This window comes from Phyllobates terribilis, unplaced genomic scaffold (genome assembly GCF_046119375.1).
Source record: "Phyllobates terribilis strain yellow unplaced genomic scaffold, ASM4611937v1 Scaffold_1__5_contigs__length_1240528914, whole genome shotgun sequence".
Lineage (NCBI taxonomy): Eukaryota > Metazoa > Chordata > Amphibia > Anura > Dendrobatidae > Phyllobates > Phyllobates terribilis.
The window spans coordinates 245744762-245888940 of record NW_027362761.1 but is presented as its reverse complement, the minus strand read 5'-3'; the positions used below and the strand labels follow the sequence as shown (position 1 = coordinate 245888940).

The window sequence follows — 144179 nt, the reverse complement described above, 5'->3', positions numbered from 1 at the left end:
GGTTGAGCTGGTGCCTTTTAGGAGGTCCATCAGTGGCGCGGCCATCATGGAAAAATTTGGGATAAACCGCCGGTAGTATCCCACCATTCCCAGGAACGCTCTCACTTGCTTCTTGGAGAGCGGTTTCGGCCAGGTCTGGATTGCCTCCACTTTATTTACTTTCGGCTTTATTTCGCCTCTTCCGACGACATAGCCCAAGTACTTGGCCTCCTCTTTTCTGATGGCACATTTTTTCGGATTTATAGTAAATCCCGCCTTCCTTAAAGCATCCAAAACAGCCTGTAACTTAGGTAGATGACTAGCCCAGTCTGGGCTAAAGACTACAATGTCGCCAAGATAGGCTGCGGCATACTTCTTATGTGGGGCTAGGGTCTGATCCATAGCCCTCTGGAAGGTGGCTGGGGCACCCTGTAGTCCAAACAGCATCCGAGTATATTGAAAGCACCCATCAGGTGTCGAGAAAGCCTCTTCTCCTTGGTCGTCTGGAACATGGGGATCTGCCAGTAGCCCTTCGTCAGGTCCAGAGTGGTGATGTACCTTGGCAGTCCAAGCCTCTCGATGAGTTCGTTGACGCGGGGCATCGGGTACGCATCACACTTGGACACCTCATTCAGCTGGCGATAGTCATTAAAAAACTTCCACTCTCTGTTGGGTTTTGGCACGAGGACGATTGGGTTCGACCACCCACTCTTTGACTCCTCTATCACCCCGAGGTTTAGCATCCTCTTTACCTCGTTGGAGATCACCTTCTGGCGTGCTTCCGGAATCCGATACGGCTTCAGATTCACTGTTACATGTGGCTCTGTCAGTATGTCATGCTTTACCACCTAAGTATGCCCCGGCAACTCTGAGAACAACTCCCGATTTCACTGTAGTAGCTCTCGACATTGTTGCTTCTGGGCCAGCGATAGAGTCTCTGATATAGTGACCTCTTCCACTTGCCTTCAAGAGCGGCTCCCAGGCAAGGGGTTTCCACCAGTTCCCGGTCCTGCCACGGATTGAGCAAGTTCACATGGTATACTTGGTGCGGCTTTCTTCGGCCAGGCTGGTGGACTCGGTAGCTCACTTCACTGAGTTTCTCCACCACCTCATACGGGCCTTGCCACTTCGCCAGGAATTTACAGTGGGAATGAGAACCAGAACATGATCCCCAGGCTGGAACTGTCTCAGCCTTGCCGACCGGTTATACACCCTCGCCTGGGCTTCCTGCGCCCGGAGGAGATGTTCCTTCATGATCGGCATCACTTTCGTCATTCTCTCCTGTAACTGGGCGACATGTTCGATGATGCTCCGGTGGGGGGAGACCTCGGCCTCCCAGGTTTCCTTGGCGATATCTAGGAAACCCCTTGGATGCCGGCCATACAGAAGCTCAAATGGAGAGAAGCCAGTAGAGGCTTGGGGAACTTCCCTGACTTAAAACAGTAGAAACGGAAGCAGGTAGTCCCAGTCTCGACCATCCTTATGGACGACCTTTTTGAGAATTGCTTTCAGTGTCTTATTGAAGCACTCCACAAGGCCATCGGTCTGCAGATGGTAAAGGGAGGTTCACACCTGGGTAATTCAAAGTACTTTACACAGCTTCTTCATCATCTTGCTCATGTATGGGGTTCCTTGGTCCATCAGGATTTCCTTCGGTAGGCCGGTGCTGGCAAAGATGTGGACAAGTGTGGCGCCCCTGCGGGTTCAGTCGCCACAGAGGTACTGCATCTCACCCAGAGGTGTGGTACCCCACTCTCAGGTGAGGAGGGCGTATTACCCGGGACCCTCCCGCCTACATGCAACACTACACCACTCCAGACCAGCAGGAGGGGCAAAATGCACTTATCCACTGCTGAGCCCTGTCCCTGGTTGGATGGGGGGAACCAAGAGAGGGGGAACCATGTAGTGGGTGTGGGTGGAGGAAGTAGATGAGGGGAGAACCGTCAGTAAGAGTATAAGAAGAAGGGGAACCATCTAGAAGCGGTGAGTTCAGTCAGAGTGAGAGCTGGGAGCAGGAGCTCTGGAGGAGCTCTGCTCAGGAGGAGAGAGAGAGGAGTCGGGCCTAGTCTGAGAGGCCCAGGAGAGAGTGAGAGAGGATGGGAGCAGAGTGAAGGCTCCAGAGACAGAGGGGATCCCAGGGGCAATGTGAGTGCAGGAATCCACCCGTGCGCCTGAATCTACACGGACGTAGAGGGATCAGGCTGCAGAGGGGACCGGCCCCTAACTAGTGGAGAACAACCAGGCTCAGCTAGATAACTGGAGGCTGCAGCATTTTCAAGGTGTTGCAGCCAAAATCCACAATTACATTGCCGAAAAGGTGGCTGCATAGGGTCCAGGGGATTGCAAGTCGCCCGACAAGACCCGAGGCTACTGGCTTGGGATACTGATTGTGAGGCACAGGGCAGGAGGGTGAGAGCCAGCGCAGGGAAGACGACTGGGAAAGGCACATAGAACGGGGTCCCATTTAAGTACTTCTGAGAGACTTGAGAGATTGCTGAACCCCTTCCCTGGAGGACACAGGACGACGTGGAAGGTTACACTCTGGCCCTTGTGACCTGGAGTCTTGAACAACTGTGAGTAAAACCTGAAGACTGCACCCCACTGTGTCATGGAATTATTGCTGCGCCATCACCAGCCCTGCATTATACAGCACCAGCAACATCTACGTCATACCATTCTACATATACTGCCCTTGAGCTTAGCTCTGCCTGTGGAGAGCTGAGCCAACTCTGCTGCGTCACCATCAGCTCCAGAGGATCTGCACCGTAGCGGCGGCTCCATATAGCCGCATACCACAGGTGGCATCACGAACATTATTATCTCTAAAAACTTTATTCCCCTTTTAATTTTGCCCTTTAATTGACCACCCTGGCTCACGGACCGGGTCACTGCCACCGTGACATCCCCCAGCACCGACCGGCCCCGCTACCCAGTACCCCAGTACCCGCAGTTATCTGGCAGGTGGGACAGGACCTACAATAGTTTAAGATCTCCAAGTAACATCCTGGCAAATAAAACCTCCTCACTATTCTCTCCTGAGTTTTTTCCACCCCTAGGTGTCCCCCCAGAATATGTGTGTGCCATATCCAGTACCCTCCGTCGGTATGGTCCCAGCACTAACAGCTGTTCCACTGTCTCACCGCCCCTTAGTTTAGCCACCCGATATAGCAACTCCCCCTGCACTGCAAAGTGGGGGAACCTGGTATCGGCCCCCGGCTTTTGGGCAACCCCATTACATACAGTAACCTGGTCAAACGCCCCCTTTAAGGTAAGGTCCCGGACTTACGCAGTCCCAAAGTTTTTTCCCGACACATCTAACTCAGGGAGGTCGGACTCCTCGGTCACCGTTTCGCCCTCATCGCCAGCAAGGATGCACAGTGGGAGCTCATCCACTTGAGACTTCGTCGGGGGTTCTTCTCCAGGGACCTGGCTTTTTCCCATGCTACTTAGTCTGGTTCCCTTCCCCCACAAGTCCCAAAATAAAGAAAAATCATGGCCCAGTATGACGGAATGTATCAGGTCCTTAACCACCCCAACCTCATGGGACTGGGCACCACAGTTTGTTCTTGCTGTCACTGTGGCCACGGAATAGTCCTTGGCGTTGCCATGGATGCACCGCACGCCCACAGTTTTGGAAGGGATCAACTGGATGGGAAGGGTAGCTCTGATTAAGGTCACAAGACTCCCAGAGTCCAACAGTCCAAGCACTTTTACCCCATCAATGGATATGACGCGCTCCCTAGGACTGTGGCGTACCCGCCACCGGGTGGGTTGGTTCCTTGGGATAGTCACGGGGGTGTGACCCGGTCCGGAGCCCTGGGCGGTCAATAAAAAGGACAGTTTATTTAGGGGAAAAGTTTTGTGACGCCACGAGAGGTATGCGACTATAGGTGGCTGCCGCTGCTGAAAGAGACTGCTGGGGCCATTGGTGACGCAGCTGGGATGGATTTGCTCCCCACGGGTAGAGCGGGGCCCCAGGGCTACCGGTACAGTTTATGTAGGGGATTGTGGATGTTGGGGTGCAGGACAGAGGGTGCAGATAATGAACAGACAACACAGGAATGGTGGTTTCCTCTACCTTTACTTGATGTTTGATGGTGCAGACCGGGGCACTGGTAACAGAAGGTAATGGAGATCCGGGCAGCCTAGAAGCAATTAGGGATCCACCTCACCAGGTGGGGTTGTAGACTTTCCTTCTGCGCTGTCCTCTTTGGCCACGCTGCCTAAAGCTATGCTGCGGCCCTCTTTCCTGAGTGATCATTAAATCCTAGCCCGTATGGCAGGCAGCTCGAGCCTTTTACAGGTGTCGCTCCTTTGTGGTGGCTCCAGGCTCTATTAGCCTCCTGAGCCACCGGGTGTTTGGTGGGGCCAGGAGACCTGCAGTCTCCTGCCGTCCGGATTTAGCTTCCGGGACTTCAGTACCCGAGCAACCACGGACTCCAGTGTCCGGTTTCTGGTGCTTTTCTCGGGGGCGAGCTTGGTCACAGCTCCCCTCCCCAGGTTCTCCCTCATCTCTCACTCTCCTCCGTCCCCAACTGACTCTCATCCGTCTCCAACTGACTCTACTCCGTCTCCAACTGACTCCCCTAACCCCCGCCTCCGGGTCCCAATTTAAAGGGGAAGCTCCCCTGAAACCGGGTTACAGCTCCCCCTTCTGGTCTGGAGCCAGGAAAAGTGTTGGATGCTGGTGTTACCTGATAAGGGGACCCCTCCTTGCTTCCAGGCATGGCATCACCCCCTGTGAGGGAGACAATGCTAATGTGGCAACCGGACTCCTGGGGTGCCACATTCCCCCCTAGTTAAATTCTGTACTCCCGGACTGAGGACACCTTTAGAGTTAAACAATTAACAACAATAAAGATTTATATTATCAAAAATGTACAAAGTCTTAAAAAGGCAAAAATTACAGAACAAAAAAAAAATTGGGAGCAGTCATTGCAGCACTTATTCTTTATGCCGCTATTCGGAAATTGTCTTTTTCTGGGTACCTGAAGGTTGGTTGGTGGGAACCACTTTAACCCACTTAGTGTATTGTTCCTGGGCGTGGCTTCAGGGCACTCTGTCGGTGGGCCTGGTTTTAGGCCACACCTGCGGTTTATTTTCAAGGCTAACAATTAACTTTACTCAATATTGTTCTGACCACATCTAGTCCTGTGGTCCATTTGTCCATAAATATAACTATATGCACTCACGATTGCTTAAAACTTCTTACAGGAAGTCTCTGTAGGCTCTCATGCTTAACGTTTGCAATTATTTACTAGACACTATTATCTTATTTCACCTTAGCCCCTATAATGGGCAGGGAGCTGACCTCTGGTACTATGGGTTGATCTACACAGTACAGTTATTGGTAATTACCTACCCGGGTCTCCAGTGTCTCTCGCTGGTGTGGTGGGTGCACTATTCAATATGCTATTTGTGGACCTACATAGTACTGGTATACCAGATTGCCTTCTGCGAACTCCTAAATTCACCATGGGACTGACAGATTCACTGCTAGCAGGGGGTAGATTCACTCGTTCAACTGCGATTGTGGCATCTGTTGCTGGGGCCGTCTGGTCTCCCAGCTGTTCTAGAGTCTCTGCGGCTTTTGGTAAGGCTACTTGGGGAAAGGTCAGGACAGCTTCCACGATTGCTTGGTTCACCTGCGTCCAAGACGGGGGAAATTCTCCAAGGATGGTTTGGACCATCTCTTCCACCTTTTCTGTGTGCTGGGGGCTGTTTTGGTCTTCCTCTTGGTCTCAATTGATCAGGGTATATCTTTAGGTGGTCCCTTGAGACTGCCGCCGAAGTCTCTCCTCCATCTTTACTGATGAGGCATACCTTGGTGTTGTCTAAATTTGAAGGTAAGACGGTGTATGGCTCAACCTCCCACTGATCGTCTAATTTGTGAACTCGTCTCTTCCTTTTGAGTACCTGTTCTCCAGGTGACAAGGGAACTGCAGGTGTGTGCTGATTATAAGTTCTTTCCTGCCTCTGTCTCGCCTGGGACAAACTTCTCTCTACACATTCTTGCACCTTGCGGTATTGTTGCTGCCGCTCCGTATCCCAGTCTGCATCTGGTGATGTTGTCTCAGGTGTTAAAACTCCCATGTCTAAGTCAATGGGTAACTTTCCAGGTCTTGCCCTCATCAGGTGGACGGGTGTACAGTTGGTGGAGTTCACTGGGATGTGGTTATATAGGTCTACCAAATGCGGTAACTTCTCTGGCCTCAGGCTATGCTCTTCAAGGTGCAGTGTCTTCAACAGGTCTATTACTACCTGGTTCATTTTCTCGCATAACCCATTGGTCTGGGGATGATACGGCGTCATCCTTATTTTCTTGTAGCCATACAAGTTACAGAACTCCTGAAACATTTCTGCTTCAAAGGCTGTGCCTTGGACAAAAGTGTTGTTGAAACGCTTTGGCTGCCATCTTATCCGTCTGATCCCAGGCACTACTACCAGGAACCGGGTGTAGTGGTCTACTATGGTGAGAGCGTAGACATAGCCTGACCGGCTTGGGGCTAGCTTCACGTGGTCCAAGGCTACCAGTTCAAGTGGTTGTTTGGTGACTATGTGCTGCAGGGGAGCCCTCTGGCTATCACGGTCTTTCCGTCTCAGGTTGCATGGACCACATTCTTGACACCATCTCTCGATTGCTTGCCTCATGCCAATCCAGTAGAATCGCTCACGTAGCAGGACTTCCAACTTCTTCCACCCGAAGTGTCCTGCTCCATCGTGGTACGCCTCTAAGACCATTGGCACATTCCGCTTTGGGACTACCACCTGCCAGACCGGTTTGTGTGTACGGGAGTTGATGCTTCTCCGACACAGCTTTCCCTCGTTGATGAACAGCTTGCCCTTCTCCTTCCACAACTGTTGAGTCTCCTGTGGAGCATCTGGACCAGGGTGTGAGTCAGCTTGTGTCAGCAACTCCTTTACTAGGCGGACAGCCGGGTCGCTATCCTGCATCTCTGCCCATCCATGGTGGGGCAATGGGTTAAACGTGGCCTCTCTGTTGGCGGAGCCCTTGTCCCTCACACAGTGGGAGCACTGGGTCACCCCGTGACGATGGAAAGCTGGTAGCTCTATCTCTTTCAGCTCTTCCGGGTCTTCTCCCCCATCTGGCAAGTCGGGCATCCTGGACAGCGCATCAGCATTAGCGTTTTTATGCCCCGCCCGATACTTGATGGTAAACTCGTAGTTGGACAGCTGGGTCAGCCATCGCTGCTCCAGCGCACCTAGCTTCGCCGTTTCAAGGTGGGTCAGCGGATTATTGTCTGTGAAAATGGTAAACTTCACTGATGCCAGGTAGTGTTTGAAGCACTCCGTTACAGCCCAGACTATGTCTAGTAACTCCAACTTAAAGGAACTATAGTTGTCGGGGTTCCTTTCTGTGGGACGGAGCTTCCTGCTGGCGTAGGCAATCACTCTCTCTCTGCCTTGCTGTACCTGGGACATGACCACTCCCAATCCCACGTTACTGGCATCTGTATAGAGTATAAAGGGTTGGCCATAGTCAGGGTAGGACAGGACTTTGTCTCCCGTAAGAGCCACCTTCAGCCGAGTGAAGGATTCTTCTTCTTTTTTACCCCACTTGAACGGAGGATTCGGGTTCTTGGCCTTCTTGGACTTGCCCACTAAGAGGTCCTGCATGGGTGCCGCTTTCTTGGTGAAACCCTTGATGAATCTCCTGTAGTAGCCTACCAGCCCGAGGAACTGCCGCACTTCCTTGATAGTGAAGGGTCTTGGCCAGTCATTGATCACAGTGACTTTTTCAGGGTCTGGTGCTGCACCTTCGGCTCTTACAACATGGCCTAGGTACTGCACCTTGGGCTTCAACAGGTGGCACTTGGACGGCTTTATTTTCAGGCCAAAACCGGATGAGGCCTCGAACACCTTGGCCAGGTGCTCCAGGCGGTCTTCGTACATCTTTGAGTAGACTATTACTTCGTCCAGGTACAGCAGAACGGTTTCAAAGTTTTGTGTCCTAGGCAACACTCCATTAACCACTGGAATGTTCCCGGGGTGTTGCAGAGCCCGAATGGCATGCAGTTGAACTCGCAGAGGCCCATTGGTGTCGAAAACGCGGTCTTCTCTCTGTACGCCTCTGCCACGAGAACCTGCCAATACCCACTGGTGAGATCTAAAGTGGAGAAATAGTTAGCGGAACTCAGTGCAGCTAATGATTCCTCAATTCTGGGTAATGGGTAGGCGTCCTAATGTGTAATGCGGTTAATCTGCCTATAATCAACACTAGTGATGAGAGAGCACTAAAATGCACGGGTGCTCGATGCTCGGGTCGAGCACATTGGAATACTCGGGTGCTCGACCCGAGCAACAAGCTCAATGTAAGTCTATGGGGAACTCGAGCATTTTTCATGCGGCTCCCCCCTGGCGGTCTGCAGAGGGCCTAAAAATTGCCCAAATCGATGGGAACAGTGCTCAAACGACATGGGAACAGCATGGGGAAGACCCCTGGAAGCATTTCTGACTCCCAGGTCACTTCTGTCAACAACGTTGTCAGAGGTATTACGCCACTTTTACGGACTCACAATAAAACATACCAAAACGAAACCAAACTGGAATTTCCTGGGAAATATATTAAGGAACATCCTTTCCAGGGTAATGACTTGAATATAAAGCAAAATAAATAACCAAAAACAAAAATGCTCCTCCACACCTTGGTCTATGTTCACACGTAGCGTTTTTGATGCGTTTTTTCACTTTTGCATTGCTTTCAACCATGACAAATGCATTCACCAGGAAATGTCTGTAACGGGTCTGGGAGGCGGAACCTCTGAGCTGCTATACAACAGGGCGGTCCTTGTAAGGGAGCGGGTGGCGACCAGGGAAGATGGGCAGGAAGTCACAGCAGGTGACCGGGACAGTCTCTGAGTGAACGGGCTGGAGGTCACGGCAAGTGACCGGGGCAGTCTCTGAATGTACGGGCAGATGGTCACGGCAAGTGACCGGGGCAGTCTCTGAATGAACGGGCAGATGATCACGGCAAGTGACCGGGGCAGTCTCTGGGTAAAGGATTGGTACGACCTGTGGCGGCTGATGATAGACGTGGGCTCCCAGGTGAGCAGGCGAGAGTCTCTGGATGAACGGGTGGTCACAGCATGTGACGGCGGAGCCTCCAGGAAGACCAACAGACAGGCGGCAGATGAGCGCTCCCAGGTGAGCGGGCAGAAGTCTCTGGACAGGCGGGTGGTCACAGCACGTGATGGCAGAGCCTCCAGGTAGGCTAGCAGACAGGCAGCAGATGAGCGCTCCCAGGTGAGCGGGCAGGAGTCACTGGACAGGCAGGTGGTCACAGCACGTGACGGCAGAGCCTCCAGGTAGGCTAGCAGGTAGGTAGCAGATGTGTGCTCCCAGGTGAGCAGGCGAGCTGGTCCATAGACAGACTGACAGGAGTTGGAAGGCAGACCGTCGGACCTCAGGCAAGCAGGCAGGTGGCTGAAGTGCGCTCCCAGGTGAGCGGACAGGCTGGTCCTTAGACAGACTGACAGGAGTAGTAAGGCAGACCGTCGGACCTCAGACTAGCAGGCAGGTAGCAGGTAATCAGGCAGGAATCTGGCAGGTATCTGGCAGGTAACTGGCAGGTAACTGGTAACGGGACCTGAGGGCTGAAGCAGAGTAGTGAACAGTGCAACAACATTGCTCGGGCACCTCCATTTTGGAGGAGGTGCCTTATATATGGTGAAGTCCTCCGGCCATTGGCCGGGGACTCCTTAGGACGGCGCGCGCGGCCCCTTTAAGAGGGAGGGAGAGCGCGCGCGCCCTAAGCACAGTGGCCGGGAAGGAGCGCGCGCTGCCAGCAGGGCGGGAGGAGGACGCCGGGCACGGAGCAGAGAGGTGAGGGGAACAGCGTTCCTGCCTAGCAGAGGGCAGGGACGCCGGCGCTACAGTACCCCCCCCTTTAGGCCCCCCTTTTTTAGGCCAGACAGAAATTTAGCAAGGATAAGAGGGGCATGGATGTTCTCCCGGGGCTCCCACGTTCTCTCCTCAGGACCAAACCCCTTCCAATCTACTAGAAAAAAGGTCTTTCCTCTTACCCTTTTGGTGGCAAGAATGTTCTCTACCTCAAACTCGTCCTCAGCAGAAACCGGAGCAGGAGGCGTACCTGTAGACTTGGAAAAAGAGTTAAGAACCACAGGTTTGAGGAGAGATACATGGAAGGAGTTAGGGATCCGTAAGTTGGCCGGGAGTTTCAATTTATAGGCCACCGGGTTGATCTGACTGATGACCTCCAGAGGACCGATGAACCGAGGCCCTAACTTGTAAGAAGGTATCTTGAGTCGGACATATTTAGATGAGAGCCAGACTTTATCTCCAGGACGAAATTGTGGAGGATCCAGGCGTTTTTTGTCAGCGTGTCTTTTCATCCGTTCGGACGACTGAAGGAGTGCGGATCGGGTACTCTCCCAAATGGAGGAAAATTTGCTAACGAGAGATTCCGCAGCCGGGTTGTCCACAGAGGTGGAGACAGGAAAAGGAATCCGAGGATGCTGACCGAAGACTACAAAAAACGGGGATTTGGAGGAGGATTCGCTCTGGTGATTATTATAAGAGAACTCGGCCCATGGTAGGAGATCCACCCAGTCAGAATGATGGGCATTAACGAAGTGCCGGAGGTAACTGGTCAGGTTCTGATTGATCCGCTCCACTTGACCATTGGACTGTGGGTGGTAAGCGGAAGAGAAGTCCAGGGTGACGTCAAGCAGTTTACAAGTGGCTCTACAGAAACGTGAGGTGAACTGTACCCCACGATCCGACACGATGTGGAGGGGCAGGCCATGAAGACGGAAGATGTGGCGGATAAAGTCTTTAGCCAGCTCGGGTGCAGACGGGAGGCCTGGCAGGGGAATAAAGTGAGCCATCTTGGAAAAGCGGTCAGCGACCACCCAAATGACCGTACAACCGGCAGAGATGGGGAGATCAGTTATGAAGTCCATAGCAATATGCTGCCAGGGGGCAGCAGGCACAGGAAGCGGAAGGAGGCGACCGGCTGGCAGGTGTCTCGGGACTTTGTTGCAGGCGCAGGACACACAGGTAGAAACAAAGTCTATTACGTCCTTGTGCAGGGTAGGCCACCAGTAGTGCCGGGCAATAAGCTGGAGGGTCTTTTTCTGACCGGCGTGGCCAGCTAGTTTAGACGAATGGCCCCAGTGTAGGATCTTCTCCCGATCAGGTACTGAAACAAACGTCTTACCGGGAGGGAGACGATTTAGACTCACGGGAGCCACCTGCATTACTCTGGCGGGATCGATGATATGTTTAGGTTCTTCCTCGAGATCGGACACCAGAAAGGATCGGGACAAGGCGTCTGCTTTGACGTTTTTGTCAGCCGGGCGAAAATGAAGAACAAAATCAAAGCGAGCAAAAAACAAGGACCACCGGGCTTGGCGCGGGTTAAGTCTCTGGGCATGCTGGAGGTAAGCCAAGTTCTTGTGGTCAGTGTAAATTATTACCGGGTGAAGAGCCCCCTCGAGTAGGTAACGCCACTCCTCCAATGCCAGCTTGATGGCCAATAACTCTCGGTCTCCTATGGAATAGTTGCGCTCAGAAGAGGAGAAGAGTTTGGAGAAGAAGCCACAAGTTACCATTCTCCCGGAAGATGATTTTTGAGTAAGTACCGCTCCAGCTCCAGAGGAGGAGGCGTCAACTTCCAGGAAGAACTGCTTGTTGCCATCTGGGCGATGCAGCACCGGGGCGGAAGAGAAGGCCTGTTTTAGGGAAAGAAAGGCCTCCTCTGCTTCGGGCGGCCACTCTTTGGGATTAGTACCCTTACGGGTGAGCGCGGAAATTGGGGCAGTCCGGGAAGAGAAGTGTGGTATGAAGAGGCGGTAGTAGTTGGCGAAGCCCAGGAATCGCTGAATGGCCTTCAACCCCTCCGGTCGAGGCCATTTCTCGATGGCAGACAGTTTCTCTGGATCCATTCGTAGGCCGGTCTGAGAAATAATGTAGCCCAAAAACGGAAGCGAGGTCTGCTCAAAGAGGCACTTCTCGTATTTAGCGAAGAGGTGATTCTGCCTGAGCCTGAGCAGGACCTGACGAACGTCCCTCCGGTGAGTCTGGAGATCCGGAGAGAAGACCAAGATGTCGTCCAGGTACACCACTACGCAGGAGTAGAGAAGGTCCCGGAAGATGTCATTGACCAACTCTTGAAAGACGGCAGGAGCGTTACAGAGACCAAAGGGCATTACCAGATATTCATAGTGGCCGTCCCGGGTGTTGAATGCCGTCTTCCATTCATCCCCCTGACGGATACGAACCAGGTTGTACGCCCCACGGAGGTCCAGTTTGGTGAAGATTCTAGCCCCCCTCAGACGATCAAATAACTCCGGAATGAGCGGAAGGGGGTACTTATTCTTCACCGTGATCTGGTTAAGGCCTCTATAGTCTATACAAGGACGGAGAGAGCCGTCCTTCTTTTTGACGAAAAAGAAGCCTGCTCCCGCCGGGGAGGTAGATTTCCGGATGAATCCCCTGGCCAGATTCTCCTCAATATATTCGGACATCGACCGGGTCTCAGCAGCGGATAATGGATAAATACGCCCACGGGGAGGAGTAGTACCAGGTAACAGGTCGATAGGGCAGTCGTATGGTCTATGAGGGGGTAGTGTCTCTGCCTCCTTTTTATTAAAGACATCAGCATAAGACCAATAAGGAATCGGAAGTCCAGGTAGATTAGCTGGAGTAGGAGAAGGACGGACGGGATGGACGGGAACCAGACAGGTCTTATGGCAGTCCTGACCCCAGCGAAGGACTTCTCCGGTCTGCCAGTCAAGCACGGGTGCATGTCTCTGGAGCCAAGGTAGGCCTAGCAAGAGGGCGTGAGAGAGTCCAGGCAGAACATGAAAGGAGATACTCTCAGAATGCAGCATTCCCACCTGCAGAGTAATGGATTCGGTGATGAGTTGGATGGGGCGTGGTAAGAGACCCCCATCCACGGCAGCAACAGACAAGGGTACAGCCAGAGGTTTGGTGGGGATGCGGTATTTCTCTACCAGGGACTGTGAAATAAGATTCCCGGCTGCTCCAGAGTCAAGTTGGGCTAGTTCGAAATAACGGTTCTCCCCGCAGACGATTGAGACTGACAACAGCAGAGATGGAGAGGATTTATTCTTGTCTAGGTCGACCTCTCTGAGCGAACCTAGACACAGGCGTTTCCCGACCTCTCCGGGCAGGCACGGATCCGGTGCTCCTTACTGCCACAGTAGAAGCAGCTCCCCTCGGCACGGCGTAAGTCCTGACGGGTTTTGAGCATCTTGGTCTGGTCGACCTGCATAGGCTCAGGAGAGTGTACCTGGGTAGAGACGGAGGGAGTGACGGGTTTCTGAAAAGTAGGAGCTAGACGTGGTAACCTCCTCTCACGGGTGACCTCTTTGGCACGCTCCTGGAACCGTAGGTCAATCCGGGTGGCAAGAGTTATTAGGTCATCGAGAGTGGTAGGAATGTCCCGACCGGCAAGTTCATCTTTAATACGGCCGGACAGACCCTCCCAGAAGACGGATACCAGAGCGTCGTTATCCCAGGCCAGCTCCGAGGCAAGGGTACGGAACCGTATGGCATATTGGCCCACGGTGAGACTTCCCTGACGGAGGCGTAGCAGTGATGATGCGGATGAGGTCTTCCGTCCGGGTTCGTCGAAGACTTTCCGGAAAGCCGTGAGAAAAGCAGGCAAGTTGGATACCAGGGGGTCTCCTCTCTCCCATAAAAGATTTAGCCAGGCCAGGGCCTCCCCGGTGAGATGGGACATGATGAATGCAATTTTGGCCCGGTCGGAGTTAAACTGGTGAGACAATAGTTCAAAGTGCAAGGTGCACTGATTTATGAAGCCCCGAGCCTGGGCGGAGTCGCCTCCGAAGCGAGGAGGTGCAGAAAGCCGGGGTCCGGGGTAAGATACCATGGTATTAGTGGGCAGCGGAGCTGCCGGATTGCGAGACATGGCACTGGCGGAGGTTGCTGGTGGAGCAGTCAGAGTGTCCAGGCGAGTATTGACATTCCGCAGGTGACCCAGGATGGACTCCTGTTGGGACCTTTGACGGGACAGTTCATGACACAGGTCCGAGAGCGAGGGAGCTTGGGTGCCACCGGGTTCCATGGCCCGAGCAAACTGTAACGGGTCTGGGAGGCGGAACCTCTGAGCTACTATACAAGGGGGCGGTCCTTGTAAGGGAGCGGGTGGCGACCAGGGAAGACGGGCAGGAAGTCACAGCAGGTGACCGGGACAGTCTCTGAGTGAACGGGCTGGAGGTCACGGCAAGTGACCGGGGCAGTCTCTGAATGTACGGGCAGATGGTCACGGCAAGTGACCGGGGCAGTCTCTGAATGAACGGGCAGATGATCACGGCAAGTGACCGGGGCAGTCTCTGGGTAAAGGATTGGTACGACCTGTGGCGGCTGATGATAGACGTGGGCTCCCAGATGAGCAGGCGAGAGTCTCTGGATGAACGGGTGGTCACAGCATGTGACGGCGGAGCCTCCAGGAAGACCAACAGACAGGCGGCAGATGAGCGCTCCCAGGTGAGCGGGCAGAAGTCTCTGGACAGGCGGATGGTCACAGCACGTGACGGCAGAGCCTCCAGGTAGGCTAGCAGACAGGCAGCAGATGAGCGCTCCCAGGTGAGCGGGCAGGAGTCACTGGACAGGCAGGTGGTCACAGCACGTGACGGCGGAGCCTCCAGGTAGGCTAGCAGGTAGGTAGCAGATGTGTGCTCCCAGGTGAGCAGGCGAGCTGGTCCATAGACAGACTGACAGGAGTTGGAAGGCAGACCGTCGGACCTCAGGCAAGCAGGCAGGTGGCTGAAGTGCGCTCCCAGGTGAGCGGACAGGCTGGTCCTTAGACAGACTGACAGGAGTAGTAAGGCAGACCGTCGGACCTCAGACTAGCAGGCAGGTAGCAGGTAATCAGGCAGGAATCAGGCAGATATCTGGCAGGTAACTGGTAACGGGACCTGAGGGCTGAAGCAGAGTAGTGAACAGTGCAACAACATTGCTCGGGCACCTCCATTTTGGAGGAGGTGCCTTATATATGGTGAAGTCCTCCGGCCATTGGCCGGGGACTCCTTAGGACGGCGCGCGCGGCCCCTTTAAGAGGGAGGGAGAGCGCGCGCGCGCGCCCTAAGCACAGTGGCCGGGAAGGAGCGTGCGCTGCCAGCAGGGCGGGAGGAGGACGCCGGGCACGGAGCAGAGAGGTGAGGGGAACAGCATCCCTGCCTAGCAGAGGGCAGGGACGCCGGCGCTACAATGTCATTTTAACATTTTAAACCTTATCTGGCCATGTGGTGTGTGAGATATCATCAGACACATCGTGTTTCATTCATGAAGGAGGGACTCTGAGAGTCACAAAGCCTATTTTTATAGGGCCATCAGGCGGCCTTTACTATTCTTAAAGGGCCAGCAGTCGGCCCTCACTATTCTTAGAGAGCCATCAGCCGGCTATGTTTTATTGTTCCCATTACTAAAGAGTGGATCTCCTATACTGTTATTGAATATGCAGTGAGTGCCAGGGCTGCCCAAAATTTGGACGCACCCCAATACCACTTTGAAAATTTGGATGCACCCCAATACCCCTTTGAAGAGACTTAGAGGAGGGCCTCCTGAAAACAATATTCACATTATTAGGAAGTAGGTCTCCCATTGTGTTTGCCTATGCAGTGAATGCAAGGGTTGCCAAAAATTTGGAGGCACTCCAATGCCCCTTGGTAGAGACATGGAGGTCAGAGGGCATCCTGAAAACAATGTTCCCATTATTAGGAAGTGGGTCTCCCATTGTGTTTGCCTATGCAGTGAATGCAATGGTTGCCAAAAATTTGGAGGCACTCCAATGCCTCTTGGAAGAGACGTGGAGGTCAGAGGGCTTCTTGAAAACAATGTTCCCATTATTAGAATGTGGGTTTCCCATTTTGTTTGCGTATGCAGTGAATGCAAGGGTTGCCAAAAATTTGGAGGCACTCCAATGTCCCTTGGAAGAGACGTGCAGGTCAGAGGACCTCCTGAAAACAATGCTCCTATTATTAGGAAGTGGGTATCCCATTGTGTCTGCCTATGCAGTGAATGCAAGGGTTGCCAAAAATTTGGAGGCACTCCAATGCCCCTTGGAAGAGACGTGGAGGTCAGAGGACGTCCTGAAAACAATGTTCCCATTATTAGGAAGTGGGTTTCCCATTGTGTTTGCCTATGCAGTGAATGCAAGGGTTGCCAAAAATTTGGAGGCACTCCAATGTCCTTTGGAAGAGACGTGGAGATCAGAGGACCTCCTGAAAACAATGTTCCCATTATTAGGAAGTGGGTATCCCATTGTGTCTGCCTATACAGTGAATGCAAGGGTTGCCAAAAATTTGGAGGCACGCCAATGTCCCTTGGAAGAGACGTGGAGGTCAGAGGACCTCCTGAAAACAATGTTCCCATTATTAAGAAGTGGGTATCCCATTGTGTCTGCCTATGCAGTGAATGCAAGGGTTGCCAAAAATTTGGAGGCACTCCAATGCCCCTTGGAAGAGACATGGAGGTCAGAGGACATCCTGAAAACAATGTTTCCATTATAAGGAAGTGGGTATCCCCTTGTGTCTGCCTATGCAGTGAATGCAAGGGTTGCCAAAAATTTGGATGCACTCCAATGCCTCTTGGAAGAGACGTAGAGGGCCTCATAAAAAAATGTTCCCATTATTGGGACGTGGGTCTCCCATAGTGTTGGCTTATGCAGTGAATACAAGGGCTGCCAAAAATTGTTCCCATTAGAAAGGAGCGGGCCTCCTATACTTGTAATGCCCATGCACTAAGTGTATGGGCTGACAAACATTTACCCCTGGGGGGTATACATGAGCATACTGTATAAAACATTTTTTTTACGGGCATCATAAACACCCTTTACAAAAATTATGTGGGTGTTGCATCACGGACCACGGTCACCCTGGTGATATGGTGGTGGAAGATGAAGAAAAGGAGGAGGACAAGAGCAAATAGCCAAAATCAGGAAGCGTATACCCATGTCTGGGTGTGAAAAGGTGCATGGGAATACACCTCCCAAGAAAAGACACTGGATTTGAGTTTAAGTTACGCTGCTATCATTCGGTGGTGTTGAGAAGTCTGGCCCAATCCAGCCCTTGTTCATTTTTATAAGAGTCAGCCTGTCAGCATTTTCAGTTGACAGGCGGATGCACTTATCAGTTATAATTCCACCAGCGGCACTAAAAAAACTCTGATAAAATGCTGGTGGCAGGGCAGGCCAGGACCTCCAAGGCATAGAGAGCCAGTTCATTCCACGTATCCAGCTTGGATACCCAATAATTATAAGGCACAGAGGAATCACGGAGGACATTGGTACGGTCGGCAAGGTACTCCCTCAGCATCTTCCCAAACTTTGCACTCCTTGTGATAGTACCCCACGCCTCAGGGCCTGTGTGATGGGAGGGGCTGAGAAAACTCTCCCAGAACTTTGACAGTGTTCCCCTGCCTCTGCTGGATTGAAGTTGTGTCTCTCTCGCCTGTACTCCTTGGTTGTCCAACGAAGTGTGCCCTCTGCTGCCAGCGTTTTCAGATGGGAATTTAATTAATAGTTCCGCAACAAGGGCCTTCTGGTACAGCCCCATTTTTGTAGACCTGTCAGCCTCAGGAATAAGAGATATAAAGTTCTCTATTGTAGCGTGGGTCTAGAAGTGTCACCAACCAGTAATGACTGTCACCCAAAATTTTGAGAACGCGAGGGTCATGGGAAAGGCAGCGTAACATAAAATCAACCATGCGTGCCAGACTACTAACAGGCAAGACTTCCGTGTCCTCACCAAGAGGATGACTGACCATGCTCTCTTCCTCCTCTCTGTCCTCTGGCCATCCACGCTGAACAGACGGTATGACAGCTGTGCAGGTAGTACCGTCTATAGCGCATGAAACTAGCTCCTGTCCTTCCTCCTCCTCCTCCTCTTCCTCATTGTCACCCAATCCACATTGGGATGAGATGAGGCTGGGCTGTGTGTAATCACCCTGTATGGTTCCTTGCTCCATCTCATCGTGCTCCGCCTGCAATGCATCCTCTTTGATTGTGAGCAGAGAGCGTTTCAGAAAACAGAGAAGCGGGATGGTGACGCTAATTATGGCGTCATCACCGCTCACCATCTTGGTGGAGTCCTCAAAGTTTTGGAGGATGGTACATATGTCTGACATCCATGTCCACTCCTGAGGTCTTATGTGTGGAGTCTGAACTGAATACCGACAGCCTTGTTGATGCTGGTACTCAACAACTGCCCTCTTCTGCTCACAAATCCTTTCCAACATCTGCAGTGTAGAGTTCCAACACGTGGGGAAATCACACACCAGGCTATGAGCCGGAAGCTGCAAACGCTGCTGAAAGACGGCAAGGGCGGTGGAAGCTGTAGGTGACTTTCTAAAATGGGCACACAGGCGGCATTCTTTAACAAGCAGATCTGGCAGCTCCTTGTAGGATGTGAGAAACCGCTGAACCACTAGGTTAAGCACACGGGTCAGGCATGGTACGTGTGTGAGCTCGCCTCGCCTCAGAGCCGCCACCATGTTCCGGCCATTGTCACACACGACCATGCCTGGCTGTAGGTTCAGCGGTGTGAGCAACAGATCTGCCTGCTCTTTCAGAGCTGTCCACAACTCTTCAGCATTGTGCTGTTTGTCACCTAAGCATATTAGCTTCAGCACAGCCTGTTTCCGCTTGGCCGGGGCAGTACTGCAGTACTTCCAGCTTGTGACTGATGTGGTAATTTCGGAGATGGAGGCTGAAGAGGAGGAGGAAGCTGAGGAGGATCAGGTGCAGGAGCTGTAGACCGTGGGGGCAACCCTGATTGACCTAGGGCCCGCAATCCTTGGCGTCGGGAGGACGTGTTCCGTTCCAAGGTCCGACTGGGTCCCGGCTTCCACTATGTTAATTCAGTGTGCCGTCAGCAAGATGTAACGTCCCTGCCCACCACCATTTGTCCACGTGTCTGTGGTTAGGTGTACTTTCCCAGTAACTGCTTTGTTGAGGGCACGGCTAATGTTTTGGGATTGTGCTTGTGTAATGCGGGGACGGCACACAGGGAGAAATAGTGGCGGCTGGGGACCGAGTACTGAGGGACGGCCGCCGCCATCAGATTACAGAATGCTTCCGTCTTCACGAGCCTAAAAGGCAACAATTTGAGCGCAAGCAGTCGTGAAATGTGAGAATTTAGTAGTGTGGCCTGTGGGGTGTTGGCTGCGTATTTGCGCTTGCGTTCCAAGGACTGGGGTATGGACAACTGAATGCTACGCTGGGACAAGGACATGGACATGCTTCCTGATGCTGGTACTTGAGAGTGTGCAATAACAGGTGCAGGGCAGGAGTCATCTTCGCATGCACCATGGACAGGGAATTGGCTTGCATGCACGACATCGGAAGAAGCAATGGTGCCACCCGCAGACACTGTTCCTGGACCCTGGGGTTCGGCCAACAAAGTCGGGTGCTTTGCTGCCATGTGCCTGATCATGCTGGTTGTGGTCAGGCTGGTCGTTTTGAACACCCCTGCTGATTCTGGCCTGGCACGTGGTGCAAATGGCATTTTTGGGCTTATTGGCAGAGTCTTTAAAAAACAGCCAGACTCGGGAAGACCTAATAGTTGTACTGGCACCTTCTTTTGTGTTGGTGCTACAGGGAACGGTAGCCTTCCTTCTGTCTGCAGCCACCACACTGCTTCTTCCTGCCTGTTGGGGTGCTCTGCCTCCCTCCCCCTGTGTGCTGCTCTCCTCCCTCTGCATGTCCTCCTGCCAGGTTGGGTCAGTCACTATATCATCCACCACCTCATTTTCCACTTCCGCACCCTGGTCCTCCTCTTGACTTTCTGGCAATTGTGTCTCATCATCGTCCACCTCTTGTGGCACTTTCCCACCGTCGCCTTCGTGTGACCATGGCTGCTCAAATATTTGGGCATCGCTACATGCGATCTCCTCTTGCCCCGCTTCAAGTGGACCGGGCGAGAGGCCCGAATCTATAAATGGAAAAGTGAACAGCTCTTCTGAGTGTCCAAGTGTGGGATCAGTTGGTGGGACTTTGCATGGTGGGAGGAAGGAGGATCAGGGTGAGGAATATGCGGTCCAGACTCACAGCTACTGAGACTTGACCGTGTGGAAGACAGGGTGGTGGTGGTGGCTAAGTGACTGGAAGCATTATCTGCTATCCAACCAACAACCTTTTGACACTGCTATGGGTTCAATGGTGGTGTGCTGCTTGTCCCCTAGGAATTGGGACAGGAAGGTCGGGCAGGAAGATGTGGGTGTTTGGCACAATTTCAGCTTGCCCACGGCCTTGTCCTCGGCCTCTGCATGCACCATCACCATCACGTCCAGTTCCCCGTCCATTGCCATGTGCCTTGCCCATTTTAAATGGAGGACAGTATCTTCCACGCTCACTACAAATTACTGAGTTTGGAGCGAACCTATATGTGATCCGTGTGACGGAGAAAACAGAGTTTTAAATACCTGGCCCGTAGGTAGCTAGTTTGAACAGCAAACTGTTGTGAATTGCTTCACTTACACACTGAAAGAAATTTTTAATGGAGGCCAGAAATGGCAGTATTTTCTGACAACGTATATGTGATCCGTGTGACGGAGAAAACACAGTTTTAAAAAGCTGGATTTCTAGCGCTGTAATATGGAAAGGACCTGGCTATATTCTGCAGCGCCAAAAAGCAAATGGTGCAGAAAAATGGTGTTCTCTGGATTGCTTTTTAAGCAAATAATGAGGATTAAGATCCAAAAAAAAGTATTCCTGGCCCCTGAGACCAGGACCTTTGTATAGAAATATCTAACAGCAGCAGAAGGCAGAATTGGAATGGAGCCTCTTGTGCTATATGCACTGCAGTCTGCTATATACACTGCCTGCCTATATACCCTACCTCCCTGATATCTCTGCAGATGGATTAGTCCTCAGAAGGACAGTTTGTTAAGATGGATATGTGTAATGTACTTTTTTTCTCCCTACACTACCTAATACACAAGCAAATCTCTCCCTGACGCAGCAGCACCTCTCCCTAGTCTGCCTGATTCCGGAGTGACTGTGACAACCACCATGGCTGCGGCATTACAATGAGTGGCAGGCAATCCCTGCATGTTGATTGGCGCTCTAAAGATCGCGAAAGTACTCGGCGAGCTCCGAGCATCTTGAGTACTGAGATGCTCGGGCAAGTACCGAGTACTTGTGAGTATGCTCACTCATCACTAATCAACTTACATCCTCATTGTACCATCTTTCTTTCTAACGAGGACTAATGGAGCTGCCCAGGGGCTACAACTATCTCTGATCACCCCAGCCTCCTTCATCTCCCGTAACATTCCCTTGGCACATTGATAGTGAGCTGGGGGTACAGGCCGGTACCTCTCTTTAATAGGCATATGATCTCCTGTGGGGATATGATATTGGACCCCTTTTACCTGCCCAAAGTCTAGTGGGTGTTTGCTAAAGACTCGTTCATATTCTTGGACCACCTGGTACACCCCATGCTTTTGGTGCGAAAGAGGGGAGTCAGTGCCTACTTGTAGCTTCTGACACCAATCCTCCATCTGCCCCTTAGAGCCATTGTCCTCCGCCTGTTCGGGCGGAGGCGAGGATTCCACTGCCTTTATTGCGTTGTTACTGACAGTGAAAAGCTTAGCAAGGGTGGTATACCTGGGTAAATGGCCCTCTTTCTCCCCACAATTCAGGATGCGCATCGGTACTCTCCCCTTGCGGACATCGACTACCCCCCTGGCCGTCAAGATGGTGGGCCTCCTATCAGAGTACACGGGTTCTACCATGGCCTGATAATCTTGACCCCTGAGACCTATTGCTGCCCGACACCATATTACCATTTCACTCCTAGGGGGTATTGCAATGGGGAATGGATCACTCATCCTGACACTACCGACTTCTCCACCAAACAGCTCTACCTGTTGTCTCTGCATCAGGGTTTTGATCTCCTTCTGCAGAACTCGCTGCTGACTAAAACTGGCAGTCTCTGTGACCTGTTGCAACAAAACAGTAATTTCCCCAAGACAATTCTCTATCACATTGGTGCCTAAGATGGCTTTCTCGGTGATCAAGATCTACAATAATGAACCCTTGTGATGGCAATTCTACTCGACCAACCTTTATGGTCACCTCTTTATACCCCACCTGAGGCAAGGGCTGACCATTGCTGGCAAATATGTTAAAGTGTTCATCTGGACTGTGGGTAATGTCCGAATCAGTCCAGTACCGTTTAAAAAGGATATATGGTATCGTTCTTACCTGGGAACCGGTGTCCAGTAACGCGTTCACTGGGATGCCATCAAGCACGACAGGCAGGACTGGTCATCCTCCCATGTACTTGTCTCGCCAGCTTTGTGGGCCTGGTCGTCTTACTCCTGGGGGTTGACCCTCTGCCCCAGGGGTTGCTCGTTTAAATCTCAGAATCTTGCAATGTGCTCCACCTTTTGACAGCGGCGGCAGATAGGTTGTCGTTCTGGTCATAGCAATTGCTGTCTCTCCCTCTGGTCGGTGGAATTATTCTCTGCTGTCACCACGGGATGTCATCTGGACTGCAAGCCAGCTGGATCCTTTCCTTTGGAGACACTTGCATGGCCTGCACTGTTTTGGTTAGTGTAGCCACACTTTTGGTCAGCTCCTGGACCTGAAGGCGTAGGTCTGCAGAGGGGTCATTATCTAAGGTCTGCGCATCAGCCTCCACAGGTGCCGGGGAAAAGGACTGGGGGTACGCGATAGCTGAGCGCCGGAGGGGTGCAGTGCCACTTGGGGTTGATTCTCGCAGAACCCAGATGGCCTGGTCTTTAAATTGCGCAAAGTCTAGATCAGGGTTTTGCAGAGCCATAATGCGCAGCTGTGTCCAGTGAGCATTAGACAGGAGCCCCTCAATAAACTGTTCAGTTAGCAATCTGTACTCGTCTTGCACACTGTCGGGGTCTACCTGTTTAATGGCCCGCAGCGCCTCCTGCAGGTTTAGAGCATAGTCCCGTACACTTTCCTGCACCCTTTGTTTGCACCCATAGAATTTCATTTTAATCTCTGCTGCTGTGTGGGTCTCAAAGGTATCCTTCAACCTGGCCAGAATTTGCTTAACAGTTCTATTGTCCCTGTCCAGTCAGGACTTCACCTCCCTCTGGGCTGCACCGATTAGCTGGCCTATAAGAATGCTGACTTTTTGCTTCTCAGACAGGGGGTACACTTCGAACAAACTATGCAGTCTCTCTTCAAATTCGCTCAGGGTGTGCGACTCCCCTGAGTACTGAGGCAACCACGCCACTCCTAGGATATACGGTAGGGATAAAGGCATTACAGTTGCTGCGGCTGCGCTCACAGCTGGACCCTCTTCTAGGTTGGGCATCTTCCTCCCCCCCTAGTGAACCTCAGCCAGGTCCTGGGTTTCTGCTGGCGTACCAGTCTGCTGCTCCGCAGGCGAGAGGGATCGCTTACCCAGCGGTTCCAGATCGGGGCCTCCTGCTTCCCCCCGGCTGACGTCAAATGACGCGATTATACAGTTTAACAAAGTCTATGGCACACAGTACCCGGCTATACCGGGCTACGACAATCCTGTTCGTGACACCAAAAATGACGCGCCCCCTAGGAACGTGGGGTACTCGCCACCGGGTCGGTTGGTTCCTTGGGATAGTCATGCGGGCGTGACCCGGTCCGGGGCCCTGAGCGGTCAATAAAAAGGACAGTTTATTTAAGAGAAAAGTTTTGTGACGCCACCAGTGGTATGCGGCTATAGGTGTCTGCAGCTGCTGAAAGAGACTGCTGGGGCCATTCGTGACGCAGCTGGGATGGATTTGCTCCCCACGGGGAGAGCGGGGCCCCAGAGCTACCGGTACGGTTTATGTAGGGGATTGTGGATGTTGGGGTACAGGACTGAGGGTGCAGATAATGACCAGACGACACAGGAATGGTGGTTTCCTCTACTTTTCTTTGATGTTTGATGGTGCAGACCGGGACACTGGTAGCAGAAGGTAATGGAGATCCGGGCAGCCTAGAAGCAATTTGGGATCCACCTTGCCAGGTGCGGTTGTAGGCCTTCCTTCTGCGCTGTCCTCTTTGGCCCTGCTGCCTAAAGCTATGCTGCGGCCCTCTTTCCTGAGTGATCATTAAATCCTAGCCCATATGGCAGGCAGCTTGAGCCTTTTACAGATGTCGCTCCTTCGTGGTGGCTCCGGGCTCTAGTATGCTGCTGAGCCATCGGGTGTTTGGTGGGGCCAGGAGACCTGCAGTCAACTGCCCTCTGGATTTAGCTGCCGGGACTTCAGTACCCGAGCAACCACAGACTCCGTTGTCTGGTTTCTGGTGCTTTTCTCAGGGGCGAGCTTGGTCACAGCTCCCCTCCCAGGTTCTCCCTCGTCTCTCTCTCTCCTCCATCTGCAACTGACTCTCCTCCGTCTCCAACTGACTCTCCTCCGTCTCCAACTGACTCCCCTAACCCCCGCCTCCGGGCCCCAATTTAAAGGGGAAGCTCCCCTTAAACCGGGTTACAGCTCCCCCTTCTGGTCTGGAGCCAGGAAAAGTGTTGGATGCTGGTGGGACGCCTCCTAGCTTCCAGGCATGGCATCACCCCCTGTGAGGGAGGCAATGCCCATGTGGCAACCGGACTCCTGGGGTGCCACAGATACGGCACATGCCTGCGGCCCCTTGCCAGGTCGACAGTCTGCATTGCAGGCTAGATTAGCATAATAGGAACCCCGTCTTCGTAGGCTGTAGTCCATGGGCTCAGGGGACATATGACACCGGTCGACTACGTGTCCAGGGTCGTGACACCGCCAACAGGCTATATTTTTAACAACAGTCCTTGTGGAACCTTCAGTAGGAGTACAAAACCCCCCAGTGGTGGCTCTAGACCCCTTCCGTGGTGAACCCGCCCCCTTTTGGGTATCCCAGTAAGAAGAAGTGACTATATCCGATTTCGCAAGGGATTTCTCAACCACCTGATACCTCTCTACCAAGCCGATGAACTCATCTGCATTCTGTACCAACTTACAGTGGTGGCCAAAAGTATTGGCACCCCTGCAATTCTGTCAGATAATACTCAGTTTCTTCCTGAAAATGATTGCAATCACACATTCTTTGGTATTATTATCTTCATTTAATTTGCTTGCAAGGAAAAAACACAAAAGAGAATGAAGCAAAAATCAAATCATTGATCATTTCACACAAAACTCCAAAAATGGGCCAGACAAAAGTATTGACACCCTCAGCCTAATACTTGGTTGCACAACCTTTAGCCAAAATAACTGCGAACAACCGATTCTGGTAACCATCAATGAGTTTCTTACAATGCTCTGCTAGTATAGTAGACCATTCTTCTTTGGCAAACTGCTCCAGGTCCCTGATATTTGAAGGGTGCCTTCTCCAAACTGCCATTTTGAGATCTCTCCACAGGTGTTTTATGGGATTCAGGTCTGGACTCATTGCTGGCCACCTTAGAAGTCTCCAGTGCTTTCTCTATAACCATTTATAGTGCTTTTGGAAGTGTGTTTTGGGTCATTGTCCTGCTGGAAGACCCATGACCTCTGAGGGAGACCCAGCTTTCTCACACTGGGCCCTACATTATGCTGCAAAATTTGTTGGTAGTCTTCAGACTTCATAACGCCATGCACACGGTCAAGCAGTCCAGTGCCAGAGGCAGCAAAGCAACCCCAAAACATGAGGGAACCTCCGCCATGTTTGACTGTAGGGACCGTGTTCTTTTCTTTGAATGCCTCTTTTTTTTTCCTGTACACTCTATGTTAATGCTTTTTCCCCAAAAGCTCTACTTTTGCCTCATCTGACCAGAGAACATTCTTCCAAAACGTTTTAGGCTTTCTCAGGTAAGTTTTGGCACACTCCAGCCTGGCTTTTTTATGTCTCGGGGTAAGAAGTGGGGTCTTCCTGGGTATCCTACCATACAGTCCCTTTTCATTCAGATGCCGACGGATAGTACGGGTTGACACTGTTGTACCCTCGGACTGCAGGGCAGCTTGAACTTGTTTGGATGTTAGTCGAGGTTCTTTATCCACCATCCACACAATCTTGCGTTGAAATCTCTGGTCAATTTTTCTTTTCCCTCCACATCTAGGGAGGTTAGCCACAGTGCCATGGGCTTTAAACTTCTTGATGACACTGCGCACGGAAGATACAGGAACATTCAGGTCTTTGGAGAGGGACTTGTAGCCTTGAGATTGCTCATGCTTCCTCACAATTTGGTTTCTCAAGTCCTCAGACAGTTCTTTGGTCTTCTTTCTTTTCTCCATGCTCAATATGGTACACACAAGGACACAGGACAGAGGTTGAGTCAACTTTAATCCATGTTAACTGGCTGCAAGTGTGATTTAGTTATTGCCAACACCTGTTAGGTGCCACAGGTAAGTTACAGGTGCTGTTAATTACACGAATTAGAGAAGCATCACATGATTTTTCAAACAGTGCCAATACTATTGTCCACCCCCTTTTTTAGGTTTGGTGTGGAATTATATCTAATTTGGCTTTAGGACAATTCTTTTTGTGTTTTTTCATTGAAGACAAATTAAAAGAAGATAATAATACCAAAGAATTTGTGATTGCAATCATTTTCAGGAAGAAACTGAGTATTATCTGACAGAATTGCAGGGGTGCCAATACTTTTGGCCACCACTGTAGGAAGAGAGTGCACAAATCTATCAATCACCACCCGCTCAACCATCTGGGCCGGAGTGGAGGACTTTTGGCTGCAACCACTTCTGAACGAGATGCAGTAGGTCAAACAGCTGTGAGCGAGGGGATTTGTCGCTGGCATACGCCCAGTGGTGGACTCGTTGGGCTCTCACTGCCATATTCACGCTCAGGCATGCTAAGATCTCTGTCTTTAGCTTGGCGTATTCCTTGGCATCCTGCAGTGCCAAGTCGTAATATGCCTTTTGGGATTCACCTGACAAATATGGCGCCAGAACCTCTGCACACTGTTCTGGTGGAAGTCTCTCCCGATCAGCCACCTTCTCAAAAACTGTCAGAAAGGCTTCTACATTATCCCCGGGGGTCACCTTCTGCATGGCCCGTCTTACCGCCTTCCTGACGTGGGAGTCATCAGTCGGCCCTGGGGGATGGGGCGGTTTCTCTGCCCTGGATGGCATTCGCCAGAAGCTGTATCTGCTGTTGCTGCTCCAGCTGGTACTTTTGTTTCTCCTGCCGGTGCTGCTGCTGCGAATTTTGCTGCAACTGGATCTGTTGTAGCAACAGTTTGGTTGTCTTCTGGTGCTGCTGCTGGCTCTGCAAGTGCTGCTGGTGCATTTGTTGATGGCTCTGCACCAGGTGATTAATGAGCTAATCCATGCTGTCTGACTTCTGGGGCTGGAAGGCGGCCTTCACCCAGGACATCCACCGGTCTCTGTGGCAGGTACACGTGTTCCTGGAATCACTCTCACACCAACTGTGGTAGGATGACTCACTCGGCCACTTCCGGAAGTAGACTCAGGAACCTGGGTTTTCTTTGCAGGCTTTATTAATAGCATAAAGCTCAGCACTACAGCAAAATAAACACAGCTTTACTTGGCAAAACAACAAAACAAAAGATAAATTGTAGCACAGTCCATATATGTGTATGCGGGTCGCTCACACAGGTTATGCTGCTCAGCCACACCCTGAGGTGGTGGTATGGGGAATGAAGTCCCTCCCATCTCAAAGTCATTCCCCTAAAACCACACCGTTTAAGTGAGTTAACCCAGCAGCATATAACATGCTGGCAAAAAGTTTTGGTTTCAGTTCACACAGGCTAGCAACCTCTGCGACACATACCTTCCCTCATAAATCATACCAGTGTCTCTGTCACTATATATATACATACATATATATCCATTTGAACAAACAGTCCTTCTGAGGACTAATCCAGCTGCATATAATCAGTGCTAGGCAGGCAGTTTATGTGGCAGACTGCAGTGTATGATACAGCACAAGAGGGTCCATTGAACGTCCTGTCTGCTGCTGTGTAATAATTACAGATATTTCTAGACATAGAAAGGCAATTTTTTCTTTTTATCTTAATCCTGGTTATTTGCTTAAAAATTAATCCAGAGTACACCATTTGCTTGTTCTCACTGAAGAATAAAGCCAGATCTGTTTCGTATTTCAGAGATAAAAATACAGAAATTTGAACTGAACGTGGAAAATATTGACCTCGTTTTCCATTCTGTTGCAGTGTGTTGGTGAAGCTAGGTCTCTGTGTAGAATAATATTAGTAAATTACAGGCCTACTATTTAAAACCATGGTTCTCTGCCAGACATATCACCTATAAGACTGTTCAAAAATCATACATTTCTTCCATTTTCATTCCGTTGCAGTGTGTCGGTCAAGCTATTCACACTAGGATTCTGTGTAGAATAATATTAGTAAATTACAGGCTTACTATTTAAAACCGTGGTTCTCTGTCAGACATATCACCTATAAGACTGTTCAAAAATCAGACATTTCTTCCATTTTCATTTCGTTGCAGTGTGTCGGTGAAGCTATTCACACTAGGATTCTGTGTAGAATAATATTAGTAAATTACAGGCTTACTATTTAAAACCGTGGTTCTCTGTCAGACATATCACCTATAAGACTGTTCAAAAATCAGACATTTCTTCCATTTTTATTCAGTTGCAGTGTGTCGGTGAAGCTATTTACACTAGGTTTCTGTGTAGAATAATATTAGTAAATTACAGGCTTAATATTTAAAACCGTGGTTCTCTGTCAGACATATCATCTATAAGACTGTTCAAAAATCATACATTTCTTCCATTTTCATTCCGTTGCAGTGTGTGAGTGAAGCTATTCACACTAGGTCTCTGTGTAGAATATTATTAGTAAATTACAGGCCTACTATTTAAAACCGTGGTTCTCTGTCAGACATATCACCTATAAGACTCTATATTGCAGATGTTGGGAAGGGTTTGTGAGCAAAAGAGGGCAGTTGTTGTCTACTAGCATCAACAAGGCTATCGGTATTCAATTCAGACTCCACACATAAAACCTCAGGAGTGGACATGGATGTCAGACATATGTACCATCCTCCAAAACTTTGAGGACTCCAACAAGATGGTGAGCGGCGATGACGCCATTTTTAGCATCACCATCCCGCTTCTCTGTCTTCTGAAATGCTCTCTGCTCACAATCAAAGAGGATGCATTGCAGGCGGGGCACGATGAGATGGATCAAGGAACCATACAGAGTGATTACACACAGCCCAGCCTCATCTCATTGCAACGTGGATTGGGTGACAATGAAAAAGAGGAGGAGTAGGAGAAAGAACAGGAGCTAGTTTCCTGCGCTATAGATGGTACTACCTGCACAACTATCATACCGTCTGTTCAGCGTGGATGGCCTGAGAAGAGGGAGGAGGAGGGAGAGGAGGAGGATGAGGAGGAAAGCTTGGTCAGTCGTCCTCTTGGTGAGGACACGGAAGTCTTGCCTCTTTGCAGTCTGGCACACATGGCTGAGTTTATGTTATGCTGCCTTTCCCGTTTCCCTCGCGTTGTCCAAATTTTGTGTCATTATTGGTTGGTGACACTTCTAGACCCACGCTACAAGGAGAACTTTCTGTCTCTTATTCCCTTGCAGGACAGGCCTAATAAAATGGTGCAGTACAAGAAGGCCCTTGTTGCGGAATTGTTAAAAAATTCCCATCTGAAAACGCTGGCGGCAGAGGTCACAGTTCGTTGCACAAACAAGGAGTACAGGCGAGAGAGACACAAATGTAATCGAGCAGAGGCAGAGGAACACTGTCAAAGTTCTGGGACAGTTTTCTCAGACCCTCCCATCTCACAATCCCTGATGCGCGGGGTACTCTCTTAAAGAATGAATAGTTTCGGAAGATGGTGAGGGAGTACCTTGCCGACCATACCAACGTCCTCCATGATTCCTCTGTGCCTTTAATTATTGGGCATCCAAGCTGGCCTGTCTTGCCGCTAGCGTTTTGTCAGAGCTGGTTTTTAGTGGAATTATAACCGATAGGCGCATCTGCCTGTCAACTGAAAATGCTGACAGGCTTACTCTTATAAAAATGAGCTGGATTGGGCCAGACTTCTCAACACCACCGAATGATACCAGCGTAACATAAACTCAAATACAGTGTCTTTTTTTTGGAAGGCTTAACTCTATTCCCATGCACCTCTGTCTTCACATCCAAACATGGGTATACGCTTCCTGATTTTGTCTATTTGGTCTTGTCCTCCTCCTTCTCTGCATCCTCATCCTCCACCACCATATCACCACCATATGTACCATATCAAGATATCTACGTCTCTTGCAAGGGACATTGGATTTCCTCCAAATTTTTGGCAGCCGTTGCTTCATTGCATAGGCAAACAGTATGGTATACACACTTCCTAATAATGGGAGCATCTTTTGCAGGAGGCCCTCTGACCTCTACTTCTCTTGCAAGGGACATTGGAGTTCCTCCAAATTTTTGGCAGCTGTTGCAGTCAGTGCATAAGCAATAACAGTATAGGAGACCCATTCGTTAATAAAGGGAACAACAAAGCATAGCAGGCTGATAGCTCTCTAACAATAGTGAGGGCAGACTGCTGGCCCTTTAAGAATAGTAAGGGCCGCCTGATGGCCCTATAAAAATGGACTTTGTGACTTTCAGAGTCCCTCCATCATAAATGAAACAGAATGTGTCTGATGATGTGTCACACATCACATGGCCAGAGAAGGTTGTAAAATGTTAAAGTGACATTTCCCAGTGAATGCATTTGTCTTGGTTGGAAGCAATGCAAAAGTGCAAAAACACTACATGTGAACATAGCATATGGTGTGGAGGAGCATTTTTGTTTTTCTATATTTATTTTGCCTTATATGCAAGTCATTACCCTGGAAAGGATGTTCCTTAACATATTTCCCAGGAAAATTATGTTTTATTGTGAGTCTGTAAAAGTGGCATAATGCCTCTGACAATGTTGTTGACAGCATTGACCTGGGAGTCAGAAATGCTTCTGTGGCGCCCCTGCGGGTTCAGTTGCCAGAGAGGTACTGCATCTCACCCAGAGGTGTGGTATCTCACTCTCAGGCAAGGACAGAGTGCTGTCCGGGACCATAACACCTGCATCCAACATTACACTACTCCAGACCGGAGGAGGGGCAATGTAACATACCTGGCGGCGTCCTTGCATGGTGGTCCATCTCCCACTGTGCAAGAGGGCGCACTTGATCTCCTGTCCAGAATGTCTCTCTGGCTTCCCTCCATGCTGTCTGTTTGTGTCTGTTTCTGCTGCTTAAGGGCGGCGCCCGATCACTTCCTGCCTTTTGTACCTGCTGTGGGTCACACCCCTTGTGCGTCCTCAGCCTATTGCTGTCTGTCACTTGGTATATAGCTCAGCAGCTCCCTTCTATCCCTGCCTGAGCATAGTGTTTCCTTCAGTGTGTGCTTGCACTCTGAAGGTGCCAGGTCCCGTTCTTTGTTTCCTTGTCTGCCTTTCCTGGAGGCTGTATTTCCAGGCCTGTCTGAACTGAGTCCTGTATGTCTTCTGCTTTGCGGTATCAGCTCCCGTGTCTGAACTGAGTCCTGTATGTCTCCTGCTTTGCGGTATCAGCTCCCGTGTCTGAACTGAGTCCTGTATGTCTCCTGCTTTTCGGTATTAGTTCCCGTGTCTGAACGGAGTCCTTTCTGTGTTCTCTTGTCTGTCCTGTCTGAACACGCTCCTAGCCTGTTCCTCCTGCCTTCTAGGGGCCGATTACCTAGACCCGCTCCTGTATCTTGTCTGTCCAGTCTGAACACGCTCCTTGCCTGTTCGTCCCGCCTCTCTGGGGGCAGTATTCCCAGACCCGCTCCTGTATCCCGCTGCAGTGTCGGTCTCCTCCGTACACTCAGTTCCAGTCTGAACTCTCTCCTATCCTTTACCTGTTTTTGCCTCTATGTCCGTTCCCTTCCTTTTTCTGCAGAGTCTGAACTCGTACCTAACTCCTGCCAGTTGTCTCTGTACTCCCGTTTGTGAGTTTGTGGTCCACTCGCTACTTCACTGCAAGTACCCTGTGGGTGTCTGGCTCTGCCTTTCCCTTCCTGTCTGTTCCGTGTGTACAGAGCCCTGTCCTCCCTGCTCAGCCTTGTCTGCACTCTAGCTGTGCTTGCCTGTAACCCTCTGCCTGTATTGTTCCTGAGTCCCGGTGTGTACTGGGTCCTATCCCGCCTGTGTTCCTACCTGCTAGTGCCTCCCTGTCTGCACTCTAGCTGTGCTTGCCTTTACCCCCCTGCCTGCATACCCGCCTGCCTGCATACCAGTCGTGCCTGCCTATACCCACCAGTCTGTGTGCCAGCCTACCAGCCTGTTCCTGTATTCCCTTGTGTGGGTCAACAGCCGTGTCCGGGGTCTGTCCTGGAGTAGCACCTGGTCCCTCTGCTCGGTTCCTCCTTGGTGCACTGGCGTCGTATGCCGTCGTGCGACCCTGGTCGGATCGGGTGAATACTTAGTCACGCCCCTCCAGGCATTCACTCTCCGGCACGGTCCAGTGGAATCACTACCAATCACTCGCACACGCCGCTCAGCCCGGGCGTGTGCATAACAGGCAAGATGCGCTGCTCCTCTGCTGAGCCCTGTCCCTGTCTGGAGTGGGGGGAACCAAAGTAGGGGGAACCATGTAGTGGGTGTGGGTGGAGGAAGTAGTTCAGGGGAGCTCAGTAAGAAGCGATATAAAAGAGAGGGTGGAACATTCTAGAGGGAGTCTGAGTCTGAGGAGATTGAGTCAGAGGAAGAGTTGAGAGCAGGAGCTCTGCTCAGGGAAGCGCGTGCCTGAGTGAGAGAGGCCCAGGAGAAGGAGAGAAGGAAAGAATGGGAGCAGAGGGAAGGCTCCAGGAGTGAAGAAGGGATCCCAGGGGTACGGGCAGTGCTGGAGGCCACCCGTACACCCAAACCTACCAGGTGGTGGAGGGATTGAGCCGCAGAAGGGGACCGGCCCCTAACTAGTGAGAATTACAACGTTCAACTAGAAACCGGAGGCTTCTACTCTTTCAGGGAACCAGACAATGTGAACTGAGGTCTAAGATGGCAGACATACAAGAAACAGAGGCATGTTCACACTAGCAAAAAAGAAGCAAGACAAAAATATATCTCATACCCTACCATAATTATATATAAATGTAAAGCAAAGTTGCATAATAAATATAGGGTACTTAGTGAACTATTTTTGATCAAAAAAAGTATACAAGCCGTCCCACCAGCGGCAAGGTGACCCTAAATTGGGACGGTACCTATACTGCCTATATTAAAAACCTTACTGTATATCAAAGTTGAAGTAATGCATATAAAAGGGTAGACAAATAGGACCGGGTCCCAACTCCAGACCACCTAGGCCCGTGGTAAGCTACATATATACCAATCAGCTCAACAAAGGGCATGCCACACCCTTAAATTGCACAGAATGCAAACAAGTCAAAAAACCAGACAATGTGAACTGAGGTCTAAGATGGCAGACATACAAGAAACAGAGGCATGTTCACACTAGCAAAAAAGAAGCAAGACAAAAATATATCTCATACCCTACCATAATTATATATAAATGTAAAGCAAAGTTGCATAATAAATATAGGGTACTTAGTGAACTATTTTTGATCAAAAAAAGTATACAAGCCGTCCCACCAGCGGCAAGGTGACCCTAAATTGGGACGGTACCTATACTGCCTATATTAAAAACCTTACTGTATATCAAAGTTGAAGTAATGCATATAAAAGGCTAGACAAATAGGACCGGGTCCCAACTCCAGACCACCTAGGCCCGTGGTAAGCTACATATATACCAATCAGCTCAACAAAGGGCATGCCACACCCTTAAATTGCACAGAATGCAAACAAGTCAAAAAACCAGACAATGTGAACTGAGGTCTAAGATGGCAGACATACAAGAAACAGAGGCATGTTCACACTAGCAAAAAAGAAGCAAGACAAAAATATATCTCATACCCTACCATAATTATATATAAATGTAAAGCAAAGTTGCATAATAAATATAGGGTACTTAGTGAACTATTTTTGATCAAAAAAAGTATACAAGCCGTCCCACCAGCGGCAAGGTGACCCTAAATTGGGACGGTACCTATACTGCCTATATTAAAAACCTTACTGTATATCAAAGTTGAAGTAATGCATATAAAAGGGTAGACAAATAGGACCGGGTCCCAACTCCAGACCACCTAGGCCCGTGGTAAGCTACATATATACCAATCAGCTCAACAAAGGGCATGCCACACCCTTAAATTGCACAGAATGCAAACAAGTCAAAAAACCAGACAATGTGAACTGAGGTCTAAGATGGCAGACATACAAGAAACAGAGGCATGTTCACACTAGCAAAAAAGAAGCAAGACAAAAATATATCTCATACCCTACCATAATTATATATAAATGTAAAGCAAAGTTGCATAATAAATATAGGGTACTTAGTGAACTATTTTTGATCAAAAAAAGTATACAAGCCGTCCCACCAGCGGCAAGGTGACCCTAAATTGGGACGGTACCTATACTGCCTATATTAAAAACCTTACTGTATATCAAAGTTGAAGTAATGCATATAAAAGGGTAGACAAATAGGACCGGGTCCCAACTCCAGACCACCTAGGCCCGTGGTAAGCTACATATATACCAATCAGCTCAACAAAGGGCATGCCACACCCTTAAATTGCACAGAATGCAAACAAGTCAAAAAACCAGACAATGTGAACTGACGTCTAAGATGGCAGACATACAAGAAACAGAGGCATGTTCACACTAGCAAAAAAGAAGCAAGACAAAAATATATCTCATACCCTACCATAATTATATATAAATGTAAAGCAAAGTTGCATAATAAATATAGGGTACTTAGTGAACTATTTTTGATCAAAAAAAGTATACAAGCCGTCCCACCAGCGGCAAGGTGACCCTAAATTGGGACGGTACCTATACTGCCTATATTAAAAACCTTACTGTATATCAAAGTTGAAGTAATGCATATAAAAGGGTAGACAAATAGGACCGGGTCCCAACTCCAGACCACCTAGGCCCGTGGTAAGCTACATATATACCAATCAGCTCAACAAAGGGCATGCCACACCCTTAAATTGCACAGAATGCAAACAAGTCAAAAAACCAGACAATGTGAACTGAGGTCTAAGATGGCAGACATACAAGAAACAGAGGCATGTTCACACTAGCAAAAAAGAAGCAAGACAAAAATATATCTCATACCCTACCATAATTATATATAAATGTAAAGCAAAGTTGCATAATAAATATAGGGTACTTAGTGAACTATTTTTGATCAAAAAAAGTATACAAGCCGTCCCACCAGCGGCAAGGTGACCCTAAATTGGGACGGTACCTATACTGCCTATATTAAAAACCTTACTGTATATCAAAGTTGAAGTAATGCATATAAAAGGGTAGACAAATAGGACCGGGTCCCAACTCCAGACCACCTAGGCCCGTGGTAAGCTACATATATACCAATCAGCTCAACAAAGGGCATGCCACACCCTTAAATTGCACAGAATGCAAACAAGTCAAAAAACCAGACAATGTGAACTGACGTCTAAGATGGCAGACATACAAGAAACAGAGGCATGTTCACACTAGCAAAAAAGAAGCAAGACAAAAATATATCTCATACCCTACCATAATTATATATAAATGTAAAGCAAAGTTGCATAATAAATATAGGGTACTTAGTGAACTATTTTTGATCAAAAAAAGTATACAAGCCGTCCCACCAGCGGCAAGGTGACCCTAAATTGGGACGGTACCTATACTGCCTATATTAAAAACCTTACTGTATATCAAAGTTGAAGTAATGCATATAAAAGGGTAGACAAATAGGACCGGGTCCCAACTCCAGACCACCTAGGCCCGTGGTAAGCTACATATATACCAATCAGCTCAACAAAGGGCATGCCACACCCTTAAATTGCACAGAATGCAAACAAGTCAAAAAACCAGACAATGTGAACTGAGGTCTAAGATGGCAGACATGCAAGAAACAGAGGCATGTTCACACTAGCAAAAAAGAAGCAAGACAAAAATATATCTCATACCCTACCATAATTATATATAAATGTAAAGCAAAGTTGCATAATAAATATAGGGTACTTAGTGAACTATTTTTGATCAAAAAAAGTATACAAGCCGTCCCACCAGCGGCAAGGTGACCCTAAATTGGGACGGTACCTATACTGCCTATATTAAAAACCTTACTGTATATCAAAGTTGAAGTAATGCATATAAAAGGGTAGACAAATAGGACCGGGTCCCAACTCCAGACCACCTAGGCCCGTGGTAAGCTACATATATACCAATCAGCTCAACAAAGGGCATGCCACACCCTTAAATTGCACAGAATGCAAACAAGTCAAAAAACCAGACAATGTGAACTGAGGTCTAAGATGGCAGACATACAAGAAACAGAGGCATGTTCACACTAGCAAAAAAGAAGCAAGACAAAAATATATCTCATACCCTACCATAATTATATATAAATGTAAAGCAAAGTTGCATAATAAATATAGGGTACTTAGTGAACTATTTTTGATCAAAAAAAGTATACAAGCCGTCCCACCAGCGGCAAGGTGACCCTAAATTGGGACGGTACCTATACTGCCTATATTAAAAACCTTACTGTATATCAAAGTTGAAGTAATGCATATAAAAGGGTAGACAAATAGGACCGGGTCCCAACTCCAGACCACCTAGGCCCGTGGTAAGCTACATATATACCAATCAGCTCAACAAAGGGCATGCCACACCCTTAAATTGCACAGAATGCAAACAAGTCAAAAAACCAGACAATGTGAACTGAGGTCTAAGATGGCAGACATACAAGAAACAGAGGCATGTTCACACTAGCAAAAAAGAAGCAAGACAAAAATATATCTCATACCCTACCATAATTATATATAAATGTAAAGCAAAGTTGCATAATAAATATAGGGTACTTAGTGAACTATTTTTGATCAAAAAAAGTATACAAGCCGTCCCACCAGCGGCAAGGTGACCCTAAATTGGGACGGTACCTATACTGCCTATATTAAAAACCTTACTGTATATCAAAGTTGAAGTAATGCATATAAAAGGGTAGACAAATAGGACCGGGTCCCAACTCCAGACCACCTAGGCCCGTGGTAAGCTACATATATACCAATCAGCTCAACAAAGGGCATGCCACACCCTTAAATTGCACAGAATGCAAACAAGTCAAAAAACCAGACAATGTGAACTGAGGTCTAAGATGGCAGACATACAAGAAACAGAGGCATGTTCACACTAGCAAAAAAGAAGCAAGACAAAAATATATCTCATACCCTGCCATAATTATATATAAATGTAAAGCAAAGTTGCATAATAAATATAGGGTACTTAGTGAACTATTTTTGATCAAAAAAAGTATACAAGCCGTCCCACCAGCGGCAAGGTGACCCTAAATTGGGACGGTACCTATACTGCCTATATTAAAAACCTTACTGTATATCAAAGTTGAAGTAATGCATATAAAAGGGTAGACAAATAGGACCGGGTCCCAACTCCAGACCACCTAGGCCCGTGGTAAGCTACATATATACCAATCAGCTCAACAAAGGGCATGCCACACCCTTAAATTGCACAGAATGCAAACAAGTCAAAAAACCAGACAATGTGAACTGAGGTCTAAGATGGCAGACATACAAGAAACAGAGGCATGTTCACACTAGCAAAAAAGAAGCAAGACAAAAATATATCTCATACCCTACCATAATTATATATAAATGTAAAGCAAAGTTGCATAATAAATATAGGGTACTTAGTGAACTATTTTTGATCAAAAAAAGTATACAAGCCGTCCCACCAGCGGCAAGGTGACCCTAAATTGGGACGGTACCTATACTGCCTATATTAAAAACCTTACTGTATATCAAAGTTGAAGTAATGCATATAAAAGGGTAGACAAATAGGACCGAGTCCCAACTCCAGACCACCTAGGCCCGTGGTAAGCTACATATATACCAATCAGCTCAACAAAGGGCATGCCACACCCTTAAATTGCACAGAATGCAAACAAGTCAAAAAACCAGACAATGTGAACTGAGGTCTAAGATGGCAGACATACAAGAAACAGAGGCATGTTCACACTAGCAAAAAAGAAGCAAGACAAAAATATATCTCATACCCTACCATAATTATATATAAATGTAAAGCAAAGTTGCATAATAAATATAGGGTACTTAGTGAACTATTTTTGATCAAAAAAAGTATACAAGCCGTCCCACCAGCGGCAAGGTGACCCTAAATTGGGACGGTACCTATACTGCCTATATTAAAAACCTTACTGTATATCAAAGTTGAAGTAATGCATATAAAAGGCTAGACAAATAGGACCGGGTCCCAACTCCAGACCACCTAGGCCCGTGGTAAGCTACATATATACCAATCAGCTCAACAAAGGGCATGCCACACCCTTAAATTGCACAGAATGCAAACAAGTCAAAAAACCAGACAATGTGAACTGAGGTCTAAGATGGCAGACATACAAGAAACAGAGGCATGTTCACACTAGCAAAAAAGAAGCAAGACAAAAATATATCTCATACCCTACCATAATTATATATAAATGTAAAGCAAAGTTGCATAATAAATATAGGGTACTTAGTGAACTATTTTTGATCAAAAAAAGTATACAAGCCGTCCCACCAGCGGCAAGGTGACCCTAAATTGGGACGGTACCTATACTGCCTATATTAAAAACCTTACTGTATATCAAAGTTGAAGTAATGCATATAAAAGGCTAGACAAATAGGACCGGGTCCCAACTCCAGACCACCTAGGCCCGTGGTAAGCTACATATATACCAATCAGCTCAACAAAGGGCATGCCACACCCTTAAATTGCACAGAATGCAAACAAGTCAAAAAACCAGACAATGTGAACTGAGGTCTAAGATGGCAGACATACAAGAAACAGAGGCATGTTCACACTAGCAAAAAAGAAGCAAGACAAAAATATATCTCATACCCTACCATAATTATATATAAATGTAAAGCAAAGTTGCATAATAAATATAGGGTACTTAGTGAACTATTTTTGATCAAAAAAAGTATACAAGCCGTCCCACCAGCGGCAAGGTGACCCTAAATTGGGACGGTACCTATACTGCCTATATTAAAAACCTTACTGTATATCAAAGTTGAAGTAATGCATGTAAAAGGGTAGACAAATAGGACCGGGTCCCAACTCCAGACCACCTAGGCCCGTGGTAAGCTACATATATACCAATCAGCTCAACAAAGGGCATGCCACACCCTTAAATTGCACAGAATGCAAACAAGTCAAAAAACCAGACAATGTGAACTGACGTCTAAGATGGCAGACATACAAGAAACAGAGGCATGTTCACACTAGCAAAAAAGAAGCAAGACAAAAATATATCTCATACCCTACCATAATTATATATAAATGTAAAGCAAAGTTGCATAATAAATATAGGGTACTTAGTGAACTATTTTTGATCAAAAAAAGTATACAAGCCGTCCCACCAGCGGCAAGGTGACCCTAAATTGGGACGGTACCTATACTGCCTATATTAAAAACCTTACTGTATATCAAAGTTGAAGTAATGCATATAAAAGGCTAGACAAATAGGACCGGGTCCCAACTCCAGACCACCTAGGCCCGTGGTAAGCTACATATATACCAATCAGCTCAACAAAGGGCATGCCACACCCTTAAATTGCACAGAATGCAAACAAGTCAAAAAACCAGACAATGTGAACTGAGGTCTAAGATGGCAGACATACAAGAAACAGAGGCATGTTCACACTAGCAAAAAAGAAGCAAGACAAAAATATATCTCATACCCTACCATAATTATATATAAATGTAAAGCAAAGTTGCATAATAAATATAGGGTACTTAGTGAACTATTTTTGATCCAAAAAAGTATACAAGCCGTCCCACCAGCGGCAAGGTGACCCTAAATTGGGACGGTACCTATACTGCCTATATTAAAAACCTTACTGTATATCAAAGTTGAAGTAATGCATATAAAAGGGTAGACAAATAGGACCGGGTCCCAACTCCAGACCACCTAGGCCCGTGGTAAGCTACATATATACCAATCAGCTCAACAAAGGGCATGCCACACCCTTAAATTGCACAGAATGCAAACAAGTCAAAAAACCAGACAATGTGAACTGAGGTCTAAGATGGCAGACATGCAAGAAACAGAGGCATGTTCACACTAGCAAAAAAGAAGCAAGACAAAAATATATCTCATACCCTACCATAATTATATATAAATGTAAAGCAAAGTTGCATAATAAATATAGGGTACTTAGTGAACTATTTTTGATCCAAAAAAGTATACAAGCCGTCCCACCAGCGGCAAGGTGACCCTAAATTGGGACGGTACCTATACTGCCTATATTAAAAACCTTACTGTATATCAAAGTTGAAGTAATGCATATAAAAGGGTAGACAAATAGGACCGGGTCCCAACTCCAGACCACCTAGGCCCGTGGTAAGCTACATATATACCAATCAGCTCAACAAAGGGCATGCCACACCCTTAAATTGCACAGAATGCAAACAAGTCAAAAAACCAGACAATGTGAACTGAGGTCTAAGATGGCAGACATACAAGAAACAGAGGCATGTTCACACTAGCAAAAAAGAAGCAAGACAAAAATATATCTCATACCCTACCATAATTATATATAAATGTAAAGCAAAGTTGCATAATAAATATAGGGTACTTAGTGAACTATTTTTGATCAAAAAAAGTATACAAGCCGTCCCACCAGCGGCAAGGTGACCCTAAATTGGGACGGTACCTATACTGCCTATATTAAAAACCTTACTGTATATCAAAGTTGAAGTAATGCATATAAAAGGGTAGACAAATAGGACCGGGTCCCAACTCCAGACCACCTAGGCCCGTGGTAAGCTACATATATACCAATCAGCTCAACAAAGGGCATGCCACACCCTTAAATTGCACAGAATGCAAACAAGTCAAAAAACCAGACAATGTGAACTGAGGTCTAAGATGGCAGACATACAAGAAACAGAGGCATGTTCACACTAGCAAAAAAGAAGCAAGACAAAAATATATCTCATACCCTACCATAATTATATATAAATGTAAAGCAAAGTTGCATAATAAATATAGGGTACTTAGTGAACTATTTTTGATCAAAAAAAGTATACAAGCCGTCCCACCAGCGGCAAGGTGACCCTAAATTGGGACGGTACCTATACTGCCTATATTAAAAACCTTACTGTATATCAAAGTTGAAGTAATGCATATAAAAGGGTAGACAAATAGGACCGGGTCCCAACTCCAGACCACCTAGGCCCGTGGTAAGCTACATATATACCAATCAGCTCAACAAAGGGCATGCCACACCCTTAAATTGCACAGAATGCAAACAAGTCAAAAAACCAGACAATGTGAACTGAGGTCTAAGATGGCAGACATACAAGAAACAGAGGCATGTTCACACTAGCAAAAAAGAAGCAAGACAAAAATATATCTCATACCCTGCCATAATTATATATAAATGTAAAGCAAAGTTGCATAATAAATATAGGGTACTTAGTGAACTATTTTTGATCAAAAAAAGTATACAAGCCGTCCCACCAGCGGCAAGGTGACCCTAAATTGGGACGGTACCTATACTGCCTATATTAAAAACCTTACTGTATATCAAAGTTGAAGTAATGCATATAAAAGGGTAGACAAATAGGACCGGGTCCCAACTCCAGACCACCTAGGCCCGTGGTAAGCTACATATATACCAATCAGCTCAACAAAGGGCATGCCACACCCTTAAATTGCACAGAATGCAAACAAGTCAAAAAACCAGACAATGTGAACTGAGGTCTAAGATGGCAGACATACAAGAAACAGAGGCATGTTCACACTAGCAAAAAAGAAGCAAGACAAAAATATATCTCATACCCTACCATAATTATATATAAATGTAAAGCAAAGTTGCATAATAAATATAGGGTACTTAGTGAACTATTTTTGATCAAAAAAAGTATACAAGCCGTCCCACCAGCGGCAAGGTGACCCTAAATTGGGACGGTACCTATACTGCCTATATTAAAAACCTTACTGTATATCAAAGTTGAAGTAATGCATATAAAAGGGTAGACAAATAGGACCGGGTCCCAACTCCAGACCACCTAGGCCCGTGGTAAGCTACATATATACCAATCAGCTCAACAAAGGGCATGCCACACCCTTAAATTGCACAGAATGCAAACAAGTCAAAAAACCAGACAATGTGAACTGAGGTCTAAGATGGCAGACATACAAGAAACAGAGGCATGTTCACACTAGCAAAAAAGAAGCAAGACAAAAATATATCTCATACCCTACCATAATTATATATAAATGTAAAGCAAAGTTGCATAATAAATATAGGGTACTTAGTGAACTATTTTTGATCAAAAAAAGTATACAAGCCGTCCCACCAGCGGCAAGGTGACCCTAAATTGGGACGGTACCTATACTGCCTATATTAAAAACCTTACTGTATATCAAAGTTGAAGTAATGCATATAAAAGGCTAGACAAATAGGACCGGGTCCCAACTCCAGACCACCTAGGCCCGTGGTAAGCTACATATATACCAATCAGCTCAACAAAGGGCATGCCACACCCTTAAATTGCACAGAATGCAAACAAGTCAAAAAACCAGACAATGTGAACTGAGGTCTAAGATGGCAGACATACAAGAAACAGAGGCATGTTCACACTAGCAAAAAAGAAGCAAGACAAAAATATATCTCATACCCTACCATAATTATATATAAATGTAAAGCAAAGTTGCATAATAAATATAGGGTACTTAGTGAACTATTTTTGATCAAAAAAAGTATACAAGCCGTCCCACCAGCGGCAAGGTGACCCTAAATTGGGACGGTACCTATACTGCCTATATTAAAAACCTTACTGTATATCAAAGTTGAAGTAATGCATATAAAAGGGTAGACAAATAGGACCGGGTCCCAACTCCAGACCACCTAGGCCCGTGGTAAGCTACATATATACCAATCAGCTCAACAAAGGGCATGCCACACCCTTAAATTGCACAGAATGCAAACAAGTCAAAAAACCAGACAATGTGAACTGACGTCTAAGATGGCAGACATACAAGAAACAGAGGCATGTTCACACTAGCAAAAAAGAAGCAAGACAAAAATATATCTCATACCCTACCATAATTATATATAAATGTAAAGCAAAGTTGCATAATAAATATAGGGTACTTAGTGAACTATTTTTGATCAAAAAAAGTATACAAGCCGTCCCACCAGCGGCAAGGTGACCCTAAATTGGGACGGTACCTATACTGCCTATATTAAAAACCTTACTGTATATCAAAGTTGAAGTAATGCATATAAAAGGGTAGACAAATAGGACCGGGTCCCAACTCCAGACCACCTAGGCCCGTGGTAAGCTACATATATACCAATCAGCTCAACAAAGGGCATGCCACACCCTTAAATTGCACAGAATGCAAACAAGTCAAAAAACCAGACAATGTGAACTGAGGTCTAAGATGGCAGACATACAAGAAACAGAGGCATGTTCACACTAGCAAAAAAGAAGCAAGACAAAAATATATCTCATACCCTACCATAATTATATATAAATGTAAAGCAAAGTTGCATAATAAATATAGGGTACTTAGTGAACTATTTTTGATCAAAAAAAGTATACAAGCCGTCCCACCAGCGGCAAGGTGACCCTAAATTGGGACGGTACCTATACTGCCTATATTAAAAACCTTACTGTATATCAAAGTTGAAGTAATGCATATAAAAGGGTAGACAAATAGGACCGGGTCCCAACTCCAGACCACCTAGGCCCGTGGTAAGCTACATATATACCAATCAGCTCAACAAAGGGCATGCCACACCCTTAAATTGCACAGAATGCAAACAAGTCAAAAAACCAGACAATGTGAACTGAGGTCTAAGATGGCAGACATGCAAGAAACAGAGGCATGTTCACACTAGCAAAAAAGAAGCAAGACAAAAATATATCTCATACCCTACCATAATTATATATAAATGTAAAGCAAAGTTGCATAATAAATATAGGGTACTTAGTGAACTATTTTTGATCAAAAAAAGTATACAAGCCGTCCCACCAGCGGCAAGGTGACCCTAAATTGGGACGGTACCTATACTGCCTATATTAAAAACCTTACTGTATATCAAAGTTGAAGTAATGCATATAAAAGGGTAGACAAATAGGACCGGGTCCCAACTCCAGACCACCTAGGCCCGTGGTAAGCTACATATATACCAATCAGCTCAACAAAGGGCATGCCACACCCTTAAATTGCACAGAATGCAAACAAGTCAAAAAACCAGACAATGTGAACTGAGGTCTAAGATGGCAGACATGCAAGAAACAGAGGCATGTTCACACTAGCAAAAAAGAAGCAAGACAAAAATATATCTCATACCCTACCATAATTATATATAAATGTAAAGCAAAGTTGCATAATAAATATAGGGTACTTAGTGAACTATTTTTGATCAAAAAAAGTATACAAGCCGTCCCACCAGCGGCAAGGTGACCCTAAATTGGGACGGTACCTATACTGCCTATATTAAAAACCTTACTGTATATCAAAGTTGAAGTAATGCATATAAAAGGGTAGACAAATAGGACCGGGTCCCAACTCCAGACCACCTAGGCCCGTGGTAAGCTACATATATACCAATCAGCTCAACAAAGGGCATGCCACACCCTTAAATTGCACAGAATGCAAACAAGTCAAAAAACCAGACAATGTGAACTGAGGTCTAAGATGGCAGACATACAAGAAACAGAGGCATGTTCACACTAGCAAAAAAGAAGCAAGACAAAAATATATCTCATACCCTACCATAATTATATATAAATGTAAAGCAAAGTTGCATAATAAATATAGGGTACTTAGTGAACTATTTTTGATCAAAAAAAGTATACAAGCCGTCCCACCAGCGGCAAGGTGACCCTAAATTGGGACGGTACCTATACTGCCTATATTAAAAACCTTACTGTATATCAAAGTTGAAGTAATGCATATAAAAGGGTAGACAAATAGGACTGGGTCCCAACTCCAGACCACCTAGGCCCGTGGTAAGCTACATATATACCAATCAGCTCAACAAAGGGCATGCCACACCCTTAAATTGCACAGAATGCAAACAAGTCAAAAAACCAGACAATGTGAACTGAGGTCTAAGATGGCAGACATACAAGAAACAGAGGCATGTTCACACTAGCAAAAAAGAAGCAAGACAAAAATATATCTCATACCCTACCATAATTATATATAAATGTAAAGCAAAGTTGCATAATAAATATAGGGTACTTAGTGAACTATTTTTGATCAAAAAAAGTATACAAGCTGTCCCACCAGCGGCAAGGTGACCCTAAATTGGGACGGTACCTATACTGCCTATATTAAAAACCTTACTGTATATCAAAGTTGAAGTAATGCATATAAAAGGGTAGACAAATAGGACCGGGTCCCAACTCCAGACCACCTAGGCCCGTGGTAAGCTACATATATACCAATCAGCTCAACAAAGGGCATGCCACACCCTTAAATTGCACAGAATGCAAACAAGTCAAAAAAACAGACAATGTGAACTGAGGTCTAAGATGGCAGACATACAAGAAACAGAGGCATGTTCACACTAGCAAAAAAGAAGCAAGACAAAAATATATCTCATACCCTACCATAATTATATATAAATGTAAAGCAAAGTTGCATAATAAATATAGGGTACTTAGTGAACTATTTTTGATCAAAAAAAGTATACAAGCCGTCCCACCAGCGGCAAGGTGACCCTAAATTGGGACGGTACCTATACTGCCTATATTAAAAACCTTACTGTATATCAAAGTTGAAGTAATGCATATAAAAGGGTAGACAAATAGGACCGGGTCCCAACTCCAGACCACCTAGGCCCGTGGTAAGCTACATATATACCAATCAGCTCAACAAAGGGCATGCCACACCCTTAAATTGCACAGAATGCAAACAAGTCAAAAAACCAGACAATGTGAACTGAGGTCTAAGATGGCAGACATACAAGAAACAGAGGCATGTTCACACTAGCAAAAAAGAAGCAAGACAAAAATATATCTCATACCCTACCATAATTATATATAAATGTAAGGCAAAGTTGCATAATAAATATAGGGTACTTAGTGAACTATTTTTGATCAAAAAAAGTATACAAGCCGTCCCACCAGCGGCAAGGTGACCCTAAATTGGGACGGTACCTATACTGCCTATATTAAAAACCTTACTGTATATCAAAGTTGAAGTAATGCATATAAAAGGGTAGACAAATAAGACCGGGTCCCAACTCCAGACCACCTAGGCCCGTGGTAAGCTACATATATACCAATCAGCTCAACAAAGGGCATGCCACACCCTTAAATTGCACAGAATGCAAACAAGTCAAAAAACCAGACAATGTGAACTGAGGTCTAAGATGGCAGACATACAAGAAACAGAGGCATGTTCACACTAGCAAAAAAGAAGCAAGACAAAAATATATCTCATACCCTACCATAATTATATATAAATGTAAAGCAAAGTTGCATAATAAATATAGGGTACTTAGTGAACTATTTTTGATCAAAAAAAGTATACAAGCCGTCCCACCAGCGGCAAGGTGACCCTAAATTGGGACGGTACCTATACTGCCTATATTAAAAACCTTACTGTATATCAAAGTTGAAGTAATGCATATAAAAGGGTAGACAAATAGGACCGGGTCCCAACTCCAGACCACCTAGGCCCGTGGTAAGCTACATATATACCAATCAGCTCAACAAAGGGCATGCCACACCCTTAAATTGCACAGAATGCAAACAAGTCAAAAAACCAGACAATGTGAACTGAGGTCTAAGATGGCAGACATACAAGAAACAGAGGCATGTTCACACTAGCAAAAAAGAAGCAAGACAAAAATATATCTCATACCCTACCATAATTATATATAAATGTAAAGCAAAGTTGCATAATAAATATAGGGTACTTAGTGAACTATTTTTGATCAAAAAAAGTATACAAGCCGTCCCACCAGCGGCAAGGTGACCCTAAATTGGGACGGTACCTATACTGCCTATATTAAAAACCTTACTGTATATCAAAGTTGAAGTAATGCATATAAAAGGGTAGACAAATAGGACCGGGTCCCAACTCCAGACCACCTAGGCCCGTGGTAAGCTACATATATACCAATCAGCTCAACAAAGGGCATGCCACACCCTTAAATTGCACAGAATGCAAACAAGTCAAAAAACCAGACAATGTGAACTGAGGTCTAAGATGGCAGACATACAAGAAACAGAGGCATGTTCACACTAGCAAAAAAGAAGCAAGACAAAAATATATCTCATACCCTACCATAATTATATATAAATGTAAAGCAAAGTTGCATAATAAATATAGGGTACTTAGTGAACTATTTTTGATCAAAAAAAGTATACAAGCCGTCCCACCAGCGGCAAGGTGACCCTAAATTGGGACGGTACCTATACTGCCTATATTAAAAACCTTACTGTATATCAAAGTTGAAGTAATGCATATAAAAGGGTAGACAAATAGGACCGGGTCCCAACTCCAGACCACCTAGGCCCGTGGTAAGCTACATATATACCAATCAGCTCAACAAAGGGCATGCCACACCCTTAAATTGCACAGAATGCAAACAAGTCAAAAAACCAGACAATGTGAACTGAGGTCTAAGATGGCAGACATACAAGAAACAGAGGCATGTTCACACTAGCAAAAAAGAAGCAAGACAAAAATATATCTCATACCCTACCATAATTATATATAAATGTAAAGCAAAGTTGCATAATAAATATAGGGTACTTAGTGAACTATTTTTGATCAAAAAAAGTATACAAGCCGTCCCACCAGCGGCAAGGTGACCCTAAATTGGGACGGTACCTATACTGCCTATATTAAAAACCTTACTGTATATCAAAGTTGAAGTAATGCATATAAAAGGGTAGACAAATAGGACCGGGTCCCAACTCCAGACCACCTAGGCCCGTGGTAAGCTACATATATACCAATCAGCTCAACAAAGGGCATGCCACACCCTTAAATTGCACAGAATGCAAACAAGTCAAAAAACCAGACAATGTGAACTGAGGTCTAAGATGGCAGACATACAAGAAACAGAGGCATGTTCACACTAGCAAAAAAGAAGCAAGACAAAAATATATCTCATACCTTACCATAATTATATATAAATGTAAAGCAAAGTTGCACAATAAATATAGGGTACTTAGTGAACTATTTTTGATCAAAAAAAGTATACAAGCCGTCCCACCAGCGGCAAGGTGACCCTAAATTGGGACGGTACCTATACTGCCTATATTAAAAACCTTACCGTATATCAAAGTTGAAGTAATGCATATAAAAGGGTAGACAAATAGGACCGGGTCCCAACTCCAGACCACCTAGGCCCGTGGTAAGCTACATATATACCAATCAGCTCAACAAAGGGCATGCCACACCCTTAAATTGCACAGAATGCAAACAAGTCAAAAAACCAGACAATGTGAACTGAGGTCTAAGATGGCAGACATACAAGAAACAGAGGCATGTTCACACTAGCAAAAAAGAAGCAAGACAAAAATATATCTCATACCCTACCATAATTATATATAAATGTAAAGCAAAGTTGCATAATAAATATAGGGTACTTAGTGAACTATTTTTGATCAAAAAAAGTATACAAGCCGTCCCACCAGCGGCAAGGTGACCCTAAATTGGGACGGTACCTATACTGCCTATATTAAAAACCTTACTGTATATCAAAGTTGAAGTAATGCATATAAAAGGGTAGACAAATAGGACCGGGTCCCAACTCCAGACCACCTAGGCCCGTGGTAAGCTACATATATACCAATCAGCTCAACAAAGGGCATGCCACACCCTTAAATTGCACAGAATGCAAACAAGTCAAAAAACCAGACAATGTGAACTGAGGTCTAAGATGGCAGACATACAAGAAACAGAGGCATGTTCACACTAGCAAAAAAGAAGCAAGACAAAAATATATCTCATACCCTACCATAATTATATATAAATGTAAAGCAAAGTTTTTTGCTACTCTTTCAGGGAGTATTTGCCGCTTCCACACTCAAGTCGCCAAAAAGGTAACCACATAGGATCCAGGGAACTCCAGGTTGCCCAGAAAGATCCGAGGATACCGGCTTGGGACTGTTTGCGAGGCGCAGGGCAGGAAGGATGAGAGCCAGCGCAGGAAGATGGCTGAGAAAGACATCTACAACGGGGTCCTGTCAGGCACTCTGGGATTACCTGAGGGATTGCTGAACCCCAGCATGGTGAACGCAGCACGACGTGGGAGGTTATAAGCTGGCAGTTGTAGCCAGGAGCAAAGAGAGAACTGTGAGTAAACCCTGAAGACTGCACCCCACTGTCTCTGTGAATCATTGCTGCACCATGATCCCCTGCACCACACTGCACAACCACAGTTACTTCATCATCTACCATCACCGCACCGCCCTGGAGCTTAGCTCTACCTGTGGAGAGCTGAACCAACTCTGCTGCATTAACATCAGCTCCAGAGGACCTGCTCCGCAGCGGCGGCTCCATATAGCCGCATACCACAGGTGGCGTCACGAACATTAAACATAAAAATTATAATCCTTTTCTTTAAAACCCCTTTTATTGACCGCCCTGGGTCACGGACCGGGTCACCGCCACTGTGACATCTCCCCTAGCAATGACCGGCGTGGCACTGAGTACCCCACGGCCCAGGGGGCACGTCACTTCCAGGGGTCTTCCCCATGCTGTTCCCATGTCATTTGAGCACTGTTCCCATCGATTTGGGCAATTTTTAGGCCCTCTGAAGACCGCCGGGGGGAGCCGCCTGAAAAATGCTCGAGTTTCCCATAGACTTACATTGGTCTCGTTACTTGGCCTGAGCACTCGAGCATTCCAATTTGCTCGACTCGAACAACGAGTACTCGAGCATTTTAGTGCTCGCTCATCACTACTCTAGATGTCTAGGTGTGCACCTGCAACCCCGACGTTCGTTTCACATGGCCTTCCTCTGGGAGTTGACAAAAGGTGATTAGTGTAAAGTGTTTTGTGTATTAGCTGTAAATATGTTATGGTAATTCTCTTTATTCTCTTTATGGTAATTCTCTTTATGTTCCACAAGGTGTCTCTAAATACATATCATTAACACCATTATCACCTTTAATATTAAACCATTATATATAGTCTATTTTCATTGGCTGTAAGCCATAATCATCATCAACATTAACAGAAATAAACACTTGAAATAGATCACTCTGTTTGTAATGACTCTATATAATATATGAGTTTCACTTTTTGTATTGAAGAACTAAAATAAATTAACTTTTTGATGATATTTTAATTTTGTGAGAAGCATATACTGTTTACATATACTGTTTTCTTTCCAATATGAGATTTGTGTGGCCGTTGCCGTTAGATATGGAACATGCTCATAATGCTGCACATGTATTAGTAAACATGGGACACATTCACATTAACACCTAGCCGTTTGTCATTAGATTATATAGGCTGCAGTAGTAGACAGGTATGCCCATATGATGCTTTTTTTTCTCCCCATCGATGTGGCTACCAACACGCATGCACGCCCTGTTCCCGGGATCTTGTCGGCTCTCTGCGTTTCTATGCCACATGCACAGTCATGTGGTGTTGATGTCACTGGGCGCATGACACGGACGCCAACGGGCATCCTGGTTGCCATGATGACACATTTGTAAGCTCTGGTTCTTGCTGCAATATTATTGGGTATGCCTCCTTTTTAAATTTTCCCCTCCAAATATGTGCCTTACCTGACGAAGGCTGTGCCGAAACGCGTGTCGGGGTGGACGTACATTCACAAGGAAGCCCCATTCTGCACTCCTATCCACAGGTAATTAATGAGTGTATTTGATATATTGATAGATTTATAATAAAATCATATTTTTGAAGACAATATAAGATACTGGTGGATGGACACTGGGGCTTTTGCCAGTGCGCATAGCAAACATGATACTCTAACCATTGTGTGTTGACACGATTTATTAGTAAGTACATCGTTTTTTGGAGTCTGTGCCCTTGTTTCATTATGTATGTATGTACTCCCCTCCCCCCAACTTTTAATAAAATATTTGTACTTTTACGAACTCTGGGGACATCTGAATGTTTTATTCTCTTTTTTTATGTGTCATACTGTATATATATATATATATATATATATATATATATATATATATATATATATATATACACACACTGTGTGCAGAATTATTAGGCAAGTTGTATTTTAGAGGATTATTTTTATTATTGATCAACAACTATGTTCTCAATCAACCCAAAAAAACTCATAAATATCCAAGCTTAATATTTTTGGAAGTTGGAGTGTTTTTTTTTTAGATTTGGCTATCTTAGGAGGATATCTGTTTGTACAAGTAGCTATTACTGTCCTGAATTATTAGGCTACTTAATAAAAAACAAATATAATCCCATCTCACTTGTTTATTTTCACCAGGTAAACCAATATCAGTGCACAAAATTTAGAAATAAACATTTCTGACATGCAAAAACAAAAACCCAAAAAATTAGTGATCAATATAGCCATCTTTCTTTATGATGACACTCAACAGCCTTCCATCCATAGATTCTGTCAGTTGCTTGATCTGTTTTCGATCAACATTGCGTGCAGCAGCTACCACAGCCTCCCAGACACTGTTCCGAGAGGTGTACTGTTTTCCCTCCCTGTAGATCACACATTTTATGATGGACCACAGGTTCTCTATGGGGTTCAGATCAGGTGAACAAGGGGGCCATGTCATTATTTTTTCTTCTTTTAGACCTTTACTGGCCAGCCAAGCTGTGGAGTAGTTGGATGCATGTGATGGAGCATTGTCCTGCATGAAAATCATGTTTTTTTGAACGATACTGACTTCTTACTGTACCACTGCTTGAAGAAGTTGTCTTCCAGAAACTGCCAGTAGGTCTGGGAGTTGAGCTTCACTCTATCCTGAACCCGAATAGGTCCCACAAGTTCATCTTTGATGATACCAGCCCATACCAGTACCCCACCTCCACCTTGCTGGCGTCTGAGTCGGAGTGGAGCTCTCTGCCCTTTACTGATCCAGCCTCTGGCCCATCCATCTGGCCCATCAAGAGTCACTCTCATTTCATCAGTCCATAAAACCTTTGAAAAATCTGTCTTAAGATATTTCTTGGCCCATTCTTGACGTTTTATCTTATGTTTCTTGTTCAAAGGTGGTCGTTTTTCAGCCTTCCTTACCTTGGCCATGTCCCTGAGTATCGCACACCTTGTGCTTTTTGATACTCCAGTAACGTTGCAGCTCTGAAATATGGCAAAACTGGTGGCGAATGCATCTTGGCAGCTTCACGCTTGATTTTCCTCAATTCATGGGCAGTTATTTTGCGCCTTTTTTGGCCAACACGCTTCTTGCGACCCTGTTGGCTATTTGCCATGAGACGCTTGATTGTTCGGTGATCACGCTTCAAAAGTTTGGAAATTTCAAGACTGGCCCATCCCTCTGCAAGACATCTCACAATTTTGGACTTTTCAGAGCCCATCAAATCTCTCTTCTGACCCATTTTGCCAAAGGAAAGGAAGTTGCCTAATAATTAAGCACACCTTATATACGGTGTTGATGTCATTAGTCAACACCCCTCCTCATTACAGAGATGCACATCACCAGATTTACTTAATTGGTAGTTGGCTTTCAAGCCTATGCAGCTTGGAGTAGGGTCAACATGTATAAAAAGTATCATGTGATCAAAATACTCATTTGCCTAATAATTCGGCACACAGTGTATAAATATATATATATATATATATATATATATATATATATATATATATATATATATGTATATATGTGTATATACAGTTGTGCTCAAAAGTTTACATACCCCGGCAGAATTTTTCCTTTCTTGGCCTTGTTGCAGAGAATATGAATGATAATAAAAAAACTTTTTCTCCACTCATGGTTATTGGTTTGGTGAAGCCATTTATTGTCAAACTACTGTGTTTTCTCTTTTTAGATCTTAATGACAACCAAAAACATCCAAATGACCCTGATCAAAAGTTTGCATACCCCAGTTCTTAATACCGTGTATTGCCACCTCTAGCATCAATGACAGCTTGAAGTCTTTTGTGGTAGTTGTGGATGAGGTTCTTTAATTTCTCAGATGGTAAAGCTGCCCATTCTTCTTGGCAAAAAGCCTCCAGTTCCTGCAAATTCCTGGGCTGTCTAGCATGAACTGCGCGCTTGAGATCTCCCCAGAGTGGCTCAATGATATTGAGGTTAGGAGACTGAGATGGCCACTCCAGAACCTTCACTTTGTTCTGCTGTAGCCAATGACAGGTCGATTTGGCCTTGTATTTTGGATTGTTGTCATGTTGGAATGTCCAAGTACGTCCCATGCGTAGCTTCCGGGCTGAGGAGTACAAATTTGCCTCAAGTATTTGCTGATAACGTGGTGCATTCATCTTTTCTTCAACTTTTACCAAGTTTCCTGTGCCTTTGTAGCTCACACATCTCCAAAACATCAGTGTTCCACCTCCATGCTTAACAGTAGGAATGGTATTCCTTTCATCATAAGCCTTGTTGACCTCTCTCCAATTGTAACATTTATGGTTGTGGCCAAAAAGTTCAATTTTGGTCTCATCACTCCAAATTACCTTGTTCCAGAAGTTTTGAGGCTTGTCTCTGTGCTGTTTGGTTTATTGTAGGCGAGATACTTTGTGGCATTTGCGCAGTAATGGCTTTCTTCTGGTGACTCGACCATGCAGCCCATTTTTCTTCAAATGCCTCCTTATTGTGCATCTTGAAACAGCCACACAGTTAGTTTTCAGAGAGTCCTGAATTTCACCTGATGTTATTTGTGGGTTTTTCTTTTCATCCTGAACAATTTTCCTGGCAGTTGTGGCCGAAATTTTTGTTGGTCTACCTGATCGTGGTTTGGTTTTTACAGAGCCCTTGATTTTCCATTTGTTAATCACAGTTTGAATGCTGCTGACTGGCATTATCAATTCCTTGAATATTTTTTGTATCCCTTTCCTATGTTATACAGTTCAACTACCTTTTCCCGTAGATCCGTTGACAATTCTTTTGCTTTACCCATGACTCACAATCCAGAAACGTCAGTGGCTGGATGAGATATGCAAGAGTCTGTTTGGATCCCAGAAACTCACTCAGTTTTTATGCACACACACTGATTACAAGCAAACAGGTCACAGGTGTCAAATTTTGTGCATGTTATCAGGTCAAAATCACTAGGGTATGTGAACTTTTGATCAGGGTCATTTGGATGTTTTTGGTTGTCATTAGGATTTAGAAAGAGAAAACACAGTAGTTTGACAATAAATGGCTTCACCCAACCAATAACCATGAGTGGAGAAAAAGTTTTTTTGTTATCATTCATATTCTCTGCAACAAGGCCAAGAAAGGAAAAATTCTGCCGGGTATGTAAATTTTTTAGCACAACTGTATATATGTATACATACATCTCCGTTGAAATGACCATGTTGCGGAAAAAGCATTCAATTTCAACAATACTTCTTGCCTATGTGTAACACTTTGCTCTATCTTCCTGGAAGTAACCTTGCATTAACTCACAATGATCCAATTGATTCGCAAACGCTTCAAAAATGTTCAGCTGCACCTCAATGTTCACAGTGGTGTAAAAAAAATTGAGCCTATGATGTGCAACTGAGATATTGCACAACTTACGCCATCTTTTTGATCATGGAGTGGCAAAGGGATTCCTGTGGCAAACGGATTTTTAACGGCCCATATTCGAATGTTTTGCATTTTAGCATAACCTGACAAATAGTATCAAACCTCATCAGAGAATCATGTGATGTCCAATATACTTTCGTTGTCCCTCACAAATGCCTGGAACTAGTGACAGTATCTTACACTTTTCTCCATATCGCTGTGGAATTAATGGCGCTATATAAGTGATTAAAATAAATGAATAAATATCTCTAACTTTGAGTTCATCAATGACAGTGACACAATTCTCATGAAATTTTGCCAGATTTGCAGGTCTTTGACAAGTTCCATAAGCGATTGCTCCAGACTATGTTGCAATTCATTGGTTGAATCCTGGAACATTTTATTCAGCCTCCGCCATGATAAGGGATCAGTGATCCCTTTGGTTGCAGTATCCTCTGTTAAGGGGACGGTTGCAACAACTTTATTAAAAATGGAAAGCAACCGAACCCGGGGTCCGCGATGCAGCCTAGAAGACTGCGGCCGAACACCCACTGGGTAAAAATGTAAAACAACCAACTAAAATATAAATCCCACCAGTGTTACAACACACCGGGACGGGAAAAGTATTCGCACTATCTCCGTTAACTGCACGGGAGATGTGCGACAACTAACGTAGCCGTATCTCTGTTGACTGCACAGAGACTACGCAGCAGGCGCTAGGAAGTGTGTGTGACTCACCCCGGAGTGTACGTACTCCCAGCCGGTGTGTGACCGGTCTACGGAGTAACTCTCCAAGTGGCTAACAGGCGGTGCTAGGGATACGGAACCCACAGTCTGATGGGGGTGTATAGCAACCCCCTTGCCGGAGCCAAACTGCCAAACGGGAACTACCTGCCTAAGCACATCTATGCCTGCCTAAGCGACCTGTGCTAATCAGCCGAGCGAAATATGGCATTGGCAGGTAACGGAGAGAGCAGCTAGAGAGCACATGGAGCCTACCTAAGCGACCTGTGCTAATCAGCCGAGCGAACTCTGGCATCGGCAGGTCACGGAGAGAGCAGCTAGGGAGCACGTGGAGCCCAAACAGAAAAGCGTCCACACAGGTACACAACCTAAACGGAATGATCAGAGCACACTGCCATGCTTGTGGTCGAGCTATTTAAAGACTTAGCCCTGCCCACAGTCGCATTATTGGTCGCACTACTGATGACGTCACCGTGGCCAATCAGGCGGTACCGGGTCACCGGATAAGCTGACACCAAACCACCAATCACGGTCTGCCATGTCACGAGCATGCTCAGTGCAGTGCACCCTGGACTTAGGCTGTAGCAGCCCTGTTCCCCTCCGCAACTTAAGCTTAACGCTACTAGGAACAAAGACCCAAGAGACAGCTTGTACATCTCGTGCACTAGCCAGGCGTTGCGACTGACGGTGATGCTGAGCAGCATCAGCCCTGGTTGGACCAGAATGGGAGACCACAGAATCCACAGATGATTCTGACCCAATTTCAGATCCAGCAAACGCCCGACGCCTAACATCCTTATTGCTCCGACAATGAAGCATCCCGGCTTGTTCGAAGTTCCATATACTGAGGAGCTCATTGAATGTTGTTTCATTCAGATTGCTTAGTTCTAGTGAGAATTATTAGAGAATATTTGGGGCCTTTTTTGAGTGAATCTAAGGGTATGTACACACCATCCGTACAGGCAGCGTTTTGAACGCAGTATACTTTACGCTGCGTTCAATGCGCTGCACGCAGGTAAATCCGCATGTGTTCATTGAACCATGCGGATTCACTGCAATCAATACATTGCATTGATCTAATTTCTCTTGTGGAGACTGGCGATGACTCCGCAAGAGAAATTGACATGCTGCAGTCTGGAAAGATGCTCCGCATGTCCGTGTCTGCAGATGATCCGCAGGTGCACGGAGACGCATAGTGGACATTGGATTCTACCAATCCCATCCACTATGCTGTAACATCTGCCCGCTGCGGGTTTGATGCCGGTATAACACGCAGCTTCAAATCCGCAGAGGCTCCTGACAGTCTTCACATACCCAAACTGTATATGGGGATTATTTATTCAGGAAACAAATGTACTCTACATATATGTGATCTTTTTATTGTTAGGACTACAGTGGTTAGTGCGGCAAACTCTACAGTGGCCGAATCACGGCTTTAAGACGTCGACATAAACGCTTGACAAAATGGAGAAGAAACAAAGAAAATAGCTCTAATCAGATGAGATGTCAGCAGTAAGTTACTGGATGTAAATATTCTCCAATGTATAACTTGCTGAGAGATTATGGGAGTAATACTCTAGTTTATAAAAGATACACTTGTATCATGTATAGCACCTTTATCATGTATAGCGCTGTCTAGAGTTGGAAGTATAGACTCGCAAAACTCCGGTCCATCGGTAAATTCTATAGTCTCTGCACACGAAGCTTACATATCTATTACCTTCTGGGATCCCCGACACAACTTCTGAGTAGCTGGGCTAACGCAACATCATTTGTATGTCACTCTGAAATGATGATGTGCTTGTCCAGCTAATCAAGAGAATACTGACCTGGCCAATGGACCAGAGTCCTGAAAATCAATCCACCCAGCTCCCTTATTACATAATGTCCCCTCTTATGTTGTATAGAAACATCCCTTACTACATAGCGTCTTCTCTTGTCATATGCAGTGTCATTCCTTATTACATAGTGCCTTTTCTTTTTATATATAGCGCTGTCCCTTATAACAAAGCATCCTTTCTTGTTATTCATAGCGCCAGAGCTTTTTTCATAGCATCCTCTTTTGTTATGCATAACGCCATCCCTTATTACATATCATCCTTTATTGTTATTCATAGCGCTAGCGCTTATTACATAGCGTCCTCTTTTGTTATGTATAACGCTATCCCTTATTACATATCTTCCTTTCTTGTTATTCATAGTGCCAGCACTTATTACACAGCATCCTCTTTTGTTATGTATAACGCCATCACTTTTTACATATAATCCTTTCTTGTTATTCATAGCACCACTGCTTATTACATAGTATCCTCTTTTGCTATATATTGTGCTGTCTCTTATTTCATTGCGTCTCCTCTTGTTATGTATAACTATTGCCATCCCTTATTACATAACATTCTCTATTGTTAAGACTAGTGCTGCACATAAGGGAGAAAAAATCATTTTGTCACATGACTATAAGGGCTATCAATCAGCCCTAATGAGGTATCAAAGGCAATTAGTGAATCCCATATGTTAGGTTTACTTAGTAAATGTGACTTCTTAGGGACAATGAATGGTGTTATCTAATGACACAGCTCAGCTCAGTGGATGTTGTTTTGAACAGTTGATGTCTGCTTGACATTTACTTTCAGTTACATATATTTTAGTACTTTTTAACATGTCATATGCAGGTCTCAAATGTAAAAACCTATGCTCGTGGGCTACTTTACTCAGTTCTCCTCTAGATAGCACAGTTAAAGGCGTGGTATAAGTAGTGAGACTATACAGGTGCTTTAGCCTTGTACTGTGGCATTCATCTACAGGAAGGTGAAAGGCTTTCAAGATCACAGCTGTTCAGACCCTTCAGTGACAGAAATGAACCTCAAATTGTACACATTTCTGAATTTTGCTCTCATCTTTTCTATTTTATTGGAAGGCAATGATACAGCAGAAAGTTATACTGAAAAGACAGTAAGAGAAGGGGACACCGTAAGCTTTGACTGTAGCTATGTGTCCACCAAGTATGTGTTGATTTGGTATGTCCAGAAATATGGTGGCTCTATCGTATTCCTTCTTCATGATCAATCCAAGAAAGAAGATCTGGATAAGGGGTTCAAACAGCGAATCTCTGCCACTCATTACCCAGAGAACAAAACCTTTCCACTGACAATCAGAAGCATTCAACGATCAGACACAGGGATGTATTACTGCGCTCTAGAGAATCGCACTGTATGAATTACACCCTTCTGAGCCATACTAAAACTCAACCAGTTCGTGTAGTGTTTTCTATAGAACTTATTATATTTTATGGTCTGTAATTGGAAATGTAGGCCAGTTTAATAACCACTTTTCTCAATAAACATTTGCATCAATCATCCTTCTTAGTTATTTCTCTATCTCAGTTTAGTAGGTGCATGGAAGACATTATGGAAGAAGTCTTTTGTGGGCATCTTGGCTACCTATAATATGACAGGAGGAGTACAAAGTAGAAAGATTGATCCATATTTATGTATTTCCACATATCTGCATAGAATAACTTCTGTAAAATACAAATCAGTGAATAACACTGGACAGCAGATACTTCAGGTACAATGTAGGCGTGAAAGTGTTCTAAAATCGTTAGGGATAGATCTGCATAAGATGAATCCTGTTTATCTATGGATCAGGCATAAAGGACTTGTGTTAACCATGCTTTTATGCATTCTGCTAAACTGTTCCTATAAACCAACAATCACATGAAAATAAGCTCAAGCGGACTGTGATATTATATAGATTGTGGGTACAGCACTACCACAGTAGAATAAGCCAACATCAAACTGATATAAAAACTCCTGAGAGAATAATGTAGTGCTATACTTTTCACAGGTTCCTATGTCTCCAGGTTAGTATGTTAATAGCAATACTAGAACTGAACGGATCATTTGAAAATTTTAATTCATTGGCTTTATTGAATTTCCCCCCATAGCGGCTTGTGGCTGAACTTCACAGGAGAAACAAAATTATAGCAACAGAGACCTTCAGCAGGTCCCGGGTTGCCATGGTAATCTGTTAGTTTCCTATGATTACATCTTGGGAGACCTGATTGGAGCCAGTTTGCCAATTGGAGCTTATACACTGCCACCCACTCTACATAAATGTAATTTTCAGAAATTGACAGTGGCATCTAAGTGGTTAACAGCAGCGATTAGAGCTCAGCTCTGGTTGCTGCAATTAGAGATAGATGATAACTATGCAACATAGCCAGCATCTCTTGTATGTGGAAAGAGTTCAGCTCCTGAGTCCTTTACATACTTACAGACCCCAGCATGGATTTACTGATATATCCTTATTCGCTAATGGGTTAAATAAGATGCAGGTACTGAATTAATGGCTGTAGAAGTTTCTCTAAATACAAGTGTTTTCTGCAATAGAAAGACAACACTGAGATGCCAACCTTGTAGGCATAGTTGGTAAATGAAGCACAATATAGGATAATGACACCATAGGATACTTCCCTCTGAGAAAGCCATGGTGAAAGGAGCATCAGGGCCCCTTGAGGTCTATTTACACATGTTAGTGACGCGCCCCTGGGCCTGTGTCGCGCTGCGGTGCGCACGCGGGAGCTTACCCGGAGCCGGATCCGTGGAGGGTTGTAATCTCGTGGCGGTGACCCGGTCCGTGCCCAGGGAGTCAAACTAGACGGCAGTCTATTAGTAGTAAATAGTTGATGACTACGCCACCCGTTGAGTGCAGCCAGGAAGCTGCTGCTGCAGGGCAGACCGCTGAGGCCGGTGGTAGGATTGTGCAGCGTGATAGTATAACCCCCAACGGGAGGGGTATGGCCTCAGGGCAGCCGACGTGGATGATGGGGGTAGCAGGAACCACTCAGAGACGGTACGGTGTAGTTCAGGGTCTTTACTGGTAACAACGACAGACCCTCCCGGAGTACTTGCTAGCAAACGGGGCCTGGTCAGTCTTTGAGCAGATGGGATCTCCCCTGGCCAGGCGTAGTTGTAGGCCTCCCAAACTGACTGTACTCTTCTGGCTACCTTGCTAGAAGCTGATGTAAGTAGCCCACGTCCCTGAGTGTACCGTGTGGTGCTCACCCGTATGGCCGGTGACTCGGGGCCTTCTAATGGCTTCCGCTCCACGATGGCGGTGCTGGTCCCACGCGTGTGACCGTGCCTTCGGGCTTCTGGGCCAGAGGACCTGAAATCCCCTGCCCGACGGATTCTGCTGCTGGGTAGGAGTTAGTCCCCACAGCCTCGGACTCCGGGTCCGGTAAAGAATCTTCTTAGTCAGGGCGAGCTCTGTAGCTGCCAGCCCCTGACTCCTTGTAACTCTGCTGTTTCCTATGCTGCTTCTCTTCTCCACTCTCCTTGTCTGACTCACCCTGCCTCAGCCCCGGGTTTATACAGGGGAAGTTCTTCCCCTCCCAAGACTGGGCAGGAGGTGTGGCATGCACAGGATCCCTGACCAAAGGACCTCCCACCTGCTCTCAGACATAATATCTCTATCACTGTGGCAACCAGACCCCTGGGGTGTCACATTCCCCCCTAGTGAAATTTAGTACTCCGGGACTAAACACATTTAGAAAAACATAACAAAGTATAACAATTACAATACTATAAGAAAAACACATAAGATGGTTACGGCGTGTCCGCAACCGGATGCAGTCTTTGAAGAAAAGCAAAGGTGTCCATTTCACCAACACAGGGAGACGTAACCAGGTAGGGGTCTGTCCTACCCTGAGTCCTTAACAGTCTCTAGTCCATCCTGGGTTACGCTCCAACTATATACAAGGATTCCCGGTAAATCCACCAAGGTTTCCTAAAAATAACTAGAAACACAAAATTATACACAAGCAACAAGACACAGAAAAACATAAATAAAACAATTTATACACTTTAAATTCTCCAGCGTGCGGGTAACTGGCCTCTAGTGGCCCGAGTGGACCTACGGAGCTGACTGTCTGGCCCTGAACTACAGGGTGTAGGAGCTGTCAAGGGTAAACTGGGCAGCTGTCTACCGGCTCTTTGTCTCACTAGGGGTACGGCAGGCTCACTATAAGCAGAGGGTTGATTCTCCTGTTCTGCTTGTGTGGAGTCTTCTGCCTCCTGGACCGGCTGTTCTTCCAGCTCTACCCGTTGCTCCGTAGGTTCTTGGGATGATGGTTGGAAGAAGGTGAGTACGGGTACCACAACTGCACCATTGACTTGAGTCCAAGACTGAGGAAAGTCCCCGAGCACGGTACTAACCATATCTTCCCTTTCTTCCACGGGTCGATGGTCTTCTTGTTCCTCTTCAGGGTTCCTCAGTTGTTCGGGACACTTCTTCAGGTGGTCCCGGGATACAATGGCTGTGGTTTCCCCTCCGTCTTTACTGATGGTACAGACCTTCGGGTTCTCGTGGCTTGAGGGCAGTACGGTGTACGGGTCCTTCTCCCACTGGTCGTCCAACTTGTGGAGCCGTCTCTTCCTCTTCAAGACCTGCTCTCCGGGTACCAGGGGAACAGCGGGAGCATACTGGTTGTAAGTTTTCTCTTGTCTTTCCCTAGCCTGACAGAGACTTCGCTCCACGCTTTCCTGTACTCTCCGGTACTGCTGCTGCCTCTCTGTGTTCCAGTCTGTTTCTGGTGAAGTGTCCTCGGGGGTCAGGACTCCCATTTCCAGGTCAACAGGTAACTTACCAGGTCTTGCCCTCATTAGGTAAGCCGGGGTACAGTTGGTGGAACCTACCGGGATGTGGTTGTATAGGTCCACCAGATCGGGCAACTTTTCAGGCCACAGACTGCGTTCTTCCAGGGGCAACGTTTTTAGAAGATCCATTACCACCTGGTTCATTTTTTCACAAAGTCCATTAGTCTGCGGATGGTAGGGTGTCGTCCTTATCTTCCGGCAGCCATACAGATTGCAGAATTCCTGAAAGACCTCCGCTTCAAAGGCAGGTCCCTGGTCCGTCAGCACTTGGTCCGGGTACCCGTGTGGACGGCAGAAGTGCTGCTGGAAGGCTCTAGCTGCTGTTTGAGCCGTTAAGTCCTTGACGGGGACGACAACCAAGAACCGGGAGTAATGATCCACGATGGTTAACGCGTAGACGTAGCCACTTCTGCTTGGGGTCAGTTTTACATGATCCAAGGCTACCAGTTCCAACGGTTGCCGGGTGACGATGGACTGCAGGGGAGTCTTCTGGCTGGCTCGGTCCTTCCTTCTCAGGTTGCACGGGCCACAATCTCTGCACCACTTCTCGATGGTTCCCCTCATGCCTACCCAGTGGAACCGCTCGCGCAGCAGGAACTCCAGCTTTTTCCACCCAAAGTGTCCAGCTCCGTCGTGGTATGCCTCCATCACCATGGCTGCGTCTCTTCGTGGCACCACTACTTGCCAGAGTAATTCATGCGTCCGGGAGTTAACCATTCTGCGGCACAACTTCCCTTTGTAAAGGAACAGTCGACTCTTCTCTGCCCATAGTTGTTTGGCTTCCTCCGGAGCGTCTGGTTCAAGGCGAGCCTCCGGCCGAGTCAGCATCTCCTTCACCAGTCGGACGGCAGGGTCGCTGTCTTGCGTTTCCACCCAGTTGTAGTGGGGTAAGGGGTTCAACGTAGCAGCCTGCTTACTCCTTACCCGGTGGGAATACTGAATAGTCCCATGACGGTGGAACGCAGGGAGTTCAACTTCTTCCAGTCCCTCCGGATCTTCTCCTCCGTCCGGCAGGTTGGGCATCCTGGACAGGGCGTCCGCGTTGGTATTGGAGCGTCCTGCCCGGTATTTAATTGTGAACTCGTAGTTGGACAGACGGGCCATCCACCTCTGCTCCAGGGCACCGAGTCTTGCCGTGTCCAGGTGTGTCAGCGGGTTGTTATCCGTGTACACGGTGAACCGGGAAGAAGCGAGGTAATGCTTAAAGCGCTCAGTGATTGCCCATACTACGGCCAGGAACTCTAACTTAAATGAGCTGTAATTCTCGGGGTTCCTTTCGGTGGGTCGCAGTTTTCGGCTGGCGTAGGCGATTACTCGTTCCTTCCCCTGCTGGATCTGGGACAGTACGGCTCCTAGCCCGATGTTACTGGCGTCGGTGTAGAGGATAAAGGGCTGGCTATAATCCGGGTACGCCAGGATTTCGTCCCCCGTGAGGGCCATCTTCAGCTGGCGGAAGGACTCTTCTTCCAGCTCTTCCCATTTGAAGGGCGGCTTCTGGTTCTTGGCCTTCCGGGACTGGCCTATCAGGAGGTCCTGCATAGGTGCTGCCTTTTTGGTGAAACCGGGAATAAACCTTCGGTAGTAGCCTACCAACCCGAGGAACTGCCGCACTTCTTTTACGCTGGAGGGGCTTGGCCATCCCTTAATTGCGGTGATCTTATCGGGGTCGGGAGCCACTCCGTCAGCGCTCACCACGTGTCCCAGGTACTGCACCTTTGGTTTCAGGAGGTGACACTTGGAGGGTTTCACCTTTAGGCCGTAACTCGCCAGAGCCTCGAACACTTCCGCCAGGTGTTTCAGGTGGTCCTCATACGTCTTGGAATATACGATGACATCGTCCAGGTACAACAGGACCGTCTCGAAGTTTCTGTGGCCCAGACAACACTCCATTAGGCGTTGGAAGGTTCCTGGTGCGTTGCAGAGTCCGAACGGCATGCAGGTGAACTCGCTAAGTCCCATCGGGGTGGTGAATGCGGTCTTCTCCCGGTCCGCCTCTGCTACAGGAACCTGCCAGTACCCGCTAGTGAGATCCAAGGTAGAGAAGAAGTTAGCAGATCTTAAAGCAGCCAATGACTCCTCTATCCTTGGTAAGGGGTACGCATCCTTGTGTGTGATACGGTTGATTTTCCGGTAATCTACACACATCCTCATGGTGTTGTCTTTCTTTTTGACTAAAACTAATGGGGCTGCCCAGGGGCTACAACTATCCCGGATTACCCCAGCCTCCTTCATATCTCTAAGCATCCCCTTGGCGTGTTGGTAATGTGCAGGGGGTACGGGTCGATACCTCTCTTTTATGGGAGGATGATCTCCCGTGGGGATGCGATGTTCTACCCCCTTGACTCGCCCGAAGTCTAACGGGTGTTTACTAAACACTCTCTCATACTCTTGAACCACCCGATAGACTCCTTGTTTCTGATGTGAGGGAGTGGAGTCAGTACCCAAATGTAGTTGCTGACACCAGTCCTCCATGTCTTTCTTATAGCCGTTACCTTCCTCCGGGTGAGATGGAGGCAAGGGTTCCACAGATTGTATAGAACTTTGATTAGTGGTATATAATTTGGCTAGCGTGGCATACCGGGGCAGGTACACTTCCCTCTCCCCGATATTTATTATGCGAATGGGCACCCTCCCATGGCGTACATTGACCACCCCCCGTGCTGTCAAAATGGTGGGCCTACTGTCTGAGTAAACTGGTTCTACCATTGCCTGGTAATCTCTACCTCTCAGACCAATAGCTGCCCGGCACCAAATCATCATTTCACTTTTTGGGGGCATGGCAATAGGAAAAGGGTCACACATTCTTACGCTACCAATCTCACCGCCGGAGAGTTCCACTTGTTGCCGTTGCATCAGTGCCCGGATCTCTTTCTGGAGCACCCGCTGCTCGCCGGAGCTGGCATTCTTGGCAACCTGCTGTAAAAGGAAAATCACCTCTGCAAGACAATTTTCAATTACATTAGTTCCTAGAGTTATTTTTGGGTGACTCTCATGTTTATCGATATCTACAATGATCAGTCCCTGTGCGGCCAGTTCGACTCTACCAATTTTGATGGTCACCTCTTTAAATCCGATCTGTGGCACGGGCTGACCATTGCTGGCGATGATACTCAAGTCGTCGTCGGGGTAGCGGGTAATATCCGAGTCATTCCAGTACTGCTTGAAGAGCACGTACGGGATGGTGGTGACCTGTGACCCGGTGTCCAGTAGGGCACTCATGGGAATGCCATCCAGTACCACAGGCAAGACTGGACGTCCTCCCACATATCTGTTGCGCCAGTTCGATGGGCCTGGTGATCTTTTTCCTGGGGGTTGGCCCTCTACCCCAGGTTGTGCCCGTTTAAAGAACAGTACCTTGCCATATGTCCGGGTTGATTGCAGCGGCGGCAGATGGGTCGTCCGTCCTCACTGTATCGGTCACTGGGTCTTCCTCTGGCCGGTGGGGTCCTCCTTGGTCGACGCCACGGGATGTCCTCCGGTCCGGATGCCAGCTGGATCTTCCCTGGGGTGGAAACCTGTAAAGACTGCACAGTTCGGGTTAGCGCAGCAACGCTCTTAGCTAGCTCTTGGACCTGATGGTGTAGGTCTGGAGCCGGGTCATTGTCCAAAGCCTGCGCATCAGCTCCCACAGGCCCTGCTGACAAGGGCGCCGCCTCCTGGTAGTAAGTGGTAGTGGGGCGTCTGTGGGTCACAACGCCACCTGGTGCCGGTTCTCGGAGCACTCGGATGGCTCTGTCCTTGAACTGTGCAAAGTCCAGATGGGGATCCTGTAAGGCCATTGCCCGCAACTGGGTTCGGTGGGCATTGCAATATAAACCCTCTATAAATTGTTCAGTCAACAGCCTGTCCTCGTTTCCCACCCCATCAGGGTCGGTCTGCTTTATGGCCCTCAGGGCCTCTTGTAGGTTTAGTGCATAGTCCCTTATACTCTCATGCGCTCGCTGCTTGCACCCGTAGAATCTAAGCTTAATCTCGGCTGAGGTGCGGGTATCAAAGGTGTCCTTCAGCCGGGTTAGTATCCCTGCGACAGTCTTCCTCCCAGGTGGCCAGGATTTTACTTCCCTTTTGGCTGCCCCGGTTAGTTGGGCCACCAGGATGCTCACTTTTTGCTCTTCTGTGAGGGGGTACACCTGGAAGAGGCTATCCAGCTTTTCTCTAAAGTCATGCAGGGTATGTGACTCCCCTGAGTACTGGGGTAGCCAAGCTGCTCCCGGGATATAGGGCATGGTGAAGGGCATAACTGCAGCAGCGGTAGCGCTGGCGGGGGTTGAGGCAGTGAAGCTCTCCTCCGTATCCGACATCTTCCTCCCCCCTAGTGGACCGTGGCCTACCTTGCGATGATCCTCTTCCGTAGGCCGCGGCTCCGCAGTGGATCGTCAGGGTTGAGGACCTTCCGTCGCGCTCCTGTGACGTCGGCGTCTGCTGGGCTCCTTCCAGGACCTTACGCAACGTCCGGACGTGAGGCGGGGCTTCAGTTCTCGCGCGCTTTCGGAGTCCACGCCCCTCTTCTTCCCGCGCGGCGTCCTCAAGATGGCGTCCAATGGCGGGAAAACTCCACGGATGGCGGGAAGAAGGTCGAAGATGGCGCCGGATGGCGGGAAAACTTCGCGGATGGCGGGAAGAAGGTAGAAGATGGCGCCGGATGGCGGGAAACCTTCACCACTGGTAAATTTGAACAGTCTTTGCTTTTCAGGCACGCAGTACCCGGTGGTTGCGGGCACGAAATCCTGCCGACTACGCCAAAGTTGACGCGCCCCTGGGCCTGTGTCGCGCTGCGGTGCGCACGCGGGAGCTTACCCGGAGCCGGATCCGTGGAGGGTTGTAATCTCGTGGCGGTGACCCGGTCCGTGCCCAGGGAGTCAAACTAGACGGCAGTCTATTAGTAGTAAATAGTTGATGACTACGCCACCCGTTGAGTGCAGCCAGGAAGCTGCTGCTCCAGGGCAGACCGCTGAGGCCGGTGGTAGGATTGTGCAGCGTGATAGTATAACCCCCAACGGGAGGGGTATGGCCTCAGGGCAGCCGACGTGGATGATGGGGGTAGCAGGAACCACTCAGAGACGGTACGGTGTAGTTCAGGGTCTTTACTGGTAACAACGACAGACCCTCCCGGAGTACTTGCTAGCAAACGGGGCCTGGTCAGTCTTTGAGCAGATGGGATCTCCCCTGGCCAGGCGTAGTTGTAGGCCTCCCAAACTGACTGTACTCTTCTGGCTACCTTGCTAGAAGCTGATGTAAGTAGCCCACGTCCCTGAGTGTACCGTGTGGTGCTCACCCGTATGGCCGGTGACTCGGGGCCTTCTAATGGCTTCCGCTCCACGATGGCGGTGCTGGTCCCACGCGTGTGACCGTGCCTTCGGGCTTCTGGGCCAGAGGACCTGAAATCCCCTGCCCGACGGATTCTGCTGCTGGGTAGGAGTTAGTCCCCACAGCCTCGGACTCCGGGTCCGGTAAAGAATCTTCTTAGTCAGGGCGAGCTCTGTAGCTGCCAGCCCCTGACTCCTTGTAACTCTGCTGTTTCCTATGCTGCTTCTCTTCTCCACTCTCCTTGTCTGACTCACCCTGCCTCAGCCCCGGGTTTATACAGGGGAAGTTCTTCCCCTCCCAAGACTGGGCAGGAGGTGTGGCATGCACAGGATCCCTGACCAAAGGACCTCCCACCTGCTCTCAGACATAATATCTCTATCACTGTGGCAACCAGACCCCTGGGGTGTCACATTAGCACACTGATGATAAGTGTTATTGCTTTCAATTTTTTATGACAGCTGTGTATCTTAAAGTTGATAATAGTGTTACGACTTATCACAGCATGCTGTACAATGAAGGTTAGGCTGTTAAAAGATATAGCCTGCAAACTTATTCTGTACTGGATTTAATAAAACATGTTATCATATTATCATTAGTGTTGAGCGTGTTGAGCGAGCACTAAAATGCTCGGGTGCTCGAACCTCGGGCCGAGCTCGCCGTGATACTCGGGTGCTCGACCCGAGCAACGAGCCCAATGTTAGTCTATGGGAGACCCGAGCATTTTTGCGGCGGCACCCCCGGCAGTCTTTTAAAAGCCTAACAAGTGCCCAAAACGATAGTGACAGTGCTCAAATGACATGGGGACAGCATGGGGATCGCCCCAGGAAGCATTTCTGACCCCCAGGTCACTGCTGCCAACAACGTGGTCAGAGGTATTAAGCCACTTTTAAGGGCTCACAATAAAACGTTCAAAAACGAAACTGAAACTGCTTTCCTGTGAAATATGTTAAGGAAGTTCCTTTCCAGGGTAAAGACTTGTGTATAAGGTAAAATAAATTACAACAAAAAAAAATACTCCTCCACACCTTGGGCTATGTTCACAAGTAGCATTTTTTTATGCATTTTTGCACTTTTGTATTGCTTTCAACCGTGACAAATGCATTCACCGGGAAATGTAATTTTAACATTTTACAACCTTATCTGGCCATGTGCTGTGTGACACATGCATACAGTGCTGAAAAGACATGGGAACAGCATGGGGAAGACCCCTGGAAGCATCTCTGACACCCAGGTCACTGCCTAAAAGTGTGCCCATCAGAAGTCATCCTTGCCGCATCAGAAGATGCAGACTTGCAACTATCCCCGTGCAAGTTCTTGTCCCAGGGCACTGTTCAATTGTACCTCCCCCATTCCTTGCAATGCAAGCGCAAGTATGCAGCCTGCCACCCACCCACCCCCAGGCTGCAATACCATACTGCTTGCTTGCACTTGAAATTGGACATTTTACGCATGTGGAGGCGGAATCTGGCCACCACGTCATGGCTGCGTTGGCGGCCTGGAATCCATACTCAGTCCCCAGCCGCCCGGCGGCCGGGTGTCCACACTCGGTCCCCAGCCGACAGGGGGCAGCCGGGAGTCCATACTCGGTCCCCAGCCGCCCCGCGGCCGGGGGTCCACACACAGTCCCCAGCCGCCCCTATTTCTCCTTGGAACATCCCCCCACACACTTTTCTTAGCCAGGCCTGCTTTAGGGCAGCATTGAACGAGCCCACCAGAGAACCAGACTCCTCCGGTGGGCCCTGGCTTCTCCATCAGGGGAGTTGAGAGTGCCAAGGTGAGGAGCGTGATGATGATGATACAATTAGCATCTGCTTTGTTTTCTTGGAATGCAAGCATAAGTGTGCAGCCTGCCACCCACCCACCCCCAGGCTGCAATACCATACTACTTGCTTGCTTACACTTGAAATTGGGCCTTTTAGGCATGTGGAGGCGGAATCTGGCCACCACGTCATGGCTGTGTTGGCGGCCTGGAATCCATGCTCAGTCCCCAGCTGCCTGGCAGCCGGGTGTCCACACTCGGACTTTTCTTAGCCCGGCCTGCTTTAGGGCAGCATTGGACGAGCCCACCAGAGAACAAGACTCATCCGGTGGGCCCTGGCTTCTCCATCAGGGGAGTTGAGAGTGCCAAGGTGAGGAACATGATGATGATGATGATAGAAGTTAGCATCTGCTTTGTTTTCTTGGAATGCAAGCGCATGTATGTAGTAGCGGCTAGGCCTGAGGTGGTCAGCGTTTTGACGCATTTCCTACCTCCTCCGAGGATTGCTGGATGTTTTCCTGCTACTATCTCAGTTCTATGTGTAATGCACACGCCCGGGCTCAGTGGCGTGTGCGTGTATATGTAGTGATTCCACTGTACCGTGCCGGAGAGTGAATGCCTGGAGGGGCGTAGCTAAGTATCCACCCGATCCGACCAGGGTCGCACGACGGCATACGACGCCAGTGCATCAAGGAGGAACCGAGCAGAGGGACCAGGTGCTACTCCAGGACAGACCCCGGACACGGCTGTGGACCCACATAGGGTAATACAGGAACAGGCAGGTTAGGCTGGCACACAGACTGCTGGGTATAGGCAGACATGGCTGGTATGCAGACTGGCGGATGCTGGCAAGCATGACTGGTATGCAGGCAGGGAGGTACTGGCAGGTATGACAGGTTGGAGCACCGAGTGGATAGGACCCAGTACAGACTGGGACTCAGGAACCGAACCGCAGATGCAGTGGACAAACACAGCTGAGTGAGGCCGCCCAGAGCGGCGAGCAAGAGCAGAACAAGACGAGACCGCCTGGAGCGGTGAGCGAGAGAAGAGCAGGACAAGGCCGCCTGGAGCGGTGAGCGAGAGGAGCAGGACGAGACTGCCGGAGCAGCGAGCAAAGGGTCAGAGCAGAGCGAGACTGCCGGAGCAGCGAGCAAAGGGTCAGAGCAGAGCGAGACTGCCGGATCAGCGAGCAAAGGGTCAGAGCAGAGCGAGACTGCCGGAGCAGCAAGCAAAGGGTCAGAGCAGAGCGAGACTGCCGGAGCAGCAAGCAAAGGGTCAGAGCAGAGCAAGACTGCAGGAGCAGCGAGCAAAGGGTCAGAGCAGAGCGAGACTGCCGGAGCAGCGAGCAAAGGGTCAGAGCAGAGCGACACTGCCGGAGCAGCGAGCAAAGGGTCAGAGCAGAGCAAGACTGCCGGAGCAGCGAGAAAAGGGTCAGAGCAGAGCGAGACTGCCGGAGCAGCGAGCAAAGGGTCAGAGCAGAGCGAGACTGCCGGAGCGGCGAGCAAAGGTTCAGAGCAGAGCGGAAACTGCAGGAGCGGTGAGCAAGGCAGAGCAGAGCGGAAACCGCAGAAGCGGTGAACAAGGCAGAGCAGAGCGGAAACCGCAGGAGCGGTGAGCAAGGCAGAGCAGAGCGGAAACCGCAGGAGCGGTGAGCAAGGCAGAGCAGAGCGGAAACCGCAGGAGTGGTGAGCAAGACAGAGCAAAGCGGAAACCGCAGGAGCGGTGAGCAAGGCAGAGCAGGCAAGAACCGCCAGAGCGGTGAGCAAGGCAGAGCAGAGTGGAAACCGCAGAAGCGGTGAGCAAGGCAGAGCAGAGCGTAAACCGCAGGTGCGGTGAGCAAGGCAGAGCAGGCAAGAACCGCCGGAGCGGTGAGCAAGGCAGAGCAGAGGGGACAGGGCTCTGTTCGCATGGAACAGACTGGAAGGGAGAGGCAGAACCAGGTACACACAAGATACTTGCAATGAAGTAGCGAGTGGACTCTAAACTCACAAACGGGAGTACAGGGACAACGAGTAGGAGTTAGGTACGGGATCAGATTCTGCAGGAAAAGGGAAGGTACGGACAGAGAAAAACAGGTAACAGGCTAGGAGAGTATTCAGACAAGAGCAGACACAGCAGCAAGATAAAGGAGCGGTTCTAGGTATGCAGCCCCTAGAAGGCGGAACGAACAGGCTAGGAGCGTGTTCACACTGGCCTGGAAATACAGCCTCCAGGATAGGCAGAAGACAACAGGCTAGAAGATAGTTCAGACAGGACACAGTTCAGACACAGGAACTGATACCGCAAGGCAGGAAACATAGACAGGACCTGGCACATCAGTGACTAGAAGCCAACTGACAGAACACAATGCTCAGGCCAGGATTCCAGGAAGGAGCTGGGTTAAATACCAGGTGAAAGACAGCAATAGGCTGAGGACGCACAAGGGGTGTGCCTGCAGCAGCTACAAGAAGCAGGAAGTGATCGGGCGCCACCATTAAGCAGCAGAAACAGAGGCAAGCAGACAGCATGGAGGGAAGCCAGGCTAGCAGACTGGACTGGAGATCAAGTGCGCGCTCTTGCACAGTGGGAGATGGACCATTATGCAAGGACGCCGCCAGGTATGTTACACTATGACTCCCATTAAAACAAAGCTTCAGGTGATAAATGATGGATGAGGTAGTGGCAAAGGAGAAAGAGCAGGAGGAACAGGGACCATTCACATCAGTATCAGGCCAGTCAACCACATATGTCTTGTAGGATATGTTTCTATAACAAAATGAGCGGTTCGGCTACACAGTTATAAGGCATACAGTGAGTGCAATGCCTACCAAAAATTTTGAGGCACTCCAATGCCCCTTGGAAGTGACATGGAGGTGTTTTTTCCATTTATAGCAACTGGGTCTCCTGTACTCTGTTGGCCTATTCAGTGTATGGAAGGCTTTCCAAAAATTATGAGGAACTGCAATGCCCATTGTAACAGACGTGGATTACAGCGTACTAAAAAGCTTCTACCCATTATTGGGGAGTGGGACTCCCTTAGTTTTCGCCTTTTCATTGAAAAGCAAAAGCTGACTAAAATTAGGAGGAAATGCAATGCCCGTTGGAAGAGTCGTGGAGGTTAGAGGTAATTAGAAACAACATTTCAATGCCCCTTGGAAGAGCTGTGGAGGTCAGAGTGGCTTAAGAAGACGCTTTTAATGCCCCTTTGAAGAGACGTGGAGGTCACAGTAGCTTAACAAGATGGTTTTAATGCCCCTCGGAAAAGACGTGGAGGTCACAGTAGCTTAACAAGATGGTTTCAATGCCCCTCAGAAAAGTGATGTAGGTCGCAGTAGCTTAACAAGACGGTTTTAATGCCCCTTACAAGAGCCATACAGTACAGCATATTACAAACATTATTCCCATTATTGGGGAGTGTGTCTCCCATAGTCTTTGCTTATGCCTTGCAAGCAAAAGCTGCCAAAAATTAGGACGGAGGAACTTGCAATGCCCCTTACAAGAGCCATGCAGTACAGCATATTACAAACATTATTCCCATTATTGGGAAGTGGGTCTCTCATAGTCTTTGCTTATGCCTTCCAAGCAAAAGCTGCCAAAAATTAGGAGGAAATGCAATGCCCGTTCGAAGAGTCGTGGAGGTTAGAGTTAATTAAAAACAACATTTCAATGCCCCTTGGAAGAGCTGTGGAGTTCAGAGTGCTTTAACAAGACGCTTTTAATGCCCCTCAGAAGAGACGTGGAGGTCCCAGTAGCTTAACAAGATGGTTTTAATGCCCCTCGGAAAAGTGGTGGAGGTCCCAGTAGCTTAACAAGACGCCTTTAATGCCCCTCAGAAGAGACGTGGAGGTACCAGTAGCTTAACAAGACGCTTTTAATGCCCCTCGGAAAAGTGGTGGAGGTCCCAGTAGCTTTACAAGACATTTTTTAATGCCTCTCAGAAGAAACGTGGAGGTCCCAGTAGCTTAACAAGACGCTTTTAATGCCCCTCGGAAAAGTGGTGGAAGTCCCAGTAGCTTAACAAGACGCTTTTAATGCCCCTCAGAAGAGACGTGGAGGTCCCAGTAGCTTAACAAGACGCTTTTAATGCCCCTCGGAAAAGTGATGGAGGTCGCAGTAGCTTAACAAGACAGTTTTAATGCCCCTTTCAAAAGCCATACAGTATAGCATATTACAAACATTATTCCCATTATTGGGGAGTGTGTCTCCCATAGTCTTTGCTTATGCCTTCCAAGCAAAAGCTGCCAAAAATTAGGAGGAAATGCAATGCCCGTTCGAAGAGTCGTGGAGGTTAGAGTTAATTAAAAGCAACATTTCAATGCCCCTTGGAAGAGCTGTGGAGTTCAGAGTGGTTTAACAAGATGCTTTTTATGCCCCTCTGAAGAGACATGGAGGCCCCAGTAGCTTAACAAGACGCTTTTAATGCCCCTCGGAAAAATGATGGAGGTCGCAGTAGCTTAACAAGACAGTTTTAATGCCCCTTACAAGAGCCATACAGTACAGCATCTTAAAAATATTATTCCCATGATTGGGGAGTGGGTTTCCCATAGTATTTGCTTATGCCTTCCAAGCAAAAGCTGGCAAAAATTAGGACGGAGGAACTTGCAATGCTCCTTACAAGAGCCATACAGCACAGCATCTTAAAAATATTATTCCCATGATTGGGGAGTGGGTTTCCCATAGTATTTGCTTATGCCTTCCAAGCAAAAGCTGCCAAAAATTAGGACGGAGGAACTTGCAATGCTCCTTACAAGAGCCATACAGTACAGCATCTTAAAAATATTATTCCCATGATTGGGGAGTGGGTTTCCCATAGTATTTGCTTATGCCTTCCAAGCAAAAGCTGCCAAAAATTAGGACGGAGGAACTTGCAATGCTCCTTACAAGAGCCATACAGTACAGCATCTTAAAAATATTATTCCCATGATTGGGGAGTGGGTTTCCCATAGTATTTGCTTATGCCTTCCAAGCAAAAGCTGACAAAAATTAGGATGGAGGAACTTTCAATAATGGCAACACGGACCACGGTCACCCTGGTGGTATAGTGGTGGTGGAAGCTGAGGATAAGGAGAAGAGCATAAAACAGCCGAAATGAGGAAGCCTATACCCATGTGTTGGTGTGAAGCGGTGCATGTAAATACACCTCCCGAAAAACACAGTGGATTTGACTTTATGTTACTCTACTTTCATTTGGTGGTGATGAGAAGTCTGGCCCAATCCAGCCCTTGTTCATTTTGATAAGGGTCAGCTTGTCAGCATTGTCAGTTGACAGGTGAGTGCGCTTATCAGATATAATTCCCCCAGCGGCACTAAAAACACGCTCCGATAACACGCTAGCGGCAGGGCAGGCCAGGACCTCCAAGGCGTACAGAGCGAGTTCATTCCAAAGATCCAGCTTGGATACCCAATAATTAAAATACACAGAGGAATCACGGAGGATGCTGGTACGGTCGGCAAGGTACTCCCTCACCATCTTTTGAAATTTTCCACTCCTTGTGAGAGTACCCCGCACCTCAGGGCCTGTTAGCTGGGCGGGTCTCAGAAAACTGTCCCAGAATGTTGACAGTGTTCCCCTGCCTCTGCTAGATTGGAGTTGCATCTCTCTCGCTTGTACGCCTTGGTTGGTCAACGAACTGTGACCTCTGCCGCTAGTGTGTTCAGATGGGAACTTTTTTAACAGTTCTGCAGCAAGGGCCTTCTGGTACTGCCCCATTTTTGTAGACCTCTCCACCTCAGGAATAAGAGAGTGAAAGTTCTCCTTGTAGCGGGGGTCTAAAAGTGTCACCAACCAGTAATGACTGTCACCCAACATTTTGACAACGCGAGGGTCACGGTTAAGGCAGCGTAACATAAAGTCAGCCATGCGTGCCAGACTGGTTACGGGCAAGACTTCCATGTCCTCACCAAGATGATGACTGACCATGCTCTCCTCCTCCTCCTCCCCCCTGTCCTCAGGTCACCCACGCTGAACCGACGGTATGACAGTTGTACAGGTACTACCGTCTACAGCGCATGATACAAGCTCCTGTTCTTCCTCCTCCTCCTCCTCCTTTCCATCATTGTCCACCAATGCACGTTGGGATGAGATGAGGCTGGGCTGTGTGTAATCGACCGCTACGGCTTCTTGATCCATCTCATCATAGTCTTGCTGCAATGCCTCCACTTTAATTCTCTGCAGAGCGCGTTGCAAAAGACAGACAAGTGGAATGCTGACGCTAATGATGGCGTCATCGCCACTCACCATCTGGGTGGACTCCTCAAAGTTTGTCAAGATGGTACAGATGTCAGACATCCAGGTCCACTCCTGAGGTCTTATGTGTGGAGTCTGACCTGAATATCGACGGCCTTGTTGCAGCTGGTACTCCACAACTACTCTCTTCTGCTCACAAATCCTTTGCAACATGTGGAGGGTAGAGTTCCAACTTGTGGGGACATCACACACCAGTCGGTGTGACGGAAGCTGCAAAAGCTGCTGCAACACAGCAAGGGTGGCGGAAGCTGTAGCCGACTTGCGAAAATGAGCTGACAGGCATCGTAGTTTGACGAGCAGATCTGGCAACTCAGGGTACGATTTAAGAAACCGCTGAACCATGAGGTTAAGCACATGAGCCAGGTATAGTACGTGTGTGATCTTGCTTCGCCTCAGAGCCGCCACCAGGTTACGGCCATTGTCACACACGACCATGCCTGGATGTAGGTTCAGCGGTCTCAGCCACAGATCTGCTTTTTCACAGCTGCCCACAACTCACAAGCAGTGTGAGGTTTCTCACCTAAGCTAATGAGTTTCAGCACAGCCTGTTGCCGCTTGGCGGAGGCAGTACTGCAGTGCTTTCAGCTTGTAACTGATGTGGTGATATCTGAGATGGAGGCTGAACATGAGGAGGAGGAGGAGGATGATGCGCAGGAGCTGTACACTGTGGGGGCAACTCTGACTGACATAGGGCACGCAATCCTCGGTGTGGGGAGGATGTGTTCTGTCCCAACGTCCGACTGGGTCCCAGCTTCCACTATGTTTACCCAGTGTGCCATTAGGGAGATGTACCGTCCCTGGCCACAAGCACTTGTGCATGTGCCCGTTGTCAGGTGGACTCTCCCAGTAACTGCGTTGTTGAGGGCATGGCAGATGTTTTGGGACACGTGCTTGTGTAGTGCGGGGATGGCACACCGGGAAAAATAGTGTCGACTGGGGACCGAGTACAGAGGGACGGCCACCGCCATAAGGTTGCGGAAAGATTCCGTCTCCACCAGCCTAAAAGGCAGCATTTCCAACGCAAGCAGTCGTGAAATGTGCGAATTTAGGACTGTGGCCTGTGGGGCATTAGCTGCGAATTTCCGCTTTCGTTCAAAGGTCTGGGATATGGACAATTGAACGCTGTGGTGGGACGTGGACGTGGACGTTGATGCTATTTCTTGAGAAACTGCCATAACAAGTGAATACTGAGAGGAGGGGGCATCTCTGCATGCAGTATGGACAGGGGATTGCCTTGCACACACAACAGGGGGTTCTATTGCACACACAACAGTGGAAGAAGCAGTGGTGACACCCGCTGACACTGGTCGTGGACCCTGGGGTTCGCCCCACAAAGTCGGGTGCTTTGCTGCCATTTGCCTAATCTTGCTGGTGGTGGTCAGGCTGGTAGTTTTGTCACCCCTGCTGATGCTGGCATGGCAGGTGGTACAAATGGCCTTTTTGGAGTTATAAGCAGAGTCTTTAAAAAAATTCCAGACTCTGCAAGACCTACCAGTTGCACTGGCATCGTCCCTCGTGTTTGTGTTATGGGGAATGGTTGCCCGCTTTCTGTCTGCGGCCACCACACTGCTTCTTCCTGCCTGTTGGGGTACTCGGCCTCCCTCCCCCTGTGTGCTGCTGGCCTCACTCTGCATGTCCTCCTGCCACGTTGGGTCAGTTACTAGATCATCCACCACCTCCTCCTCTTCCACTTGCGCACAACGATCCTCCTCCTCATTCCCTGGCAATTGTGTCTTGTCATCGTCCACCTCTTGTGACAAATTGCCAGCGTCGACTTCCTGTGGCCGTGGCTGTTCAAGTATTTGGGCATCGCTACATGGGATCTCCTCTTCCACCACTTCAAGCGGAGCAGGCGAGGGGCACAAATCTGGAAATGGGCCAGTGAACAGCTCTTCAGAGTGTCCAAGTGTGGGATCAGTAGCTGTCTGACGACACTCGGCATGGTGGGAGGAAGGAGCATCAGGGTGAGGAGGAGTATGCGGTCGAGACTCACGGCTACTAAGAGTCGACCGTGTGGAAGACAGGCCGGAGGTGGTGGTGCCCAGGTAACTGGAAGTATTATCTGCTATCCATTTAATAACCTGTTCACACTTATCAGTTCGCAATACTGGTGTTGTTCTGTGCTTCCCTAGTAATTCGGTCAGGAAGTGGGAGCGAGAAGATGTGGCTGTTGGTTGTGGCACATTTTCACCTTGGCCACGGCCCCATCCTCTGCACGCACCATCACCAGAACGTCCACTTCCACGTCCCTTGCCACGTGCCTTGCCCATTGTAAAGTAAGTAAACTAGCTTACACTCGCACTATCAATGGAAAAAGGGTAATAAAAAGTAGATTAGAACCGTGGAAGAGGAAAACCACAGTTCTTTTTTTCTGGCCTACACCCAACTCTTTTAAACAATCTGAACAATCAGGGAGAAAATGTTACTGTTTTTCTTTACGGAAAAAATACCAAAAGCTGAATAATAGAGATTTCTTACCGTGGAACAGCAAAACCACAGTTAAAATTTACTGGTGTATGTATACCAGACTTTTTTAAATATATATATTTGCGGCTGAACAGTGAGCGACACACTCAAACTGTTTTTTTTAGATACAAATGGCCCAAAAGTGGATAATACAGAGGTTTGAACCGTGGAACTGCAAAACCACACTTGTATTTCTCGGGCCTACACCCGACTATTTTCAACAGATATATTTGTGTCTGAACAATCAGGAGACACTATTATTTATTTTTTACGGCCAAAAATTGCGAAAAGCAGGATAATACAGACATTTGACCCATGGAACTGCAAAACCACACTTGTATTTCTCGGGCCTACACCAGACTATTTTCAACAGATATATTTGTGTCTGAACAATCAGGAGACACTATTTATTTTTTACGGCAAAAAAATGCCAAAATCAGGATAATAGAGATTTTTTACCGTGGAACAGCAAAACCACAGTTATAATTTACTGGTGTATACCAGACTTTTTTAAATATATATATATATATATATTTGCGGCTGAACTGTTTTTTTTAGATACAAATAGCCTAAAAGTGGATAATACAGAGGTTTGAACTGTGGAACTGCAAAACCACACTTGAATTTCTCGGGCCTACACCAGACTATTTTCAACAGATATATTTGTGTCTGAAAAATCAGGGAGACACTATTATTTTTTTTTTTACGGCAAAAAATGCCAAGAGCAGGACAATAGAGATTTTTTACAGTGGAACAGCAAAAGCACCCTTCTGTCTCTCTGGCCTACACCAGACTATTTTCAACAGATATATTTGTGTCTGAAAAATCAGGGAGACACTATTATTTTTTTTTTACGGCAAAAAATGCCAAGAGCAGGATAATAGAGATTTTTTACCGTGGAACAGCAAAAGCACACTTCTGTCTCTCTAGCCTACACCAGACTATTTTCAACAGATATATTTGTGTCTGAAAAATCAGGGAGACACTATTATTTTTTTTTTACGGCAAAAAATGCCCAAAACAGGATAATAGAGATTTTTTACCATGGAACAGCAAAACCACAGTTATAATTTACTGGTGTATACCAGACTTTTTTAAATATATATATTTGCGGCTGAACAGTGAGCGACACACTCAAACTGTTTTTTTTAGATACAAATGGCCCATGGAACTGCAAAACCACACTTCTATTTCTCTGGCCTACCCCAGACTATTTTCAACAGATATTTTTGCGTCTGAAAAATCATAGACACACTTTTTTTTTTGGGGGGGGGCGGGACACCAAAAGGTTAATAAGACGGGTATTTGTACAGTGTGAAGAAGGAAAAAAAAAGAAGATTTAGATGAAAAAAAAGGATTTTTCCTGGCCCCCGGGACTTGGAGCTAAGTCCAGCAATTTCAGCAACAGGAGCACACAGGACTGTAATGCAGCATTTGCTGGTATAACCACTGCGTCTCCTATACAGCCTGCCAGCCTGCCTGCATGATATCTGGGATGGATATTAGTCCGGAGAAGGACTGTTTGTTTGATCTGGCAGCCTTTACAGACCCTACACTAACTATTTTGCAGGATATATCTCTCCCCAAATCAGCAGCGCTGTCCCTACACTGTCTGATCTGGAGCAACTGTGTCCAAGATGGCAGCGCCCGGTTTTAAATACTCGAGGTGATGCTGTGCGGCCAGCCAATCACTGTAATGCCAACAAACAACATGGTTGCGGCATTACAGTGACTGGCTGGCAATCCCTGCATGTTCATTGACTCTGTAAAGAGCGCCAAACAAGCAGGGTGGAGACCCGAGCACCCGCCCGAGTAACCCGGAAATGCTCAGTGCTCGCCGAACATCCCGAGTAGCGTGATGCTCGGGCGAGTACCGAGCAGTGTCGAGCATGCTCGCTCAACACTAGTTATCATTCATTAGCTTGTGGTTTTGATGGGCTTATTTGCATATTACATAGCCAAATGTAAAAAAGGTGAACAAAATGGGCAGCTGACCACAGACATTTCACAGTGATATACTTAAAAATAGAATTATAGAAAAAGTTAAAGGGATATTCCCATAATCCCATCTCCAAGATCTTATCCCAATATCTAGTAGGTGTAATAATAATAATAATATTAGCAAATACCTCCAATTAGAAATGTAAGATAGTTTTTCTGATTCGCTATGCCTTTCCTCATATGTAGGCATTGCAGGACCTTAGGTATTCATGGTTACGACCGCTAGCAACTAGCTAACTAATTGTCAATATATCAGTAGTCGTAACCATGGATATCTAAGGTCCTGCAATGCCTGTGACGCGCCCCTGGGCCTGTGTCGCGCTGCGTTGCGCACGCGGGAGCTTACCCGGAGCCGGATCTCTTGAGGGTTGTAGTCTCGTGGCGGTGACCCGGTCCGTGCCCAGGGAGTCAAACTGAGCGGCGATGTATCAGCGGTAGATGTTACACGACTATGCCACCCGTTGAATGCAGCTATGGAGCTGCCGCTGCAGGACAGTCCGCTGAGGCCGGTGGATGGATGGTGCAGCGTAGATGGTATAACCCCCAACGGGAGGGGTATGGCCTCAGGGCAGCAGATGTGGATGATGAGGGTAGCAGGAACCACTCAGAGACGGTGCGGTGTAATTCAGGGTCTTTGCTGGTAACAACGATAGACCCTCCCGGAGTACTTGCTAATGAACGGGGCCTGGTCAGTCCTTGAGCAGATGGGATCTCCCCTGGCCAGGCGGAGTTGTAGGCCTCCCAAACTGACTGTACTCTTCTGGCTACCTTGCTAGAAGCGGATATAGGTAGCCCACGTCCCTGAGTGTACCGTGTGATGCTCACCCGTATGGCCGGTGACTCGGGGCCTTCTAATGGCTTCCGCTCCACGATGGCGGTGCTGGTCCCACGCGTGTGACCGTGCCTTCGGGTTTCTGGGCCTGAGGACCTGAAATCCCCTGCCGGTCGGCTTCTGCTGCTGGGTAAGAGTTAGTCCCCACAGCCTCGGACGCCGGGTCCGGTAAGAAAGCTTCTCAGTCAGGGCGAGCTCTGCAGCTGCCAGCCCCTGACTCGTAGTAGTATTGCTGCTGCTGTTTCTTGTCTCTACTCTCCTTGACTGACCAACCCTGCTTCAGCCCCGGGTTTATATAGGGGAAGTTCTTCCCCTCCCAAGACTGAGCAGGAGGTGTGGCATGCACAGGATCCCTGACCAAAGGACCTCCCACCTGCTCTCAGACATAACATTACATTACTGTGGGAACCAGACCCCTGGGGTGCCACATTTGCACATGAGCAAAGAGACATAGCGAATCAGAAAAATTATACTACATTTCTAATTACATAGTAACACAGTAACATAGTTTTTAAGGTTGAAGGAAGACTAAGTCCATCTAGTTCAACCCATAGCCTAACATGTTGATCCAGAGGAAGGTAAAAAAAACATGTGACAAACACCAAGCTCCACATTGGGAAAAAAAATTCCTTCCTGACTCCATACGACAATATCAACGCCCTATCAGGGAATCTAGTATATATAACCTGTAATATTATACTTTTCAAGAAAGGCATCCATGCCCTTCTTAAATTTTAGTAGTGAATCACTCATTACAACATCATGTGGCAGAGAGTTCCATTGTCTCACTGCTCTTACAGTAAAGAATCCGCGTCTGTGATTATGATTAAACCTTCTTTCCTCCAGACGTAGAAGATGCCCCCTTGTCCCCGTCTCAGGCCTCAGAGTAAAAAGATCAGTAGAAAGGTCTTTGTACTGTCCCCTCATATACTTGTACATAGTAATAAGATCACCCCTTCGTTTTTCCAAACTAAATAACCCCAAGTGTAATAACCTGTCTTGGTATTGCAGACCACCAAGTTCTCTAATAACCTTGGTCGCTCTCCACTGCACCCGCTCTAGTTCAGCTATGTCTTTCTTATACACCGGAGACCAGAACTGTACACATTATTCTAAGTGTGGTCGCTCTAGTGACTTGTATAGAGGTAAAATTATGTTCTCCTCATGAGCATCTATGCCTCTTTTAATGCATCCCATTAATTTATTTGCCTTTGCAGCAGCTGCCTGACACTGGCCACCAAAGCCAGTTAAGTTTGTCGTCCACCAATACACCCAGGTCTTTTTCAGTGACAGTTTTACCCAGTGTTTTACAATTAAGCACATAATTATACATTTTATTTCCTCTACCCAAGTGCATTACCTTACATTTATCCCCATTAAAGCTCATTTGCCATTTATCAGCCCAAGCTTCTAGTTTACATAGATCCTCCTGTAATATAAAATTGTCCTCCTCGTATTGATTACCCTGCAGAGTTTAGTGTCATCTGCAAATATTGAAATACTACTCTGTATGCCCCCTACAAGGTCATTAATAAATATGTTAAAAAGAAGCTAGCCCAATACTGACCCCTGTGGAACCCCACTGTTAACTGAGACCCAGTCTGAGTGTGTTCCATTAATAGCCACTCTTTGTTTCCTATTACTGAGCCAGTTCTTAACCCACATACATATATTTTCCCCTATCCCCATTGTTCTCATTTTATGTATCAACTTTTTGTGTGGAACTGTATCAAAAGCTTTTGAAAAGTCCATATACACAACATCCACTGCATTTCCTTGGTCCAGTCCGGAACTTGCCTCCTCATAAAAGCTAATCAAATTAGTTTGACAGGAACGGTCCCTCGTAAACCCATGTTGATATAGGGTCATGAGGTTATTCTTCTTCAGATACTCTAGTATAGCATCTCTTAGGAAACCCTCCAGGATTTTACCCACAGTAGAGGTTAAGCTTACTGGCCTATAATTTCCAAGTTTGGTTTTTGTACTCTTTTTGAATATTGGCATCACATTTGCAGTTATTATGGAATCTTTAAAGATTAAAAATGATGGTCTATCTATGACCTGCAGTACTCGTGGGTATATCCCATCTGGGCCCGGGGATTTGTCAACTTTAGTGATTTTTAGACGCCGCCGTACTTCCTGCTGGGTTAAGCAAGTGACATTTAATGGAGAATTTTTGTCATCACTAATCATGTTTTCTGTCATGCGATTTTGTTGTGTAAATACTGTTGAAAAAAAATCATTCAGCATATTTTCTTTTTCCTCATCCTCATCCACCATTTCACCCAGACTATTTTTAAGGGGGCGAACACTATCATTTTTTAGTTTTTTACTATTTATGTAGTTAAAGAATATTCTGAGATTATTTTTACTTTCTCTGGCAATGAGTCTCTCTGTCTCAATCTTTGCTGCCTTGATTTGGTTTATACAGAATTTATTTAATTTTCTGTATTTATATAATGCCTCATCACTATCTACTTGCTTTAGTTCTCTAAATGCTTTCTTTTTGTCACTTATTGCGCCCCTTACAGCTCTATTTAGCCATAGTGGTTTCCTCCTATTTCTTGCATGTTTATTCCCATGGGGTATATATTGAGCACAGGTCCTATTCAGGATGCTAATAAATGTCTCCCATTTGCTTTGTGTAGTCTTATGTCTCAGGATATCGTCCTTGTTTATTGCACTAAGATCATCTCTCAACCATTGGAAATTTGCCTTCCTGAAGTTTAGTGTCCTTGTAACCCCTATACTACACATCTTATTAAAGGATAAATGAAAACGTATTATTTTGTGATCACTATTACCCAAGTGACCCCCAACTCATATATTTGATATGCGGTCTGGCCTGTTGGTTAATATTAGGTCTAGCAGTGCCCCCCTTCTTGTTGGGTCCTGAACCAGTTGTGAAAGGTAATTGTCTCTCAAAGTTGTCAAAAACCTATTACCTTTGCTTGAACTACAGCTTTTTGTTCCCCAATGTATTTCAGGGTAGTTGAAGTCCCCCATAATAATGACTTCTCCTTGAGTCGCTGCTTCATCTATTTGCTTTATGAGGATATTCTCCACTGTTTCCATTATTTTTGGAGACTTATAACAAACCCCTATCAGTAATTTATTATTTTTTTCCCCTCCCCTTATCTCCACCCACAGGGACTCTACATTTTCATTAGATTCACATATATTCTCACGCAAGATGGGTTTTAAGGATGATTTTATTGTTTGTACGGTCATTTCTGAACAGACTATAGCCCTGTAAATTAACTGCCCAGTCATGGCTCTCCTCCAGCCATGTCTCAGATATCCCCACCATGTCATAATTATTTTCCAACAAAATTAATTCTAATTTCTCCATTTTGTTGGTGAGGCTTCTGGCATTAGTGTACATGCATTTTATGTATCTCTCTGTACCTCTATTCCTTCTTACTATATTGACTCTTCTAACTCCACCCCCAATTTATTTATTTGTGACCTGGTCACTATCTGCACTATCTTCCCCACCTATAAAATGAATACCCTCCCCCCCAAATCCCTAATTTAAACACTCCTCCAACCTTCTAGCCATTTCTCCCCCAGCACAGCTGCACCCTCCCCATTGAGGTGCAGCCCATCCCTAGCATAAAATCTGTAGCCAACTGAGAAGTCGGCCCAGTTCTCCAGGAACCCAAACCCCTCCTTCCTACACCAGTTCCTGAGCCACGTATTTATCTCCATAATCTCCCGTTGCTTCTCTGGTGTGGCACGTGGTACAGGTAGTATTTCAGAGAATACCACCTTGGAGGTCCTTGCTTTATGCTTGCAGCCAAATCCCCTGAAATCATCTTTAAGGAACTTCCACCTACCTCTAACTTTGTCCTTTGTGCCAGTGTGCACCATGGCCGCTGGGTCCTCACCAGCCCCTCCCAGTAATCTGTCAACCCGATCAGCGATGTGCCGGACTCGAGCGCAAGGTAGGCAGCACACTGTTCGTCATCCCTGTCTTTGTGACAGATTGCCCTATCTGTTCCCCTAATGATTGAGTCCCCCACTACCATCACCTGCCTGGCCTGCCCTGCTCTCCTATTCCCCCCCCTTACTGGAGCTGACACTCCTCCGGCTTTCAGAGGACATGCCTTGCTGCAGCAGTGCTACCCCTGTACCGACACCCCTCTCATCTGCCAACTTTGCAAACTTATTGGGGTGTGCCAGATCAGGACTGGCCTCCCTGGCACTCTTCCCTCTACCCCCCCTTCTAACTGTCACCCAGCTAGCTGCCTCATTGTCATGCAGCTCCCTACTACCATCCTCCCCCACATCTACCCCAGTGAGCAGCTGTTCAGTGAGCAGCAGACTCCTTTCCATATTGTGAATGGATCTCAGTGTTGCCAGCTGCTCATTTAGATCCAGTACCTGGGCTTCCAAACGCACAATGTGCACACATCTCGCAGAGCAGTATGCATCCACGACCGGCTGTTCAAGGATTGCATACATGTGGCAAGATGTACACTGGATAGCATTGTCAATAATGGAGCTCATTTCCTAATGGGGATTGCCCTAGACAGAAATGTTAAGTAAAAAGAAATGTAAAGAATTAATAAAATACAGACAGCAATTCAGTCCAAATTCCTCCCTTCCAAACTCCCTGAATCCAAGTCACTGAAAAACAAGTCACACACTTACGTCCGTTTGCACTTACACTCCGGTCACACTCAGCTCATTCACATTCGCTAAGGAAGAAGATTTAATTTTTTTTTTTTTCCCTTTTAGCAGCAATCCACCCTACAGCTCAATGCACTACCAAAGGGTATTTGCTAATATTATTATTATTATTACACCTACTACATATTGGGATAGGATCATGGAGACCAGAACAGCATGGATAGATGACTAAATGCTAAAGGCAAAATATTAGAGTTGAGAGGATCAGGCAAAATTGGAATTTGCCTGTTCGCGTGGATTTTCCTGGGAAATTCAAGTCTGAGAGAAGTTATCCCCCACAAAATTACAGTGCCTTATTGTTCTCAGGGGTCTCTCCACACCCCAGAATATAGTACACGTAATGTAATGTAAAAAATTAGAAAAAATCTCATACTCGTCTTACCGCTCACCTCTCTTGCCCCTTTGCTCCTCACTGCCCCCCATCTGATTTATCAGATTTCACTTTTCTCTCCTGCTGTCTGCATTGCTTGTATGACAACTTAAAAAAGGATTATTGGTCGTTCAAATGTAACCATCAATTCTTACCATTATAACTAATATTCTTGAAATAAACACACGACTGCCTGTGACTTGGGTAAAATGGCCACAACAGCCTTTTATTAAACATTACACACAAACTTGGGGCGCCCACATCATGCAACGGGTGTGCCGATGGGCGGGTCTTATGATGCGCTTCCGGCGCGGCCATGTTAAATGCCGCTGTCAGAGTTTAACAGCAGTGTTTAACATGTTAACAGCCGCAGGTGGTCCGCGATTCCACCCGTGGCTGTTAGGGGCACATGACAGCTGATCAGATCAGCTGTCATGTTCCAGAAAAGATGTGGGCTCATCACCAGAGCCCGCATCAAACAGAGGAAGGCGACCTTGGACGTACTCATACGTCAAAGGTTTGAAAGGGGTTAAATAGCACCCCTTCAACCCTCCCCCCAAAACAAGCCCCCACCAATCAAACTCCTTACACATACCCTACCGAAATCCCTCCCACCCTCCAAATTTTTATGGGGCCTGTCCGCCCTATGGGCTCCCTGGCCTTTGTTTCCTTTTAAAAGCCAATATTTTTTTTCATTGATCCTCATACTTTTTCTCATCCCCGATACTCCATTACTGTTTGGTCTCCAAACTCATATTTGGTGCTCATCATCTTCAAATTTTTATTTTCCATCTTCTATAATACAATCTACCAGCAGACATATAAGTAAACTTTCTGATTTATTAAAATAATTGTAAATAATTATAACTTTGCTTTGTTGCTCAATGTCTGACTGGTATGTTGAAAAAAATAATTGTACTAAAATAAAATCCTTTTAAATGAATGTAGCCATGTTAATAAGGTATATACATACTTAGTTATGTGTCTCACTGCACCAGTTCCCCAGCTGTACAGTTTCCAGTTTCTGAACTATTGTATTTCACACTGAGCAATGAGTGCTTACAAAAGACAAAGGGTAATGAATGGTAAGCATCCGAGGTAAGTACGCTTTTTTGATCAACTGTAACAGAAATAACTAAAACTACCTACTACTTCAATATCCAAAAGTTGTTACAATTTGCCTTTTGAAACAGAGAAGCTGACATGCTTTGTGCACAAGATTTAAAGTAAGGATTCTAAGCTCTTTTCAACCTCTTTCCCCAAAGTCTGGGGTGTTGATGACATGTTATCTTAAAAATACCACCGGCAATGGATAATATTAGGGGGGAATCGTACAGCTCATACTAAGGTGTCATTACCTTTATGGTACAGACTTCTTTTTACCTAAAAGCTTAAATACCCACAGGCAATAAGTTAAACATAAGATTAGGTTTAGTGATAATTATATTACATGCGTACATTGTGTCACTTTTGTTTATACTATATCATTATTATTTTCTGCTACCTGCATTAAATGTATTTAAATGACCATGCCATCTAATGAAGACACCATATATAATGTACCATAAATCTTATAAAACTTAAATTCTGAAAATTGAGTCTATAAAATGTACAATAAAAACATTATATTTTAACCATGTAATCATCATTTTGATTTGAATATAGCTTAATCTACATAACAACTTTGTTTTACCAATACCGAATCCGTTTTGAATGGTTCTCCAAAGCAACGTTATAGTCCAGAGCAGTATTCACAATTTGCCTATTAGAAACAGTCAAAAACATCTTGACAAGCACTCCTTTAACTTTTTACCTAGTATCCTATAAAGAAATGGAAGATTTAAATTTGACTTCTCTAGATTATTACACCATAGCTAGAGGAGGAATGATACTTCCCAGAATGCAGAGTTCCCGAACAAGATCTGTAGACATTGAACCAGCAATGAGTGCAGCTCTGAAGCAAATGTAAGTAAAGCATGCTGGAGTCCTGGGTTCAAATCCCACCAAGGACAATATCTACAAGGAGTATGTTCTTCCCATGTTTGCGTGGGTTTCCTTCGGTTTCCTTCCAAACTCCAAAGACATAATGATAAGGAATTTAGATAGTGAGCCCCACAGGGACAGGGATGATAATGTCTGTAAAATGCTGTGGAAATAATGGTACTATATAATTAAGTAATATAAATAAGTATAACTGTGAAAGGAGCCATTTGTAAAATCTCATTTACTTTGAAATTTGAAAATCCAGGTGGAAAATCTGCGGCATATCTGCCTAGTGTGAACATAACCTTTTGTAAGAAATAGACCATAAATAACAGTTCTTAATTTGTCTAGCCTTCTCTACATGTATTTACCACTGATTACAAAATTAGTTGTTTGCCTTCATTATCACTTTTCGTTGTTAATACATTTTACCAAATATTAACAGATGTCTTCTTTTCTGACAAATAATTATTAAATTTTATTTCAAGTTTTTTGAGTTTTTACAAGATCAATATTTTACAAAGCAGTGATTCACTGTGCATATTGGTGGGAGATCTTTAGCATTTCAACAAGGTACGAGACTGATAGTGGAACCAGGTGAGCACTTTATATATTAATACCAATGTAAAGACATACATTCGAATCTTAAAACCAATGGGCCAGAACACCTAGTCCACTTGGGCTCTACTGAATCAATATATATAATTACAGAATCATATAGCGATCTGTATCTAATATTTGGGAGGGTGTGGTGATATTGCTGTTTTCTCCTTATATTACTGCAGCTTCTCACTAAATTAGAATATCATCAGCAAGTCAATTTATTTCAGCTCTTCAATACAAAAAGTAAAACTCATATTATACAGACTAGAGTCTTTACAAACAGAGTGATCTATTTCAAGTGTTTATTTCTGTTAATGTTGATGATTATGGCTTACAGCCAATGAAAACACCAAAGTCATTATCTCAGTAAATTAGAATACTTTATAACACCAGCTTGAAAAATGTTTTTAAAATCTGAAATGTTGGCCTACTGAAAAGTATGTTCAGTAAATGCGCTCAATACTTGGTCGGGCTCCTTTTGCATCGATTACTGCATCAATGAGGTGTGGCATGGAGGCGATCAGCCTGAGGCACTGCTGAGGTACAATGGAAGCCCAGGTTGCTTTGATAGCCGCCTTGAGCTTGTCTGCATTGTTAGGTCTGGTGTCTCATCTTCCTCTTGACAATACCCTATAGACTCTCTATGGCATTAAGGTCAGGCGAGTTTGCTGGCCAATCAAGCACAGTGATACTGTTGTTTTTAAACCAGGTATTGGTACTTTTGACAGTGTGGACAGGTGCCAAGTCCTGCTGGAGAATGAAATTTCCATCTCCAAAAAGCTTGTCAGCAGAGGGAAGCATGAAGTGCTCTAAAATTTCCTGGCAGACGGCTCCGCTGACTTTGGTCTTGATAAAACACAGTGGACCTACTACACCAGCAGATGACATGGCTCCCCAAATCATCACTGATTGTGGAAACTTCACACTAGACCTCAAGCAGCTTGGATTGTGTACCTCTCCACTCTTCTTCCAGACTCTGGGACCTTGATTTCCAAATGAAAATTGGAACTCTGGGACCTTGTGGAGCATGTCAATGACTGCCTTCTGGACAACAGTCAAGTCAGCAGTTTTCCCCATGATTGTGGAGCCTACAGAAACAGACTAACGGACCTTATTAAATGCTTAGGAAGCCTTTGCAGGTGTTTTTTGTTAATTATTTTAATTTACTGAGTTAATGAATTTTGTGTTTTCATTGGCTGTAAGCCATAATCAACATTAACAGAAATAAACATGTGAAATATATCACTCTGTTTGTAATGACTCTATATAATATATGAGTTTCACTTTTTGTATTGAAGAACTGAAATAAATTAACTTTTTGATGATATTCTAATTTATCGAGATGCACCTGTATGTATATATATATATATATATATATATATATATATATATATATATATATATATATTCTAATCAATTTGCATAAATAAAAAAAACACAGAAGAACAAGAACCAAGACAGGAATTCTGCTGCATTAAACATTAGGGTGCTTTCACATTGCGTTTAGTTCCACGCCCGATATCCCCCGCAAAACAGTATTTTGGCGTATACCCAAACGGGACCATAGACTATAATGGAGCTGGCAGAGCGAACGGACACTCTGCCGTGCATCATTTTTGGACATATGCGTCTACTGGAGGCAGACAGTCAGACATAGTAGACTTCCTGAATCCCGTTTTGTCGGGGGTTCGGACGTATACCCAACAGGGCCACTGAGCGTGTAACTAAATGCAATGTGAAAGCACCCTTAATTTTAAATAAATGAACATATCTAAAGGGGATGGTAGCAGAATATCATGTAAACTTTTGGAAGGGTCACACAGATATTTCTATATGTTTACTAATAATAAATCATGCATTTTTCTATCATATGTGATACCAGTGCAATATAACATCACTAGTCTCAATCACAATTCAGAAGGTAAGTAATAGAGGCAAATATAGTCCTGGTGTGGGTAGTACCCTGTCCTTTATAGAGACTGGCCAAGCTAAGGCTAATATTTGCCAACAGTTAACCCTTGGACAGTTGCTTATTTTAATACGATGTGCTTTGCTGTGATATTCTTCAAATAAAACTAGGGATATATTCAAACACGGCGGATATTTATAAGAATGTGGTTATTTTGATGGCAAATTCATGGATTTCTGTTAGTTCCATTCAGATGAATAGGACAGTTGCAGAAATGTATGCAACTAATCTACCACGTGTAAATCCTTATAGATTGTAAGCATGCCCCTCACTCCTTTTGGCATATGTTGATTTATGTGTTATTCTGTAACGTCTTTTTTGTCTATACATGTCCCCTCATGTTGGAGCATACAATAAATACAGATAGCACACAGATAGTAAAAATGGACAAACTAATCAAAAATGAATGAAAATCCAGCACACCAATGAAAATCAGTCCGTTTATTGTGGATGTGTAAAAATACAGACTTGCGAATTTTACATTAAACAGTCTTTACTAAATCTTAAGGTACTTTTCTCTTCCAACCAGGTGACAACAGAATCACTTCACCCTCAGTGCTTGTGTTGAAGTCTCAAAAGGAAACCCCCATTGTGGCTTGTTTGGCAAAAGATTTCTACCCAAAGTATCTTGAAATCTATATGAATTCTACAAAGAGCAGCTGTAGTGCTGACAAGGTCCCAACAAAGCTGTCACCACAGGGAAAATACAGCGCTGCGCTTGTGGCTAACTTAGGAACAAATGATGTACAGTGTCAAGCCAAGCACCAAGAAAAATGGGTGACAAACACAGAGACCACTTCAAAACTGAAAGGTACAATAGTAGTTTTATATTTGTAAATATATGACATTTCTAAAGTATACAGATTCATTATTTAGTTTAGATTGTGGTAAAGGTTGATTTCACAATTTCATAATTTTTGAACACCAATAGTTCGGTGTTGGAATGAATACACAGCAGCTAAAATAACTCCTATAAAAGTGGTATATAGTTAGCGCATGTCCCAAGGAAGGCAATATATGACTTTATTCCTTGTAGGCGCAAAAAATGACATTGGATTTTAGTCCGTTCTCTGTAAATCTAAGGCCATCATTTGCGGAGTTTTTTAAGTCACTTTTCTTTTTTGTCATGTGGTATTAGTTGCTGTTTTTGGCAACAAATTCTTTAAGATGGTGCACATAACTCAGGATTTTAGCACAAATTCAAATAAGGTATTTTTTTTCTATATTTAACTGTTTTTGTAACTCTTTGGCACCAAAAGTCACATGTTTCGCAAAATAGCTAAAAAATTCTACCAAAATACTGTAATCAATTGCATCAAAATAGTAATCAAAACTGATCCAAGGGGGTAATTGGAATGGAGTTGCATCAAATAATGCAACATTTTAAAAAGTCATAACTGATGATTCAGGTGAAAACATTTAGAAATGCTAAACTCAGTCCACAAAGCAGAAAACAAAGAAAACAGGCGAGCACATATAAAATAGATTTTCAAAAAGGCGCAAATAGAATAATGAATGGGGTATAACCAAAAAAGGCGCAACATACAAAACTAGACCAAAAAAAATGGGCCTAAGTGTATCACTTTTGCTTGAATTTCCATTTCAATTTTCCTTCTTACTTTTAAATAATATGTATTACCAATGTGAGGGCTCATTTTACTGAATTGTATTTTACAACTTTTTTATTTAAAATATTGAAAAAAATGATTATAAAAAGCTAGAAAAGAGAAGTATAGTATCTTTAGAAATGTTCTCCCCCGGTTCTGCAGCTACAAGTACAGTAGAAGTACAGTTTGCATAGAACATGCTGATAAACTAAGATCTTATTAAATCTAGCTAGAAGAATGGAGATGGGAATAGTACAAAGCTATAAGGCTCGGTTTACAGTGACAATTTTTCTTTTTGAGGGAGTGTGGTGGTCCATGTATCCGACATCAGGCTTATCCTAGTCTACAGCACAAATTATGCTATCAAGAAACCTCATGGAAACCTGATGAACCCTTGTAATAAGTCTATGGGATCTGTAGGGATTTGTGGCAAAAAAATTTAAAAACTGTCAAGTATCTGTTAAGCATGTAAGCAATAATCCTAATGTGAACAGAACCCTTTACATATAATCAAATTATGACAACATTTGTTTTTGGATTTTTTTGTATCACAGGCCTAAAGAATGAGAATAAAGAAAGAGATGGATCAGACTCTGAGAAATGTCAGCAGACTTCTGGTTGGTAAAATCTTGAGTTCTATTACACCTTTGTTACTTATTAGAGATGAGCGTTGTTCTACTCGAACTGTTCGCCAATCTCAAATTCGAGCTGTTTTGGGCGGTGTTCGAGCCGTTCGGCGAACACGAACAATTTGAGAAAAATTCGGCTGTTCGAGGTTATGTTCGATAACTGTTCGTGCACCAAAATCATAACTGGATTTTTTCTCAGTAATGATGAAAATTAATGTTAATACGCAGTTTGAGTGTACAGCGGGGTGGGGGGAGGGGCAGGGGATGGATCTCTGCAGGAACAATGAAGATCTCCATTTTTTTTTCTCTTTCCCGCATTTGCAGTGGGGAGGTGCAATCTGTCAGCCTATCAGCAGCGCACACACGGAGCGAAGTGCTTTTTTTCACACAAGCAAGGGCATGTGTCATTGGCAGTGTATGTCACATGTCCTTGCCCTATAAGACCAAGCCATTTTCCCCGTCGCCACCATTTTCTCACTGCTGCAGCTGCGTGTTAGACGGCACCGCTGTTGCTGTGTGCGCTATACCTTGTTAATTTCAAGCCAATTTTCGCACAAATATACAGATAGCTTGGGAGTAGGGAATAGTTGTGATTTCAGTCCTTTTAAGGACTAGGTTACAGCATTTCCTACGACTTTTATCAGGGAGGTCTGTGCTCTTAAATAGATAGATTGTGGGAGTAAAGACTAATTGTAATTGGAGTCCTTTTCAGGACTAGGTTACATCAGTTCCTATCAGTTTTTGCCAGGCAGGTCTGTGCCAGTGCTGTGCAAGTTTTTTTCACAGCATTTGGCTGAATCTAGCAAAGCTAATCCTTTTTGGCCTATTGCAGAGTGTGTTAGTCAGTGGAGTAGCCTATCTGTGTTGCAAGATATACCACCTGTGTATAGAATACCAATTTTTTTACTGCACCTAGTGAAGTAAAATCTTTTGGGCATAACATCATTCTATTAGTCCATCTATACTGACCTCCATCAGGTTGCAAACTGAATATAATTTTTTTCTGCATCTAGCTCTGAAAAAATATTTGGCCTTCTAGCAGTGTGTCGGACTTTCTCTATTAGTCCATCTATACTGACCTCCATCAGGTTGCAAATTAAAAATAATTTTTATCTGCATCTACAGTACCTCTGAAAAAATATTTGGGCTTCTAGCTGTGTGTGGGACTTGTTCTATTAATCCATCTATACTGACCTCCATCAGGTTGCAAACTGAATATATTTTTTTCTGCATCTACCTCTGAAAAAATATTGGGCTTCTAGCTGTGTGTGGGACTTGTTGTATTAGTCCATCTATACTGACCTCCATCAGGTTGCAAACTGAATATATTTTTTTCTGCATCTACCTCTGAAAAAATATTTGGGCTTCTAGCTGTGTGTGGGACTTGTTATATTAGTCCATCTATACTGACCTCCATCAGGTTGCAAACTGAATATATTTTTTTCTGCATCTACCTCTGAAAAAATATTGGGCTTCTAGCTGTGTGTGGGACTTGTTGTATTAGTCCATCTATACTGACCTCCATCAGGTTGCAAACTGAATATATTTTTTTCTGCATCTACCTCTGAAAAAATATTGGGCTTCTAGCTGTGTGTGGGACTTGTTGTATTAGTCCATCTATACTGACGTCCATCAGGTTGCAAACTGAATATATTTTTTTCTGCATCTACCTCTGAAAAAATATTGGGCTTCTAGCTGTGTGTGGGTCTTGTTCTATTAATCCATCTATACAGACCTCCATCAGGTTGCAAACTGAATATAATTTTTTTCTGCATCTAGCTCTGAAAAAATATTTGGCCTTCTAGCAGTGTGTCGGACTTTCTCTATTAGTCCATCTATACTGACCTCCATCAGGTTGCAAATTAAAAATAATTTTATCTGCATCTACAGTACCTCTGAAAAAATATTTGGGCTTCTAGCTGTGTGTGGGACTTGTTGTATTAGTCCATCTATACTGACCTCCATCAGGTTGCAAACTGAATATATTTTTTTCTGCATCTACCTCTGAAAAAATATTGGGCTTCTAGCTGTGTGTGGGACTTGTTGTATTAGTCCATCTATACTGACCTCCATCAGGTTGCAAACTGAATATATTTTTTTCTGCATCTACCTGTGAAAATATATTGGGCTTCTAGCTGTGTGTGGGACTTGTTGTATTAGTCCATCTATACTGACGTCCATCAGGTTGCAAACTGAATATATTTTTTTCTGCATCTACCTCTGAAAAAATATTGGGCTTCTAGCTGTGTGTGGGTCTTGTTCTATTAATCCATCTATACAGACCTCCATCAGGTTGCAAACTGAATATAATTTTTTTCTGCATCTAGCTCTGAAAAAATATTTGGCCTTCTAGCAGTGTGTCGGACTTTCTCTATTAGTCCATCTATACTGACCTCCATCAGGTTGCAAATTGAAAATAATTTTATCTGCATCTACAGTACCTCTGAAAAAATATTTGGGCTTCTAGCTGTGTGTGGGTCTTGTTCTATTAATCCATCTATACAGACCTCCATCAGGTTGCAAACTGAATATAATTTTTTTCTGCATCTAGCTCTGAAAAAATATTTTGCCTTCTAGCAGTGTGTGGGACTTGTTCTATTAGTCCACCTATACTGACCTCCATCAGGTTGCAAATTCAAAATAATTTTTTGTATGCATCTAGCTCTGAAAAAATATTTGGCCTTCTAGCAATGTGTGGGACTTTCTCTGTTAGTCCATCTATACTGACCTCCATCAGGTTGCAAACTGAATATAATTTTTTTCTGCATCTAGCTCTGAAAAAATATTTGGCCTTCTAGCAGTGTGTCGGACTTTCTCTATTAGTCCATCTATACTGACCTCCATCAGGTTGCAAATTAAAAATAATTTTATCTGCATCTACAGTACCTCTGAAAAAATATTTGGGCTTCTAGCTGTGTGTGGGACTTGTTATATTAGTCCATCTATACTGACCTCCATCAGGTTGCAAACTGAATATATTTTTTTCTGCATCTACCTCTGAAAAAAAATTGGGCTTCTAGCTGTGTGTGGGACTTGTTGTATTAGTCCATCTATACTGACCTCCATCAGGTTGCAAACTGAATATATTTTTTTCTGCATCTACCTCTGAAAAAATATTGGGCTTCTAGCTGTGTGTGGGACTTGTTGTATTAGTCCATCTATACTGACCTCCATCAGGTTGCAAACTGAATATATTTTTTTCTGCATCTACCTGTGAAAATATATTGGGCTTCTAGCTGTGTGTGGGACTTGTTGTATTAGTCCATCTATACTGACGTCCATCAGGTTGCAAACTGAATATATTTTTTTCTGCATCTACCTCTGAAAAAATATTGGGCTTCTAGCTGTGTGTGGGTCTTGTTCTATTAATCCATCTATACAGACCTCCATCAGGTTGCAAACTGAATATAATTTTTTTCTGCATCTAGCTCTGAAAAAATATTTGGCCTTCTAGCAGTGTGTCGGACTTTCTCTATTAGTCCATCTATACTGACCTCCATCAGGTTGCAAATTAAAAATAATTTTATCTGCATCTACAGTACCTCTGAAAAAATATTTGGGCTTCTAGCTGTGTGTGGGTCTTGTTCTATTAATCCATCTATACAGACCTCCATCAGGTTGCAAACTGAATATAATTTTTTTCTGCATCTAGCTCTGAAAAAATATTTTGCCTTCTAGCAGTGTGTGGGACTTGTTCTATTAGTCCACCTATACTGACCTCCATCAGGTTGCAAATTCAAAATAATTTTTTGTATGCATCTAGCTCTGAAAAAATATTTGGCCTTCTAGCAATGTGTGGGACTTTCTCTGTTAGTCCATCTATACTGACCTCCATCAGGTTGCAAACTGAATATAATTTTTTTCTGCATCTAGCTCTGAAAAAATATTTGGCCTTCTAGCAGTGTGTCGGACTTTCTCTATTAGTCCATCTATACTGACCTCCATCAGGTTGCAAATTAAAAATAATTTTTATCTGCATCTACAGTACCTCTGAAAAAATATTTGGGCTTCTAGCTGTGTGTGGGACTTGTTGTATTAGTCCATCTATACTGACCTCCATCAGGTTGCAAACTGAATATATTTTTTTCTGCATCTACCTCTGAAAAAATATTGGGCTTCTAGCTGTGTGTGGGACTTGTTGTATTAGTCCATCTATACTGACCTCCATCAGGTTGCAAACTGAATATATTTTTTTTTGCATCTACCTCTGAAAAAATATTGGGCTTCTAGCTGTGTGTGGGACTTGTTGTATTAGTCCATCTATACTGACCTCCATCAGGTTGCAAACTGAATATATTTTTTTCTGCATCTACCTCTGAAAAAATATTGGGCTTCTAGCTGTGTGTGGGACTTGTTATATTAGTCCATCTATACTGACCTCCATCAGGTTGCAAACTGAATATATTTTTTTCTGCATCTACCTCTGAAAAAATATTGGGCTTCTAGCTGTGTGTGGGACTTGTTGTATTAGTCCATCTATACTGACCTCCATCAGGTTGCAAACTGAATATATTTTTTTCTGCATCTACCTCTGAAAAAATATTGGGCTTCTAGCTGTGTGTGGGACTTGTTGTATTAGTCCATCTATACTGACCTCCATCAGGTTGCAAACTGAATATATTTTTTTCTGCATCTACCTCTGAAAAAATATTGGGCTTCTAGCTGTGTGTGGGACTTGTTGTATTAGTCCATCTATACTGACCTCCATCAGGTTGCAAATTGAATATAATTTTTTTCTGCATCTAACCCAGCCAATAGTTTTGGCCTAATACCACAGTTTGGCCACTCAGCTCTGCTCGGTTACCATCCATTGTTTTTTTGTGCAAACAACTCCAGAGTTGTGAATTAGTTAACCACCAAAATGAGTGGAAAAAGGCCTGCTGCTGGTGGAAAGGGGAATAGGCGTGTTGGGAAGGGGAAAAAAGGTTGTGTCCGTGGGGTAGGTGTTAAAGCAACAGTAACATCTGCAGAAGAAAGACCATCTTCCAGCCAAACTAAAATGTCTACTTCTTTTAGCGGACAATGTGATAAGATCCCTTTCTTACGGCCACGCCAATCGCTACAAATTCCAGATGAGGCACAAAAACAGCAGGTGCTTCAACGGATATCAAGTGCTCCTTTAAGTGGGCTCTCCTCCACATCAACTTCAACATCACAAATACTCCAGTCCTCAAAGGTGTCACCCCAATCGCACTTGCTTCCTCACAGCTCCCAAATCTCCAGCTGCCCGTCTGAGTATGAGGTAGAACAGATGGTTGAGTCTGCAGAGCTGTTTACTCATACTATAGCCTGGGAATCAGAGGTCGACTCCAGCGCTTCTGTGAATCCAGACGAGGAAATGATCTGCACTGATGCCCAGAATCTTTATGAGTCGGATCCAGGACCAGACGCAGAAGGTTCTGACCATAATGTAGACCCTCATTCCCAAACTGTAACTCCTGTTGGTGGAGACAATGAGGAAGACGATGATAAGACTCAAATACCTGATTGGAGCGACAACTTTAGTTTTTTGTCAGGGCAGGAACAGGTTGGCTCTGAGGACGACGGGTGTGATAACGCACAGGGTGATGATGATGAGGTTGGAGATCCCACTTACTGTCAATCCACAGTCAGCCAAGAGATGAGGTCAGCAGAGGAGGTGGAGGAAGATGCTAGTGACGACGAGGTCAGGTTGCGCCTTCCTGGACAGAGACGTAGTACTGGAAGCACGTCAACAACTGCATCCTCAAACACAACTCTGCCTCTCACCACAAGTCGTGGTGGCTCTTCAGGTCGCATGGGTGCTAAGCCTTGCATAGGCTGGGCATTTTTTCAGATCGATAAAGATGACCCAACTCGTGTTATCTGTAACATTTGTCAGCAAAAGCTAAGTAGAGGCCAAAAAATACATAGTTTGAGTACTTCATGCATGAACCGCACATGGACATGAAGCATAAGTTGCAGTGGGAAGCTCAGTGTGCTACAATGCGGCCTAGCCGGCCGGGCCAACCACCGTCTGCCATATCTTGTGCATCCGCGGCCTCTTCATCCTCTGTGACTGGGGGGACAGCAGTCACACCTGTTTTGGGGCGCAGACCTGCCACCTCTTTACCCGCAACAGCCAGCGTGATTGGCAGGTCATCATTTTCTTTGGAGGTGGGAACACCAGCTGGTGTTGAGTGCTGTCCGACATCGATAGCACCACCTTTGGATCAAGGCAACCTAACATGTCCGCCTGCATCTTCCTCACAGACCGGCAGTTTGCCGGGGACTCCCTTATCAACCCCGTCTAAGCACAATAGCCAGCCCTCGGTCCCTCAGATGTGGACAAGTAAAAGACCATTTCCTCCTAGCCATGAAAAAGCTAAGAGGTTGAATTTCACCATCTGCAAGCTCTTGGCTACAGAAATGCTGCCTTTCCGCCTGGTGGACACAGAGGATTTTCGAGACCTTATGTCCGTCGCAGTGCCCCAGTACCAGATGCCCAGTCGGCACTACTTCTCAAAGAAAGGTGTGCCTGCGCTCCACCAGCATGTCGCACACAACATCACCGCTTCTTTGAGAAACTCTGTGTGTGACAGGGTGCATTTCACCACAGACACTTGGACGAGTAGGCATGGACAGGGGCGTTACATGTCGCTGACTGGGCACTGGGTAACTATGGTGACAGCAGGACAAGGGGCTGCTGTCCAAGTCTTGCCGTCCCCACGAGTTGTGCGTCAATCCTCTTTATGTCAAGGTTCCTCCACTGCTTCTGCCTCCTCAACCTCCTCTCGGTCTTCCACCTGCACCCAAAGCCTGTCTGGTCATGCCACAAGCTTTCTAACTGCGCAGAAGGGATTCTGCACACCTCCTTACTATGCTGGCAGTAGGGCTCAACGTCATCAGGCGGTTTTTACATTGAAATGTCTGGGAAATGTGAGTCACACAGCTGAGGAGTTGTGGTCAGCTCTGGAGAACCAATTTCATGAATGTTTGTCTCCACTGGACCTGAAACCAGGGAAGGCCGTGTGCGACAATGCTGCAAACCTGGGTGCGGCCCTTCGCCGGGGCAATGTCACACACGTGCCTTGTATGGCTCACGTGTTGAACCTGGTTGTCCAGCAATTTTTAGCCCACTATCCCAGACTAGATGACCTTCTGCAGAGGGCACGGTCGCTGTGTGCTCACTTCCGCCGTTCGCATCCCGCAGCTCAGTGACTTACATCTCTACAGAAGTCGTTGGGCCTGCCACTTCACCGGCTAAAATGCGATGTGCCTACCCGGTGGAATTCACCTCTACACATGTTGCAGCGACTGTGGCAGCACCGACAAGCCCTGGTGCAATACGTTCTGACGTATAGCCTGGGCCAACGAGATTCAGAGGTGGGGCAAATCACGCTGGAGGAGTGGTCTCAGATTAGGGACCTATGCACCCTTCTGCACAGTTTTGAAATGGCGACGAAGATGTTTAGTGCTGACGATGCCATTATCAGCATGACTATTCCGGTGATTTACATGCTGGAGCACATGTTAAACAGAATTCGGAGTCAGGTGGTGGCACAAGAGGAGGTGGAGGAAGTAGAGGAGGAGGAGTTGTATGCGGAAGGGCTAACATCTGCAAGGTCCAGACGGTCGGCAGCACCAAGGCGGCAGGCATGTGAGGGTGGGGGAGATGGTTTTACCAGGGCGCATGGTAGCAGCCAAACTAGTGAGGAAGGTGCAGGAGCCCAGGAAGAAGTGGAGGACGAACTGATGGAAGACTCATCAGATGAGGGAGACCTTGATCACATTTCTGTTGTGCGAGGTTGGGGGGAGAGGACAGAGGAAGGAAGCATGATTGTTACCTCGCCACCAACACAACAGGGACTTGGTGCTCCTGGATGCGCAACACACATGAGTGCCTTCTTGCTGCACTACCTGCAACATGACCCTCGAATTGTGAGAATTAGAAATAATCCTGACTACTGGGTTGCCACACTGTTAGATCCCCGGTACAAAAGTAAATTTGCAGAAATTATTCCTGCCATAGAAAGGGATGCACGCATGCAGGAGTATCAGCAGAGACTGTTGCAGAATCTTACATGTGCTTTTCCACAAAATACCAGTGGTGCACGTAGTGAATCTTACAGTTCCAACTTGCCAACCGTGGGACCGTCAAGTGTTCAGCACTCAAACCATAACAGAACCACAGTATCTGCTGGTAACATCAATTTTGCGGAATCATTTCACCACTTTTTTAGCCCATCCTTTGCAAGGCCATAGGAGACAAGAAGTCTGACACATAGTCAACGCCTAGAGACGATGGTACAGGAGTATCTCCAAGTAAACATTGAAGCCACGACTGTGTCACTGGACCCTTGCTCTTTTTGGGCTTCCAATCTGGATAAATGGCCGGAGCTAGCCACTTACGCCTTGGAGATCTTGTCATGCCCCGCAGCCAGCGTTCTGTCTGAACGTGTGTTCTGCGCTGCTGGTGGTGTGCTGACAGATAAGCGCACGCGGCTCTCCACTGATAATGTAGACAGACTCACGTTCATAAAGATGAACAAATCATGGATCCGAAACGACTTTTCTACCCCTGTGTCATCCTGGGGAGAGTAAAAGCTTGATGATTGGTTAAAATCACCCTACCAACCGTTTTAAGCTTTCAAATTACTAATCATGTTTATCTGTATCTTGACTGGAAAATAATTTGGGCTTCGTAGCAGTGTGCAGCACTGATCCTATTAGGCCATCTATACTAAAGCTTCACCAGATTTAAAATTAAAAATAATTTTTAGCTGCATCTAGCCCGGAAAATAATTTTGGGGCTCCGAGATGCGCAAGACACATAAGTGCCTTCTTGCTGCACTACCTGCAGCATGACCCTCATATTGTCAGAATTCGAAGTAATCATGACTACTGGGTTGCCACACTCTTAGATCCCCCAAACTTTTCAATCAACCTTTTCATTTTAATAAAGACCAAAAAAATGGTCATTTTTGAAATTATAAGCATTAGCAGGTTGTTAGAAACTGAAATCAAACAGTTTTCAACTCAAAACTTTATTCTAGGTGATGTTACATTTTCACATAGGACCCCTTGTTTGAAAGGAGCTTCTGAACTCTCTCGTCCATTGAATTTGTCAGGTTTTGGATGGTTTCTGCTTCAATTGTTTTGCATGAGGACAGAATACCCTCCCAGAGCTGTTGCTTAGATGTGAACTGCCTCCCGCCATCATAGACACTCCTTTTAATGATGCTCCAAAGGTTCTGAATGGGGTAGAGGTCAGGGGAGCATGGGGGTCACACCATAAGTTTGTCCCCTTTTATGCCCATATCAGCCAGAGATGCAGATGTTTTATGTGCAGCATGAGATGGTGCATTATCATGCAGAAAAATGATCTTGCTGTGAAATACACGGTTCTTCTTCTTGAACCATGGCAGGAAGTGCTGTTTGAGAAAATCCACATACATTATGGAGTTCATCTTTAGCGCCTTCAGGGATCCTAAAGGGGCCGACAATCTCTCTCCCCATGATTCCAGCCCAAAACATTACTCCACCTCCTCCTTGTTGGTGCTGTAGCCGTGTTTGCGTGGGGTGTCCATCAACCAGCCATCCTCCACTCCATCCATCTGGACCATCGAGCGCTGCACGGCACTCATCCGTGAACAAAACTGTTTTGAAATCAGTCTTCATGTAATGTTTGGCCCACTGGAGCCGTTTCTGCTTGTGTGAAGTGGATAGAGGAGGTCGACAGGATGGCGTATGCACAGCTGCAAACCTCTGAAGGACCCTGCATCTTGTTGTTCGGGGGACGTTGGAGGCACAAGCAGCTTCAAAAACTTGTCTGCTGCTATGACAAGGCTTTTTTGCCGCTGCTCTTTCAACCTGACGTAATTGCCTGTAGGAAAGAGTCCTCAATTTGCCCTTATCAGCACGCACACGTGTGTACTGTGAATCAGCTACATACTTCTTGATTGCCAAGACACTTCATCCTGATCATCGCACAATGTTGATTGTAGTCATGCCTTGACCTAAACACTCCACAATTTGTTGCTTCTCAGCAGCCGACACATCCTTTTTCTTTCCCATTTTGGCAGAAAATGTAGGCTGCTTAATAATGTGAGAGAGCCTTCTTAAGTAGTCTTGCCTTTCATTGGACACACCTGCCAAACTAATTAGCACAGGTGTCTGCAATTGCTTACAGTGATATAAAGAGCCCTGACACACATCACCATCAATGAGTTTAACTGACAAACAAACAAATTCTTCCCTTATCACTCCTAAACATTTTTTGCATAATAATTTGGAACGCAGTGTACATGTGCTTTTCCACAAAACACCAGCGGTTCACGTAGTGAATCTTACAGTTCTAACTTGCCAACCGTGGTCTGTATGGAGTTGTTCAATAAAGGGCCCAAAATTACGATAACATAGATGGGAGAGGTCTCTATGAATAGGAATTCCTAAGTATTTGATACCCTGTGAGGGCCAGGCAAAGGGAAAGTTGGACTGGATGGAATCCTATATGGATTTGGGGAGGGAGACATCGAGGGCCTCAGACTTCGCTGCATTGATTTTAAAATTTGACCATGTAACAAAGTGATCTATTTCAGCCATAACAGCATGGATGGATATATGTGATTGAGTGATATATACTAGGACATCATCAGCAAATAGAGAGCACTTGTACTCGGTGCCTCCCACCTCAATCCACCTAATATTGGGGTTATGGCGAATTGATGAGAGCAGGTACTCCGTCACTAGGATGTATAAGAGAGGGGACAGAGGACATCCCTGCCTTGTCCCATTGGTGATTGTGAAAGGTGATGAAAATGTTCTGACGCACCCCCTGGGCCTTGGGACACCCGGAGCCGGACCCTTTTTGGTGGATGCTGGTGGTTGTAGTCTTCGTGGCGGCGACCCGGTTCCGTGGCTCAGGGCGGTCAAACCAGTGGCGGAACTATTTATGTGGTTTTGATGTTTAAATGTACGACTACGCCACCCGTGGATTGCGGTCAGAGTGAACCGCCGCTACAGGGCAGACCGCTGAGGCTGGTGTTGTGGGTGCAGCAGAGCATAGCATAACTCCCCACGGGAGGAGTATAGCCTCAGGGCAGTGTATGCGGAGGATGGGGGTGATGGTGCAGGGCAGCAGCAGTAACGACACGGAGTCAGTGATGCAGTTCAGGGCCTTTACTCACAGTTCTTATTATCCAGACCACGTCTGCAGGTAACGGCTGCCCACGTCGTACTGTGCTCACCAGGTGAGGGGCTCAGACAACTCCCAGATAACTTTGGAGCACTTCACAGGACCCCTTTTGTGTGTCCTTTGTCTGGCCTTTCTTACCAACACTTCTGTCCGGCTGCCTCGGGCCTCCTCTTGGTAAACTTGGCGCCAGTTTCCCTGAACCTATGTGGTGCCTTCCTAGCAGGTGTAGCGAGGGGCTGCGCCACATAAAATGTCAGAGCCTCCGGTTTCTAGCTGAGGGTCGTTTCCTGCCTCCACTAGTTCGGGGACCGGTCTCCCCCTTTGGCCTGACCCCTCCACGCAGGTGGATTCGGGCGTGCGGTGGCGACTCGCCCGTCCGCACCCCTGGGATCCCTTCATTCCTCGTTCCTGGAGCCTTCTCCGCTCCTCTTCCTTCCTTCTCCCTCTTCCAGGCCTGGGCCTCTGTTACTAGGCCCGCCTCCGGAGCAGAGCTCATGCAGAGCCCCTGCTCCCTGCCACTTCTGCTCAGACTTCTCTGCACTGAACTAAGATGGTGCCCACCTTTTATACTCCCTTCTCAATGCACCCAGGAACTGCTTCCTCCCTGCTCCTGCACTACAGGGTTCCCCTTCCTCAGTGTTCCCTCCCCCCACTCCAGCCAGGGACAGGGACTGTCGTGCCCATCTCAGGGGCATATTGGTCGCCCTGCCCCACGGCAATGTGGTGTAATGCATGCAGGTGTCGGGTCCTGATCCACACTCCATCCTTACCTGAGAGTGAGATATCACACCTCTGGGTGAGGTGCAATACGTCTGTAGCAACCGAGCCCTCAGGGTGCTACAGTTCCATTTATCTTCAGCCTAGGTGACATATTGTGATACAGGGCCGTGATTTTGGCTATAAAAGGGTCCCCTAGACCCCTACCCCAAGCTTTTTAAGAGAATCATATATGGCGTGCCAGGAGACTCTATGGAATGCTTTCTCAGCATCCAACGAGAGTATCTAATTACAAATTTTTAACTGCATCTAGCCCAGGAAATACTTTGTGCCTAGTAGCAGTGTCTGCTAGTCAGCGGATTATCCCGGCTGTTAAGCAAGCTACACCACCTGTAGTTTAGACACTTAATTTTTTCAAAGGAAATGCTTCGGGACCTTGGGATACTTAGTGAAGAGCATCAGGAGGCACCCCAAGGCATAGGGGCTGGGACTGGCAGTAGGATGCCTTGCGGTGGACAGCCGAGCTCGATCCTTATAAAAGCTTTTTAACTGCAGCAGCTTTAGTGGACGCTACTGGAGCTGGAATTACGCGGCTGCTGGCATGAGACTTGCCCTCCAATAGATCCTTGTAAATGGATTTAAAGTGTATTCATTCAAATTAGAGAGACAATTTAAATTAAAAAGCTTAGAGCTGCCTCCACCACAGGGGGGCTCGCTCGACCCACCAGCGGACAGGCACCAGTATTGGGAGAGGGGGGCTGGCCATCAGGGTTCACCGCGGCTCTGGCACAAACCCGGCGACACGGAGGTGGCACGGGCAGGAGCGGACTGGCCGTGTCGGCTTCTCACTTTTTGGATTTTAGAAGGGCATGACATGCCTATATCTGTGTCTCCCCCTCCTTTTACTCCTCCACCTCTTTTATTTTCGCATGACTATATGTACTTGTCACTTTTCTATGTGTTAGTTATGTCTTCTGAGCAGTTTGTCAGCTTTTGGACACCTTTGAAGGTGTTTTCTATGTGTTTCTATGTGTTTTTGTTTGCCTGCCATTGGTTTTAACGGTGTTCAAAGGTGTTCGACGAACAGTTCAACGAACAGTTCGGCGAACACACGGTTGTTCGACGAACCGAACCGAACTCGAACACTACGGGGGTGGCTCAACACTATTACTTATAGCATATTGCTACTTGTCAAGGCTTTTAACAATATTAGATACATTGTCTGACACTAGTCAATAATGAGGCGATAGTAATACTTTAAGACAAAGAAAGTTAAAAGGTTATTCTCAAGATTGAAAGCTATAATCCAGTAGTTCCCAACCTTAAAAAACATTCAGCTCTGACAGATGGTCGTGAGCCACATCCAGAGACAACCGAGTAGTGACACCCAGAGCTCCCCATTACCGGTACAATGACAGCCAAACCTTACCACACAGAATCACACTGATACTCTGTGCCACCCTGCCTAATAGGCAGCATACTTGCAACCAGAGGTTTCCACTTTACACCCATTGGGTATTCTTGCATCACACCACACTACCGTTTCCAGCTTAATGAAACCCCCAATGTCTGGCATTAGCATCCAATCTCCATTTTACCATATTTATCTCTTCACCCCCATGGCCAGTATATGTGCATTGAAATCTGCTGTTCTGTGTGAGGTTACAAAGAAAAGTCACCATCTGGACATCTGCTCTTCATACCTGTTTTATAGACCTGGCGCTAATGCACCAAGCTGGTAGACAGCCGTGAGCCACACAACATGGACTGGAGAGCCACAAGTTGGGGACCTCTGCTATAACCTATCCACTGGATGGGTGATAACTTGCTGAAAAGTGTGGGGTCCCACTGTTGGATTTGCATAAGCCTCTTCCAATAGAAAAGCAGCTTCACCCTGCAAGTTGTTTTACAATTGAGAGAAGCTGATGGATGGGTCTGGTCACATGTTCCTCCACCAGTTCCATTTTATGGACCGAAATGCTGGCCAGTTTGTAAGTAAAGCTGCACTGATGAGAAAAAGTGACCAATCCCTTTAACTTAATCAGAGACTATTTACATTGAAAATATGGTTTGCATTAACAATTGCCATGTTCCAATTCTATATTCCGAATTTTTAATATAAAACACACTTAACATTTCTGTAAATGCAGAATATATATTCTTTATTATTGTCTTTTTTATCAGAATATCCTAATATGTGAGATGTGATATAACAAGTTTACATGAATTTATAATACTTTGCCACAAAATGACTATGCTGTAATAGATTATATGTGGCCATCCAGTGGTTGTGATGTGTTATGCAGGCAATCAAGGGTCTTTCTAACCTATCATATTATTGCATTGGTGTTCTTAAAGGGTTTGGTCACTTTAACTTAATATTAACTAATATATTGGGGACATGATTTGTGACATTTACTATTATATGCACAGAACTGTGAAAAAGATTTAGGCAGGTGTGGAAAAAATGTTGTAAAGTAAGAATGCTTTCAAAAATAGAAATTTTAATAGTTTATTTTTATCAATTAGCAAAATGCAAAGTGAATAAGCAAAAGAGAAATCTAAATCAAATCTTTATTTGATGTGACCACACTTTGCCTTCAAAACATCATCAGTTCTTGTAGGTACACTTGTACAGAGTTTATAAAGGAACTTAGCAGGGAATTTATTCCAAACAACTTGGATAACTAACCACAGATCTTCTGTGGATATAGCTTGTGCAAATCCTCCTGTATCTTCATGTAATCCCAAGCAGACTTGATGATGTTATGATCAGGACTCTGTGGCGGTCATATCATCACTTCCAGGACTCTTTGTTCTTCTTTAGGCCACTGTAATATGAGTGTATTTCACAATCTGTATATAGACCATAATTCCCGGACTAACCGTGTGTCTCCAGACACATATGAGGCTGTAAGTTATAGTTTGGAGACTTGTTTTTCGGACTGGCATTGCCCTTGTGTGAACCCAACCTAATGCTGAAGATAGTGCTTCAGGAAATTGGCTGTTTATTTGGGGTCGGTTTCCTGCTGCAGAATAAATTTGGATCCAATCAGACACCTCCCTGTTGGTATTTGCTGATGGATAAGTGTTTGCCTTTGCATTCCATTTAGTATCTCCTTACCACCATGGCCACTTTTTATTAAGTCTATTATTCTTCATATCTGTTTGTCATAACTTTGTTATTTTCATGTCAACATAGTCATATGAATGTTTTTTATGGCTTTCTATGATTATGGAAAAATCTGTTTTATGTATGTTTTTCTGCTTTACTGCTTTTTAAAAATACAAAATGTAAAGGGAACCAGTCACTAAATTCATGCTGCCTAAAGCTTGGAAAGATTGAATCAGAGCTTTGCGGCACTGTTGCAATCAGGTATGTTTTTCTCTGAAATACTGAAGAGAGAAAAAATAGTTTGACGGGCATGGTACCCAGCGGGGTTTTCCCTGTCCCACACACACATGAAAGGGACCTGTCAATAACCTACAGCAGGTCGGGGAGAAGCTGACCCGGACGATGCTTAACTAATCAGCTCTCTCCTTATGCTCACTATGTTTTCTCCAAAACAATGTGGTGATTATGCAGCCTGGCTATGATTCATATTGCAAAGTGAAATTTTTATTGGAACCAATTTAGAGTACAATATACAAGGAGTTCTCCACTCAATGATATCAATGAGCTATCATTTGGAGTGGGGAACCAACACTCGGCACCCCTCCAGATCAGCTGTAATAGCAGGGGTGCTGAGTGTTGGATGTAACCATCTACGGAGTTACACCGCACAGCTTTCTCCATTGTGTAATTTTTCATTATCATTAAAGGGGCTTTCCAGGCCAGAGCTAATCTTCTTCAGACTCTGTATCATGACTAGTCCTGACAGTTTATAAAATGCACAATGTTAGGATTTGGCTCTACTTGGAGGTTCAAGTGGTCGTCACTAGATCACTCATATGCGATTAGCATAATTTTGATCATATGCTAACTAACTTCTCTTTCTGCTTCTCTCAATGTATTAACATGAACATTCAGATAAGTAGAAGAGAAGTAGACCACAAGTATGCAAATTGCATATGAGTGATCTAGTGAAGACTGCTCGAGCCGAATCCTAAGTGTGTATTTTGTAATATAAAATGCCTGATGAAAATTAACCCTGGTCTAAAAAAAAATGTAATCTTAAGGCATTGGTTTTCTATGGATCAAACATGGGGAGGGCTATGCAGTCTGTATGGAAGGCTGCACTAACAAAGGAAGATAACCTGTTATACTTACATACTAGTAAGTGCCATAAAATTGTGTCCCCAACCCAGCACAATTGTTAAAATAGAGATAAAATGCATAATCCCCTTTAACCCAATTCATGAAAAGGAAAGGGTGGAACCGTCTATTCTTCACATGTATATTGTGTATCTTCAGACCAATACTCAATAAAAAATTGTTAAGAGAATGTTGCACTGATTTTCTATGAAACACCTTCATCCAGTAGAATGCCTATTGTAATTTTACATTGAGAATTCACACACAGAGTAACTCTATATTTCAACGTGTCCTGTCGATCATGGAGATAAAGCAATAAAGGTTGGCACTAGTGTATGGAAGAGTAAATATGCTGTGTGTTACTTTTCAGAAAGAAGCAACACTCTCTCTTTGACCGTACTTGGGATAAGAGTGCTGTTCGCCAAAGCAATAGCCTTCAACGTCATTATCACAGCTAAGTTTCTTGCATTATAAGGTAATATCTAGCTTGCAATTCTACACTCCAAAAAAGCATAGAAGGGAAATCGGTACTATACAGATTATCTGAGATTAATAGTGTGATTATTTTCAAGCAACATCGTCTCCCATGCCCATAGGCTGTGTCACATATTGAAGGTCACTCGAAGACGTGTGTATGTGCCCTTTATTTAGAGCTAGGTAATTGGACCAATGTCACTCTGATAGATCAGGAAAGTTTTATATTTAATATCTGTTCCATATTCAGCAGCAATGTACAGAGATTGTCACCATTCACTTCAGTCCCTGTGCCAAATTAAGCTCACAAATTACTTTTCCCAATTTAGGAAACTCATTAGGGTCAATTCCATAAGAAGCTAATTAATCTTTAAGAAAACAAAATACACTTAAAAATTAAAAAAAAAAACCTCAAAATATAAAGTTTTAGCTTTCAGAATATAATTATGCTGCAAACTTAAGGCCGAAAAGGGCTCTTTGTTGGATAAAGTGCATTTCTTTATTGAATGTGTCTTATCTTCATTTATTTTCAGATTGGATTGCAGTGAAGATCCATCCTTGCCTGAGACTAATTATTGTGCTCTATTCTTTTGGATTAAATCAGAGTTTATGTTTTGTTTTTAATTTCTAATGTACTGAATATGCAACAGTTATCTATCATCTATTGATCTATCCCATATCTATCTATCTATCTATCTATCTAATATCTATCTATCTATCTATCTATCTATTTTCTATCTATTTATCTATTATCTATCTATTTATACAAACTTTTTTATTGATTTGCTAGCTTTTATATGTTCATTTTACATAAGCAATAAAATATATATTCACCTAAGGGTTAAGAACTGATTGTTCATTGCGCTGCGCTGACTCATAAACTTGTCCATTCTTATGTCTTAAAAAAAATTAAGGAGCAAATTAAACAGAGAGGATCTATTACAATAGATTTTGCTTGTAGCTGCATTGCTGGTAATTGCACCAAATTTATCTAAGTGTTGGCCCAAATTTGGCTCATATTAGCGATAACACTTCTGTCTAGAGCTGATTGATGACTTTTTATGCCACTCATCCCTCACTCGAGTGAGACTGGAAATTTTTGGCTTAAACCTTATTTGATAGGTAACCATACTCAGGTTACACCGACCTTTTAAAAATGTCAAAAGCAAGTAAAATAACCTTTTTTGTGTGCAAAAACAGCATGTAACAATATCTGCGATCTTTTCACACCAAAAAAAAAAAGTGGACACATACTTTTACAATTGGAGCTAAGGACTGATGTCATATGCTTACAAATGCATATCTCTGGCGCATATAATACATGTATGTGAGATTTGGTGGTTGTTTTTTTGCTTTAGTTTGTCACCTATATTGTGTTCCTTTGAAAGTGTGTGCACACCCCTGCAGCCAAAAATGGTGACTAATCATGTACAAACCTTACATTGGAAAGTAGGCCACTTGTGTGCATCACTCGGAGCTTGTAGAATACGTCTGTTGTAGAATTTCTGCAATATGAGATTTCTCAGAACATGGAACATCCATTGCACGTAAGTCTAACAGATTACTGCAGAAAGTCTCAATTAAAAAGACATTTTAATGCACATTCTGCACCACACAAGTCGAGAAATATGGGAATATTCTGCCAAACTCCTTATTCTATATGATGTTTATTTCAATTTTTTTCATCCTAATACTTGAAAACGTTTATATTTAGGCTGGATAATGAGATAAACCTTTACACTGTTGAGTAAAAGACATTTTTCCTCCTGTTTCTGGAGTTCTGGTGTGGGCAGAGGTTTTTGGAATTGAGTTTGTTACTGTGTTATATTGGAGGCAACAACAAACTGATATTTGGCCGAGGAACTTTTCTGTCTATTACTCCAAGTAAGTGCTAGCAATTTTTCAGTGGATTTGTTGGAATCTGTTGTTTTAGCTGCTTATGCTGGAAGGAATAAACTTTATTATCAAAATGTCAAGACTGACCAGCTCACCAGCTGTGGATATTGCACTTATCCCAGGCACAGACTACACTTGTGTTCAACCCTCCAGAATAAGAAATAAGAAAAGTCTTAAGTCCGGCCACATGGTATAAAAACAGATTCTTATTTATTACTCGAACAGCCATGGCACCATAATTAATAGCGCCTAAACACTCGAAACACATAGGTATGTTGTGCCCGATTTTACAATGTTCTCTCTTCTGGGATTTTAATGGCCGTTTGAAAAATAAAGAAGAATCTAAACATTTTTATTCCTTGTGACTGGTCTTAAGTCTATTCCTATTACAAGGACAGTATTTTGTTGGACTGTTCATAACCATTCATAGAAATATATACTGAAAGAGAAATATAATGTATGACATTTTTCTTCTGTCATTTGCTATGAGATAACTAACACAAATAATCTTTGAGCTTTGTTAATGATATCTCCTGTGTCTGTAGTGTTACCAAGACAATATACAATGACGTTAACAGTGGATGTGCATATGATCTTTATTGATGGAAAGTTGACCATCAGAAGGGTCTAAAGAACCAAAATCCAACATTTACTATCTGGTTTATCAGAACAGGTCAAATTAAGCCTGAAAGTAAATTTATTTCCCTGATAGTTTCTGTTTTTATCTTCACGCACCAAGAATTTGGTAGTTGTGCTGTAATGAAAGGCTGAAAACCCAACCTTAGATAGAAATCCTCAGCTACAGTGTATCCTGACAGAAATGTGAAATTGGGGTGTTCTAATATATAAGTAAGAAAACATACTAGTATTGTATTAAATATCCTTATTGCCAAGGATATCAGGACCAGGGCACCTTGCAGGCACTATTGTAGAATATAAAAAAGGAAAATGTACTTTTTTATGTTTGAGAGCCCAATGTGGTTCGAAACGCGTGTATCTGGTGTCTATCTGACATGGTTTCATGGTTTTAACATTGTCCCATTTTGAGTTCTTCAAAATAAACACATTGCTATTGTGGATGGTGGATTGCTGTCTTTCAACCAGCCACTCATACAAAAAGAATAGATCATCATGTAACATATAGTCACTGTGAGTCCTAGAAATGGAGATAAGTAGCATCAACTCTCTGCTCTGGCTACTGGATGGAGGCCGGAGCAGATCCCACTACTATCATGTCTGTGTGCCGTAATAGAGCATATAGAAAAGGATTGTGCTGATGTTATAACTCACATTATTGGATTTACCAAGATCTAATGAAAAACCCTATATAACACTTCACATAAGTATATTTATAGCTGTACATTGTATAATACTGCTATTTACACACAGCATATGATGGTATTATTTTATTACATATACTGTAGCTCTGCTATTTTGATATTGTGATGGCATTATCTGCATACTGATTTTACTGCATTAGTTTAAGCATCAATTGTGATTGTCCTGCTGTGTGTAACATAATCATATCTTGTAGCTATATATTTTCCAATCCGTACTTGTAGCCTATTTTTTTTGAGGTTCATACTTATACCATGCTTTGTAGTGTAACATCTGGCTTTATGAAATATTATACCTATGTTAGACATGACATAGTGTAAAGCTAGAACTCATTGTGTAATAGCAATATTGGCAAATTTACCTTCGGTGCAGGAACCAAACTTCTCGTTGTTTCCAGTAAGTATTTTCTAATTTTTTCCAAAAAAAAGTTGACCGGCACATCCAAAAATAGATCGAATCTTCAAATTGTATTCCATATATGCCAAACAATTAAAATCTTCATGTTGGTGTGAGAAAAAACGTGTTTCTGGCGTTGTGTGCGCCCTTAGTTGACTAATATATGGAGTAAAATTTCAAGAATTTACCTATTTTTTATGTACTTATCAACTTTATTTTAATTGGACATATTTTCTGGCGGTCAGCAGTATTGGAAACGGCACACATCACACATAAAGGACGGATTTCATCATCCATTGCACGGTGAGATATTCATTCAACATTTTTTCCCAGTGTTTCTATTTTCCAATTATTTTACATAGAGATGACAATGTAAGGGCTCATTCAGACATCAGTGATTTTCAAATAAAAAAAATACGGTCTTAGATTGATCAGTGTTTAGGATCAGATTTTTCATTAGTGTTTGGTCAGTGTGTCAGTTTTTACCATCCGATTTTCATCAGTTTTCTCGTATGTAAAAAAAAAACAAAAAAAACCCCTCAAGCTTCTTCTAGCAAACAGGCTGTAAAAAACGGACAGCAAATGGACGGCATCTGATTTTTTAATAAATCTAACAGACTTGAATTGGCAAACTTGGTGCTTGGCTCAAAGTATTTTTAGCTGGCAGTGGTTCATTTACATTTAATGGCATATTAGTGACCTGTGCTCTACAATTGCAATGGACGTTTTTTTGACTGGTAAGGCCCCCAAGATCACTGTAGTATGTAACTATGAAGACCACTACACTTTAAAATGAGGTACAGATCTTTAGGTTCTTCTTCATAGACCAGTGTGTGCCCAGATTTGGTACAAGGTTTTTGTTATGATTCTTTCTACTGTGACAATGACAACGTCAAGTATATATTTGGTTCGGGGACGCAGCTGACTGTGCTACCAAGTGAGTATCGATTAAGATATAATTTTAATGAAAAATATTATATTTCCGCATGTAGGTGCTGCATTGTGCATTTGGATGAGCTGATGTGAATAACATAACTAAAACTGAAATGGAATACAATTGTGTAGCACAGTAAGTAGCTGCGGTATTGGGCAGTTTTTGCGCCGAGTAGCCCTGTAGTGATAATCAATAATTGATGGCACTCTGGGGTTAAAAGGCTTGGGACAATAATCCATTGGATAGGACATTTTCACATGACAGTATTTTTGTCACAATTTTACATCCATATTTATAACCCCAAACCTGAAAAGATGTCAATCTTTGCATTGTGCCTTTTTGTCTCTTTATGTTGCCTTCCTGGTTTTGGCTTACAAATTCTAAGGCCAAATAATGTCAAAAAGACAAAAGTGTGACAATGGCCATTTGAGGATCTGTTCACATTGACTTCAGTTAGAAGAGTTGCTTTTTCCCAGTAACATGGAGCACAATGGCAGAGATAGCTGCTTGTCTATGGCCCATTCTGATCTAGATTTCTATAGCTTCATTTTTTTCATTTAGTTTTGTTTGGTTACCAGTATTAATACTAACATTCTGACAATTAGATTTTTGTTAAGACGTATAACAATGTGAACTAGTGGGACAGGATTCAAAGTCATCTTTGGAGCAGGAACGAGACTACTTGTCACACCCAGTAAGATACTTACTATTATGTGTCATTATTACTTTATAAACTTATAATGCAGATCATTGAAATAAATAGCATATTGGCAGACGATGGTAAGGAATATGATCTAATTTGAGGCATCTTACTATTTTCATGTTCATATAATAATATTGCTTAAAAAGTAAATGTGGTTTTCCAAGGTGGCACTAAATTAACATGACAGCACAGTAGGCTGAAGCCCAAGCAGGTCCATTTATTGTAAAGTTATCAGTGATTGTGGGATAAAATACAGGATTTGGAAAACAGATATTTGGAGCTGGCACACAATTGAAAGTCATTCCAAGTAAGTCACCGTTAGATTTATTGGGAAAAGTGGTGTGTAACTATTTCAGCTTTTGAGAAAATTATCTAAGCCTCCAATATTTACGAGAAGAGATGTTAGAACATTCACCTTGCATTATATTATTCCAACTGACATAATGTTTAGGAATTGTTGCATTACATGACATAAAGATTTACTGCAGTGAACCTATGTGGAAACAATATATTAAAGGGGTTGTCCAAGTTTACAACATTTCCTATGAATCAAGGGATAAGTCATCAATATCAGTTTTTTGGGCAACAGAAACCTTGCACCCTGATTGATCCGCATTATTCAGCTCTGGTGGAATAAGGAATAAGCAATATATGGAGCCAGAACAGTTTTGTTCACTGTGTTTTGGCTGTTGCCGGAAATGTGCAGATCATCTCCTATTGAAGTGAATAGGCTATCAATATCATAAAGTCACTGTTCTCATTTTATTACTATAAAAACATGAACGAAACCTAATATACTGCTAGGAAATACTGAATTGTGAGTTGTCAGGTGTAGATTTGGTCACTTAAAATGGTCACTTGTTATAGGGGTACTAAATCGTTGTCCTAATTGGGCAATTAGTACAAGTAATTTTTGAATACTTTTATCAGCCGTAAGATTTAACTAATTGAAAGATACATGCTAAAATGTGTCACTCCAATAAAGTAGGCCATTCAGTCAACCCATTACTGTACTTACATTCTTTGTTTTTTCATTGTTCTGAGATGTGCAAAGATACAGTATTTGTAATATGATTAACCATTGTGTAGTGGAGGAGCTTATAAACTACTATTTGGGAAAGGCACTGTGCTGACTGTGCAGCCTAGTAAGTATGTGCAAATTCTGCATCTCATTTATAGTGGGTATATTATAGTACACTTCAGTTATACTAGATGGGTAAGGATTATAGGACGTAAAGAAAACTCATCTGCGTTCTAGCTTCCTTGAGTAGCGAAATCGTCAATTAATTCTATAGACTTTCAGTACGACTGGGTAATGAATAAACTGTATGTGCCTATGTGATTACTTGGCTTGTGATCACAATTGACAGTAAACATCTACTTCCAAAGAAATATGATAAAAGTATTTGTCAGATTGATTTCCCACATATTTACGTAGTAATCTATATAAGGTCTGTTGCAATAAACCTATATAACAGAAATCCAGTCAATCCGAGACTCCCAATCAGTTATTCAACATACAATAAGTGTGCCCCAATATGTACTGGCGTGTTCCCAGATGGTTACTGTATGAAGGTTAGCGGCTGTGTGAATAATGCCGCCTGGAAACTTGTATTTGGATCAGGCACCCGGGTCAATGTGCTGCCCAGTAAGTAATACTGTCGCCCAAAACATCCACATTCCAAAATGTTTCATTATATTTATAGCGATATAGGACTTTTATAATTGTTTTAGGACACAGTTTAGGGCTGAGAATAAAAATCTGAGGCTAGTGCTGCTGTTCTCATAAGGGCTATGTGACTACGATTTTACAATTAATATTTGCAAACGTGCTTAGATGAATCTTGCATGCAGCTATAATTTCTGAAATTCTGAATGCTTTGCTTTGAGCTGAATGGCTTTTGGAATTCAATTATTAATAGTTTATTTAGCCGATTAGTATAAACCTTTGCTAATTGTTCTATGTTCTGACTTGTGAGGAATCTAGAAATTTTAATACAATGTACTTCATAGAACTTCTATCTCATAGGCATATATCGTAGTTGGGAAAGAATATCCTATAAATTGCAATAAAAGCTTTCATTAAAAAAAATACAAAAAAGAATTGTGACAAAACAATAAAGATAATTTCCAGTTTTTGTTTCATTTTAGGAACAGACCGCGATATCCCTTCTGTATATCGGCTGAAGGCTGACAACGACAAGCCAGAAGACGGTCTCCCGGGCACGGTTTGTCTGGTCACTGATTTCCCAACACCAGATAAAACATTGACTGTAGATGGGAAGGATATACAACTGAACGAAACATCTGTGCTGGACAAGTCCACCAGTGATGTGTGGAGATACAGTACCGTCATCTGGGACATTAACAATCCTTCCAAGGACCAGTCCTGTAACGTAACATATGATGGAAAAGATGTCCCGCAGGAAAACCTAATAGGTATATTATATCCTAATGCATTTATTTGAATAATTATGGTCATTTTGCTCTGTCCATATATATGTGGAAGAAATAATTAAAAAATGTCTGTATTTATCCCCTAGATAAAATAATCCTTAGGTTTTGTTTTTTTTTCCTGCTATACAATATAGTTGATGATAAGGCCCCATTTATTATCTGTAACACAACCACAATATCCAATTTATTTGCTAATCCTCTAAATTGAACTTAAACGACATTAGAACCTGATGGAAAATTTGAGGGGATGCAGATGTTGAGGCCATTAGTTGGACAAAAAATAGCAACAACATTAATAAGGATGGATTTGCATGCCCATAAAGGATTGTGCCATCTAATAAAATTATAACATATCGCTAGGAGGCCCAATCTCAAGTAAATGCAGCCAGCTAAAGTTTCCTGCCCAACTAGATGGCCAAGAGCGCCAGTCTACAGGGACATACATTTTAAGATGGCATAGAGTTACATCAGCCCTGCATCCCATTCATTCTAAGAAAGTGTCAAGGTCCAAGATGTCAGTCCCTCGCCGATCATGATGTGATGGTATAGCATACTAATATGCCATCTGATTATAAACATGGATAATCCCTTTACTAGGCTACATATCTTCATATCAGGCTTAAAGGGTACCACTTATTTTCCAAAAATGCTGTAAAAACGCAACGATTTTACAGCGCTTTCAGGAAAATCATGGCAAAGAACTCATCGCAAATGCATCGTGTGAATACGGCCTAAAAAATCTAGTTCAGGCTATTAGAGCCACAGTCATATCAAGATTTACACAGGTAACATTGCCACAAGAGTGTATTGTGCTCGAATAAAACCGGTGGTTTCTGTTTTTCAATTAAGCCCATCAATTAGTCCTTCTTGATTTATATGACCTTTTCTCCAGATGCATTCTGCATATTACATTCAATAGGCTAAAAACAGGGACTACCATCTTGAATAAAGGAGCCAAGGAAATAAATCCCATGCTCAAATTTCAAATTATTACTTACATCTTTACTAGAAATTTGTCATGTACAGTAAATTAATGATTGCACTTTGGCAGTTTTTGTTTTTATTATTCAGTCTATATTCAGATTAGTTCATGCTTTTACTCTCATGAGTATGTGAATAAATACAATTCTGATGTGATGTTCACTGTCTTTTAGATGATGCTCCTCAGACGTGTGAAACAAGAATGATAAGTAAGAATTTTAAAACAGGTAAAATCTAACTAAATTGCTGCCATTGTGAGGACATTCATTAGGCTACTGGAGGCCACGTTAGACGCTGTTTTTCATAATGTTACACTCCTTAATATATTGGTGTTTCGTAGAAAACTCAAATTAATCAGGGGCCCAAAACAATGTGTCTAAGATGACTAGTCTCGAGGCAGCCATGCTGACTTCTCCCTGCCTAGGTCTGCATTAGGTTTCTGCCTATGTGTGTCATTCACAACTGGGGGTTAGAAGCCGCCGGGGACCTATCTCCATGACTAGTCCTCCTAGCCACCTCGTTAAGAGCCCCCTTTTTAAGCAGTTAAGAGTAGTGTTGAGCCACCCCCGTAGTGTTCGAGTTCGGTTCGGTTCGTCGAACACCCGTGTGTTCGCCGAACTGTTCGTCGAACTGTTCGTCGAACACCTTCGAACACCGTTAAAACCAATGGCAGGCAAACAAAAACACATAGAAACACATAGAAAACACCTTCAAAGGTGTCCAAAAGCTGACAAACTGCTCAGAAGACACAACTAACACATGGAAAAGTGACAAGTACATATAGTCATGCGAAAAGAAAAGAGGTGGAGGAGTAAAAGGAGGGGGAGACACAGATATAGGCATGTCATGCCCTTCTAAAATCCAAAAAGTGAGAAGCCGAGACGGCCAGTCCGCTCCTGCCCGTGCCACCTCCGTGTCGCCGGGTTTGTGCCAGAGCCGCGGTGAACCCTGACGGCCAGCCCCCCTCTCCCAATACTGGTGCCTGTCCGCTGGTGGGTCGAGAGAGCCCCCCTGTGGTGGAGGCAGCTCTAAGCTTTTTAATTTAAATTGTCCCTCTAATTTGAATGAATACACTTTAAATCCATTTACAAGGATCTATTGGAGGGCAAGTCTCATGCCAGCAGCCGCGTAATTCCAGCTCCAGTAGCGTCCACTAAAGCTGCTGCAGTTAAAAAGCTTTTATAAGGATCGAGCTCGGCTGTCCACCGCAAGGCATCCTAGTGCCAGTCCCAGCCCCTATGCCTTGGGGTGCCTCCTGATGCTCTTCACTAAGTATCCCGTGGTCCCGAAGCATTTCCTTTGAAAAAATTAAGTGTCCAAACTACAGGTGGTGTAGCTTGCTTAACAGCCGGGATAATCCGCTGACTAGCAGACACTGCTACTAGGCACAAAGTATTTCCTGGGCTAGATGCAGTTAAAAATTTGTAAGTAGATACTCTCGTTGGATGCTGAGAAAGCATTCCATAGAGTCTCCTGGCACGCCATATATGATTCTCTTAAAAAGCTTGGGGTAGGGGTCTAGGGGACCCTTTTATAGCCAAAATCACGGCCCTGTATCACAATACGTCACCTAGGCTGAAGATAAATGGAACTGTAGCACCGAGGGCTCGGTTGCTACAGACGTATTGCACCTCACCCAGAGGTGTGATATCTCACTCTCAGATAAGGATGGAGTGTGGATCAGGACCCGACACCTGCATGCATTACACCACATTGCCGTGGGGCAGGGTGACCAATATGCCCCTGAGATGGGCACGACAGTCCCTGTCCCTGGCTGGAGTGGGGGGAGGGAAAACTGAGGAAGGGGAACCCTGCAGTGCAGGAGCAGGGAGGAAGCAGTTCCTGGGTGCATTGAGAAGGGAGTATAAAAGGTGGGCACCATCTTAGTTCAGTGCAGAGAAGTCTGAGCAGAAGTGGCAGGGAGCAGGGGCTCTGCATGAGCTCTGCTCCGGAGGCGGGCCTAGTAACAGAGGCCCAGGCCTGCAAGAGGGAGAAGGAAGGAAGAGGAGCGGAGAAGGCTCCAGGAACAAGGAATGAAGGGATCCCAGGGGTGCGGACGGGCGAGTCACCACCGCACGCCCGAATCCACCTGCGTGGAGGGGTCAGGCCAAAGGGGGAGACCGGTCCCCGAACTAGTGGAGGCAGGAAACGACCCTCAGCTAGAAACCGGAGGCTCTGACATTTTATGTGGCGCAGCCCCTTGCTCCACCCGCTAGGAAGGCACCACATAGGGTCAGGGAGACTGGCGCCAAGTTTACCAAGAGGAGGCCCGAGGCAGCCGGACAGAAGTGTTGGTAAGAAAGGCCAGACAAAGGACACACAAAGGGGGTCCTGTGAAGCGCTCCAAAGTTATCTGGGAGTTGTCTGAGCCCCTCACCTGGTGAGCACAGTACGACGTGGGCAGCCGTTACCTGCAGACGTGGTCTGGATAATAAGAACTGTGAGTAAAGGCCCTGAACTGCATCACTGACTCCGTGTCGTTACTGCTGCTGCCCTGCACCATCACCCCCATCCTCCGCATACACTGCCCTGAGGCTATACTCCTCCCGTGGGGAGTTATGCTACGCTCTGCTGCACCCACAACACCAGCCTTAGCGGTCTGCCCTGTAGCGGCGGTTCACTCTGAGCGCAATCCACGGGTGGCGTAGTCGGACATTTAAACATCAAAACCACATAAATAGTTCCGCCACTGGTTTGACCGCCCTGAGCCACGGAACCGGATCGCCGCCACGAAGACTACAACCACCAGCATCCACCAAAAAGGGTCCGGCTCCGGGTGTCCCAAGGCCCAGGGGGTGCGTCAGAACATTTTCATCACCTTTCACAATCACCAATGGGACAAGGCAGGGATGTCCTCTGTCCCCTCTCTTATACATCCTAGTGACGGAGCACCTGCTCTCATCAATTCGCCATAACCCCAATATTAGGTGGATTGAGGTGGGAGGCACCGAGTACAAGTGCTCTCTATTTGCTGATGATGTCCTAGTATATATCACTCAATCACATATATCCATCCCTGCTGTTATGGCTGAAATAGATCACTTTGTTACATGGTAAAATTTTAAAATCAATGCAGCGAAGTCTGAGGCCCTCGATGTCTCCCTCCCTAAATCCATATAGGATTCCATCCAGTCCAACTTTCCCTTTGCCTGGCCCTCACAGGGTATCAAATACTTAGGAATTCCTATTCATAGAGACCTCTCCCATCTATGTTATCTTAATTTTGGGCCCTTTATTGAACAATTCCATACAGACCACGGTTGGCAAGTTGGAACTGTGAGATTCACTACGTGCACCACTGGTATTTTGTGGAAAAGCACATGTAAGATTCTGCAACAGTCTCTGCTGATACTCCTGCATGCGTGCATCCCTTTCTATGGCAGGAATAATTTCTGCAAATTTACTTTTGTACCGGGGATCTAACAGTGTGGCAACCCAGTAGTCAGGATTATTTCTAATTCTCACAATTCGAGGGTCATGTTGCAGGTAGTGCAGCAAGAAGGCACTCATGTGTGTTGCGCATCCAGGAGCACCAAGTCCCTGTTGTGTTGGTGGCGAGGTAACAATCATGCTTCCTTCCTCTGTCCTCTCCCCCCAACCTCGCACAACAGAAATGTGATCAAGGTCTCCCTCATCTGATGAGTCTTCCATCAGTTCGTCCTCCACTTCTTCCTGGGCTCCTGCACCTTCCTCACTAGTTTGGCTGCTACCATGCGCCCTGGTAAAATCATCTCCCCCACCCTCACATGCCTGCCGCCCTGGTGCTGCCGACCGTCTGGACCTTGCAGATGTTAGCCCTTCCGCATACAACTCCTCCTCCTCTACTTCCTCCACCTCCTCTTGTGCCACCACCTGACTCCGAATTCTGTTTAACATGTGCTCCAGCATGTAAATCACCGGAATAGTCATGCTGATAATGGCATCGTCAGCACTAAACATCTTCGTCGCCATTTCAAAACTGTGCAGAAGGGTGCATAGGTCCCTGATCTGAGACCACTCCTCCAGCGTGATTTGCCCCACCTCTGAATCTCGTTGGCCCAGGCTATACGTCAGAACGTATTGCACCAGGGCTTGTCGGTGCTGCCACAGTCGCTGCAACATGTGCAGAGTTGAATTCCACCGGGTAGGCACATCGCATTTTAGCCGGTGAAGTGGCAGGCCCAACGACTTCTGTAGAGATGTAAGTCGCTGAGCTGCGGGATGCGAACGGCGGAAGTGAGCACACAGCGACCGTGCCCTCTGCAGAAGGCCATCTAGTCTGGGATAGTGGGCTAAAAATTGCTGGACAACCAGGTTCAACACGTGAGCCATACAAGGCACGTGTGTGACATTGCCCCGGCGAAGGGCCGCACCCAGGTTTGCAGCATTGTCGCACACGGCCTTCCCTGGTTTCAGGTCCAGTGGAGACAACCATTCATGAAATTGGTTCTCCAGAGCTGACCACAACTCCTCAGCTGTGTGACTCACATTTCCCAGACATTTCAATGTAAAAACCGCCTGATGACGTTGAGCCCTACTGCCAGCATAGTAAGGAGGTGTGCAGGATCCCTTCTGCGCAGTTAGAAAGCTTGTGGCATGACCAGACAGGCTTTGGGTGCAGGTGGAAGACCGAGAGGAGGTTGAGGAGGCAGAAGCAGTGGAGGAAAAATGACATAAAGAGGATTGACGCACAACTCGTGGGGACGGCAAGACTTGGACAGCAGCCCCTTGTCCTGCTGTCACCATAGTTACCCAGTGCCCAGTCAGCGACATGTAACGCCCCTGTCCATGCCTACTCGTCCAAGTGTCTGTGGTGAAATGCACCCTGTCACACACAGAGTTTCTCAAAGAAGCGGTGATGTTGTGTGCGACATGCTGGTGGAGCGCAGGCACACCTTTCTTTGAGAAGTAGTGCCGACTGGGCATCTGGTACTGGGGCACTGCGACGGACATAAGGTCTCGAAAATCCTCTGTGTCCACCAGGCGGAAAGGCAGCATTTCTGTAGCCAAGAGCTTGCAGATGGTGAAATTCAACCTCTTAGCTTTCTCATGGCTAGGAGGAAATGGTCTTTTACTTGTCCACATCTGAGGGACCGAGGGCTGGCTATTGTGCTTAGACGGGGTTGATAAGGGTGTCCCCGGCAAACTGCCGGTCTGTGAGGAAGATGCAGGCGGACATGTTAGGTTGCCTTGATCCAAAGGTGGTGCTATCGATGTCGGACAGCGCTCAAGACCAGCTGGTGTTACCACCTCCAAAGAAAATGATGACCTGCCAATCACGCTGGCCGTTGCGGGTAAAGAGGTGGCAGGTCTGCGCCCCAAAACAGGTGTGACTGCTGTCCCCCCAGTCACAGAGGATGAAGAGGCCGCGGATGCACAAGATATGGCAGACGGTGGTTGGCCCGGCCGGCTAGGCCGCATTGTAGCACACTGAGCTTCCCACTGCAACTTATGCTTCATGTCCATGTGCCGGTTCATGCATGAAGTACTCAAACTATGTATTTTTTGGCCTCTACTTAGCTTTTGCTGACAAATGTTACAGATAACACGAGTTGGGTCATCTTTATCGATCTGAAAAAATGCCCAGGCTATGCAAGGCTTAGCACCCATGCGACCTGAAGAGCCACCACGACTTGTGGTGAGAGGCAGAGTTGTGTTTGAGGATGCAGTTGTTGACGTGCTTCCAGTACTACGTCTCTGTCCAGGAAGGCGCAACCTGACCTCGTCGTCACTAGCATCTTCCTCCACCTCCTCTGCTGACCTCATCTCTTGGCTGACTGTGGGTTGACAGTAAGTGGGATCTCCGACCTCATCATCATCACCCTGTGCGTTATCACACCCGTCGTCCTCAGAGCCAACCTGTTCCTGCCCTGACAAAAAACTAAAGTTGTCGCTCCAATCAGGTATTTGAGTCTTATCATCGTCTTCCTCATTGTCTCCACCAACAGGAGTTACAGTTTGGGAATGAGGGTCTACATTATGGTCAGAACCTTCTGCGTCTGGTCCTGGATCCGACTCATAAAGATTCTGGGCATCAGTGCAGATCATTTCCTCGTCTGGATTCACAGAAGCGCTGGAGTCGACCTCTGATTCCCAGGCTATAGTATGAGTAAACAGCTCTGCAGACTCAACCATCTGTTCTACCTCATACTCAGACGGGCAGCTGGAGATTTGGGAGCTGTGAGGAAGCAAGTGCGATTTGGGTGACACCTTTGAGGACTGGAGTATTTGTGATGTTGAAGTTGATGTGGAGGAGAGCCTACTTAAAGGAGCACTTGATATCCGTTGAAGCACCTGCTGTTTTTGTGCCTCATCTGGAATTTGTAGCGATTGGCGTGGCCGTAAGAAAGGGATCTTATCACATTGTCCGCTAAAAGAAGTAGACATTTTAGTTTGGCTAGAAGATGGTCTTTCTTCTGCACCTACCCCACGGACACAACCTTTTTTCCCCTTCCCAACATGCCTATTCCCCTTTCCACCAGCAGCAGGCCTTTTTCCACTCATTTTGGTGGTTAACTAATTCACAACTCTGGAGTTGTTTGCACAAAAAAACAATGGATGGTAACCGAGCAGAGCTGAGTGGCCAAACTGTGGTATTAGGCCAAAACTATTGGCTGGGTTAGATGCAGAAAAAAATTATTTTTAATTTGCAACCTGATGGAGGTCAGTATAGATGGACTAATAGACCAAGTCCCACACACCGCTAGAAGCCCAAATATTTTTTCAGAGCTAGATGCAGAAAATTTTTTTATTCAATTTGCAACCTGATGGAGGTCAGTATAGATGGACTAATAGACCAAGTCCCACACACTGCTAGAAGCCCAAATATTTTTTCAGAGCTAGATGCAGAAAAAAATTATTTTTAATTTGCAACCTGATGGAGGTCAGTATAGATGGACTAATAGACCAAGTCCCACACACTGCTAGAAGCCCAAATATTTTTTCAGAGCTAGATGCAGAAAAAAAATATTTTTAATTTGCAACCTGATGGAGGTCAGTATAGATGGACTAATAGAACAAGTCCCACACGCTGCTAGAAGCCCAAATATTTTTTCAGAGATAAATGAAGAAAAAAATTATTTTTAATTTGCAACCTGATGGAGGTCAGTATAGATGGACTAATAGACCAAGTCCCACACACTGCTAGAAGCCCAAATATTTTTTCAGAGCTAGATGCAGAAAAAAATTATTTTTAATTTGCAACCTGATGGAGGTCAGTATAGATGGACTAATAGACCAAGTCCCACACACCGCTAGAAGCCCAAATATTTTTTCAGAGCTAGATGCAGAAAAAAATTATATTCAATTTGCAACCTGCTGGAGGTCAGTATAGAAGGACTAATAGAACAACCCCACACACTGCTAGAAGCCCAAATATTTTTTCAGAGCTAAATGAAGAAAAAAATTATTTTTAATTTGCAACCTGATGGAGGTCAGTATAGATGGACTAATAGACCAAGTCCCACACACTGCTAGAAGCCCAAATATTTTTTCAGAGCTAGATGCAGAAAAAAATTATATTCAGTTTGCAACCTGATGGAGGTCAGTATAGATGGACTAATAGAATGATGCTATGCCCAAAAGATTTTACTTCACTAGGTGCAGTAAAAAAATTGGTATTCTATACACAGGTGGTATATCTTGCAACACAGATAGGCTACTCCACTGACTAACACACTCTGCAATAGGCCAAAAAGGATTAGCTTTGCTAGATTCAGCCAAATGCTGTGAAAAAAACTTGCACAGCACTGGCACAGACCTGCCTGGCAAAAACTGATAGGAACTGATGTAACCTAGTCCTGAAAAGGACTCCAATTACAATTAGTCTTTACTCCCACAATCTATCTATTTAAGAGCACAGACCTGCCTGATAAAAGTCGTAGGAAATGCTGTAACCTAGTCCTTAAAAGGACTGCAATCACAACTATTCCCTACTCCCAAGCTATCTGTATATTTGTGCGAAAATTGGCTTGAAATTAACAAGGTATAGCGCACACAGCAACAGCGGTGCCGTCTAACACGCAGCTGCAGCAGTGAGAAAATGGTGGCGACGGGGAAAATGGCTTGGTCTTATAGGGCAAGGACATGTGACATACACTGCCAATCACACATGCCCTTGCTTGTGTGAAAAAAAGCACTTCGCTCCGTGTGTGCGCTGCTGATAGGCTGACAGATTGCACCTCCCCACTGCAAATGCGGGAAAGAGAAAAAAAAATGGAGATCTTCATTGTTCCTGCAGAGATCCATCCCCTGCCCCTCCCCCCGCCCCGCTGTACACTCAAACTGCGTATTAACATTAATTTTCATCATTACTGAGAAAAAATCCAGTTATGATTTTGGTGCACGAACAGTTATCGAACATAACCTCGAACAGCCGAATTTTTCTCAAATTGTTCGTGTTCGCCGACCGGCTCGAACACCGCCCAAAACAGCTCGAATTTGAGATTGGCGAACAGTTCGAGTAGAACAACGCTCATCTCTAGTTAAGAGTGAAACATGGGTATTTGTAAAAAAAGGAGTTTGTCCCTGTTTCATGCTGCATGTAGTTTGGCCAGCAGGAATCACATGATAAGATCCATTTAAACTACAACAAAAGAGGATTGGGCTTTTTCCACACCGTTTGTGCTATTGGTATAAATAGAACACAACTGTGTGATATCTAAAGTATTTTCTTCCTTTCTGTGCCACTACAACATCCGGGTCACCAGGAGGCAAGAAGTTACTTTGGTCATGCGCAGTCCGCGACCAAAGTAACTTCTGCATGCAGTGCTCACAGGCTATATATAGCAGGGTTCCCCAACTCCAGTCCTCAAGGCCCACCAACAGGTCATGTTTTCAGGATTTCCTTAGTATTACCCAGGTGATAATTGCATCACCTGCACAGGCAATAATTCCATCACCTGTGCAATACTAAGGAAATCCTGAAAACATGACCTGTTGGTGGGCCTTGAGGACTGGAGTTGGGGAACCCTGATATATAGCATAGAGATGCAGGCTGCAAAAAGTGAAAGTCCCATAGTGGGACATAGTGAACAAGTAAAAAAAAAAGTGTCAGAAAGTGAAGAAAAATGTAAAAAAAATCTATAAAAAAAAAATAAAAAAAAGAATCCCCAAAAAAGAAAAATATACTGTACCCATAAATATTATTATGAAAAAAAATAAACCAATAAAAGTACACATATTTAGCATCGCCGCATCCGGAACGACCTGACCTACAAAATTGTCCCACTAGTTAACCCCTTCAGTGAACATGGTAAAAATAAAAATAAAAAACAATGCAAAAAAACGATGCTTTATCATCATACCGCCAAACAAAAAATGGAATAAAACGCGATCAAAAAGACGAATGTAAATAAAAATGGTACCGCTGAAAACGTCATCTTGTCCCGCAAAAAACAAGCCGCCATACAGCTCCATCAGCCAAAAATAAAAAAGTTATAGCTCTCAGAATAAAGCGATGCAATAAAAATATTTTTTGTATAAAAGTTTTTATTGTGTAAAAGTGCCAAAACTTAAAAAAAAGATATAAATGTGGTACCGCTGTAAACGTACTGACCCGAAGAATAAAGTTACCTTATCAATTTTACCACATGCGGAACGGCGTAAAAACCCCAAAAAAAACAATTCCTGAATTGTTGGTTTTTGTTTATTCTGCCTCCCAAAAATGGGAATAGAAAGTGATCAAAAATGTCACGTGCCCAAAAATGATACCAATAAAAATGTCAACTCGTCCCGCAAAAAACGAGCCATCACATGACTGTGTCGGTTGAAATATGGAAAAATTATAGCTCTCAATATATGGCAATGCAAAAACAATTCATTGCAAAATAAAAGCGTCTTTTAGTGTGTGACAGCTGTCAATCATAAAAACCCGATATGAATCTGGCATCGCTATAATCGCACCGACCCGAAAAATAAAGTAATGTAATCACTTATACTGCACGAGAAACGGCGTAAAAAGTAAACTCTAGGATTAGGGTTGTGCTAGGGTTAGGGTTAGGGCTGTGCTAGGGTTAGGGTTGTGCTAGGGTTAAGGTTGTGCTAGGGATAGGGTTGTGCTAGGGTTAGGGATTTTTTAAAAAGTAAAGTAAAAAAAATGATGACGAAATGGCGACCAGTGCTGAGCGCATGTGCTCGCTACTTGAGTTTGCATCGGGGGCTCGAGTATGCACCGAGTATCCCGGGTGCTCAAGAGACATGCTCAAGTCTCCGCCTCATATGCTTTGTGGCCAAAAAAAAAAAGTTTCATGGCTTGCCTGCCATGCACGAGCGATCCCCACATTTTTTTTTGGGTGTCTAACAACCGTGAAACATGTGGAGTGGGGACTCGAGCATGTCACTCGAGCACCCACGATACATGGTGCATACCCAAGTACCCAATGCAAACTCAAGTAGCGAGCACTTGCGCTCAAGACTAATGACAACTTATTCAATATGATGACCTAATGTTATCAAATTCTGTGTTGTACCTCTGGGTTCAAAATGTTCACTATACCCCTTGATAAAATCCTTGAGGGGTTCTAGTTTCCAAAATGGTGTCACTTGTGGGGAGTTTCCACTATTTAGGTGCATCAGCGGCTCTCTAAACGCGACATGGCGTCCGCTCTCAATTCCAGCCAATTTTGCGTTTAAAAAGTCACACAGTGCTCCTTTCCTTCCAAACCCTGCCATGCGCCCAAACAGTGTATTTTACCCACATATGGGCTATCGGTGTACTCAACATTAATTGCAAAAAAGTTATTGGGGTCCATTTTTTCCTCTTACCGTTGTGAAAATAAAAAATTTGGCGCTAAAACATAATTTTTGTGAAAAAAACCTGGGGGTTCAGGGTGCTCACTACACATCTAGATAAGTTCCCTGAAGGGTCTAGATTCCAAAATGGTGTCACTTGTGGGGCATTTCCACTGTTTAGGCACATCAGGGGCTCTCCAAACGCAACATGGTGTCTGCTAATTATTCAAGCAAATTTTACATTCAAAAAGTGAAATGGCGCTCCTTCCCTTCCAAACCCTGCTGTGTGCCCAAACAGTGGTTTTCTCCCATATATGGGGTATCGGCTTACTCAGGAGAAATTGCACAACAAACTACATGGTGCAATTTCTCCTGTTACCCTTATGAAAATGCAAAATTGGGGGCTGAAAAACATTTTTGTGGGAAAAATGTGAAAATGTTATTTTTACGGGTCAATGTTATAAACTTCTGTGAAGCACCTGGGGGTTCAAGGTGCTTACCATACTTCTAGATAAGTTGCCTGAGGGGTCTAGTTTCCAAAATGGTGTAAATTGTGGGGGATTTCCACTGTTTAGGCACATCAGGGGCTCTAAAAAACGCAACATGGCGTCAAGCAAATTTTACATTCAAAAAGTCAAATGGCTCTCCTTCCCTTTCGAACCCTGCCGTGCGCCCAAACAGTGGTTTTCCCCCATATATTGGGTATCAGTGTGCTCAGGAGAAATTGCACAACAAATTTTGTGGTCCATTTTTTCCTGATACCCTTGAGAAAATAAAAAAATTGAGGTCTAAAATAACATTTTTGTGAAAAAGGCTAAATGTTTTTTTTTTTTTTTTTCTTCCACATTTCAAAATTTCCTGTGATGCACCTGAAGGGTTAATAAACTTCTTGAATGTGGTTTTGAGCACATTGAGGGGTTCTGTTTTTAGAATGGTGTCATTTTTGGGTATTTTATGTCATAAAGGCCCCTCAAAGTCACTTCAAATGTGATGTGGTCCCTAAAAAAATGGTTTTGTAAATTTTGTTGGAAAAATGAAAAATCGCTGGTCAACTTATAACTTCCTAACGAAAAAAAATGTTGGTTCCAAGATTGTGCTGATGTAAAGTAGACATGTGGGAGATGTTATTTATTAACTATTATGTGGGACATATCTCTTTGATTTAAGGGCATGAAAATTAAAATTTTGAAAATTGCAAAATTTTCTAAATTTTCACCAAATTTCCATTTTCCTCACAAATAAACGCAAGTGATATCGAAGAAATGTTACCATTATCATGAAGTACAATATGTCATGAAAAAACTTTCCCAGAATCAGGGGGATCCGTTGAAGTGTTCCAGAGTAATTACCTCAAAAACTGACAGTGGTCAGAATTGTAAAAATTGGCCCGGTCATTAACGTGCAAACCACCCTTGGTGTTAAAGGGGTTAAAGAGGACATATCATCAGCTCAAAAGGGGCCAGTTTTATTTAACTTTAACTGCTCTCCTTAGAATTTCAGGGTTTTTTTGTTGTTGTTTTTTGGTTTGTTTTTTATTTTTTAAATCTGCCATACGGTTCCAGAGATATGGGTCTTTTTTTGGTGCACATTTTTATGGTCTTACCAAAGAGGCATTACTCATAGGACAATAATACAGAGCTGTCTAATGACACTTCCCCAGAGAATCCTGTGAGCCATGTCCCCTTGTAAAGACCATAAAATTTAGTACTAAATAAAAGGCCCCATATTTCCGAAGCTTTATTACAAGTTAAAACATACAAGAAAAGGAATAATCAGGGGTAGCAGGAATAAAATAAGAGCAAAAACTGGCCATTTTTTACCTAATGGCAGGTCCTCTTTAACATTGCATAAGCCATTGACCGATATCAAGTTAGCTGTCACGTTATACTTCATTCTGCTGTAATATCCCAGTGCTGTTACCTGAGTTGATGTAATCTTTGCTAAATCTGTACCTCAGATAAGTAAGGTTCTCTCTGGCACAAGGGCAGATATTCTATGGCTATATTAGGCTGTTTACGTTTTTTGGTCACTGTTGGAATCACTTCTACATTGTTGATTTAACAGCACAAAAGAAATGCTAAAAATCTGGTTTTATCATCATTTTACACTTTTTTTCTTACACTATTTCATTATAGACATCAGCTTAAATGGATTATCATTCTCTGTCCTTGGATTGAGGCTTTTAGTCATCAAAGGGTTAATATTTAACTTGGTATCATCAGCAGAACTCTGGTCCATTTAAGGTATGTTATTAAATTATCAGATGTTTGTGGGTGTCTTTATGGAAAAGGTAATACAAGAAACCTGTCACCAGATTCATTCTGCTCAAACCGTTCTGGCAGTTCATAGACAATATAGTATAGCGGTCTAGCCGAGGACTGGAGTCGGAGTCAAGACTAGTCCGGCTCTGCCCCTGGCGGAGTGCTGCCCTAGGTGACTGATAGGTCTCTCGCTATGAAAGAGACCTGTCAATCGCCTGGGGCAGAGCCAGACTAGTCTCATCACCGACCATAGTCATCGGCCTGATTTTTAAAGTATATTTTGAAATGCTCCGGTGTTTCAGAGAAAATATACTTAGCTGTAATCATGCTGCCAGGCTCTGATCAGTAGGAATCAGACGACAGGTTCCTTTTCAGTGCTCTTCTACTGTTTTTTTACATTATAGTAGTTGGATATAGCTCTGTAGTGACTGCAATCTGAGTTTAAAACTTTCAGTTTTGACCAATTTGGACAATCACTCAAGGTGATAATGGTTCATCAGTAAACCACACCATTGCCAAACTGTAAAAACCTAATAAAAAAAAATTACATGTTCATGTATGCACTATTTCTGAAATTGGTCTAGTGGTCTAAAGTGGAAACAGTTTTTGGAAAATATTCCTAGAACTGTTTTATGGGGAAAAAAGTGTTGCTATCTTGCAATAAAAAACACAGGTAATATTTTCATTGTGACTTGGCTTTCATTGAAGTCAGAGGAAAAGTGATCTACAAGAAGTTCAAATGCCAAATATGCACTGGTTAACCATTGATTTAGCTGTATTATTACTACCTAAGGTGCAGAGTCATAATAATGTTTGGGTATACATCCGCTGCAGGCTTATGCTGTGGAAGAACGGCACTGAGCAGAAAGTAGATGGCATTGTGTTAATGCTTAGAATTTGTTATTACTGTACTTTATGACCTCTGTTGTTTCTTTGTGTTGTTTTTTTCTGTTATCTTCCATGTTGCAATGATGAAGATAATGGTTGCTTTTTGTCCCAAGTAATACAGTTCGTTCTCCGACAATGTCTGAATGCTGACAATTCTGATGAAAGTTAAAATCTGCAACAAATAATGCTGCCATTGAGGTGCTTGAGCTTCCTAATGTACTTTACTATGTCTCATTCACAATTATATGAAGTTTTTTTCTGGCATTCCCTATGGATCAGAAAACAAATTGTGTCCTGCTGCATATAAAGTGATATTCGCTCATAGAAGTATTCATTCTAGAGAAGAATATCACTGTACATGCGGAGCCTGAGCAGCAGTGCAGAGTCCGTGTGGCTTTGTACTAAGAAAGAATGTATAAAACCCTGTTCACTACCATGCTGGCTTCATGCCCATTTATATGGGTTCTTAGGCCACGGCCCCGCTATCAGTATTCGGTCAGTATTTTTTCTCAGTAGTGGGAGCCAAAACCAGGTGAGGAACAATCAGGGAAAAGATATAATAGAAACAAGTCACCAATTCTACATTTATCACCCACTCCTGGTTTTGGCTCCCACTCCTGAGAAAAAATACTGAATCAATACTGATAGTTACTAGAACAACAGACTCTTCATAGCAGAGTGGGTGAAAGGAATGAGTTCTGCTCTGGGCACCCATCGATCCATTACTCCATCACAACATGGGAAGCATTGGATTCATTCACACTACAAAATGTGGCTTCTTAAAAGCATTGTTTAACATAATGTTTTATTATTTTTACTGCGTTATTAAAATCTGTCTCTTTCTTTCTACAGGACCTTTCTACAGATGCGTTGCACCAATTTACTCTTTCTCATGCGATATTTGCTTCAATGTGAATGATTTTTCTTGGACCCATTTTAAACATTTTATACGTTCATAGAGTTTACAGATGATATAATTTTAAGCTTTAGTGATTTTATTTCTGAAAATAAAACAGCAAAATAACTCTACGACATATAACATGAAAGCGACATCAACCAAAATATTGTTCCAGCTGTTATTTTTCTTAATTCCTAATTATTATTTAAATCTTTCAAGACTATAGCTGCCCGCATTACAATTGGCTCTTGTCAGATCTTGGCAGTTTTCTATGCTTTTATTGCATGGATTGTATGAGGTTCCTCAAATATCTACCAGCAACTCACTGAAGTAAAGGCATTTGAGGGAATAAACTACTATTTAATAATGTTTACTGTTTCTATTCCATGACAGAAAGTTGAGATCTAAAGAACTGTGGAAACAAATACTTTGCATATTACAACGTTGAATTAACCATTTAAAGACTATGCCTATGTTGGCCTCAGTGACCAAACATTTTTTCACTGTCTCATACCAGAAGAAGTCAGCTTTTGTTATTTTTTACGTTATTGTTGCTGTTTGAGGGCTTGTTATTCGTGGGATGAATAGTATTTGTGACACCCATTTTTGGGTACATAAAACTTTTTAACTAATTTGTAATAACTTTTTGTGCCAAGAAATATATACATTTTTAAATGTTTTAAATCATCACTTGCTTCACTCGCTGAAGAAATAAAGTGTTAGCTATATTCTGTGGGTCAATACGATTATGGCGATGCCGAGTTTATAACAATTTGTTTTATTTATATTCTAATACTTTTGTACAATAATATCTTAATATATTAATGACAACTTCTGAGAGTCATAATTGTCAACACATTTTTCTGTTAACTGAGCTGTATGAAGGCTTATTTTTTATCACTTTTAGAGAAGCACTCCTATCAAAATTTTGATAGAAGAATTAACTGGGTAGAAAGGCAAAATGAGCAATTGTAGGTACACAGTGCTATATAATATAATGACTGCTCTATATTAAGAGGATAAAAATGTTGATGGGAGAGCTTCTTTTATTACACTTTTGGGAAGGTGTAATGAACAGAAATAAACAACAATTTTTGTTTTTTTTAACTCTTTTAAACACATTTACCATTCAGTATAATTGACATGTTAAATTTATTCTGTGTTACGCTCACGCCCGGACTGACTGGCGTGAGCGTGAATAGTGATCCCACTGTACCATGAAACGAGGAGTGCCTGGAGGGGCGTAACTAAGTATAAACTCGGTCCGACCAAGGTCGCACGGCGGCTCAGTCGACTCCGTGAACCAGGGAGGTACCAAGCAGAGGGACCAGGTGCTACTCCAGGTCAGACCCCGGTCACAGCTGTTGACCCACACCGGGAAATGCAGGAACAGGCAGGTTAGACTGGCATATTGATAGGTGGGCACTGGTAGACACGGCTGGTATGCAGACAGATGGATATTGACAGGCACAGCTGGTATGCAGGCAGGTGGGCACTGGCAGGCACGGCTGGCATGCAGACATGCAGGTACTGGCAGGTAGGAACGCAGGCAGGATAGGGAACAGTACAGACTGAGACACAGGAACGGAGCTGCAGGTGCGGTGAACAAGCAGAGCGGAACCGCAGGTGCGGTGAATGAGCAGAGCGGAACCGCGGGTGCGGTGAACGAGCAGAGCGGAACAGAGCAGAAGGTGCAGGCAGACAGGACTCTGTTCACATGGAACAGACTGGAAAATACAGGAAGATAGTTAGAACACAGGAGGTAGATACGGAGGAAAGGAAAGGGGACAAGCAGAACCAGATACACACAAGGTACTTACAATGAAGTAGCGAGTGGACACAAAACTCACAAACAGAAGTACAGAGACAACGAGTTGGAGTTAGGTGCAGGTTCAGACACTGCAGGAAAAGGGAAGGTTCGGACATAGAGACAAACAGGTAACGGGCTAGGACACTGTTCAGACAGGAACTGAACCGGGAACAAGATACAGGAACGAGCGGAAACAGACTAAAAGTCAGAGATACAGGTAGCGGCCCTGGGTACTCAGCCCCCTGGGTGGTGGACAGACTAGAGTCAGGACAGGACCTGGCAACTAACAGTTGCACAGAACACACCGTAAGAAAGTGTTGCTCAGGCACCTCCTACTGGGTGGAGGAGGTTTAAGTATCCAGTGACTCACAGCAATAGGCTGGGGAAGCATTAGGACTGCGCACACTGTAGCTTTAAGAATCAGAAAGCAACAGCGCCGACGCCCTAAGCCAGCAGACAAGAGACATGCAAACAATAGGTACTGGAGCAAAAGTGTGCAGCCTGGCCTGAAAGGTAAGATTGCGGTCTTGCATGGTGGGAGATGGTAAGCCATGCAAGCACGCCGTCAGGGATGTTACATTCTGTAAGTTGAGATGATTACGACAATACTAAATTTATATATCTTTCTCAAGTTTTATTACTTTTACACAAGAATTTTTTTATTGCCATATTCTGAGCCCCATAAGTCATTTAATTTTCAGTAGAATTAGCTGTGTAGGGACTTGATTTTGCGGGACAAGCTATATATATTAACAGGGCCGTATTTGCCCTTAGGCACTTGTAGGCACGTGCCTAGGGCGCCGGAATTCGGGGAGGGCGGCGCCTGAGAGTATTTTTTTTTTTTTGGTTCGTGCCCCGAGCCGGCCGGGTGGCTCCGCCCCCCCCCCCCGTGTTTTTTTACGGGCGCACTTCTTCCCCAAAAGCGCAGGGGAGAAGTGATGTCCCAGAGGGGAGGAAGAATCTTGCTCCTCCTCCCCTCTGTGACATGTGTGACAGCCCTTTTTGATTTCACAGTGTATTAATATACACTGCGAAATCTAAATAAAAGTAAGCCAAATGTATTAAAATAATAAAGAATGAATACTTACCCTCCATAAGGGTGTTCGGGGAGCCAGGAGCCAACACAACCGCAGGTACTGACCTGCAAGGACCTGTCAAGATCGGTGATTGGTCGCTCGCGGTCATGTGATATGCACGTCATAGCACGTCACATATCACATGACCGCGAGCGGCCAATCACAGATCACAAGCCCTGGAAGCAGTGGCGTGCCGCCAATGGCGACAGACCACGCGACTGCTATGGGGCCTGTGAGCCGGGGGGGCCCATAGCAGTCCAGGGGTGGAGATACCGCCGCCGGTGCAGCTGCGCCGGGTCCCCACCATGCAGCTGCACCAAGGGGCCCGCAAGGTGCAGCTGCTCCCTGCACGCGGCAGTCAGGGAGCGATCCCTGCAGCTCCGCTGCTGTCAGGAGGAGAATAGCAGAGGAGCTGGAGGGTTCGTCCTCTGCTTCCTCCCTGACCCAGGCGCGCGCAGCTTGCTGACGTCATCATGCAGCGCGCGCCAGGGTCAGGTAGAAAGGAGGATGCTGCTGCAGGGGAGCGAGCTGAGGTAAGTTGTTGTTTTTTTTTTTTTTTTTCTTACTGAAATGCTGGGGAGGGGAGGTGGGGGGAGAGCAATGGTGGGATGGTGGGGCTGGGGAGATGAATGATGGGGCTGGGAAGAGCAATAATGGGGCTGATGGGACTGGGGAGAGCTATGATGGGGCGGGGGAGAGAAATATTGGGGCTGGGGAGAGGGCTGATGGGGCTGGGGAGAGGAATAATGGGTTTAATGGGGCTGGGGAGAGCAATAATGGGGTTGATGGGGCTGGGGAGAGAAATAATGGGGCTGATGGGACTGGGGAGAGGAATAATGGGGTTGATGGGGCTGGGGAGAGGAATGATGGGACTTGGGATAGGAATAATGGGACTAATGGGGCTGGGAAGAGCAATAATGGGGCTGGGGAGAGGAATGGTGGGACTGGGGAGAGGAATAATGGGCTTGATGGAGCTGGGGAGAGGAATAATAGGATGGTGGAGCTAGGGAGAGGAATGACGAGGCTGGGGAGAGGAATAATGGAGTTGATGGGGCTGGGGAGAGGAATGATGGGATGATGGGGCTGGGAAGAGCAATAATGGGGCTGATGGGGCTGGGGAGAGAAATGATGGGGCTGGGAAGAGCAATAATGGGGCTGATAGAGCTGGGGAGAGCAATGGTGGGGAAGGGGAGAGCAATGATGTGTTGCTGGGAGAGAGCAATGATGAGGGTGCTGGGACAGAGCAATCGTGGGGGGCTTCGAAAGAGCAATGATGTGGGGCTGGGAGAGAGCAATGATGGAGGTGCTGGGACAGAGTAATGATGGGGGCGCTGAGAGGAAATGATGGGGGTGCTGGGAGAGCGCAATGATGGGGGTGCTGGGAGAGCGCAATGATGGGGGTGCTGGGAGAGAGCAATGATGGGAGTGCTGGGAGAAGCAATGATGGAGGTGCTGGGACAGAGCAATGATGGGGGTGCTGGGACAGAGCAATGATGGGGGCTGGGAGAGAGCAATGATGGGGGTGATGGGACAGAGCAATGATGCGGGTGTTGAGAGAGAGCAATGATGGGGTGCTGGGAGAGAGCAACAATGAGGGTGCTGGGACAGAGCAATGACAGGGGTGCTGGGACAGAGCAATGATGGGGGTGCTGGGACAGAGCAATGACGCTGGTGCTGGGAGAGAGTAATGATGGGGGTGCTGAGAGAGAGCAATGATGGAGGTGGTGGAAGAGAGCAATGATGGGGGTGCTGGGAGAGAGCAATGACGAGGGTGCTGGGAGAGAGCAATGATGGGGGTGCTGGGAGAGAGCAACTATGGGGGTTTCACTTTGCTTGTACTGTAAAGCCTTGTATATTTTCCGTGTGCACATAGCCTTACAGTTAATTGGGGAGAGTCACAGAGACTGGCCGGTGCAGATTATAGTTAATGGGGAGCACAGTGCTGCTTATCACTTTATATTTTGATTACTAAGTGGCTAATAATATATTAATGGGGGGGGTTACATATCTGTAGTCGAGGGCGCAGAGAGGAGGAGACACATGTATGCATACAATATGCAACCTAGTTATTTTCTAGGCTGGAGATCATCGTGACAAGACTAGTCGTGGCTGGAAGATGTGGACATGAAGGTCTGACCAGATGGAGAAGAAGCAGCAGAAACCAGCTCTGATCAGATGAGACGTTAGCGGTAAGTGCCTGGATGTAAATATTATTCTGTATCTGCACTGTGTGACTTGGAGTAATAATGTTATCTATAAAATCCCTTAGGCCACATTCTCACATTTGTGTGAAATGTCCGTGTGCTGCCAGATCTTTTTATCGGATGGTCCACGGACTCGTACAGTTTTATAGATCCATTCACATATCCATGAAAATCACGGATCTGAGAATGAGATCTAAGAGGGTAAGAGAATGTCCTGTTCTGGTCAGATTTTGAGGATTAGAATAGGACAAGCTCAATAAGTCAGTAAAACAGGGCATCACACCGACACTGCACACAGATGCAGGAATATAGCCTTATTATGTATAGCACAGTCCCTTAGTATATAGTGTACTCACTTATTATGTATAGTGTGGCACCCCAGGGGTCTGGTTTTCCACAGTAATGTAATGTTATGTCTGAGAGCAGGTGGGAGGTCCTTTGGTCAGGGATCCTGTGCATGCCACACCTCCTGCCCAGTCTTGGGAGGGGAAGAACTTCCCCTGTATAAACCCTGGGCTGAGGCAGGGTTAGTCAGTCAAGGAGAGTAGAGACAGAGAAGCAGCATAGGAAGAAACAGCAGAAGCTCATTGGGAGCAATATTACTACGAGTCAGGGGCTGGCAGCTGCAGAGCTCGCCCTGACTGAGAAGCTTTCTTACCGGACCCGGCGTCCGAGGCTGTGGGGACTAACTCTTACCCAGCAGCAGAAGCCGACCGGCAGGGGATTTCAGGTCCTCAGGCCCAGAAACCCGAAGGCACGGTCACACGCGTGGGACCAGCACCGCCATCGTGGAGCGGAAGCCATTAGAAGGCCCCGAGTCACCGGCCATACGGGTGAGCACCACACAGTACACTCAGGGACGTGGGCTACTTATATCCGCTTCTAGCAAGGTAGCCAGAAGAGTACAGTCAGTTTGGGAGGCCTACAACTCCGCCTGGCCAGGGGAGATCCTATCTGCTCAAGGACTGACCAGGCTCCGTTCACTAGCAAGTACTCCGGGAGGGTCTATCGTTGTTACCAGTAAAGACCCTGAATTACACCGCACCGTCTCTGAGTGGTTCCTGCTACCCCCATCATCCACATCTGCTGCCCTGAGGCCATACCCCTCCCGTTGGGGGTTATACCATCTACGCTGCACCATCCATCCACCGGCCTCAGCGGACTGTCCTGCAGCGGCAGCTCCATAGCTGCATTCAACGGGTGGCGTAGTCGTCCTGCATCTACCGCTGTTACATCGCCGCTCAGTTTGACTCCCTGGGCACGGACCGGGTCACCGCCACGAGACTACAACCCTCAAGAGATCCGGCTCCGGGTAAGCTCCCGCGTGCGCAACGCAGCGCGACACAGGCCCAGGGGCGCGTCAACTTTGGCGTAGTCGGCAGGATTTCGTGCCCGCAACCACCGGGTACTGCGTGCCTGAAAAAGAGACTTTTCAAACTTACCTGTGGTGAAGATTCCCGCCATCCGGCGCCATCTTCAGCCTTCTTCCCGCCATCGGTGAAGTTTCCCGCCATCCGGCGCCATCTTCTGCCTTCTTCCCGCCATCCGTGGAGTTTTCCCGCCATTGGACGCCATCTTGAGGACGCCGCGCGGGAAGAAGAGGGGCGTGGACTCCGAAAGCGCGCGAGAACTGAAGCCCCGCCCCACGTCCAGACGTTGCGTAAGGTCCTGGAAGGAGCCCAGCAGACGCCGACGTCACAGGAGCGCGACGGAAGGTCCTCAACCCTGACGATCCACTGCGGAGCCGCGGCCTACGGAACAGGATCATCGCAAGGTAGGCCACGGTCCACTAGGGGGGAGGAAGATGTCGGATACGGAGGAGAGCTTCACTGCCTCAACCCCCGCCAGCGCTACCGCTGCTGCAGTTATGCCCTTCACCATGCCCTATATCCCGGGAGCAGCTTGGCTACCCCAGTACTCAGGGGAGTCACATACCCTGCATGACTTTAGAGAAAAGCTGGATAGCCTCTTCCAGGTGTACCCCCTCACAGAAGAGCAAAAAGTGAGCATCCTGGTGGCCCAACTAACCGGGGCAGGCAAAAGGGAAGTAAAATCCTGGCCACCTGGGAGGAAGACTGTCGCAGGGATGCTAACCCGGCTGAAGGACACCTTTGATACCCGCACCTCAGCCGAGATTAAGCTTAGATTCTACGGGTGCAAGCAGCGAGCGCATGAGAGTATAAGGGACTATGCACTAAACCTACAAGAGGCCCTGAGGGCCATTAAGCAGACCGACCCTGATGGAGTGGGAAACGAGGACAGGCTGTTGACCGAACAGTTTATAGAGGGACTGTATTGTAATACCCACCGAACCCAGTTGCGGGCAATGGCCTTACAGGATCCCCATCTGGGCTTTGCACAGTTCAAGGACAGAGCCATCCGGGTGCTCCGAGAACCGGCACCGGGTGGCGTTGTGACCCACAAGCGCCCTGCTATCACTTACCACCAGGAGGCGGCACCCTTGTCGGCAGGGCCTGTGGGAGCTGATGCGCAGGCTTTGGACAATGACCCGGCTCCAGACCTACACCATCAGGTCCAAGAGCTAGCTAAGAGCGTTGCTGCGCTAACCCGAACTGTGCAGTCTTTACAGGCTTCCACCCCAGGGAAGATCCAGCTGGCATCCGGACCGGAGGACATCCCGTGGCGTCGACCAAGGAGGACCCCACCGGCCAGAGGAAGACCCAGTGACCGATACAGCGAGGACGGACGACCCATCTGCCGCCGCTGCAATCAACCTGGACATATGGCAAGGTACTGTTCTTTAAACGGGCACAACCTGGGGTAGAGGGCCAACCCCCAGGAAAAAGATCACCAGGCCCATCGAACTGGCGCGACAGATATGTGGGAGGACGTCCAGTCTTGCCTGTGGTACTGGATGGCATTCCCATGAGTGCCCTACTGGACACCGGGTCACAGGTCACCACCATCCCGTACGTGCTCTTTAAGCAGTACTGGAATGACTCGGATATTACCCGCTATCCTGACGACGACTTGAGTATCATCGCCAGCAATGGCCAGCCCGTGCCACAGATCGGATTTAAAGAGGTGACCATCAAAATCGGTAGAGTCGAACTGGCAGCACAGGGACTGATCATTGTAGATATTGACAAACATGAGAGTCACCCAAAAATAACTCTAGGAACTAATGTAATTGAAAATTGTCTTGCAGAGGTGATTTTCCTTTTACAGCAGGTTGCCAAGAACGCCAGCTCCGGCGAGCAGCGGGTGCTCCAGAAAGAGATCCGGGCACTGATGCGATGGCAACAGGTGGAACTCTCCGGCGGTGAGATTGGTAGCGTAAGAATGTGTGACCCTTTTCCTATTGCCATGCCCCCAAAAAGTGAAATGATGATTTGGTGCCGGGCAGCTATTGGTCTGAGAGGTAGAGATTACCAGGCAATGGTAGAACCAGTTTACTCGGACAGTAGGCCCACCATTTTGACAGCACGGGGGGTGGTTGATGTACGCCATGGGAGGGTGCCCGTTCGCATAATAAATATCGGGGAGAGGGAAGTGTACCTGCCCCGGTATGCCACGCTAGCCAAATTATATACCATTAACCAAAATTCTATACAATCTGTGGAACCCTTGCCTCCATCTCACCCGGAGGAAGGTAACGGCTCTAAGAAAAACATGGAGGACTGGTGTCAGCAACTACATCTGGGTACTGACTCCACTCCCGCACACCAGAAACAAGGAGTCTATCGGGTGGTTCAGGAGTACGAGAGAGTGTTCAGTAAACACCCGTTAGACTTCGGGCGAGTCAAGGGGGTAGAACACCACATCCCCACGGGAGACCATCCTCCTATAAAAGAGAGGTATCGACCCGTACCCCCTGCCCACTACCAACACGCAAAGGGGATGCTTAGAGACATGAAGGAGGCTGGGGTGATCAGGGATAGCTGTAGCCCCTGGGCAGCTCCACTAGTCTTAGTCCGAAAGAAAGACAACACCATGAGGATGTGTGTAGATTACCGGAAAATCAATCGTATCACACACAAGGATGCGTACCCCTTACCAAGGATAGAGGAGTCATTGGCTGCTTTAAGATCTGCTAACTTCTTCTCTACCTTGGATCTCACTAGCGGGTACTGGCAGGTTCCTGTAGCAGAGGCGGACCGGGAGAAGACCGCATTCACCACCCCGATGGGACTTAGCGAGTTCACCTGCATGCCGTTCGGACTCTGCAACGCACCGGGAACCTTCCAACGACTAATGGAGTGTTGTCTGGGCCACAGAAACTTCGAGACGGTCCTGTTGTACCTGGACGATGTCATCGTATATTCCAAGACGTATGAGGACCACCTGAAACACCTGGCGGAAGTGTTCGAAGCTCTGGCAAGTTACGGCCTAAAGGTGAAACCCTCCAAGTGTCACCTCCTGAAACCAAAGGTGCAGTACCTGGGACACGTGGTGAGCGCTGACGGAGTGGCTCCCGACCCTGATAAGATCACCGCAATTAAGGAATGGCCAAGCCCCTCCAGCGTAAAAGAAGTGCGGCAGTTCCTCGGGTTGGTAGGCTACTACCGAAGGTTTATTCCCGGTTTCACCAAAAAGGCAGCACCTATGCAGGACCTCCTGATAGGCCAGTCCCGGAAGGCCAAGAACCAGAAGCCGCCCTTCAAATGGGAGGAGCTGGAAGAAGAGTCCTTCCGCCAGCTGAAGATGGCCCTCACGGGGGACGAAATCCTGGCGTACCCGGATTATAGCCAGCCCTTTATCCTCTACACCGACGCCAGTAACATCGGGCTAGGAGCCGTACTGTCCCAGATCCAGCAGGGGAAGGAACGAGTAATCGCCTACGCCAGCCGAAAACTGCGACCCACCGAAAGGAACCCCGAGAATTACAGCTCATTTAAGTTAGAGTTCCTGGCCGTAGTATGGGCAGTCACCGAGCGCTTTAAGCATTGCCTCGCTTCTTCTCGGTTGACCGTGTACACGGATAACAACCCGTTGACACACCTGGACACGGCAAGACTCGGTGCCCTGGAGCAGAGGTGGATGGCCCGTCTGTCCAACTACGAGTTCACAATCAAATACCGGGCAGGACGCTCCAATACCAACGCGGACGCCCTGTCCAGGATGCCCAACCTGCCGGACGGAGGAGAAGATCCGGAGGGACTGGAAGAAGTTGAACTCCCTGCATTCCACCGTCATGGGACTATCCAGTATTCCCACCGGGTAAGGAGTAAGCAGGCTGCTACGTTGAACCCCTTACCCCACTACAACTGGGCGGAAACGCAAGACAGCGACCCTGCCGTCCGACTGGTGAAGGAGATGCTGACTCGGCCGGAGGCTCGCCTTGAACCAGACGCTCCGGAGGAAGCCAAACAACTATGGGCAGAGAAGAGTCGACTGTTCCTTTACAAAGGGAAGTTGTGCCGCAGAATGGTTAACTCCCGGACGCATGAATTACTCTGGCAAGTAGTGGTGCCACGAAGAGACGCAGCCATGGTGATGGAGGCATACCACGACGGAGCTGGACACTTCGGGTGGAAGAAGCTGGAGTTCCTGCTGCGCGAGCGGTTCCACTGGGTAGGCATGAGGGGAACCATCGAGAAGTGGTGCAGAGACTGTGGCCCGTGCAACCTGAGAAGGAAGGACCGTGCCAGCCAGAAGACTCCCCTGCAGTCCATCGTCACCCGGCAACCGTTGGAACTGGTAGCCTTGGATCATGTAAAACTGACCCCAAGCAGAAGTGGCTACGTCTACGCGTTAACCATCGTGGATCATTACTCCCGGTTTCTGGTTGTCGTCCCCGTCAAGGACTTAACGGCTCAAACAGCAGCTAGAGCCTTCCAGCAGCACTTTTGCCGTCCACACGGGTACCCGGACCAAGTGCTGACGGACCAGGGACCTGCCTTTGAAGCGGAGGTCTTCCAGGAATTCTGCAATCTGTATGGCTGCCGGAAGATAAGGACGACACCCTACCATCCGCAAACTAATGGACTTTGTGAGAAAATGAACCAGGTGGTAATGGATCTTCTAAAAACGTTGCCCCTGGAAGAACGCAGTCTGTGGCCTGAGAAGTTGCCCGATCTGGTGGACCTATACAACCACATCCCGGTAGGTTCCACCAACTGTACCCCGGCTTACCTAATGAGGGCAAGACCTGGTAAGTTACCAGTTGACCTGGAAATGGGAGTCCTGACACCCGAGGACACTTCACCAGAAACAGACTGGGACACAGAGAGGCAGCAGCAGTACCGGAGAGTACAGGAGAGCGTGGAGCGAAGTCTCTGTCAGGCTAGGGAAAGACAAGAGAAAACTTACAACCAGTATGCTCCCGCTGTTCCCCTGGTACCCGGAGAGCAGGTCTTGAAGAGGAAGAGACGGCTCCACAAGTTGGATGACCAGTGGGAGAAGGACCCGTACACCGTACTGCCCTCAAGCCACGAGAACCCGAAGGTTTGTACCATCAGTAAAGACGGAGGGGAAACCACAGCCATTGTATCCCGGGACCACCTGAA

General features: G+C 45.6%; 1 protein-coding gene and 1 gene segment (V, D, J or C); both read left to right on the top strand.

Moving 5' to 3' along the window:
* The first annotated feature begins 58165 nt into the window (after positions 1 to 58165).
* LOC141251102 (T cell receptor alpha chain MC.7.G5-like) lies at positions 58166 to 109995 on the top strand. Its single transcript, XM_073670332.1, has 6 exons — positions 58166 to 58660; positions 88288 to 88345; positions 90850 to 91131; positions 92482 to 92544; positions 109054 to 109158; positions 109691 to 109995. The coding sequence occupies exons 1-5, from the start codon at positions 58307 to 58309 to the stop codon at positions 109155 to 109157; spliced, it is 861 nt and encodes a 286-aa protein (XP_073526433.1). The 5' UTR covers positions 58166 to 58306; the 3' UTR covers position 109158; positions 109691 to 109995.
* Positions 109996 to 111126: 1131 nt separating this feature from the next.
* Positions 111127 to 133572, top strand: LOC141250045 (T cell receptor alpha chain constant-like). The segment is given in 6 exon segments: positions 111127 to 111243; positions 113613 to 113724; positions 116576 to 116863; positions 118036 to 118089; positions 130708 to 130815; positions 132574 to 133572. Coding segments are annotated over 5 exon segments (678 nt in total).
* The last annotated feature ends 10607 nt before the right edge of the window (positions 133573 to 144179 follow it).

Bases quoted from the DNA above. Each gene is read 5' to 3' on its own strand.
- LOC141251102 (XM_073670332.1), top strand. From the start codon at position 58,307: ATGAACCTCAAATTGTACACATTTCTGAATTTTGCTCTCATCTTTTCT. The intron at 58,661-88,287 runs GTATGAATTACA...TGATTCACTGTG, and splicing joins GCGCTCTAGAGAATCGCACT to CATATTGGTGGGAGATCTTT. The intron at 88,346-90,849 runs GTGAGCACTTTA...TCTTCCAACCAG, and splicing joins GAGACTGATAGTGGAACCAG to GTGACAACAGAATCACTTCA.